This window comes from Oncorhynchus gorbuscha, unplaced genomic scaffold (genome assembly GCF_021184085.1).
Source record: "Oncorhynchus gorbuscha isolate QuinsamMale2020 ecotype Even-year unplaced genomic scaffold, OgorEven_v1.0 Un_scaffold_19:::fragment_2:::debris, whole genome shotgun sequence".
NCBI classification, from domain to species: Eukaryota; Metazoa; Chordata; class Actinopteri; order Salmoniformes; family Salmonidae; genus Oncorhynchus; species Oncorhynchus gorbuscha.
This window is the reverse complement of record NW_025744956.1, coordinates 69430-200000: the sequence shown is the minus strand read 5'-3', so window position 1 is coordinate 200000 and position 130571 is coordinate 69430. Positions and strand designations below refer to the sequence as shown.

The window sequence follows — 130571 nt, the reverse complement described above, 5'->3', positions numbered from 1 at the left end:
TTAAATGGATTGAATGTGTTTTCAGGGCTTTATGAAAAGGAGAAGAGTTATAGAGAGAAAGAGGTAGATTTTATTTTTTGGTATTTCCTTTTTTTAAATCCAACCTGACTCACCACTTTGCTCAGGGATATTTATAGCCAGTTATTTCCTTTTCCTGTTTGTCTTTCCCCTGTTTGCTCATGAGGAGAGGAGTGGAAATCTATGTTCGAAATAATCAACTGACACAGCAGTGTAGCAGTGACTAATAAAAAGTACAAAGACAATGGCTATGATTACTTTATTTTTTTACTCAACTTGGTTCATCTTAAGTATCGTTCAGGTTGAACTAAATGGATTATGCAGTATGGGTTGTATGGTGTTCACTCGCATTTGTGAGAGTAAAATTGTGGGTGTAAAGTATGGATATATAGTATATGGATCATTGTGTGTGTGTGTTTGTATATGCATGTGTGTATTGTTTTGTGTGTGCATGTAAGGGTGGATAGGGTGTCATTCGGTGTTTGTATTATGTGTTTATGTCCGTGTGTGTCCCGTGCTTTGTCTGCTACAGCTGCCTATATCAGCTGCTTGCTCGTTAAACGTTGGGTGTAAACCCCTCGTGACACCATGCAGTGTCCTGTTACCCCTATGGGAATACCTACAATTGTCATTCAAAGCTTCCTTAACTCCCTGGAATTCTACAGTTGTTATCCTTAAACCACAGTCTTAGCCATACTGACCTGAAAGTAGGCCTAGTCCCAAATGTTGAGCTGAGAATAACTTCTAAACATGCAAATGTATTCTATGCTATTCCAAATGTTAAGTACATAGTCTGTGTTTCAAAAGAACCCTGCAAACTGTGTGATGGTGAAAGAGGAAATAGTTTGCACTGTAATGGAAAGAGATGAATTGTTAATGTATAGGCTTTATACTGTAAATGTGTAGGTACCATTCTGTGTTTCTTATTGCACCCTGTAGATGGCTAAATTACCTCACTTCCTGTTTGGCCAGAATAAAGAAACTTTTATAATTGTACATCCTGCTTGACAGTGATCTGTGGGATATTCTGGTGTACAGCTGTAAGGGATGACAAAATATTTAGGTCCCATTGTGTGTGTGCAGATACTGTAAGGATTTTATATTGAGTTCATTCTATAGATACAGATACATTCAGTTTGGTGTTTTTTGCAAGCATGTGGGGGTCAAGTTTATGCATTGGGTTTTTGAGTTTGGGTGCATGTGCTACAGAACTCGGTATCATACAAAATGAATTAGCTTCTTCATGCCCTGCGTCTTAGTGTAGAACAACCAAGCTAACTTTTCTTGTTTTATGGAAATTAAATTATGGCATAATGCCACTTCTGTTATTAGAACAGAGAGACAGTGCATATGAATCAGACTACTGTTGTCATAGTAACATGAAGCACTAAACCTTGGAGCAGCTGTTGTTATGGCAGGCTTTGAACAGCTGGGGGGCTATTGCTGGCAAGGGATTGTGGGAAATGAGTCCTTTGGTCCTCCCTGCTCACCTTGACCTCCCTCCTCCTCCGAAGAGGAGAGTTTGGGCATCTTAAAGAGGTCCATCTGGAATATTCCACTGTGTACTGAGTCTGTGTATGGTTATAGGATATTTATTGAACATCCAGAATGCATAATAATGCTATCTTCTCTGTTATAGTTTGCCTGAAACTATAACAAACTACGTACTCCACAAAATGAATGGCAAAAAAAGTGGAGCAAATGAGATGGATTGTCCCGTAACGTGGGGCCGCAAATGAGCATGAAGCATTCGAATGCATCTCGTTATTCGAGAGCAAATGTTGTACACGGCCGCGACAAAAACTCACTCGCAGGAAGCACAACTTGTCCAATTCCTTCAGCATTAATCAAGTCAAAGCGTAACCCGAGAGCAGCACCCCATCCTCCCACTGTTCGCTTGAATGAAGAATTCCTCGACTGGGGGACTGTGCATGTGTGCGTGAGCATGTGTGCTAGGCCTGCTCGCATGAGGCGACGTGCCAGACTCCTTGAGACTCTGAGACCGAGACAGTGATTGTATGTGAGAAAAATCAAACACCCGACCTCCCCCCTCCCAAGTCAGGCAGGCCCATTCTCTTCTCTCCATGTCTGTTTAGGGGCACAGCCAGCCGGCCGGGCTGACAGGCCTTATGGGGCCGGTGTGGTGGTCTGCTGCTGCAGGAATGCTAATGCTTCCTGCTTCCTCTGTGTGTTGTGAGAAACACAGTGATTAGCCCTCCAGCCCCCCAGGGGGAGCCTCTGCTGCTTCGGCCCCACTCTATTTCACTTTGCCGTCAACAGGAAGGCCGGCGCAGGGCCCCAGGGGAGTCGTCCTGGAGGAAGACTGGGGGGACCCCTGGGCCTGGGCAGGCCTGGCGGCTGAGTGGCCAGAGAGGAAGGCCACTGTTGGCCCTGGAGCTTAGAGGAGGCTTCTAGAGGGATTACAGACCAGGCTAAAATGTTTTCTTTGTAGCTGGAGGAAACCTGAGAAATGCCTCCGCCCCATCTTCCTTGGGTGACAGTAGTGTTGGTGAAGTGAACGACCCAGGCTAGAGGCTACATCCCAATTTTATTTTTAAAAGCCTCCTCTCCTCATCTCCTTTCATGAGCATTGGTCTGACATGAGTTCATACATTGAACCTAAATGGTATATGGTGGAATAAAGTTCTATCCAGTTCTATCCAGATCTATCACTTGTTAGTGGTCTTGAAGTAAAGTAAACAAAGAAGCCATATAACTGCTACAGTCTATACATCCATCCTCCTCCTGTCTGTTATATCTCCATTCTTCAAGCTCCCTAGCCTGTACCTCACACAGTCCCCATTGAGCCATCTTCAGAGTTCGTTCTGCTAGGTGACCTAAACTGGGACATGCTTAACACCCCGGCCGTCCTACATTCTAAGCTAGATGCCCTCAATCTCACACAAAATATCAAGGAACCCACCAGGTACAACCCTAAATCCATAAACATGGGCACCCTCATAGATATTATCCTGACCAACTTGCCCTCCAAATACACCTCTGCTGTTTTCAATCAGGATCTTTTTTTTCTTTCTGTTTTTTATTTCACCTTTATTTACCAGGTAAGCTAGTTGAGAACAAGTTCTCATTGACAACTGCGACCTGGCCAAGATAAAGCAAAGTAGTGCGACACAAACAACAACACAGAGTTACACAAGTGTATAGTCAATAACACAATAGAAAAAAGAAAGTCTATATACAGTGTGTGCAAATGGCGTGAGGTGGTAGGCAATAAATAGGCCATGGTATCGAAGCAATAACAATTTAGCAGATTAACACTGGAGTGATAAATGAGCAGATGATGATGTGCAAGTAGAGATACTGGTGTGCAAAAGAGCAGAAAAGTAAATAAAAACAATATGGGGATGAGGTAGGTAGATTGGGTGGGCTATTTACAGATGGACTATGTACAGCTGCAGCGATCGGTTAGTTGCTCAGATAGCTGATGTTTAAAGCTAGTGAGGGAAATATAAGTATCCAGCTTCAGTGATTTTTGCAATTCGTTCCAGTCATTGGCAATAGAGAACTGGAAGGAAAGGCGGCCAAAGAGGTGTTGGCTTTGGGGATGACCAGTGAAATATACCGGCTGGAGCGCGTGCTACGGGTGGGTGTTGTTATCGTGACCAGTGAGCTGAGATAAGGAGGAGCTTTACCTAGCAAAGACTTATAGATGAGCTGGAGCCAGTGGGTCTGGCGACGAATATGAAGCGAGGGCCAGCCGACAAGAGCATACAGGTCGCAGTGGTGAGTGGTATATGGGGCTTTGGTAACAAAATGTCGCTCTTGCTGCGGGTAATTCCTTGATCCACCTCTACTCAGACAATATCATTCTGTATACATCTGGCCCTTCTTTGGACACTGTGTTAACAAACCTCCAAACGAGCTTCAATGCCATACAACACTCCTTCCGTGGCCTCCAACTGCCCTGAAACGCTAGTAAAACTAAATGCATGCTCTTCAACCGATTGCTGCCCGCACCCGCCCGCCCGACTAGCATCACTACTCTGGATGGTTCTGACTTAGAATATGTGGACTACAAATACCTAGGTGTCTGGCTAGACTGTAAACTCTCCTTCAAGACTCATATTAACTTGTTGAGTGTAGGGAGCAGTATTTTGATGTTTGGATGAAAAACAAACCCAAATTAAACTGCCTATTTCTCAGGCCCAGAAGCTAGAATATGCATATAATTGTCAGATTAGGATAGAAAACACTCTAAATTTTCCAAAACTGTCAAAATATTGTCTGTGAGTTTACACTTTTGCACTACAGTGCCTCTTATTTTGAAAGCTTCCTGTTCCATTGCATGTCTTCCCTCTATTTAAAGGGATATCAACCAGATTCCTTTCCCTATGGCTTCCACATGGTGTGAACAGTCTTTAGAAATAGTTTCAGCCTTTTATTCTGAAAAATGAGCGAGAACGATCACATCGCGTCAGTGGATGGCTGGGTGCCAGCAGAGTTTTGCATGCGCAACAGCTTGGAGCAGACATTTTCTCTCTCTCTCTCATTGAAAAAGCTACGGTCCGGTTGAAATATTATTTATTATTTATTGTAAAAACAACCCGAGGATTGATTATAAAAACGTTTGACATGTTTCTACAACCTGGAGTCGGCTCTACACGCAATGCTCACTCGATGTCTGCGTCCACCTCCCACCTCACCGGTGCCACCAGACAAGAGGCTGGGAGGATGGTAGTAGGATCGATGGCCCGCTCCTCCGTATCATACAGTCAGGACAGTGCGTCTGCCTTAGTGTTCTGGGAGCCTGGTCTATAGGAGATGGTGAACATAAATCGGGTGAAAAACATAGCCCACCTTGCCTGAGGGTTCAGTCTCCTCGCTGCCCGAATGTACTCTAGATTACGGTGGTCAGTCCAGATGAAAAAAAGGTTGTTGAGCTCCCTCAAGCCAATGTCTCCACACCGTCAGGGCCCTGACGACAGCCAGCAACTCTCGATCCCCCACGTCATAGTTTCGGTGGCGTACCGGAGCGCTGTGAGAGCACGGCTCCAATCCCAGCCTCGGACGTGTCCACCTCCACTATGAATGCCAAAGAGGGATTCGGATGCGCTAGCACGGGAGCCGAGTTGAAAAGAGCCTTCAGGCGCCCAAAAGCCCTGTCCGCTTCAGCCAACCACCCTAGACGCACCGCACCCCCCTTCAGCAGTGACGTAATGGGAGCAGCCACCTGCCCAAAACCCTGGATAAACTTCCGGTAGTAATTGGCAAACCCTAAGAACCTCTGCACCTCCTTTACCGTGGTTGGAGTCGGCCAATTACGCACGGCTGCAATGCGGTCACACTCCATCACCAACCCTGATGTGGAAATGCGACACCCAAGGAAGGAGACGGCCTGTTTGAAGAACAAGCATTTCTCATCCTTGACGTACAGGTCATGCTCCAACAGTTGCCCAAGTACCTTGCGCACCAGAGACACATGCGCGGCGCGTGTAGCGGAATAGAAACCTGAGAAATGCCTCCGCATTTCATCATCGATATAAACCACCACACCCTGCCCATACAGGTCTCTGAGAATCTTGTCTACAAAATATTGGAAGACTGATGGAGCATTCTTCAACCCGTACGGCATGACGAGGTACTCATAATGCACATCGTACGAGGTACTCATAATGCCCGGATGTGGTAGTAAACGCTGTCATCCACTCATCTCCCTCCCAGATACGCACCAAGTTATACGCACTCCTGAGATCCAGTTTTGTGAAAAAGCGTGCTCCGTGGAAATGACTCAATCGCCGTGGCAATGAGAGGTAGCGGGTAACTGTACCCCACCGTGATGGAATTTAGACCTCTATAGTCAATGCACGGACACAGCCCTCCCTCCTTTTTTTCACAAAAAGGAAACTCGAGGAGGCAGGTGATGTGGAGGGCCGAATGTACCCCTGCCCCAGAGATTCAGATATGTATCTCTGGGTGTCTCCATAGCCACCGTCTCCTCCTGTGACAGGGGATACACGTGACTCCTGGGAAGTGCAGCGTCTACCAGGAGATTTATCACACAATCCCCTCGTCGATGAGGTGGTAATTGGCTCGCCCTCTTTTTACAGAAGGTGATAGCCAAATCGGCATATTCGGAGGGAATACGCACAGTGGAGACTGGGTCTGGACTCTCCACCATCGTAGCACCGATGGAAACTCATACACACCTGCCTGAGCACTCCTCTGACCACCCCTTTAGAGCCCCCTGTTACCATCAAAATCCTGGGGTTGTGACGGGCCAAACAGGGGATCCCCAGCACCACCGGAAATGCAGGGGAATCAATGAGAAAGAGACTAATTCTCTCCTCATGACCCTCCTGCGTAACCATGCCCAGTGGAGCCGTGGCCTCCCTGACTAGCCCTGACCCTAATGGTCGGCTATCTAAGGCGTACACTGGGAAGGGTTTGTCAAGCTGAACATGCGCTAAACCGCAGTCAATAAAATTCCCTGCTGCGCCTGAATCTACTAGCGCCTTATGCCGGGAATGAGGGGAAAATTCAGGGGAAAAAATCAACACATACATGTGACCAACAGAGGACTCTGGGTGAGTCTGGTGCCGACTCACCTGAGGTGTCCAAGCAGTGCTAAGCCTGGTGTCTCGACTCCCTGGAGGACCCCTCCAGCACCGGTCAGCAGTGTGCCTTCTATGACCACAGCTGGTACAGGAAAGGCCCCCTCCTCTGGTCGCCCTCACTGCAGCACCTCCTAGCTCCATGGGTGTTGGAGTGGAGGACCTGGGGGATGAAACTGACAGGACCCGTTCTGGTTGTCCGCGGGTCTCCATCAAGTTGTCCAAACGGATGGACATGTCTATCAGCTGGCCCAAGGAGAGGGTGGTGTCTCTACAGGCTAGCTCCCTTCGGACGTCCTCGCGCAAACTGTGCCTATAGTGATCGAGCAGGGCCCTGTCGTTCCGTCCTGCGACAGCGGCCAAGGTCCGGAACTCTAGGGCAAAGTCCTGAGCACTCCTCTTCTCCTGCCTCAGATGGAACAGCCGTTCACCCGCCTCTCGGCACTCAGGTGGGTGGTCGAACACGGCCCGAAAGCGGCAGGGGAACTCTGAATAGTGGTCCCTCGCCGAGTCCGGATCGTTCCATACCGCGTTGGCCCACTCCAGGGCCTCCCTTACGGAGTCGGGTGAACGGTTGCCAGGTATAATTCCACCTGGAGTAAGAACCCCTGGTACCCGGCCGCCGTCCCATTGTACTCTCTCGGGAGTGTGAGTCGAATCCCACTGGAACCAAGCAATGAAGGAGAGGGTTGTGGTGGTATGTGGCTGATGGAGGTGTGGGAAGGCCACCTCTCTCCCATCTTTCCATCGTCACCATCACCTGATCCATCACGGTCCCCAGCCGGTGTAACACTGCCGTGTGGTGTTGAACGCGCTCCTCCATAGACACTGGGAGCGCGTCCGCTCCTGCTGACTCCATCGAAGTGGTGCGGGATGCTGTGATAATGTTGCGTCTAGGTGGTAGGTGTAGGAGTCAGGTGCAGGAGAGCAGGGATGTCTGAGAAGCGTGTTTTAATAGGAAAGTCCCCCAACACAGGAATGGCACAATCGAAAAGGTACAACGCCCTCGACAACAGAGAACCTGACAATCATACACTTAAGAATCCGTGAAAACAAATAAAGGCATAACCTAACAGAGCACATCACAATGAAAGACTAATCCCGCACAAACTTAGACAGGCAACAGGGTACATACAGTATATACACACAGAAATTAACGCAAATGAAACCAGGTGTGAAAAAGAACCAAAGACAAAAAAAACAGAAAAGGAAAAAGGGATCGGTGATGGCAAGTAGACTGGTGACGACGAGCGCCACCTGAACAGGGAGAGGAGCTACCTTCGGTAGAAGTCGTGACAAACATACCCTCGTAAAACTATCCTACCGGTCCTCGACTTTGGCGATGTCATTTACAAAATAGCCTCCAACACTCTACTCAGCAAACTGGATCACAGTGCCATCCGTTTTGTCACCAAAGCCCCATATACCACCCACCACTGCAACCTGTATGCTCTCGTCGGCTGGCCCTTGCTACATATTTGTCGCCAGACCCACTGGCTAAAGGTCATCTACAAGTATTTGCTAAGTAAAGCTCCGCCTTTTCTCAGCTCACTGGTCACCATAGCAACACCCACCCATAGCACGCGCTCCAACAGGTATATCTCACTCGTGTTCCCCAAAGCCAACACCTGCTTTGGCCGCCTTTCCTTCCAGTTGGAGACTTTTATCTCCTTCACTAACTTTAAGCATCAGCTATTCGAGCAGCTCACTGATTTCTGCAGCTGTACACAGCCCATCTGAAATAGCCAATCCATATTGTTTTTATTTACTTTTCTGCTCTTTTGCACACCAGTATTTCTACTTGCACATCATCATCTGCACATCTATCACTCCAGTGTTAATTTTCTAAATTGTAATTACTTCGCTATGGCCTATTTATTGCTTATAGGTTTATAGGTTTTTCTATTGTTACTGACTGTACTTTGTTTATCCCATGTTGTTTTTTGTCGAACTGCTTTGCTTTATCTTGGCCAGTTCGCAGTTGTAAATGAGAGCTTGTTCTTAACTGGCCAACCTGGTTAAATAAAGGTGAAATAAAAGTAAATACAGGTCTTGGTAAACGTAGGCCGTTCAGAGCTCCGGTGTTAGCAGGTAGCTGCTGGAGTCTCTAGCCTACTGGGAGGACCACCACACTCCCACTGACAGGAGACACGACTAGCCGGTCAAGCGAAAGATCATGTGCCCAACCCTAAATGGATGATTGAACTTAAATCTGTGCACATTAACTGACTGCACTGCACCATAACTCCTTGAAACTTGGGGAGTCCAAGAGCCGATGGAAGTACTAGGCACAAAGGAGTTTATCTCACAGACACAAAGGGTCCTTACAGCCAAGAAATTCTATATTCAACATATTTACACACATAATATGAGGTTATTTTCATGACAATATTGTAAAGATAAGAAATATCCGTGGACCACTATCATTGCAGAATTACAATAAAATACTTTGCTTACTCATGTGTACAGTATGTGGGATATACTGTATGTTAAGAAGTGGCTTTATACATGTGTACACACACAACAATATTTCCTGTTTTGTAGACTTTGTGTGGAGGACCGGACACTAAGGCGTGGAAGAGCAGACAACGACAACATTGACTACTGCTTTGTTGCAGAGGGCAAACTAACTGTAAGTTTTTCCATCACCTTTTCACAGTCCTAAAAAAGGGAAGTAACACACCAATAGTGTTTGCCTGCCAAGAGCACTTAGGACCTCTGAACAGAGTGCCAGATGTAATTTACGAACCGATTACAAACCAATTTTACATGTACACTGAAGAAAAATGTAAAAACAACATGTAAAGTGTTGGTCCCATGTTTCATGAGCTGGAATAAAAGATCCCAGAAATGTTCCATATGCACAAAAAGCTTATTTCTCAAAAATGTTTAACACAATTGTGTTTACATCCTGGTTAGTGAGCATTTGTCATTTGCGAAGGTAATCCATCCACCTGACAGGTGTGGCATATCAAGAAGTTGATTAAACAGCATGATCATTACAGCACCTTGTGCTGGGGACAATAAATGGCCACTCTAAAATGTGAAGTTTTGTCACATAACACAATGCTACAGATGTCTCAAGATTTGAGGGAGCGTGCAATTGGCATGCGGACTGCAGGAATATCCACAAAACCTGTTGCCAGATAATTGAATGTTCATTTCTCTACCATAAGCCACCTACAATGTTATTTTAGATGCGAGCAGTTTGTGTGGGCGAGTGGTTTGCTGATGTCAACATTGTGAACAGAGTGCACCATGGTGGTGCTGGGGTTATGGTATGGGCAGGCATAAGCCTCGGACAATTGCGTTTTATCAATGGCAATTTGAATGCACAGAGATACCGTAACGAGGTCCTGAGGCCCATTGTCGTGCCATTCATCTGCCTCCATCACCTCATGTTTCAGCATGATAATGCACAGCCCCATGTCACAAGGATCTGTACACAATTTCTGGAAGCTAAAAATGTCCCAGTTCTTCCACGGCCTGCAAACTCACCAGACATGTGAGCATATTTGGGATGCTCTGGATCGACGTGTATGACACCGTGTTCCAGCTCCAGCCAATATCTGGCAACTTTGCACAGCCTCTGAAAAGGAGTGGGACAACATTCCACAGACCACAATCAACAGCCTGATCAACTATGCGAAGGAGATGTGTCGCGCTGCATGAGGCAAATGGTGGTCACACCAGATACTGACTGGTTTTCTGATCCACGCCCCTAATGTTTTTAAGGTATCTATGACCAACAGATGCATATCTGTATTCCCAGTCATGTGAAATCCATGGATCAGGGCTTAATGAATTAATAAAAAATTATTGATTTCCTTATATGAACTGTAACTCAGTAACAGCTTTGAAATTGGTTTGTTGCATGATGCTTTTATTTTTGTTTAGTATAGACTCTCATGAAAATGTCGGTAGAAAAATGGGAGATCCACATTAGGTGCAATGTGTGTGACAATTAACTATTGAAGTCTTCTTCATTAAAGTTGATGTTTACATACTGTATGTTCGTTTACAGCACCATTAGAGAAGAGGTTTATTTAGCAGGGCCTAAGTGTAGTGTTTAGGCAAGTGTTGTATATGCATGACTAACATCTGTTATATCTAATTCTGTCGAACTGCCTCTTCCGATCCAACTGCAAGGGTTTTTATCTTCCATGATAAAGGCTAAGACTAAGAGCACACAATTAATTGTAACTCCTACCTTAAACAAACTGCCATGCAAGAGTAGTTCAATCTCTTTGATTTACTCAACTCCTTCGTGGTTCGGTTGAGGTAGCACAACATCAATCATTTAAGGTCTCTTCCTAATTACGCCGGCTAAATTGTATTTCCAAATTGGACTTTTTAAGTTGTCTTTACTTTTCACAGGGAGTTCATTTCCCAAAGTTTGGATGCAGCCTTTTCCCATCTTGTTTTTAATAGCAGTCAGATACACTCTAAAAACACTATTTGTGTCTTTAATGGCTGAGCGGGCCAGGATGGAATTGACTGGAGTTGACGAGTTCTAAGAGAAGCTGTGGGGGGAGTTCGAGACGAGGGCTTTACCGTGACACTATAATGACAGGCAGCAGTGAGGTGAACTCATTTTTTATCAAGGGGGGAATAGGATGAGAAGGGAGGGTGGAGGGCAGAAAGAGAGGGAAGTCTCTTTAATTGAGTGTGAAAGCAGCTGGGTATTCCGAGCCATTTCCCGCCACAGCAGTGGTGCATTGGTGCTGCCCGTTTCCATATCATCCCAGCCCTAATCGCTCCCAGCCCCTGCTTCCTCTCTCTCGCCTCTCCTCTCCCGCCAGGATCCTTCGAAGCCTTGCCGAGGATTGTCTTACGCTTGATTTTGTTAGACCTAACAAGATTTCGCTAATTAAATCTCCTCATGGCTGGAGTCACCATCTCGCCTATCGTACAGAGCGATTGTTTGTATAGATCTTTTTAGACAAATAAACATTTTCATTCTGAAGGCAGGGGGAGAGGAGAGGAGGGGGGTGTTGACGGGATGAGGCCTGTGTTGCTCTTTCCGCTCCTCCTATTTTGCGCCAAGCTGCTTGACTGCATTTCTGATAGTCCTTATAGGCTTTTACCTAGGATTCAGTGTGAGAGAAGAGGCAGCCATCCGCACCAGGTACCACTGTCTCTCCTCAGTGGAATGGCAGCCATGAGATGATAGCACAGATAGAACAATGAGCCAGATGTTTCACCGGTTGTATACATCTGAAGCATCCGGTTGGCATTTCCACTCACCACCAAATGGCAATGAGAAGAAGCCCAGTGGCCGGTAGTGGGAAGAGATGGAGCGAGATGGATTTTGGGCGACATTCTGCACATTTTCTCTGTTCCCAAAACTATACTCAACAAAAATATAAACGCAACATCAAATAAAATAAAATTGTGTTTGTCACATGTGCAGAATACAACAGGTGTTGGTAGACCTTCCTGTGAAATGCTTACTTACAGTGCCTTGCGAAAGTATTCGGCCCCCTTGAACTTTGTGACCTTTTGCCACATTTCAGGCTTCAAACATAAAGATATAAAACTGTATTTTTTGTGAAGAATCAACAAGTGGGACACAATCATGAAGTGGAACGACATTTATTGGATATTTCAAACTTTTTTAACAAATCAAAAACTGAAAAATTGGGCGTGCAAAATTATTCTATGGATATCTATGGATTTCACATGAATGGGAATACAGATATGCATCTGTTGGTCACAGATACCTTAAAAAAATGGGCCTCACATTGGGCCTCAGGACCTCATCATGGTTTATTTGTGCATTCAATTTGCCTTAAATAAAATGCAATTGTGTTCATTGTCATTAGCTTACGCCTGCCCCTACCATAACCCCACCGCCACCATTGGGCACTCTGTTCACAACGGTGACATCAGCAAGCCGCTCACCCACACGACGCCATAAATATGGTCTGCGGTTGGGAGGCCAGTTGGATGTACTGCGAAATTCTCTAAAACGACGTTGGAAGCTGCTTATGGTAGAAAAAAATGAACATTCAATTATCTGGCAACAGCTCTGGTGGACATTCCTGCAGTCAGCATGCCAATTGCACGCTCCCTCAAAACTGTGCACAACATTTTAGAGAAATAAGGTTTTTGTGCGTATGGAACATTTCAGTTCATGAAACATGGGACCAACAGTTCTCATGTTGCGTTTAGATTTTTGTCTGTATAGAATCTGTTACGAATCTGTTTACAGAGTGGACTACATTTTGTAGACTTTACTCTTTGCCAAAAGTTTAAAAAAAAATACATTGTTTAGAAGGAGTGCAAGGGGCGAAATGAGTTATTGCACACGTGTACTTCACAAAGTAGGCTTTCCCTAACATAAATATGAAAATACATGCTAGAACACACCAATAGGATCTCGCTAGCTCATGCTTGGCTCTGCCCACCTCCTTGCTTGTTCTGCCCACTATGATTAATTTGCTCCCATTGTAAATGACAGGCTGTGGTTTATCTTGGGTTAGTTATAAAAAATATTTGATGATAGGCTCTTATGAACCCTGTCAATGGCTTTCTAGCTCTTTCCATTCCTTCACATCAACATGTTATTTTATCGATAAATGGGCAGCGAACATGCAGCTTTACTATCCTGATTAGCACAGCCGTTCACCCAATCCACACCGGTCTGAATGGCTTATTAGAAAACCTTTTGACATTGATATATGCTTTCATATGCACATATAGTATGACCAATTCTAAGATGGATAGATGCATAAGAATACAAATATTGTCTTCCTCTCCTGTAGTTCCCTTTGTTGTCATTCCTAACAAGGAAACAGCCTGTAAAACTACATGCAATAAAAAGGGGTTTCAGTAACCAAAATGTCCCTATCAGTCCCAGTGTATATCTCAAGAAGTCTCCCTGCATTGTATAGCACTGTGTTGTGGTGTTCTAGGGGAAGTGTCACCGGGTGGGCCCAGGTCTAAACATAGGCGATGCCTGGAAGGAGCCTTGAGAGCGTTGTTGACAGCAGCCATTTGTCCTGCTATTGTGGATTCCCCCCCAGGAGACTCTCCCCGACTATTGTGGGAGCAGACCTCCTGTTTCCCGCTTAGGCCCTGCACACCCAGTGCCAGGCCTCGCAGTCTCTCTAGCCAAAGGCTCCATTGTAACCCCCTTCCACCTCCTACCTCTAGTCTCCTCTTCCCCTCCATGCCTGCATCACCCTAACTCCCTCTTTGGTTTGGTTCTATCCAGACCCCTGCCACCTCTTTCACCATTGTGGGTGGTGTGGGCAGGCTGCCCGGTCCTGGCAGAGGTGCCCCCTGGTAAAGGCCTGTCATTGGTGATCAGGTTTCTTCCACCTGTCGATCAGCTTAGGGAGGGAGGGGATGGAGGGAGGGAGCCAGGGGAGATGCCCAGGCATCTGGCACAAAGCGGGGCTTGCCATGTGCCAAAAGTACTGGATCCAATGTTCTGGACCTTTCATTTAATCTCATTTAATTTAATTTCTCCATTGTGAAGTTCTTTATCAAGGAGGACAAAATAAATGGTGGCAGGGAATTGTATTGTTAGCATTAGTGTTAGCATGTGGCTAATGACTAGCATCTCAGGGGTTAGTTACAGCTAATGTTGCATTGTTGGAATCAAAACTGTGTGTTTAATGTTTTGATATGTCAATACAAGTGTTTAAGGAATGCCATTAGGACTCCGATGAGTACCTTGTGTACAGTTTCCTGCTCACAAAATTGTATCTAGCATATGAAGTATCTAGCACATGCATAGCAAGGTTAGCAAAGCATAGTACCGGTACCCCTGTATATAGCCTCACAATGTTATTTTACTGCTGCTCTTTATTGATTTGTTACTTTTATTTTATTTTTTTCACTTATCTATTTTTTACTTAACACTTATTTTTCTTACAACTGCATTGTTGGTTAAGGGTTTGTAAGTAAGCATTTCACTGTAGGGTCTGCACCTGTTGTAATCGACGCATGTGACAAATACAATTTGATTTGAATTTAGAGAGGGAAGCCATTAAATAGATAACATCTAAAATGCTCACTCTCAGGTGAGTCAACTAAGTTTATTTTAGATTGAAGCACCTGACACCTCCCACTGTCTTTACAGACAATTAAATAGTGTACGTTGCCATTTCCAATCCCACAAGGAAATCCAATGTAAACCCTCGAGAAAGTAATTTAGCCTGCACTGCCTCCATACATACCAAGCCATATTTTGGGATAATCTGTGAGCCTAGGGTGCCGGCATTAAGGGCATTTTCCAAATGTATTAAACGATTTAGCTGTCATTTCGATAATGGAACGAAAAACGGAAAAAGGTAACAAATTGGAGTACGCCTGTAAATATAGCAACTGCAACTTTTTGTTGGGCAATCTCAAGTTAACCTGTATGCCTTTTATCATAACTGTTAGCACACTAGCTACCCCGCTAGCTCCCATCCTATCTTTCTTGCCATCTCAACCTCAACCATCATCCCCCTTTGAAACCCTTACATCTCCTCACCCTGCTAGCTACCCAACCCTGCTCTTGTTACCCCACCTACCCAGCAACCCTAATTCTAATTATGTTGATTTAACTTAGCCACAGCCCCCTCCTCCATCCATCCCTCCATCTGAATGGAAGCTTATTAGTTTTATTTTTTTAATTTTATTATTCCCCATTTCTTGGGGTCCCTGTCGGCATTTCCAATTACTCTCACTGCGCGGCTGTAATTGCCTCCATGCTAATGGCCGCCAGACAATCGTGCTAAATGAGGTGAGGCTGAGAGGCTGCGAAACCGACTTCATTAAGAGCTAATGGGATTTTATTGGGGGGACTGAAGACCCAGCTCATCATAAAGGGACGATGGAAGGAAAACAAAACAGATGGAGAGGAAGAGCCGAAAGACTCTGCGACGTAGCTCCCTGCGTAGGCAGCAAAACACTACAACTATAACCTCACCTCACCACACCATCAACCCCCCACCCCATCCCTGTAAAACATTATAGTGTTATTGAAAGGCCTGGATGGTGGAAGGTTTTATAGAAAGTCTGTGGGCTTCCACTTGTGTCATTGTATTTCAATTATAGTAAAAATGCAAGTTTTTTTCAGAATGTTTATTTGTCTTTGTTAAAAAAGTATTCTAGCCTGTAATTATGTAGCACTTAACACAGAAAAAAACATTATTTCACTTGCAATCTTCTCTCTCGATTTTAAGCAGATCAATACCGAGTCAAGTTGGTAATATCACAGTTAATTTTTCCATCAGCTATATTTACAACAGATACAGACTAACTAACTCAGTATATTAAGTCATTAAAAAAATAGTATTGGTGAAACTTCCAGACAGACAATGCCCTGGTTTTAACCCAGTTGAGGCATCAAACGTGCTGCGCTGAGATTGAGTTAGCATTCGTGCATCTGTGCAGTGGGGGATATGGCAGTGTTTGATGTACTCTGAAACAAGGAAAGTTCTCAACTCAAAAAGAGGGCACACAAAGTGCTACAAGAATTTAACAGCAGCAGCGTTTGGTTTTGTACATATTGTTAAAATACTTTTGCAAGTGTTCGGTTTATGTATTTTATAGGGGAAAAAGATATGATAACTTCTTCAATGTGCAGATGATATCTATGGAATGGAGATGAGTGAGATAGCCAATCACTGCCTATAGGCAGCAATGTGATGCATCTCGTGTTAAGATGTTTTCCAACCCAGACATGTACAGAATGTATACAGTATGTATGTATTTGGTACAGATGCCAATGAAATGGATTTGAATATTCCCTCGTCTGTCATCAGTCTGCCCTTGGTATGCATGTGAAGTTTGTATACCATTTTGGAGAACCCCTATAGGAATTGCTACATTGTGACGCTTGCGGTTGCGGATCAGTTGCCCATACTTTAATCCTCTGCGCCATCTTAATTCTGCTACGGTTGGCCTGCTGTGGGATTCAGCTCAATGGGCCTTTTGGCTCCTCTGTAAGAGGGTCCTGCCAAAATCTATTACACGGTGAATAAAGTGTTCACCTGCAGGAGCATTTAGACCCAGTGTGTAATGGATACTGTAAAGTGAACATCAGCTACTAATCTGACTTTGCTCCATTCTGTCGCCATTCAAATATTTTGACTACTCAGTCCATTCACAGGAAATGAGAAATCGTGATTTGCACAAAATACACGACTGTTTGGGATCAGAAACGACATGTTTCTAACTGACTGACTTGTCCTAAGCAAAGTCTTTCAAAAGACAATTGAACGATTCAAAGTTTCCTGGCCTCCTGAAAAACTTCCAGTCCAACTTTACTCTCTTGCTTTTCTTCCACATATTCTTTGTCTTCATCCACACCAGACAGTGTACTCAGTGTGTGTACCCAGTGTTTGTTCTGGGTAGTTGTAGGCCTGTGCTGGGTCCTGCAGCCGATTTAGCCCTGGTCCTGGTAGTAACAGCTGTTCTCCAGCTGCCAGTAGCTCCTGCTGGGAGTAAAACAGGCCCAAACCTCCAGGGTCAGAGCTGTGGTATGGCGGTCTCCACGGCAACTGGCGGAGGATCTAGAGCCCTGAGAAAAATCCTGCCACTGAGATGAGAGAAGCGCTATGGCTCGCCTCTAAGCACAAAACAGGGGAATTAGAGCGCTCCCGAGCAGGGAGACAGGGAGAGGGAGAGGGAGAGAGAGAGAGAAGTGGATAGAAGGGAGTGAGGGATGGGGAGAGGAGGGAGGGAGGGAGGGAGGGAGGGAGGGAGGGAGGGAGGGAGGGGGAGGGAGGGAGGGAGGGAGGGAGGGAAAGAGGATCCGGAGAGGCGGGTGGGAGGGAGGGAGTGAGAGAGAAGCTTGGTTTTAGCCCTGACAAAACAGCAGTTGTCATGTTAACCCAACCCCCTCCTCCTTCTCCCCTTCCTTCTCTCTTTCAATCTCTCTTCAACCCTTCACCTAGCTCAGTTATTCCCCACAGGGAGTGAGGCTATGGTGGGAGCCTGATCTTCCGCCTCCAGAACTCAGAGGCAGCGTTCGAATGACTGAAACACTATATGTAAGACTTAAAAAATGTCCCTGGGTGCCGTCTTGTATTCAACAGTCCAACCAGTGATGATTAGAACAAAAAATCCCTATCCCTTCGCCAAAATGTTGAATATTTTTGTTATATTACACCAGCACCGAGCAAGCTATATTCTATGAAAATAAACGCTATTTTATAATACGTTGTATTTCAATAAACTCTGTCTTTTCAAGCAAATTAAGGTTATTTCATTTGATTTCTGCTGGTCCAGATAAGTTTGTTGCTCTAACTTCAGTAATGAGGTTATGCCTACACTGTTATTCTCAAACTGCAAACCACATCAAAGCTATGTACACTGTGGTAGGCAATGGCTATCAACTTGTTAATTGTTATATATTTCTGTGTTCACACAAAAACACAAGAATAAAGCTTCCACCCACCATCCTTATGTACAAACATCTCCAAGATTCAAATCAGCACAGGAGACAATAGTAACAGTAAGGGAAAGAGTAACAGGTGTTAGCGAAGACGCAGTGCCACTTGAACCACCGTATCTGCTGATCAAGGTTTCGCTTTAAGCGAAAGGAGAAATGCTTGGCATGCTTTGTGGACCTTCTGATGATAATACATGTAAATCAGTTTAAGACAAAGGGAAATTGAGAATCAAACCATCTATTGTTATGGTACATGAAATATTTTCATGTTCTACATGTAGAGTCAACCAAGCTTCACCTGTAACTTGACATGTAAGACACACAAACAACACTTGACTTAGAGGGAGGGGAAAATAATGCTTGTTATTTACCTCAAGGTCAACACTTTTTACCCAAACAGTGACAGAAACATAGAAAGAACGGCGGGGTTGCACTGTCGGTTTCTATGGTAACAGGCTCCCTGCGAAAAGGTCACCGTCAGAGGCAGCCTCAGCAAGGCACAAGGATTATGGGGGATTTGGAGGGGGAATAAAATCAGTTAAAAAAATATATATAAATACATTTCTTCTTTAGAATATGTGAACGATGATAGAAACATTTGATTTGAATAGTGCAATTACATGGCTCCAAACGACAAGGGCCTCTCTTTTTTCTTATGATGTCAGATTTGAAAAGGGAGTGTGGTCGGCAGTCGACTGCCAACCAAGCTTTGTGCTCGCAGCTGATACGTACCTGCCTTGCCCCCTTAATCACTGGCGGCTCCTTCCGTTCCCGTCCCTCTCAAGTCATTTAATTAAGTCAGTCTCGCTGGCATGGCTGGCAAAGATAATTGGAGTGGGTTTTGGATGCCATTTACTCTAAATGTCGGCTGTTTCTTTCCTTTCTTCTCGGTATGCCTTGGTCTGTCTCAGTCTACCTTTCTCCCCTCATCTTCTGGCATGGAGGCTGATGGAGCCACCTAGCTCCCCTTCTCTCTTCTATCTCTCTTTCGCTTCCATCTTATATTCAAATGTAAAATATGGATTAACCTTGTCTGTGTCGTGCGTGGCACACCGCAGAGAAGTTCCTGTGAATTGCAAATTTGGGCCGACGCTGCAATTTATTTTAAATGGCAAATCAGACGAGGGCAATTTATTCCTCTTTGAAAAAAGTTCTCACTGTCAAGAATACTGAAAACTTATAGGGAAGACATTTTACAATAGCTTAAGAATCATTGATGATGGTTTATGATAATGTCAGTGATGTAGGCACTGCTTTGATGATCTCAAAGTGAATCAATTGTATGTTGTTTCTCAAAATAATTTCACATTGCTTCCATATGTAGAGATGGATTATTTATACAGTACCAGTCAAAAGTTTAGACACACCAATCATTCAACATTTGTTCTTTAATTTGACTATTTTCTACATTGTAGAATAATAGTGAAGACATCAAAACTATGAAACAACCCATATGTACAAAAAAGTGTTAAACAAATCAAAATATATTTCATATTTGAGATTCTAAGAAGTAGCCATCCTTTGCCTTGATAACAGCTTTGCACATTCTTTGTTTAACACTTTTTTGGTTACTACATGATTCCGTATGTGTTATTTTATAGTTTCATAGTCTTCACTATTATTTTACAATGTAGAAAATAGTCAAAATAAAGAAACCTACTCCCTGGAATGAGTAGGTTTGTCCAAACTTTTGACTGGTACTGTATATATTGTATGTGACGAATAATGACCCCGAAGTTCTAGTCAAGAGTAGGTGCAGTTGAACTCAGATTAAGACTCCAAAATATGGTTTTGCAACATTGTGAAGAATGTCTAATCTCTTAATAATAATACTTTATTTCAAGTTCTTTGTGTTGTGGTGTGTGCATGAGTGGTGAGAGAGCAGGAATGGAGCAATGAGTGATATGTGCAACACTGTAAAAGTGTTAACTGTGTGCAATGTGCCCATGGGTGTTAACTGCACACTTTCTGCCATTTGTAGTGTTCACTTAATTGAGTGATAAATATAATAGTACATTTACATAACATGTATGTACCCTCAATGTATAATGTGGTGTATGCAGTGTATTGTACTTGAGTGTTTAGTGTGTGCAGTTTGTGGCATGCATGGTGTGTGTAAGTGTTAAGTAGGCAAGGACTCCTCCTGGCGGGCCCCCTATCAATCACAAAGGGCCGGGCCTGTTGCTGAAAGGGGGCTGCAGTGGGCCACCCATCCAGCCTTGCCACTTGGGGGAGATCCAATGTCCTCAGAGCTCTAATGCACTCCACATGTCCTGTTGGCTGGGGCTGGGCCTGGGCTACAGGGAGAGAAGGAAAACTATGGAGCTATGGGCAGCAGTGGATAGAGTTCATTAGGCACCGAACTGAAGAAAATGGACCGAAACGGGGTGAAACTACCTCAACTTGGCCAATAAGAAACGCTTGTTTTTCGCTTTCCGTTGTAAAACGTTTTTGCTACGTTGTGCACAAATAAATAGGACCCAGTTGACGGACTGGGAAAGGCCCTATTTCATCACCTTCCAAATGCTTCTAAAAGCCCAGAGGAGAGATAAGATTTCTAGGTTATACCATGGACTAAGCCCAAATATGTTTGAAACAGACAACCCCCGAGTCTCCATCACACAGGGTATTTAGACTGTAATTTCTGGCTTATACCATTCCCACCTGCACCGCCAGCCACGGAGGCTAGGCTACACATGTAACCGGGATCACACAGCTCTGGCTTCGATGCAGACATACTAGCCTTGATGAGCATTTCGGCAAAGTAAATAGTTATGTGTTGCAGAGAAAGGAGGGAGTTTTGACTTTGCAGACTTGAAGGTAGTGGAAGGGGATGTAGGCAACATTTAATTTGGGACTCTCCTGTGGATTGGCTCACATACGTATTATCCTCGGCGGAGGCTGAGGCAGATGGAGAGACTTGTTGATGCACCTGCAGCAGCTCGCCAATTCAGTTTTGATCGTTGACTCATGATAGCAGAGCAAGGAGCTCTGTGGGAGTTTTTATTTTTTACATTTTAAAACAACATTGGTAATACTGAGTCCTCATCCTCTCTGTTCTCTCTGGTGTTGGGTGCTGTCCTCTCTTTTTTTATCTCCTGACTTGTTTCTCTACATCGCTTACCCTCGCTTTCTTTCTTTATCTACTACTCTTTTCCTCTCCCACTACCTTTCTCTCTCTTTCTCTAGTTTTTTCTCTATCTCCCACACATGCTCCCCTCCACTCCCTGTGGCATTTGAGAGAGGAAATGTAATATTGGATTGTTTGGTGTTTCCAAGGATTCCATTCGGCTTGGCTCCTGCCCCGACACAAAGACAAACATCAGCTGTCGTTGCCAAGAGCAGCAAACACCAGCATCTCCCTCATTAGTGGCCCCTCTCATTTCAGAGCTCTATTGCTTGGTTTGTGTCCGAGACGTCTCTCCCAGCTCTCCATATGCCCGACACTCCACTTACTGTATACCCACTACAATCGTTTCTAATAATGGTCACAAAGGTTTTTTTTAAGGGTATCAATCAGCAAGTTAAATTGGGAACAGTTTGGAACAGTTATCAGATTTCCATTTTATGGGAAAAATACATCTGGATAAAGAGATACAATTAGGGAAGCGGTTCCTTTTTGCAGGGGATAAAACTGGAGATAGGGATAATTGTCGTTCACTTTCCAATAATTCTGAAGGAAGCATCTATGAACTGGTTTTCAACTAGCTAGCATATTCCGTAGCCTAGCTACTGTATCTTTCAGACAGTTTTTAGACTGTGCACCAGTCCCCCCTTTAACTCAAACCTGAATTGGTTACCCTTCGGTTTCCTCACAGGTCCAAACCCACATTGCAAAGGAACACCCTCATGAGGTGAAGGTCTATCTTTCGACCACCTCTCCACATGTCATCCACCTTGCCCTGGTTCCTCCACATGCTATATTAGTATGACCACCCTCTGCGGTTCTACCAGGCTCTGACGAGGGGTCCTCATCCCAGGCTAAGTCCCTACCCCAGCATCCCCTCACTCCCGCCCCTCTACTCTCAAGCGTCTTTTTTGAAATGGAACCCCCCTAAACCCCTCCCCACCTCCCTGAACCCTCTCTGCCAGGAATCTACTGACAATCACGGCTGTCCGTCCAACCCTTCTACCTTCTCTACACCCCCCCACCTGTTAATCCCCCCACTCATTAGCCCCCCTCTGTTCTCCTCAAATATTCCCCCTCGCCTGTCCTTTCCTTTGTAGGGGGGGGGGGGGGGTAGAGGGAGGAAGGGATAGAGGGATAGAGGGATGGAATCCTCTGCATACAGATGACTAGGTGCTCTAAACCCAATGAGTCCCACCGTCGCACTGGCATGATTTAGGACTTCTAACCCCTTTTAAACATTGTCTGTTTAGTCTTCAGACTTCTGGGTTGTTCCATTGGATCCGTCTATTCCATCCGTTTGTATCAGTCTGTGTGGTTAACGGGGGCTGAGCTAGAGCGTGGTCTTTTTTACAAAAACGTCTGTAATGGCAGAATGGTTTGAACAACAAACTATTAAAAGCTATCTATGAGACTCTCACGAACTATGAGACTCTCACCAACCTTGTAAACTCTAGATTTACCCTCAGTGTCAATTTTAGGTGGTGTATAGCTAATATACACTCTAAAACCTGTTGAACTAAGGGCACAGGACATGGAGTCATGCATTGTGCTGCTTTTCAACTGTAACACCAGTGTTACACTAGTGTATACACCCCTATGTTATACTGGGGAAATTGTGTTTCCATAGCTAGGACGGACAGTGAGGACTTGTGAAAAACAGAATCAACAACCGCTGCATCATCAAAACAGTTGCTTTTTGAGGTGTTAAATGTTAAAAGTCAAAATGTAGATTTCTGCCTAAATAGACATACCCAAAATCAATGTTTTATCATGAGAGGACCATAAACAAAACCTAGTAATGCTTATACTGCCAGAAAGATTCAAATCTCACCTTTAATGTATTAATTTTTAAATAAATTGCTGAGGTGTAGTCACTTTTGAGGACACAAGCTCAAATACAAATATTTTAAAAACATGAAAATATGGACAGTGGACAGTCATATATAGATTTTTTTCCCCTATTCAACAAAACTGGGGGAATAGGACTTGAAATTATTTAAAAGCTTTCTAAATGTAGTAATAATCCAATTATAAATGACTATTTCACCGTTCTTATAACTGTAAAATAAATATGATCTTTCTTAGTGACAGTACAAAATTGGCATAATTTAATATAATTAATGACAGAGTATTTTTTTGCCAGCATCTTCTGAGCGACGCATGCCTGCTGACTCGTTATAACTTCAGCTTTAAGCACGGGGTCATTTTGTCCCTCTGTGACCAAGAGAAATAGCTCATTTCAGTTCTACAAAATTATTTTCTACTGTTTCTTGTTGGCAGCTCTGAATCCATTGGAGAATATTTCAACGAGATAAGACTGGGTTTGCTGCATTCGCTAGTCTCCCCTTTTATAAGCAGAGCTGCGAGGTTCACAGCCAAGGGAGTTCGATCCTGTCTTGATAGGCCAGAAAATGTGACGTATCACTCCCTATGCAAATTAGGTGTCTGATATTTTTCTCAAAGTTGCCGGGATGTCACGTTCATCACACTTACATTGGACCTTTGTTATTCCTAATCAATATCAAGGAAATGGAACGAGTCACATCTACAGATTCTTCGGAGTTCTAATTGATGAAAAGTTATACTGGAAAGATCATATTGAATTTGTCTCTAGCAAAGAGATGAAATCTGTTGGTATCATCAGAAAGATGAGTGGTTTGGTTCATCAGGCTTTGCTTCCTAACTCTATACTATGGCTTCATTTACCCATATCTCACATATTGTAATATTGTCTGGGCCAGTACATTTGCCTCCAACCTACACAAATTACTCATCATAAAAAAATACAAATACAAAGTCTAGCCACCTCCTTTAATTACCTGGCTCCATCTGCACCTTTGTTTAAGAAACTCAATATCGTGTCTATTTACGACACTAATGTAAGCCAATTATGCACTTTCATCTACAAATGCTCATACCTCCCAGACAGTTTACCTAAACCCTTCAATGGATCCTTCCAGGTTCATTCTGAAATCCATCTATATAACACAAGACACTGTAATAACCTTCACCTTCTAAACCTTTGCACCGACATATAGTCCATTTCCTATCAGATACAGAGGTACCATACTCTAGAATTCTTATCTTCACATTGCCAAAACCTCATCCCTCAATAACTTCAAGTGAAGACTGGGGGTCAGCCTGATGAGCCAGACTACCCAATAATCCCCTCCATGTAGCCGAACTCTCACACACACATGGATACACTCATAATCAAACATGTTTTTGCATTGTTTATTGAGTAAATCATGTTCAATTATAAATAATATTCTTTGTTTAACTGATTCAACCATCTTTTTTTATGTACTTATATTTGTGGTGTGGTTTTCATATAAGCTCTTTTGGGCTTCTACCCTCACCTTCCCACTTTTACATGTTTTTTTCTTTCACTTCTTTTCTTTGGTGCGAATAAATAAAACCTAAAAAACCTATATCATTAGGGGAGAGCTGGGACGAAAGTAACACGGGCAAAAGTAACACCCCCATTTTCTCAGATAACACAGAAGCTAGAATGACGTAGTGAAGTCAGCACGTTCCTAATATGGAGGACGACCTCCCTGCAAAAAAACTGCAGTCTGACCATGTTTTGCCCAGTTATCAACAAAACATGGTTTTGAGCGATTTGAGTAATAAAAATATGACCCGGAAGTGTTTTTCTGTTTAGAGTTGTATTTAGTTGTTTAATGTTCGAAACATACATTATGTCATTTTCTTAATCCATCTAGTGACTAAATAATAAGTTTCAAGTGTCATGCTAACTAGCTTGTCTTGGGTTTTAGCTGGGAGTAGTTACATGAGAGATGGGTGGGACGAAAGTAAAACAATGTAAACTCATGAACTGGAATAAAAATAAAAATATGTTTAAGCACAGGCTAAACCTTTTATAATGTTAGAAAAATATCAACAAGTAGCTGAATGTTTGAAAAGTGGATATGACATCATTAGAATCATGCCTTAATCAATTGATTTGATGGATCAGCTTCTCACATGCTAAGCTTTTATTGACAGGTTAGTGGTTAAACACATATATCGTCATGATTCTGGTGGTCAATTACCTTATGTCAAGCCATGGAAACGTGATAAGCATGATGAATTTGTGAAGAGAATAATGACGTTTATTTTATCAAGACATGAGGAGCACGCATGACAAGAACAGCTGGAGCACACCTGATTGGTAGAGCTAAGCATGAACAGTCATTAAAAATGGTTAACAACATCTCCTACTACATTCCCATTAAAGTGAGATGAGCAAATGATGGTTAATATAGCTAGTATGTGATCCATTTAGTCAGATTAATATTGTAAGTCCAAAATATTGTGGTTGTGGAACATTGCGATGTTGACGCATGGGTTATTTTCATAAACTACGAACCTACAGCATTAATTATTCAAATCGACACAAACATGAAATTATGTCTGATAGTACATTTGTTGAAAGTAATGAGCATTACAAACCAGAAACATGGAGATAAGACTGATATTGTGCACTTCTTGCCAGCTGTTACTTCCGTCCCAAGGCTGTGTTACTGCTGGTAGGTACACGAGTAATGTTGCGTTAGTTCAGTTCTTTGTCTATTTAATTTAAACGAATTTACCCTAGAAATGAAATTACAGTTGCTAATGTTAGAGGACATACAGTATATACATGTAAGTTGTTTGTCTTAAAATATGGTGAATCTAGCTTTATCGATCTCTGAGTAATTAGGAAAAAAACGAAGTGTTACTTTCGTCCTGGTTCTATCAACATATTGACTAAATTCAACACTTTTATTGCCCCCATACAAAAACTCCTCACTTGTTTAATAATTAATGATCTGCTTAACGTGGACAGGTTTTGGGTGGAATAAACCCTCCCGATTCGCCTCTCCCTCTCAAGAGCAGGTCTGCCAGAACCATGGTCCAGTTAATCACGGGTGCCGGCCTATGTAGATGGAAACAAGGTAAAACACCTGGGTAAATCCTCAGTGGAAATCATGTACCACAACCACAACCTAAAGTTTAACCGGAGTGACACAGGCCTCACTAACTCACACGTCCACCGATAAGGAAGTATCCATTTTAAAAAGGCCTTGCAGATGCAATAGCAGATAAGCAACACAATGTTCCCATCGGCGTATCGCTGGTGAACATGAGAATGGAAGAAGAAGAGAGAGAGGGCCGCGGAAACCATTAGACGACAGCAAACTCTTGAAGATTACTCTCCTCTCGCCAAGCTCAGGAGTTCCAATTTCAGGCACAATTTCAGCCTTCAATATCCCAATTTTTATCAGCTCAAATAGGAAATAAAACTATTGTGTGTCAACTGTGCGATACGCTGCTTGCTCTCATCTGCTCTGCCCTGCCCTGCCCTGCATTGGACTAATAACATCAAGAGACGACTTAGCACAACGCACAGAATAAACGTTTTGTGGTGTGTAGGAGGATGCAATGAAGGTCTCCAAATGGAAGTCCATCAAAGTTTGACTGGATCTGAAAGTATTTGAGGGAGCAAGGGAGGGGGGGGGGGCAATTGCCTACAAATACAAGGAAGAAGAAGCCTTAGTGCTTTAGAGTTTCAAACAGAAAGGGAAATAGGCTATACTGAATGTTTTCCAGTTCACCTGGAAAATAATGTCAATGCACAATGAACACCAATTAGATTAGTCGTTATTAGGCTGGCTAATGCATGAATTTATTTTGGTCTGACAGACAGAGCACAGGAAGTCTGATTGAAAATGGCAATCTTTTCTAAAATAATCAGGCTATTTTGATTAGTGTCATCAACAGAGCTCTGGAATTACATTGTTCTCATACCATAGTTCACCTGCTAGATACAGTATATCAATATTTTATGATATTCTCTCCATAAGCTTTGCCGCTGAAGAAACAAATACACATTTGACCTATCTGTCAAAAAACTGTGGCAAACCTTTTTAAAGATCCAATGCAGCCATTTTTTAAAAATCTAAATATCAAATCATTTCTGAGTAACAATTAAATACCTTACTGTGATTGTTACAATAAAAAAATGGAATGGTCAAAAATAAACAAAAATAGCTTCTTAGCAAATGGCAATTTCTCAAGCAAGAATTTTGCTAGGACTGTCTGGGAGTGGTCTGAGTGGGGAGGGGAAAACTGAAAATGTGCAGTTATTAGCAGAGATTTGGAACTCATTTATTGCTCTTTTTATTTCTTTATTTTGTAATAATACAATTGTACAGTATATAAAAAATAAATAAAAAAATAGATTTGGGCCTACACCCCCAACTCCCCATTCCCTCCAGCCCAACGTCTCTGTCTCTGTCAACTCCCCCACCCCCACCCCCCACCCCACCCAGGAATATAAAATAATTCCATTCCCCATTAAATGTTAAAGAACAAGATCTTATTTACAATGACGGCCTGTTGTGATACTGTAATCTGTAATATCCAAACAACAATTTGCATAAAAACAAATAAATCATGAATTGGAGTCAGATTGGGCGACTGATGCGGTTGAATGTGGATGGAAAAAGCTGTGTGTGTTCAACACTCCTGTACTCCTGGGAAATGGTAGTGTGTTATGTATATTTATTTGGCACATTTAAATATATGAAGGACATTATCACAAAATCTACTAAATAAGGTCATTTTGACTGGTTTGTATGAAAGAGTGAGGAGTAAACATTCAGAAACACTTCCTGTGAGTCACCGGACTTATAAATGCATTTATGCACACTTATGCATTCGTATAGGGTCTTATAAGGAACTATTCATCTTTATGCATTACAGTACTTGTGTGTGATGCGTGAAGGAATCTATAGCCTTAATGCATTTCTAAAAAATGTTAAAAGGAGATGTGAGCTATTATTAATGTGTATGGGAAGATTTATGTTGCACTATGTGGCATTATAAACAAGTTGTTCAAAGATAGTGTTACCCATCATTCATCATTTTTGTTTATAATAATGCAAACTTATACAAACAACAACTTATAGATGCACACAAACACCGTCTACATCTCATCTGCCCAACATTCCCAAAATTCAATGGACACTTTGCAAACTTTTCAGACATAGTTAATTGATCGGCACAATATCACCATTTAAAGCAAAAACAAATCAAAACGATGGTATTCTCACTATAAATCAATCTGCAACAGAGTCTTTCCCTCAGGAGTATCTGTGCAGTGACCTCTGCTGAACTTATGTCTATAACAATGTCTATGAGTGGCCTTCACCAAGCCACAGCATCGAAACCATCCCAATTGAGGTGCGCGTGTTTGTCTGTGTAAGTTTTTGTGTATGTTTCTGTGTTTGTGTTTGAGTATATTTAAAAATATTTACAGGGACGTTTATCAACTTTTCAGTAAAAGTTTCAACCTGGGGAAAGTTATTAAAAACAATTACAATAACAAAATAGCAGTGAGCACATGCAGAGCATGTATATATAACATAGGACTAGCAACACGTAGCACGCAGAAAAGTGTGCTACGTGCAAAAAGCAACAAAACAAAAATACATTAAAACAACAAAGTGTTTCCACAACTCACAAGCTACAAATAACAGATAACATGGAAAGCGGAAATATACAGCCAGGGATTATGTCTCTGTGAAGGATAGTAGGATGAATGCTAAGTAAGAAGACTAGGAGAGGTTGATGAGTATAGTTATGGATAGAGAGGAGCGTGGGCGGCGGGTAGAGGTGCTGGTTGAGGTGGCTCTACCTGCTGCTTGGCCAGGTTAATGAGGTGGATTGGGAGAAGAAGGCTGGGCCCTGTGATGTGTGAGCCTCTTCCTAGCCTGGGGCCATGTGGCCAGAGGACCACTGTTGAGCCCACCCGCCTCGGGCTCTACGGTGTGGTGTATGTGTGTTTGTGTGTGTGTGGTACCAATCATTACCACCTGCCAAGGCCTTCCCTCTAACACGTTGAATACCCACCAAGGCCTCCCCTTCTCTTCCCTTTGCATTGCAAATCTACCCCTACGAATGAGCAGTGATTGGATACCCATATTCAGAATACCTAATTTATTTCTTCATCTGTGCTATTGCTATAACTCAGGACATTAAGATGCATGATATTTGGGCTAGGTGTGACCTCCGATACAAATGTTATTCATCTCCGTCACCAGGAAACTCAAATGGGAAAAGGGGGGGGGGGATTTCAGTTTCTGAAATGGCACCCTTTGGCTCAAACAAATGTTGTGGTGGTTGTCTCGCAGAGTGGTTTTCTCCTTTATGATCCTGAATGCGTAGTTGAAATCGGAGCATGGCGCACTAACTCCAAAATCCCTTTTAAACTGCCACATTCCAACATGTTCTTCTTGACATCAGAGTCTGGCATTGTGCAGCATGAAACAATCATATGTGGGATCGATCTTGAAGTAAGTCTGTGTTGTGCTGTTGATAGTTTCTCAGTATGTGTGTGTTGGAAGGACTCACGCAACATCCCCCAACACATGGTTTCCTTAATTCCTTCCCAGCCTTTTTCGTAGAGCCAAAGAGTATTTGGATGAAGTGTGTGCTGTAAACACTCATCTGACCACATCCCCTTGACTGCAGGCATCACCTGTTTTCTGTTTGCTGGGAAACCTAGCTGAGCACTGTTCAAGTGCGCCGAATCACTGTGTGTCAGACACATCAATGGAGATGTCTTTCAACTTCAAACATTCCCACTATTTTTTTACTAACACTTCTTCTGACTGTTTGTTTTTGGTGGGGGAGTTAATTGTTTAAATACTGTAACTCACATTTGATAGATGTGAAAAAGAGGAATAAGAATGTGTATGTGTGTGTTTGTGTGTGTGTTTGTGTGTGTGTGTGTGTATGTGTATGTGTTAGAGAAAAAGAGAGAGAGAAAGAGTGTGACAGAGTGTGACATACATGGCTATGTGTATCTGTTTTCAGTCACATTGAGTAAGACACAGGATCTGAGAGATTTGGAGCCAGTCAGCTACATGAGCAGCTAGACACCACGGTGCTTTCCCCCTCCCCAGCCAGCCTCATCAATAGCCTGGACTCCCTAGACGCTTGTATAAATTAGCCACTGTTATCAGACGAGCTAACGATTGCTGCCCGGGTTCGTGTCGAGAATTATCGATGACATCTTTAGCCTTTCCTCAGCCAGGGCTCTCAAGGAGCATGAAGCCCCTGGTGGGAAGGCTCAGCGATCGAACCCAAAGTTTCTGCCACATCAGGGAGATCACTCTAGTTTGAAGTCGAAGTTAGACATCCATCCAGGTCCATAGAAGCTCTACAATTGCCTTCAAAACCAGCCACTAGGGGCAACTCTGAGCCCTATTACCTTCAAGTAAGCTGGCGGCTTGCTCGTGCGTTGTTGACAGGGATGGTGGAGCGCTCCGGTGCCGAGGGTTCTGTGTTCAATCCAAGTGCTAGGCAATCTTTTTTTCTTCTGTTTCAAGCCTTTCCTAAACCAACCCTTAACTTCTCTTGATTCATTCCTAAACGTAACCCTGTTTTAAAACGTATCCCATAACATAACGGAATTTGAAAACCCCAGCCCGACTCAAGTGTTTTTGGTAACAGTATCTCAACTTTAATGTCAAAAACTGGTGTTTAACTTAATTTCATCCATAGACATTTGGAAGAAGGTGGACAAACATCAACTCTCAAGTCAACCTGTGATACCTGGTTGGCCAAATAGCTAGACATTGGCCCTGTTCGAATGCCTCCGAAAAGTAACCACTAACCTGAAATGGTTGGATTGGTAAAAGTTTAATCACTTGAAGATTTGTGCTTACCTCAAGGAATTGAGTCATATTCTTATACAGCTTACACTTAAACAAAATTCCCCAAATTCCCTGATTACCTGAAAACAAATAAAGGTTATGACCGGAGCCTAGTTTTTTCTGACCACATAGTGACTTGACCATGAGGCTAAGTCTGGAACCAACAGGACCATGAATAGCTTCTACCCCCAAGCCATAAGAATGAACCAAATAGCTACCCAGACTATCTGCATTGAACCTTTTTGCACTCTATGCACACACAATGGACTCTACCCACACACTCACACATACTTACACTGACAATCCAACACATACACGCACACACACGCACGCACACACACACAACACATGGTGGATTCGACTGTTTGATTTGATTAACATTTCATTTGACGATGTGGTGGTCTAGGGTGTATCAGGGCTATTATGATGTCAAATATGGACATACTGTATCAGGTCACGTAGTAGAGCATTTGTTAGATTTAACAGTGAGCTGACTGTGTGACATTTAAACACATTCCAAAACAATCATCTGATCACAAAGCAGATATGGGATGGTTATGGCTCACAATGTGCTATCAGGTCAAGTGTGGATGGTATAGGACCCAATCGCATCAAATTCGACCAGATATGGATTTCATATCTATACTAGGGGTAAATGGTGTCAAATTGGGATTCAGCCACTGACTGGCTTTGAGTCAATATGATGTCGGCCGATTTTACGGCTCATAATAGAAATTAACCTGGTTGGAAAATTGAATTTGAAAAAGGAGTGGTCTTTACAGTAATATTATACTCTTCCCTGATTCTGATTAAATAGTACAATTGTCACCCTTTGCAGCCACGCTCCTCCAAATTTAGAAAAGCCTTTGATGTTTATTGAATAATTTAATGACTTTTTATGATTCTTTTTATGATTCTTTTTATGCTTGCCTTTGTGTTTTTGCATTGACTACAGGCAATTCTCCATTGATATGCATTGTGCATTCTAGAATATTTGAGGGGTGCTCTTTGTTAAATGCAAAAATCTTTCGGACATTGGGTTCTCAACCAACTGGCACATATGTTGTGGTTTATGGTGTAGCCATTTTCCTCTTAGTTGGTCCAGTGAGTATTTGGTCTTGTATTGCAATAATTGACAGGCACTGATCAGTGCTGCTTTCGGACAGGGGTATTTTGTCCCTACCATTCTACCAGACTAGTTTTGTTGTCTATTTGGGTGTTATATTTCAACTCCATAAAAATACAGGTCCTGATATTAATTGGCCCTTTGTTGTCCTCCTGTGTGTAACAGTTGTCTGTGGTGAAAGAAGGTGAGAACCAATGCGCAGCATGGTAAACGTTCATATTCTTTAATAGAACTCAGAACACTAAAATACAAAAACCAACAAGCGAACAAAATTAAACTGAAACAGTTCTGTCTGGTACAGATACGAAACAGAAAATAATCACCCACAACTCAAGGGTGAAAACAGGCTGCCTAAGTAGGGTTCTCAATCAGGGACAACGATTGACAGCTGCCTCTGATTGAGAACCATACCAGGCCAAACACAGAAATACCAAATCATTGAAAAAAGAACATAGACTGCCCACCCAACTCACGCCCTGACCATACTAAAACAAAGACATCACAAAGGAACTAAGGTCAGAACGTGACACTGTGTGTGTTTGTGTTTGTGTGTATGTACAGTTCCTTCAGAAAGGGTTCATACCCCTTTACTTAGTCCACATTTTGTTGTGTTACAGCCTGAATTCAAAATGGATGAAATATATTTTCTCTAACCCATCTACCCACAATACCCCATGAAAAAGTGAAATGATTGAAAATGAAAAACAAAAATACACTTTGTATAAGAAAGTATGTGGACAACCTTTTAAATTAGTGGATTTGGCTATTTCAGCCACACCCGTTGTTGACAGGTGTATAGAATCGAGCACAAAGCCATGCAATCTCAAATCAAATCAAATCTTATTGGTCACATACAGATGGTTAGCAGATGTCAATGCGAGTGTAGCGAAATGCTTGTGCTTCTAGTTCCGACCATGCAGTAATATCTTACAAGTAATCTAACAATTTCACAACAACTACCTTGCAAAAATTGCTGAAGTTGGGGACTTTTATCTCCCTCACCAACTTCAAACATCTGCTATCTGAGCAGCTAACCGATCGCTGCAGCTGTACATAGTCTATCGGTAAATAGCCCACCCATTTTTACCTGCACACCAATATCTCTACCTGTACATGACCATCGGATCATTTATCACTCCAGTGTTAATCTGCAAAATTGTAATTATTCGCCTACCTCCTCATGCCTTTTGCACACAATGTATATAGACTCCCTTTTTTTCTACTGTGTTATTGACTTGTTAATTGTTTACTCAATGTAACTCTGTGTTGTCTGTTCACACTGCTATGCTTTATCTTGGCCAGGTCGCAGTTGCAAATGAGAACTTGTTCTCAACTAGCCTACCTGGTTAAATAAAGGTGAAAAAAAAATACACACGAGTGTAATGGAATGAATAAGAATATGTACATACAAATATGGAAGAGCGATAGCCGAATGGCATAGGCAAGATGCAGTAGATGGTATAGAGTACAGTATATACATATGAGATGAGTAATGTAGGGTATGTAAACATTATATAAAGTGGTATTTTTTAACGTGACTAGTGATACATTTATTACATCCAATTTTGAATTATTAAAGTGGCTAGAGATTTGAGTCAGTATGTTGGCAGCATCCACTCAATGCTATTGATGGCTGTTTAACAGTCTGATGGCCTTGATAAAGAAGCTGTTTTTCAGACTCTCGGTCCCAGCTTTGATGCGCCTGTACTGACCTCGCCTTATGGATGATAGCGGGGTGACCAGGCAGTGGCTCGGGTGGTTGTTGTCCTTGATGATCTTTTTGGCCTTCCTGTGACATCGGGCGGTGTAGGTGTCCTGGAGGGCAGGTAGTTTGCCCACCGGTGATGAGTTGTGCAGACCTCACTACCCTCTCGAGTGCCTTACAGTTGTGGGCGGAGCAGTTGGCGTACCAGGTGGAGATACAGCCTGACAGGATGCTCTCGATTGTGCATCTGTAGAAGTTTGTGAGTGTTTTTGGTGACAAGCCAAATTTCTTCAGCCTCCTGAGGTTGAAGAGGCGCTGCTGCGCCTTCCTCACCACACTGTCTGTGTGGGTGGACCATTTCAGTTTGTCCATGATGTCTACACCGAGGAACTTAAAACTTCCACCTTCTCCACTACTGTCCCGTTGATGTGGATATGGGGCTGCTCCCTCAAGTCCACATTCATCTCCTTTGTTTTGTTTACGTTGAGTGTGAGGTTATTTTCCTGACACCACACTCCGAGGGCCCTCACTTCCTCCCTGTAGGCCGTCTCGTCGTTGTTGGTAATCAAGCCTACCACTGTAGTGTCGTCTTCAAACTTGATGATTGAGTTGGAGGCGTGCATGGCCACACAGTCATGGGTGAACAGGGAGTACAGGAGAGGGCTGAGAACGCACCCTTGTGGGGTCCCAGTGTTGAGGATCAGCGGGGTGGAGATGTTTTTTCCTACCTTCACCACCTGGGGGAGGCCTGTCAGAAAGTCCAGGACCCAGTTGCACAGGGCGGGGTTGAGACCCAGGCACGAGCTTAATGACGAGTTTGGAGGGTACTATGGTGTTAAATGCTGAGTTGTAGCCGATGAACAGCATTCTTACATAGGTATTCCTCTTGTCCAGGTGGGTTACGGCAGTGTGCAGTGTGATTGTGATTGCGTCGTCTGTGGACCTAGCTCAGTTACCTTAGCTTTATTGAAACCAGGAACAATGGGGGCCCTCTTGAAGCATGTGGGAACAGCAGACTGGGATAGGGAATGTTTGAATACGTCCATAAACACACCAGCCAGCTGGTGTGTGCATGCTCTGATGACGCGGCTAGGGATGCCGTCTGGGCCGGCAGCCTTGCGAGGGTTAACACGTTTAAATGTTTTATTCACGTTGACTGCGGTGAAGGAGAGCCCGCTGGTTTTGGTGGCGGGCTGTGACAGTGGCACTGTATTGTCCTTAAAGCGAGCAAAGGAGTTGTTTAGTTTGTCTGGGAGGAAGACATCGGTTTCCGCGATGGGGCTGGTTTTATTTTTGTAGTGCGTGCTTGACTGTAGACCCTGCCACATACCTCTCGTGTCTGAGCCATTGCATTGTGACTCTACTTTGTGTCTATACTGACGCTTAGCTTGTTTGACTGCCTTGCGGAGGGAATAGCTACACTGTTTGTATTTGGTCATGTTTCCGGTCGCCTTGCCATGATTAAAAGCAGTGGTACGCACTTTCAATTTTGCGCAAATGCTGCCATCAATCCACGGTTTCTGGTTGGGGAAGGTTTTAGTTGTCGCCGTGGGTACAACATCACCTTGCTAATAAACTCGCTCACCGAATCAGCGTATACATCAATTTTGTTGCCCAACGCTATCCGGAACATATCCCAGTCCACGTGATCGAAGCAATCTTGAAGTGTGGAATCAGATTGGTCGGACCAGCGTTGAACAGACCTGAGCACGAGATTTTCCTGTTTTAGTTTCTGTCTTTCACATCCGGCGCCGACAGAGATGGCCGCCACGCTTCGTTAGGAACCTTTAGTTTTTTATGTATTATTTCTTACACTGTTACCCCAGGAAATCTTAAGTCTTATTACATACAGCCGGGAGGAACTATTGGATATAAGAGCAGCGTCAACTTACCAACATTACGACCAGGAAAACAACTTTCCCGAAGCAGATTTTCTGTTTGGTCCACCACCCAGGACAATGGATCGGATCCCAGCAGACGTCCAAAAACAAAGTCACCGCAGGGCGGTCTTCTGGTCAGGCTCCGTAGACGGGCACATCGCCCACTGGGGTGGGGTGGTGGGGGTGTATGCCTTATGATTAATGAGTGGTGCTGTGACCATAACAACATACAGGACCTCAAGTCCTTTTGATCACCTGACCTAGAATTCCTTACAATCAAATGCCGACCGCATTATCTACCAAGAGAATTCTCTTCAATTATAATCACAGCCGTGTATATCAATCTCCATTGACAAACATTGGCAGTAGAATGGCCTTACTGGAGAGCTCAATGACTTTCAACGTGGCAGTTCATCAAATATCTGCCCTGCTACAGCAAATGTATTTATAAAGGCCTTTTACATCAGCCGATGTCACAAAGAGCTATACAGAAACCCAGCCTAAAACCCCAAACAGCAAGCAATGCAGATGTAAAAGCACAGTGGCTACGAAAAACTCCATAGGAAGGCAGAAACCTAGAAAGAAACCTAGTGAGGAACCAGGCTCTGAGGGGTGGCCAGTTCTCTTCTGGATGTGACGGGTGGAGATTATAACAGTACATGGCCAAGAAGTTAAAACATTCATTGATGACCAGCAGGGTCAAGTAATAATAATCACAGTGGTTGTAGAGTGTGCAACAGGTCAGCACCCCAGGAGTGAATGTCAGTTGGCTTTTCATAGCCGATCATTCAGAGTTTGAGACAGCAGATGTGGGAGAGAGATCGAGTCAACAACAGCAGGTCCAGGACAAGGTAGCACTTCGGGTGAACAGTTCAGGGTTCCATAGCCACAGGCAGAACAGTTGAAACTGGAGCAACAGCACGACCAGGTGGACTGGGGACAGCAAGGAGTCATCAGGCCAGGTAGTCCTGAGGCATGGTCCTCGGGCTCAGGTCCTCTGAGAGAAGAGAAAGAGAACGCGCGCGAGAGAGGGAGAAAGAAATAGAGAAAGTGAGAGAGAGAGAGAGAATTAGCGGGAGCATACTTAAATTCACACAGGACACCGGATAAGACTGGAGAAATACTCCAGATATAACAGTCTGACCCTAGCCCCCAACACAAACTATTGCAGCATAATTACTGGAGGCTGAGACAGGAGGGGTCGGGAGACACTGTGGCCCCGTCCGACTGTACCCCCAGACAGGGCCAACCAGGCAGGATATAACCCCACCCACTTTACCAAACACAGCCCCCACACCACTAGAGGGATATCTTCAACCACCAATTTACTACCCTGAGACAAGGTCGAGTGTAGCCCGCAAAGTTCTTCCCCACGGCACGAACCCGAGGGCGGTACCAATCCGGACAGTAAGACCATGTCAGAGACTCAACCCACTCAAGTGACACATCCCTCCTAGGAGGACCAGTATCCCAGTGACTCAGCCCCCATAATAGGGTTAGAGGCAGAGAATCCCAGTGGAGAGAGGGGAACCAGCCAGGCAGAGACAGCAAGGGTGGTTCATCGCTCCAGTGCCTTTCCATTCACCTTCACACCCCTGGGCCAGACTACACTCAATCATAGGACCTACTGAAGAGATGAGTCTTCAATAAAGACTTAAAGGTTGAGACTGAGTCTGCGTCTCTCACATGGATAGGCAGACCATTGCATAGAAATGAAACTCTATAAGAGAAAGCCCTGTCTCCAGCTGTTTGCTTAGAAATTCTAGGCACAATAACCAGGCCTGTGTCTTGTGACCATAGCATATGTACAGGTATGTACAGCAAGACCAAATCGGAAAGATAGATAGGAGCAAGCCCATGTAATGCTTTGTAGGTTAGCAGTAAAACCTTTAACTCAGCCCTAGCCTGAACAGGAGAGGCTAGCACTGGAGTAATATGATCAAATGTTTTGGTTCTAGTCAATATTCTTGCAGCCGTGTTTAGCACTAACTGAAGTTTATTTAGTGCTTTATCCGGGTAGCCGGAAAGTAGAGCATTGCAGCAGTCTAATCAAGAAGCGACAAAAGCATGGATACATTTTTGAACAGAAAGTTTAAGATTTTTGCAATGTTACATAGATGGAAAAAGCTGTCCTTGAAACAGTCTTGATATGTTCGTCAAAAGAGGGATCAGGGTCCAGAGTAACGCCGAGGTCCTTTACAGTTTTATTTGAGATGACTGTACATCCATCAAGATTAATTGTCAGATCCAACAGAATATCTCTTTGTTTCTTGGGACCTAGAACTAGCATCTATGTTTTGTCCGAGTTTAAAAGTACAACATTTTCCGCCATCGACTTCCTAATGTCTGAAACACAGGCTTCCAGGGAGGGCAATTTTGGGGCTTCACCATGTTTCATCAAAATTCACAGCTGTGTATCATCCGCATAGCAGTGAAAGTTAACATTATGTTTCTGAATGACATCACCAAGAGGTAAAATATATAGTGAAAACATTAGAGGCCCTAAAACGGAACCTTGAGGAACACCAACATTTACAGTTATCAAAAGCAGCACTAAGGTCTAGGAGCACGAGGACAGATGCAGAGCCTTGGTCTGACACCATTAAAAGGTCATTTACCACCTTCACGAGTGCAGTCTCAGTGCTATGATGGGGTCTAAAACCAGACTGAAGCGTTTTGTATACATCGTTAGTCTTCAGGAAGGCAGACAGCTTTTTCAATTTTTTTTTGAGAGGAATGGGAGATTTGTTATAGGCCGATAGTTTTTAAAATATTTTCTGGGTCAAGGTTTCGCTATTTCAAGAGAGGCTTTATTACTGCCACTTTTAGTGGCATCCGGGGGATCTGGAGCCATTTATTATGTTCAACATAGGAGGGTCAAGCAGAGGAAGCAGCTCTTTCAGTAGTTTAGTTGGAATAGGGTCCAGTCTGCAGTTTGAAGGTTTACATGCCATGACAATTTACATCAATGTGTCAAGAGATATAGTATTAAAACACTTGAGTGTCTCCCTTGATTCTAGGGAGACTCAGGACAACTGAGCTTTGACGAAATACGCAGATTTAAAGAGGATTTTATTTCTAATGATGATTTTCGTCAAATATGTTCATGAATTTATCATTACTGAAGTGAAAGCCATCTTCTCTTGGGGAATGCTGCTTTTTAGTTAGCTTTGTGACAGTATCAAAATTAAATCTAGGATTGTTGTTATTCTCCTCAAATAAGTAGGATGATCGAGCAGCAGTGAGGGCTCTTCGATACTGCACGGTACGGTCTTTCCAAACTAATCAGAAGACTTCCAGTTTGGTGTAGCGCCATTTCCGTTCCAATTTTCTGGAAGCTTGCTTCAGGGCTCGGGTATTTTCTGTATACCAGGGAGCTAGTTTCTTATGACAAATGTTTTTGTTTTTAGGGGTACGACTGCATCTAGGGTATTACGCAAGGTTAAATTAAGTTCCTCAGTTAGGTGGTTAACCGATTGTTGTACTCTGATGTCCTTGGGTAGGTGGAGGGAGTCTGGAAGGGCATCTAGGAATCTTTGGGTTGTCTGAGAATTTATAGCATGGCTTTTGATAATCCTTGGTTGACTGCAATTAGAAGGCATAATGTTAATGCTACTACTTAGCTTTGGCTGGTGAAGGTCCTGTAAAACCATGTCCAGATAAAACGTCTGGGGTGAAAAAGTTGAATGAAAAAAGTCTAGTGAGGGGGAAAAAACAAAAAAATATACATAAAATGTTAATTAAAAAGTAAAAATCGTAATGTTGGCAGGTAGCAATGTAACAATAGCAATAAAACGCACAGCAGTACATAAACAAGTCCACAACTTGTGACAGGAAATGACTTCAGCACTCAATGATGCAAAACATCAAAACATAAGTGCTGTTTTTGTGAAGTGGAAACTACAAGCAGCAACAACAGCTCAGCTGCGAAGTGGTAGGCCACACAAACTAGCAGAACAGGATCACCGAGTGCTGAAGCGCGTATCGCGTAAAATAGTCTGTTCTTGTCATAAGTGTAGAGAGGAGGAGACAGTCGCAGATTTAGAACTACTGTATTTATAAACCTCTCTAGGGTATGTGGGACGCTACGTCCCACCTCCTCAACAGCCAGTGAAACTGCAGGCCATTTTTCCAGCCAAAGAGAGGAGTCACAAAAAGCAGAAATATAGATAAAATTAATCACTAACTTTTGATGATCTTCATCAGATGACACTCATAGGACTTCATGTTACACAAAACATGTATGTTTTGTTCGGTAAAGTTAATATTTATATCCAAAAATCTGAGTTTACATTGGTGATTTTGCAGAGAGCCACATCAATTTACAGAAATACTCATAATAAACATTGCCAAAAGATACAACTGTTATGCATGGGATTTTAGATCCACTTCTCCTTAATGCAACCGCTGTGTCAGATTTCAAAAAAATATTTCGGAAAAAGCACAACATGCAATAATCTGAGTACAGCGCTCAGACACAAAAACAAGCCATGGAGACATCCGCCATGTTGTGGAGGTAACAGAAGTCAGAAATAGCATTATAAATATTCACTTACCTTTGATGATTTATCAGAATGCACTCCCAGGAATCCCAGTTCCACAATAAATGTTTGTTTTGTTCGATAATGTCCATCATTTATGTCCAAATACCTTGTTCGCTTGTTCAGTACACAATCCAAACTCACGACACGTGATCACTAGGAGCAGACGAAAAGTCAAAAAGTTTGTTACAGTCCGTAGAAACATGTCAAACGATGTATAGAATCAATCTTTAGGATGTTTTTAACACAAATCTTCAATGATGTTCCAACCAGAGAATTCCTTTGTGTAGAAATGCAATGGAAAAGAGCTAATATCACGTGAACGCGTGAGACTGGGCTCGTGGCTCTCTGGCAGACCTCTGACTCATTCACCTCTCATTCACCCCCACCTCACAGTAGAAGCATCAAACAAGTTTCTAAAGACTGTTGACATCTAGTGGAAGCCTTAGGAAGTGCAATATTACCCCATAGACACTGTGTATTCGATAGGCCAAGAGTTGAAAAACTACAAACCTCAGATTTCCCACTTCCTGGTTGTTTTTTCTCTCAGGTTTTTGCCTGCCATATGAGATTTGTTATACTCACAGACATCATTCCAACAGTTTTAGGAACTTCAGAGTGTATTCTATCCAAATCTAGTAATTATATGCATATTCTAGCTTTTATGGCTGAGTAGCAGGCAGTTTAATTTGTGCACGCTTTTCATTCAGAATTCCCACCGTAGCACCGTATATAGCACCGTATATAAAAGCGGGATGAAACCCAAAGCTTAAAATAATAAAGTTCTCAAGAAATAGCAGGAGAGATTCCTCCCAGGAAAACAAGCAACATCTACAATGACAGACAAATACATACAGTATGACAGAGGGAATATATATACAGTGATAAAGTGGGGATTGGAACTAGGGCGCCGCCGATGGTCGTTATCCTTGGGCCGGCGCCTACTGGACTTAGACCTCCATGGCTTCAGTCTCTGCATGTGAGAGAGGGTAAATGTGCCTCCGTGGGAGGGTAGAACCAGGCAGTAGGTCAATAGTGCAGTCCCATGGGTGATGAGGGGGCAGTTACGTGGCACGAGTCTTTGAAAAATCCACCTGTAGCTCCCGGTATTCCTCCAGGATAGGGACGTGGGTGGCCTGGTCCGGACTTTCCACAGAGGTGGCACAGAGACACAGAGAGACACCTTCCCTGACACTCCTGATAGGGGGTTGTAAAAGGGACTAAAGGGACTAATGCGTAATGATAAGACCACTGACCGGTCTAGTAAATTGCCTGCAGAACCTGAGTCCCCTAGGGCAGGACTCAGTGGGGGGCCAGGATACTCCGGCAAGGTGACAGGAAGGAGGACGGGCTGGGTGGACAGAGAGGAGCAAGGCACCTCCACGCCTACCTGGGAAGGTGCAGGAGCAGTGCTCGGCCTGTAGCTTCCTCGCCTGGTTCTCCTTCTGGGACCGGTGTTTCAGGGGTGGTCCGACTCCCTGCAGCAGGACTCTGTTGACAGCAGTGTATACGTTCCTCTGGGGGACGGTGCGTCGTGCCCACCTCCATGTCATCTGTCTCGCTGGAGGTTCCAGAACTTCTGAATTTATTAAAGCACCATATATAAAAGCATGACCAAACCCAAAGTGCAAAATAATAAAGTACTCAGGAAATAGTAGGAGAGATTCCTCTCAGGAAAACACACAACATCTACAATGACCGACAAAGACAAATGACAGAGGGAGTATATATACAGTGATAGAGTGGGGATTGGAACCAGATGTATGTAATGATGATGAGACAAGTCCGAGGTTGGTGAGTGAAGGGCATTTGCCAGCAGCAGGTTTGGCAGCAGCTAGAAGGCCAGCGACGCCAAATACCTGAGCTGGACCGGAGGCTGCTGTGACAGTCCTCGGTTGCAACATACCACCGAGTTCCAAACTGCCTCAGGCAGCAACGTCAGCACAATAACTGTTCGTTGGGAGCTTCATGAAATGGCTTTCCATGGCCGAGCCGCCGCACACAAGCCTAAGATCACCATGTGCAATGCCCAGCGCCGGCTGGAGTTGTGTAAAACTTGCCGCCATTGGACTCTGGAGCAGTGGAAGCACGTTCTCTGGAGAAGAGATCATGCTTCCAACGGACAAATGCCAGGAGAACGCTATCTGCCTCAATGCATAGTGCCAACTGTAATGTTCTGCCGATTCTGTTGAAAAATATTTCTGAAACAGAAGAAAACGGAACAACATGGGGATAAACATCCCTGAATTTCTCCAATAGAATCTCTGAACTGTTGCAAACAGGATGCATGTTTTGGAATATTTTTATTCATTAAAGGATTCCTTTTTTTCAGTCTGTCAATTAGGTTAGTATTGTGGAGTAACTACAATGTTGTTGATCCATCCTCAGTTTTCTCCTATCACAGCCATTAAACTCTGTAACTGCTTTAAAGTCACCATTTGGCCTCATGGTGAAATCCCTGAGCGATTTCCTTCTTATTCGTCAACTGAGTTAGGAAAGACGCCTGTATCTTTGTGGTGAATGTGTGTATTGATACACCATCCGAAGTGTAATTAATAACTTCACCATGCTTGTCTACCAATAGGTGCCCTTCTTTGCGAGGCATTGGAAAAACTCCCTGGTCTTTGTGGCTGAATCTGTGTATGAAATTCGCTGCTTGACTGATGGACCTTCATTCTATGTGTGGGGTACAGAGACAAGGCAGTCATTTAAAAATGACGTTAAACACTATTATTGCACACAAGTGAGTCCATGCAACTGGTTGTTGTGACTTGTTGAGAACATTTTTACTCCTGAAAATTATTTAGGGACTACAGTAAATACTTATTGACTGAAGAAATGTCAGCTTTTTCATTGTTAATGAATTAGTAAAAATGTCTAAAAACATGATTCTACTTCGACTTTATGGGGTGTGTAGTCCAGTGATAAACAAATCTCAATTTAATAAATTTTAAATTCAGGCTGTAACACAACACAATGTGGAAAAAGTCAAGGGGTGTGAATACTTACTGAAGGCACTGTAGGTCTGTGTGTATTTGCCTGTACATCAATGTGGTTGTGTTAGAAATGCAGTTAGGTAGCCTACTGCATTCCTTCGAGGGATGGGAGACTTGAGAGGCCACCTATAATACTGTGCAATAATTGGAATTGCTTTATCTTTTAGACTCATCGGTTAATTTGCAATTTTCCATTTAATTACTAACTCGCTCTCTGCATTTGCAATTAAAATGAGCACTGATAACAGAGAAGATGCCTTTTAGCTGATTCCACTTGGAATGAAAACACAAGCCAGGAATAGCAATCAGTATAGAAATCACAGTCACACTAACATACACAACATCCTCAATTTGTATGATTTGGAACGGAGCTCGTCAGATGTAATAAAAAATGTGAGCCAGGATCCTTTCCAAAGCTGTGTTGAGTGGAGGGCTGAGTTGGGGGGGTGTTATGTTTTTGGCCTCCCTGGCACTTTTCCACTGATGTTGGTGTCAGGCCCAGGTCCTAGGATAGGATGGGATGAGCTCACTGGTGTAGCACGCCTGTCCTCTGTGTCATCCTGTCTGTGTCAGAGTTGAGCAGCCGTTCACATCACTTCCTGTCCCTTCTGTCTGGCTGGATCTGTGTGCTGTCTTGTGCACTTGTGACCCCTCAAACTCGAAGACACTGTTTCTATTCAGAGTAGAGCAGGCACATTATTTATGCTAAATGGTGACTGGGTATGCTATACAGCTGTTTTTAAAGAGCATTTTATAATGTCTCAGTTATTTGCATGGACGTATCGGAATATGTGCCCTGCTTTTAGTCTTTTCTGCCTGTAAAATATAGTTGAAATGGTGCAGTCCAAAGCAACTCTCTGCCTTGATTTGGTATGACTCACAATGTCAATATGACTTAACTTCTGGGCACCTCTGATTGTTAACAATTACCATACAAGTTCAGCCTTCTTAGTGAGGATGACAAATATAATCTATTCCACAGTACCGCTCCCAATCTTTCTGTAAACACACAAGCAATTACTGTGATTCATACCATAGCATCCTGAGGGACCTTCATGCTCATGACTAGACATGCTGATTCACTGATGTTGTGCTTTGCATGGGAAAAGTGTGTGTGTGTGTGTGTGTGAGTATGTTTTTTGTGTGTGTATGTGTGTGTCTGTGCATGCATGTGTGTGTCTGTGTGTGTTCAAAAGATGGAGTGTTGTAGAGGAGGGTAGCTTTCAAGAGGTCAAGCCAAGTGTGTCAGGTCTGCGTGTGTTGAACAGGGGTGTGTGGGGGGTGAGGAGTTGGTTAGGTCTGAATGTGCTGATCACGGGTGTGTGGGGGGTGAGGAGCATATAGCATTGTCAGCAAGAGGGGATAGACACTCTGTATGTGTGTGCATGTGTGTGTGTATACATGCGTGCGTGGATGAATATGCGTGCATCCGGTGTGAAATGGCTAACTAGTTAGCTATGCATGCTAGTAGCATTTCAATCGGTGACATCACTTGCGCTGAGATATATTTAATCAATTTTGAATTCAGGCTGTAACATAACAACATGTGGTATAAGTCAAGGGTTATGAAAAGTTTCTGAAGGCACTGTACATGCAAAGACAGACAGGTCACTGTGGGTATTGGTGTATACTGTATACACAGACAGACAGGTCAACATGTGTATTGGTGTACACCGTATACACAGACAGACAGGTCAACATTTGTATTGGTGTATATGCACAGACAGACATGTGTATTGGTCTACAAAGAGAAACCACCATCAGGTACCACACTCGACAATACTAGAGATCAAGCTCAAATTAAACTGTATTCAAAATGCAACCTCTTACGGATATCTACAGATAGATGTCCCTTCCACGGGACGGTTGAGCTAATTTGCGCTAATGCGATGAGCATGAGGTTGTAAGTAACAGGAAAATGTCCCATGACATAGACATATATGATATTGGCAGAAAGATTAAATTCTTGTTAATTAATCTAACTGCACTGTCCAATTTACTGTAGCTATTACAGTGAAAGAATACCATGCTATTGTTTGAGAAGAGTGCACAGTTATGAACTTGAAAAGTTATTAATAAACCAATTAGGCCCATTTTGGCAAAATTTTGAACAGAAATGCAAAGGTTCCTTGGATCAGTCTAAAATGTTGCACACACACTGCTGCCATCAAAATCTAAATTGTGCCTGTGCTTGAATAATACATTAGGGCCTTTCTCTTGCATTTCAAAGATGATGTTTTTTTTCTTTGTATTATCTTTTACCAGATCTAATGTGTTATATTCTCCTACAATTCATTTCACATTTACACAAACTTCAAAGTGTTTCCTTTCAAATGGTATCAAGAATATGCATGTCCTTGCTTCAGGTCTTGAGCTACAGGCAGTTAGATTCATGTATGTCAAAAAATGTAAATAAAGGGGTGGATACTTAAGATGTTTTAACAATGCAATACACTTGACATTTATCACAATGTCAGGGTTCCAGGGTTATATTAAGGAATGCTCCTCGGCCAATAAGATTAGGTAGCCGGAATGTTGTTTTATACACTGCTCAAAAAAATAAAGGGAACACTAAAATAACACATCCTAGATCTGAATGAATGAAATATTCTTATTAAATACTTTTTTCTTTACATAGTTGAATGTGCTGACAACAAAATCACACAAAAATGATCAATGGAAATCATATTTGTGAACCCATGGAGGTCTGGATTTGGAGTCACACTCAAAATTAAAGTGGAAAACCACACTACAGGGTGATCCAACTTTGATGTAATGTCCTTAAAACAAGTAAAAATGAGGCTCAGTAGTGTGTGTGACCTTCACGTGCCTGTATGACCTCCCTACAACACCTGGTTATGCTCCTGATGAGGTGGTGGATGGTCTCCTGAGGGATCTCCTCCCAGACCTGGACTAAAGCATCCGCCAACTCCTGGACAGTCCGTGGTGCAACGTGGCGTTGCTGGATGGAGCGAGACATGATGTCCCAGATGTGCTCAATTGGATTCAGGTCTGGGTAACGGGCGGGCCAGTCCATAGCATCAATGCCTTCCTCTTGCAGGATCTGCTGACACACTCCAGCCACATGAGGTCTAGCATTGTCTTGCATTAGGAGGAACCCAGGGCCAACCGCACCAGCATATGGTCTCACAAGGGGTCTGAGGATCTCATCTTTGTACCTGATGGCAGTCAGGCTACCTCTGGCGAGCACATGGAGGGCTGTGCGGCCCCCCAAAGAAATGCCACCCCACACCATGACTGACCCACCGCCAAACCGGTCATGCTGGATGATGTTGCAGGCAGCAGAACGTTCTCCTCGGCATCTCCAGACTCTGTCACGTCTGTCACGTGCTCAGTGTGAACCTGCTTTCATCTGTGAAGAGCACAGGGCAGCAGTGGCGAATTTGCCAATCTTGGTGTTCTCTGGCAAATGCCAAACATCCTGCACAGTGTTGGGCTGTAAGCATAACCCCCACCTGTGGATGTCGGGCCCTCATACCACCCTCATGGAGTCTGTTTCTGACCGTTTGAGCAGACACATGCACATTTGTGGCCTGCTGGAGGTTATTTTGCAGGGCTCTGGCAGTGCTCCTCCTGCTCCTCCTTGCACAAAGGCAGAGGTAGCGGTCCTGCTGCTGGGTTGTTGCCCTCCTACGGCCTCCTCCACGTCTCCTGATGTACTGGCCTGTCTCCTGGTAGCGCCTCCATGCTCTGGACACTACACTGGCAGACACAGCAAACCTTCTTGCCACAGCTCGCATTGATGTGCCATCCTGGATGAGCTGCACTACCTGAGCCACTTGTGTGGGTTGTAGACACCATCTCATGCTACCACTAGAGTGAAAGCACCGCCAGCATTCAAAAGTGACCAAACATCAGCCAGGAAGCATAGGAACTGAGAAGTGGTCTGTGGTTATCACCTGCAGAACCACTCCTTTATTGGGGGTGTCTTGCTAATTGCCTATAATTTCCACCTGTTGTCTATTCCATTTGCACAACAGCATGTGCAATTTATTGTCAATCAGTGTTGCTTCCTAAGTGGACAGTTTGATTTCACAGAAGTGTGATTGACTTGGAGTTACATTGTGTTGTTTAAGTGTTCCCTTTATTTTTTTGGAGCAGTGTTTATACTAGGATATATTTTTTGACTTACTATGAGGTTAATATGATTGTATCAAAAAGTTAGGTATTGTGTAGTCAGTATATACATATAGGCCACAGTCACATAGATAGACCATTAGAAACACACTGAGGTGAGCCTGCTGTGTTTACCTAACAGGTTGTGATGCAGGTAGGGGTCCCTGTGTTTGTGTTTGTGTGAGTGTGTGAGTGTGAGTGTGAGTGTGAGTGTGAGTGTGTGTGTGTGTGTCAACTCCAGAGACCCTATAAGCCAATGAGCTCCCCAGGGAACTCCACTTGGTACAGTAGACAACCCTGCAGGATTCCTCCAGCTCTGGACAATAGCAATTAGTCCACTGACTGGAGCTTTAATTGGACACTGATTAGATTGGTGTCATAAGTATAACCTACATGGGAAAAACAAGGGCACTGATTCCCTTTTGTGTGTAATGTTGTTTTCTTATTAGAATTTCACTTATTCTGTGATGCTACATTGCTTGTGGACTTATTTAGAAGCTATGGTATACATGTCTACAATGTATCATATGTAAGAGAGAGAGAGAGAGAGAGAGAGAGAGAGAGAGAGAGAGAGAGAGAGAGAGAGAGATTAGTCACAGACATCAATGAGAGTGAATGGACCCCATGTACAGTAGGATATCATTATATGTATTCACCCTGGTCTGCAGCATCCGGCCTCATGCTACTTGAATCTGAAGTCAAATGTCTACTGTTTTCTGATGATCTGGTGCTTCTGTCCCCAACCAGGGAGGGCCTACAGCAACACATAGATCTACTGCACAGATTCTGTTAGACCTGAGCCCAGACAGTAAATCTGAGTAAGACAAAAAATAATGGTGTTCCAAAAAAGGTCCAGTTGCCAGGACCACAAATACAAATTCCATCTAGACATGGTTGCCCTAGAGTACACAACAAACTATACATACCTCAGCCTAAACATCTGTGTCACAGTTAACTTCCACAAAGCTGTAAAAGATCTGAGAGACAAGGCAAGAAGGGCCTTCTATGCCATCAAAAGGAACATAACATTCGATATACAAATTAAACTTGATATATACTTGATATACTTGAATCAGTTATAGAATCCATTGCCCTTTATGGTTGTGAGGTCTGGGGTGAATCCATAAATTCACAAAATGGTACAAACACCGAATTGAAACTCATTCAGAATTTTGCAAAAAATAACCTCAGTGTACAATGTAAAACCCCAAATATGGCATGCAGAGCAGAATTAGGCCGAAAGACACTAATGATCAGAATCCAGAAAATAGCTGTTAAATTCTACAATCATCTAAAAAGAAGCGATTTCCAAACCTTCCATAACAAAGCTATCACCTATAGAGAGATGAACCTGGAGAAGAGTCCCATAAGCAAGCTGGTCCTGAGGCTCTGTTCACAAACACAAAAAGACCCCACAGAATCCCAGGATAGCAACACAATTAGACTCAACCAAATCATGAGAAAACAAGAAGAGAATTACTTGACACATTGGAAATAATTAAGAAAAGCTAACTAGAATGGTATTTGGTCATAAACAGAGAGTACACAGTGGCAGAATACCTGGCCACTGTGACTGACCCAAAATGAAGGAAAGCTTTGACTATGTACAGACTCAGTGAGCATAGCCTTGTAATTGAGAGAGGCCGCCATAGGCAGACCTGGTTCTCAAGAGAAGACAGGCTATGTGCACACTACCTACAAAATTAGGTGGAAACTGAGCTGCACTTCCTAACCTCCTGCCAAATATATACGTTTTCATCAGATTACACAGACCCACAAAGAACTCAAAAACAAATCAAATTTTGATATACTCCCATACAGTATCTTTTGGGTGGAATACCACAGTAGCAATATTTGTGACCTGTTGCCACAAGAAAAGGGCAACCAGTGAAGAACAAAACAATTGTAAATAAAACCCATATTTATGTTTATTTATTTTCCTTTTTGTACTTTAACTATTTTAACATCGTTATAACACTGTATATAGCCATAATATGACATTTGGAATGTCTCTATTCCTTTGGAACTTTTGTGAGTGTAAAGTTTACGGTTCATATTTTTTTCCCTAACTTTGTTTATTATCTATTTCACTTGTAAACATATATTTCCTATGACAATAAAGCCCTTGGAATTGAGAGAGAGACAGAGAATGTAGGAGTGACAGACAGAAGACACAGGGAGGAGAAAACTAACAGATAGTTCAGTATTCTTCCCCTCTCCCATTACTTAATCATAGCAGCACCTGGTGGCTGACTTGCACAGTAATAAACCAGACAACTGCTGCTCAGTCATTCTCAACACCAGATACATTTTACATACTGTACAGCAAGTTAATCATTTTGTGGACTTAGTGAAAGGGAGTTCTGCTTACCTTTGTCAAAATGTGGCAATTGCTGCATAAGCATATTTATTCAAGTCATTAAATGCTTATAAATGTTTTTAATAAAATGTGTTATCACCCTGTTAAATCCAAACAATCAAGTATTTTATTAATGTACATTGAAATGCACCAAGCAAGGTATTGAGAGTAGCAAGGAGAAACACCAACTAAAGCTGATTAGGAGGATTAGTAAATATACGGGCCTATTCATAAAGCTTCCCAGAGGGGTGTTGATCTAGTCTTAGGGCTTGATTCAATCCGTATAATGGATGTTCAGTGCTTTAGAGTAATTGATATTTAAAGGTAATTTCAGAATTGAACCGACATATACAGGGTTTACCGTGAAATTTGGAGACTGCATTCATCGCCTTTAAATTTCAAACACGCTATAGCGTTGAACTTCTGCGATATGGATTGAAACAAGCTCTTCTTCATTATGGTCTATTGTAAAAAACATAACTGTAGATAAGCTCTACTACTCTGAGACACTTTATGAATACGGGCTCTGACCCTGGACCAGCAGTTAAGAGGCCCCTTCTATCACAACACAACACCTGATGTTTATATACAGTATAATCAGTGTTGGGGAAGCTCATCTGAAAAGATTATCAAGCTACCAATGACTTTACACTGTAAGAAGTTAAGGTACACTAAAGCTAACCTTAAGAAAAATATAGTTTACATAACTAAAGTTATTTTCAAAAAGTAGTTCACATCCAAACTACTTTGTGAAAAATGATCATATGTAAATCTGAAATGTCAATGACTACAAATTGCAAGAACATATAACTTTGGGGTTAACATTATGTGTAATTTAAGTCATTTACATTTACATTTAAGTCATTTAGCAGACGCTCTTATCCAGAGCGACTTACAAATTGGTGCATTCACCTTATGACATCCAGTAATTTAGCCTATTAAACAAAAAAAACGACAGTATTTTTCAAGTAAAAAATAGGCAGGTCTGATACTGAAAAATAAAGTAAATGATTGCCTACTTCACCCATATCTTCTTCTGTTTTTGCAAAAGGAGTTGTGTGTAGTTCCAGTAGTTAGCTACACAGCTACATGGCAAAAAAGTAATTAACTACTGAAAACACAACCTAGTTTAGACTTTAGTTCAACTACCAAGCTACTGCAAAATGTAGTAAACTTACTAGTTGAACTACATGTAGTTCACTACTCTACAAAAATGCATGTAATGTACTCCTAACACCATGTGTGTTTGTATCCCCCTGCAGGTCTCCATGTGAAGCTGTCCCATGATGCAACATGTGTCCCCAGCACCAGCACTGACAATGATGGCCACCCAGAGCGTTCCTCCACCGTCGTACCAGGAGAGCCAACAGGTCAGTACACCACTAGTGGTCAGCTCAGGGTTGGGGTCCAAGACAGTTTTTTATTTCAGTCAATCGAGGAAATGTATTGAAAATCAGTTCATCAATTGAAAAATCCTGAGTCTCTTATTTGTCTTTAGTCAAGTGCACTTCCAAACAAACATTGTTATAAGAGTTTGAAGTAGAGGCTAGCCCAAACTGTATATCTAGGACACATGCTGCCGATAGCACCTTAATTGGGGGGATGGGCTCAAAGTACAGTAATGGCTAGAACAGAATAAATGGAATGGTATCGAACACATCAAACACGTGTTTGATACCATTCCATTCACACCATTCCGTCCATTATTATCAGCCGTCCTTCCATCAGCAGCCTCCTGTGATCTAGGACTTACCCTACCTCAATCTCAACCACCGTCATGAGGAGACAACATGACCTTAGACAAACAGTTCAACCTCAACCTCATCCTAGCTATCCTAGAGAAGGAAGTAGAGCAGGTTTGCCAGAGCACCTTTACCACTCCCCTCCTTGTCTCCTCTCTACCACTCTTTCCTTTCACCCGGAGGATTAGTGCCAGGGGAGATCTCCCGAGTCTCAGTCAGCGCTGGCAACAAAATGCAAATGAGAGCTAGTTAAGTGTGAAGAAGCTAATTTATTTCCCATTTGGAGCTGGGATTAAGACTTGAAGCTTCCTCCCCAAACCAACACAGAGGGGGGTGGGGTAAGGAGGGATTTGGAGGGGGGAGGAGGGGCCTAATTTCCTTCTCTCCAAAGGCTGAGAGGAGAGAGAGGATGAAGGGGGAGAATGAGAAAGAGAGAGAGGTGGGGGTAGGGGACCAACACAATTGAAGAGAGGCATTGTACACATCCAGACTGTCACATCACAGTAACACACTCATCTTTTATAGGCCTTGTAGAAAGATCAAGCCAGTTGTCTATCCACTCTCATGTAGTTCACAGAATCTGATAAGGTGTGTGTCTGCACGATAGAGATAAGATAGTGGAACACAAACCCAGTCTTCTAAGTCAAAAGCCCATTCAAAAGAGGGCTTATTCACATACAGATCTGGGACCAGGGCTACCAGTCTATGTATTGTAGTTCACTGTGGTTCTGTTTGCTGTGGCCTCAGATGACAGGCACCACCCAACAGAACTCCAAGGCCCAGCAGGTCCACATCACAGCATCCTCGGCGGCTGGGAACACCCCCGTCAGTGTGACCCTTGACCCCCAGGCCCAGCTGGAGTCAGACAAGCGGGCCGTGTACAGGTAAGATGTGGTCTCAAAAAATACATTTACAAAGCAAAGCTCTTTGTGCCATACTATAAATTCTCTCTGTTAATTCAGCAAACTTCTCCAAAAAGTGGTAAGGCAAAACTCCTTTGAACTAACCTTGAGAAGAATCAGGCATTGAAGGGAACACCTGTCCTCTTCTGTTTGATTGGTTTGACACACACACACACAAGCACGCAAACACAAACACGCACTGCCAATGCTACGTAACAACAGTTGGTTTTCTCTATTTTCAAGCACTTTATTTGTGTAACTTCTGAATGGAATGCCCTTTAAAAATGCAGTATTGCAATTAAGAAGTCCTTGTAAGCAGGGGTGTCAGGCACACATTATTTTGGTGGTTGGAGAATTGGTTGGAGTGGATGGAGAATTTTTGCATTTTCAAACACATGAAACAGCTTTTCTCCTGCAATCTAGAGCTATAATTATTATGCCTAATTCTATGTAAAAAATATGTCTATTTGTCTGCATATGTTATCCAAGCATACCTTGTTACATGTTTAATTGTCATTTTAATTAGGGTGCAATTCTGACTGTTGTAAATCACAGAATCACGCCCTTGGTTCTCCCCAGACCTGACTGCCCTTAACCAACACAAAAACATCCTATGGCGTTCTGCATTAGCATCGAACAGCCCCCGTGATATGTAGTTTTTCAGGGAAGCTAGAAACCATTATAAACAGGCAGTTAGAAAGCCAAGGCTAGCTTTTTCAAGCAGAAATTTGCTTCCTGCAACACTAACTCAAAAATGTTCTGGGACACTGTAAAGTCCATGGAGAATAAGAAGACCTCCTCCCAGTTGCCCACTGCACTGAAGATAGGAAACACTGTCACCACTGATAAATCCACTATAATTGAGAATTTCAATAAGCATTTTTCTACGGGTGGCCATGCTTTCCACCTACCCCGGTCAACAGCACTGCACCCCCCAAAGCAACTCGCCCAAGCCTTCCCCATTTCTCCTTCTCCCAAATCCAGTCAGCTGATGTTCTGAAAGAGCTGCAAAATCTGGACCCCTACACATCAGGCAGGCTAGACAATCTGGACCCTTTCTTTCTAAAATTATCTGCCGAAATTGTTGCCACCCCTATTACTAGCCTGTTTAACCTCTCTTTCGTGTCGTCTGAGATTCCCAAAGATTGGAAAGCAGCTGCGGTCATCCCCCTCTTCAAAGGGGGGGACACTCTTGACCCAAACTGCTACAGACCTATATCTATCCTACTCTGCCTTTCTAAGGTCTTCGAAAGCCAAGTCAACAAACAGATTACCGACCATTTCGAATCTCACTATACCTTCTCTGCCATGCAATCTGGTTTCAGAGCTGGTCATGGGTGCACCTCAGCCACGCTCAAGGTCCTAAACGATATCTTAACCGCCATCGATAAGAAACATTACTGTGCAGCTGTATTCATTGATTTGGCCAAGGCTTTGGACTCTGTCAATCACCACATCCTCATCGGCAGACTCGACAGCCTTGTTTTCTCAAATGATTGTCTCGCCTGGTTCACCAACTACTCTGATAGAGTTCAGTGTGTCAAATCGGAGGGTCTGCTGTCCGGACCCCTGGCAGTCTCTATGGGGGTGCCACAGGGTTCAATTCTTGGACAGACTCTTCTCTGTATACATCAATGATGTCACTCTTGCTGCTGGTGAGTCTCTGATCCACCTCTATGCAGACGACACCATTCTGTATACTTCTGTCCCTTCTTTTGACACCGAGGGTAGGCAACAACATCTCCTCCCCGCTGATCCTCAACACGGGGGCCCCACAAGGGTGCGTTCTGAGCCCTCTCCTGTACTCCCTGTTCACCCACGACTGCATGGCCACGCACGCCTCCAACTCAATCATCAAGTTTGCGGATGACACAACAGTGGTAGGCTTGATTACCAACAACGACGAGACGGCCTACAGGGAGGAGGTGAGGGCCCTCGGAGTGTGGTGTCAGGAAAATAACCTCACACTCAACGTCAACAAAACTAAGGAGATGATTGTGGACTTCAGGAAACAGCAGAGGGAACACCCCCCTATCCACATCGATGGAACAGTAGTGGAGAGGGTAGCAAGTTTTAAGTTCCTCGGCATACACATCACAGACAAACTGAATTGGTCCACTCACACTGACAGCGTCGTGAAGAAGGCGCAGCAGCGCCTCTTCAACCTCAGGAGGCTGAAGAAATCCGGCTTGTCACCAAAAGCACTCACAAACTTCTACAGATGCACAATCGAGAGCATCCTGGCGGGCTGTATCACCGCCTGGTACGGCAACTGCTCCGCCCTCACCCGTAAGGCTCTCCAGAGGGTAGTGAGGACTGCACAACGCATCACTGGGGGCGATGTTACAGGAAGGCCATAAAGATCATCAAGGACATCAACCACCCGAACCACTGCCTGTTCACCCCGCTATCATCCAGAAGGCGAGGTCAGTACAGATGCATCAAAGCTGGGACCGAGAGACTGAAAAACAGCTTCTATCTCAAGGCCATCAGACTGTTAAACAGCCACCACTAACATTGAGTGGCTGCTGCCAATGATGTAAATATATCACTAGCCACTTTAAACAATGCTACCTTATATAATGTTACTTACCCTACATTATTCATCTCATATTATTCATCTCATATGCATACTGTACTCTACATCATCGACTGCATCCTTATGTAATAAATGTATCACTAGCCACTTTAACTATGCCACTTTGTTTACTTTGTCTACACACTCATCTCATATGTATATACTGTACTCGATACCATCTACTGTATGCTGCTCTGTACCATCACTCATTCATATATCCTTATGTACATATTCCTTATCCCCTTACACTGTGTATAAGACAGTAGGTTTGGAATTGTTAGTTAGATTACTTGTTGGTTATCACTGCATTGTCGGAACTAGAAGCACAAGCATTTGGCTACACTCGCATTAACATCTGCTAACCATGTGTATGTGACAAATAACATTTGATTTGATTTGATTTTGATTTGTGTTAACAACCCTCCAGGCAAGCTTCAATGCCATACAACTCTCCTTCCGTGGCCTCCAATTGCTCTTAAATACAAGTAAAACTAAATGCATGCTCTTCAACCAATTGCTGCCTGCACCTGCCCACCTGCCCAACATCACTACTCTGGACGGCTCTGACTTAGAATACGTGGACAACTACAAATACCTAGGTGTCTGGTTAGACTGTAAACTCTCCTTCCAGACCCACATCAAACATCTCCAATCCAAAGATAAATCTAGAATTGGCTTCCTATTTTGCAGCAAAGCATCCTTCACTCATGCTGCTAAACATACCCTTGAAAAATTGACCATCCTACCAATCCTCGACTTTGGCGATGTCATTTACAAAATAGCCTCCAATACCCTACTCAACAAATTGGATGCAGTCTATCACAGTGCCATCCGTTTTGTCACCAAAGCCCCATATACTACTCACCATTGCGACCTGTACGCTCTCGTTGGCTGGCCCTCGCTTCATACTCGTCGCCAAACCCACTGGCTCCATGTCATCTACAAGACCCTGCTAGGTAAAGTCCCCCCTTATCTCAGCTCGCTGGTCACCATAGCATCACCCACCTGTAGCACGCGCTCCAGCAGGTATATCTCTCTGGTCACCCCCAAAACCAATTCTTTCTTTGGCCGCCTCTCCTTCCAGTTCTCTGCTGCCAATGACTGGAACGAACTACAAAAATCTCAGAAACTGGAAACACTTATCTCACTCACTAGCTTTAAGCACCGGCTGTCAGAGCAGCTCACAGATTACTGCACATGTACATAGCCCACCTATAATTTAGCCCAAACAACTACCTCTTTCCCTACTGTATTTATTTTATTTATTTATTTATTTTGCTCCTTTGCACCCCATTATTTTTATTTCTACTTTGCACATTCTTCCACTGCAAATCTATCATTCCAGTGTTTTACTTGCTATATTGTATTTACTTTGCCACCATGGCCTTTTTTTGCCTTTACCTCCCTTATCTCACCTCATTTGCTCACATCGTATATAGACTTGTTTCTACTGTATTATTGATTGTATGTTTGTTTTACTCCATGTGTAACTCTGTGTCGTTGTATGTGTCGAACTGCTTTGCTTTATCTTGGACAGGTCACAATTGTAAATGAGAACTTGTTCTCAACTTGCCTACCTGGTTAAATAAAGATGAAAAATATTATAGATACAAAGATATTAAGATTTAGAATCCATATATTTACAATCCATACAGGAATACAGGAACATATCATCTTATCATAATTAATAGACAAAATATCATGATATTATCACATTAAATTACATTTAAACCAAGCATTTTTCTGCATATTTAAGTATACCTCTTGAGCTGTCTGTATCCTTTTGACTGGTGGTTCTTTGGAGAGAAAAACAACGTAATATGCTTCTCTGCATCTCTGCTAAAATCTGGGTAAAAGGTTGAAAGGAATGTGAGTCTTATTCAGTACATTTAGTAATTGATTGCTTTTCTAAAGTCTTCCAACCTTGCCAGCAGGCATGCCAGCTAAGATAGTTAGACAAGCTCCTCTAACTGGATTGATAGTCTGAAACGGCTTGGTTTCTAGTTATGAGGTCGGGAGACTGGGAACACATCTAGCTGGCTGTCACGCCCTGACCTTAGAGACTACCCACCCTAGGGTGTGACTAGGGTGGGTAGTCTATGTTTTCTGTCTCTTTGTTGGCCTGGTATGGTTCCCAATCAGAGGCAGCTGTCTATTGTTGTATCTGATTGGGGATCATATTTAGGCAACCTTTCCCTACCTGTTGTTTGTGGGATCTTGTTTTTGTGTAGCTGCCTGTGAGCAGCACAGAACATCACGTTTCGTTTGCTTCTTTATTGTTTTTGGTGAGTTTCATTATATTTATTAAACATGTGGAACTCTAAGTACGCTGCGCCTTGGTCCATTTCGAACAACGATCGTGACACTGGCTAGATAAAGCCAACTTTATAAAATTGCTAGGTGGCTAGTATTACAGGGAAACAAAAAAACATAATATTTATTCATCAAGATGAAATCAATAGGCTACATAGCTTGATCAAATATACCTCCTGTGAGTCCTGCCAATCTATGGCAGCTAAAATCAAATGCTGTGTGTCACTCTACTCTCTCTCTCTCTTGCTCCGTGTTGCACATTGGAACGAACCACTTACTGCTGAGAACAGGGTACTCTTTTCCTGGTCCAGTCAGTGTGCCCCCTCCCCAAAATACTGCCGATAGATATTTTTTTATAAATAATTATGATAAAACGTGGGCTTAAACATGTATTAGTAATTCCTTCAACAACATAATTTAACATCTGACAAATGTAAAAACAGGACAAATCTGAGGGGGCACGTGCCTTTGTTCCCCCTATGGGCACTGCAGTTTATAACAGAATGTTATATATTTGTTTTACTTTTTTTTACAAGCCTCTGCTTGTAACTTGTAAGAGTAATGAAGGGAATAGACAGTTGTTGCCAACTGAAAACTAAACATAGATTCTGAAAAACACCCTCCTCTACCAACTCATCACTTGAATATTAATGTACTTTCATAATAGGCTAATATTATCTATTTATGAAGTAAATTATTCATAGAACACATCATTTTTTTACATGTTCAGCAATCGCAGAGCGAGAAATCATGCTCCAGCAAGAAACCACTAGTTTGTGCTACCTAGAAGAATTTATATTCTCCCCTATACTGTCTTTAGCGAGCTCTAGGATGACACTGCATACTCTTTGCTCGGCTCGCTGTCCTGGCTCCTTGGCTCTCCCCTAGTGCGGTTATCCACTGCTTTTGTCTGAGTGCTCTTGGCCCTTGGTTGGCTGCTCAGGCCCCTTAGGCGAGAGCTGTGAAGGCCTCGCCAAGCCTGGGGCTGAATTTCTAAGCTCCTCTGAGATACAAGGCTTCTCTTTGATGTGAGCAGCCAGCCTGAGGGGGGCTGTGAGCGCCGAAAAAGACAGACTCAGCCCCAGAACCTTGCTGCCTGTTCACTCACTACAGTTCCCTCCTGAAAACATACACTCACAGGCGGGCTCGCCGTCGTGCTCACATACACAAATGGATGTACTGTACACACACACACACACACACACACACACACACACACACACACACACACACACACACACACACACACACACACACACACACACACACACACACACACACACACACACACACACACACACACACACACACACACACACACACACACACACACACACACACCCCTATCACTTGAAGGGTATGAAACTGAAAGCAAAGGGGCTTCAAAACGTTGCCTTTTCATCCTCTCCGACACTTCTAAATATTCTTACAACATTCTAAACATTGTCAGACAAAGCAGACAGTTTACTGTCTTCCTCTACATTGATCATCTCCTATAGTGCGCTCACACCATGCAGCAGCACAACACACAACACATGCTACTGCAATGCCAAAAGCTAACTCGACACATACTGTACATTGAATACAGTAACTAGTCATTGTTGGTTAAATCAAATCTGACATGAACAGACTCTGTGCCAATTGATGAACAAATTGTTGGAAACCTTCTTGAATTAAAGACAGACTACTCCCATCTTTGTCTTGTTTTCTTATTTGGATGGCCTTTATGACAAAAGACTGTGCTATAATTAAGAAAATACTTTTATACACAAATTTAAAGCATGTTCAATGAGTAGCCTTCAAAGCCACTGTCTTGCCTCCCTCCCACGACTGTCGAATGATGCAAAGGAAGCAAATACATTCTCAATTCCAGAAAGCTGCTCCTCCCCTGTTAGGCACTGTTCCAGTTCCCTGCCGCCATTCAGGAGTTGAGAAGTTTCAAAGCCAGACAAAAGTTTGAATTAGAATCGCTGTAATTTATCCAGGAATTTAGTCAGCAGCATCTCTTTATTATTAATGTTTGTGCACACGTCAGTTCTTTTCGCTAATTGCTTGCATAGTGAGATTGTTGTGTGCGGAAGAGCTGTCTAGCTCCTCTATTCTCTTTGATGAGCCGTCTCTTAATTATTACCAGCAGACTCAATGTGTGATAGTTGTAATTAGCGCTGGATAATTTATTTATTTATTATTTTTACACTGCCATTCAAAAGTTTGGGGTCACATAGAAATGTCCATGTTTTTGAAATAAAAGCTATTTTTTTGTCCATTAAAATAACATCAAATTGATCAGAAAAACAGTGTAGACATTGTTAATGTTGTAAATGACTATTGTAGCTGGAAATGGCTGATTTTTTATGGAATATCTACATAGGTGTACAGAGGCCCATTATCAGCAACCATCACTCCTGTGTTCCAATGACACATTGTGTTAGCTAATCCAAGTTTATCATTTTAAAAGGCTAATTGATCATTAGAAAACCCTTTTGCAATTATGTTAGCACAGTTAAAAACTGTAGTTCTGATTAAAGAAGCAATAAAACTGTCCTTCTTTTAGACTAGTTATGTATCTGGAGCATCAGCATTTGTGGATTCGATTACAGGCTCAAAATGACCAGAAACAAAGAACTTACTTCTGAAACTCGTCAGTATATTCTTGTTCTGAGAAATGAACACTATTCCATGCCAGAAATTGCCAAGAAACTCGTACAATGCCGTGTACTACTCCCTTCACAGAATAGCGCAAACTGTCTCTAACCAGAATGGAAATAGGATTGGGAGGCCCCGGTGCACAACTGCTAGAAGAAAAGTACATTAGAGTGTCTAGTTTGAGAAGCAGACACCTCACAAGTCCTCAACTGGCAGCTTCATTAAATACTACCCGCAAAACACCAGTCTTATCGTCAACAGTAAAGAGGCGACTCCGGGATGCTGGCTTTCTAGGCAGAATTGCAAAGAAAAAGCCATGTAAATGTTGCAATTCTTCTGCCACTCCTGAACCTGCGACCAAAAACAAACTACGTATGGACAGTACAAAACAAATAATCACAGCAAAATCTACAGAGTTGGGATGGTTGTATTCCCAATATACTGTATATAACATTCTATTGATTGCAAGAACTTTGTATAATCATTTAAATATAAAAACTCTGTTTTGAATCCAGCGTCGTTTTGTGTATCAGTTCATAAACCATGGAATCGGTACATCGAAAATCGCTTCTCAACTATTTTGTAATCTGTGTGGCACAGCTGTCATTTTTTTTGTCCTTAAATGAAACTGGTATATTTTTTTATTGAACTATTTCTTTAACCAATACTGGTCTTTAATTCAGGGCTGACAGATAAGTTCCTTAATTTCTCCCCCATGTAACGGTTGTCGTCGGTGGAAGAAGGAGAGGACCAAAGCGCAGCGTGTTTAGTGTTCATCTTTTTAATAAGAAATGGAACACTTCAAAAATTCAAAACAACAACGTGAAAACCGAAACAGTTCTATCTGGTGCAGACATACAAAGACTGAAAATAACCACCCACAAAACACAAAGGAAAACAGGCTACCTAAATATGGTTCTCAATCAGGGACAACGATAGAGAGCTGCCTCTGATTGAGAACCATATCAGGCCAAACACAGAAATAGAAAATATAGAAAAACTAACATAGACTGCCCACCCCAACTCACACCCTGACCATACTAAATAAAGACAAAACAAAGGAATAAAGGTCAGAACGTGACACCCCATCCACTTGCCTCTTCCATTTTTTAGGTTATTTCCATACATTTTTGATAGCTGCGTGTGCTACATAACTCCACCAGTCCTATTTATGATATCATTTACAAATATTATGACATTTGTAAACATTTCTTCCAAGAATATAGTCTTTTAATCAATTAGTATTTTTGAGTTTAACCATAATATTTGTTGTAATATTTGTTCTGTCTTTTCCAGTGGATTAAACTGACATTGCAACCAACTCTTTATGGGATATTTTGGAGATGATTTCATTTTCAAATAACTGAGTGAGAGGTTGTAATCTGAATAAAGGTAAAAAGGACATTCTTGAACACAGGTTGAGACATTCTTAATAATCTACTACAGAACCAGTTTAAGTATAACTTTTGTATGACTGACGCCTTTAGCTAATTGCCTGGATAGTGAGTTTGTTGTGTGCGGAAGAGCTGTCTAGCTCCTCTATTCCCTTTGACAAGTTGTCTCTTAATTACTACCGGTGGAATCAACGTGTGATAGTTGTAATTACCCTAACGAGTTATGAAGCTTCTGATGGAGAAGCGTTGGATTGGGCTTGTCTTATTAGCGAGCTAGCAGGGGGTCTGTTTTCCAGCAGTCTCTCCACTACGCCCAACTGATGGAAGTTCGGCCCACTTTTAGATGGAAACACGTCGGCGGTTGAACGAGAGGCGTTTTTTTAATTTGTTGTGGTTGTGAATGTAAGTGAAATGTGGGATGGGGAGAATTTAGCTACGTTGTTTTGATTTGTAAAGCTGTAGTAAAAAAGGAAAACAGGAACGTATCTCACAGAATCAATGTGGCAACTATTTTTGCATATATGGGTTATAGAGATATTGAGGTACAGTATGTATAGGGCTCTGTTCTGTAGATAGAGAAAATAACAGACGTGCTGTGAACTTGAAACCTACATAATGGTTGACAAAATGGACCACTCTGTTTCACACAAAAGTCACATACTTGTCATAGATCTTAAATCTCAAAATGGAAAGTAAACAGCCTTACATGCTATAACATGCTTATTTTCAACAGTAAATACATATATATTTCCTTTCCCTTGACATTGGTGCCAATACCATCCTTTTTTTAAATGGCCCAAATTGCAGTGCAAAGCCCTGTATGTGGTGTATTATTATTTACTCTCCTCCGTAGTGGGCCTATGCTGAAAGCTTCTCTTATGCTGGTTCACCCGAGTGTTTTGCATTGATATCGGATTAGAACCCTGTGTAGGTGGGATGTGTGTATGTACAGTTGAAGTCAGAAGTTTACATACACTTAGTTTGGAGTCATTAAACTCGTTATTCAACCACTCCACAAATGTCTTGTTAACAAACTATCGTTTTGGCAAGTCGGTTAGGACATTTACTTCGTGCATGACACAAGTCATTTTTACAACAATTGTTTACAGACAGATTATTTCACTTATAATTCACTGTATCACAATTCCAGTGGGTCAGAAGTTTACATACACTAAGCTGCCTTTAAACAGCTTGGGAAAATCCAAAAAAGTATGTCATGGCTTTAGAGGCTTCTGACATTATTTGAGTCAATTGGAGGTGTACCTGTGGATGTATTTCAAGGCCTACCTTCAAACGCAGTGCCTCTTTGCTTGACATCATGGGAAAATCTAAAGAAATCAGCCAATACCTCAGAAAACAATTTGTAGACCTCCACAAGTCTGGTTCATCCTTGGGAGCAATTTCCAAATGCCTGAAGGTACCACATTCATCAGTACAAACAATAGTATGCAAGTATAAACACCATGGAACCACGCAGCCATCATACCACTCAGGAAGGAGACGTGTTCTGTCTCCTAGAGATGAACGTACTTTGGTGCGAAAAGTGCAAATCAATCCCAGAACAACAGCAAATGACCTTGTGAAGATGCTGGAGGAAACAGGTACAAAAGTATCTATATCCACAGTAAAACAAGTCCTATATCAACATAACCTCAAAGGCTGCTCAGCAAGGGAGAAGCCACTGCTCCAAAACCGCCAATTAAAAAAACAGACTACGGTTTGCAACTACACATGGCGACAAAGATCGGACTTTTTGGAGAAATGTCCTCTGGTCTGATGAAACAATATAGAACTGTTTGGCCATAATGACTATCGTTATGTTTGGAGGAAAAAGGGGGAAGCTTGTAAGCCGAAGAACACCATCCCAACCGTGGAGCACAGTGATGGCAGCATCATGTTGTGGGGGTGCTTTGCTGCAGGAGGGACTGGTTAACTTCACAAAATAGATGGCATAATGAGGCAGGAAAATGATGTGGAGATATTGAAGCAACATCTCAAGACATCAATTAAAGTTAAAACTTGGTCGCAAATGGGTTTTCCAAATGGACAATGACCCCAAGCATACTTCCAAAGTTGTGGCAAAATGGCTTAAGGACAACAAAGTCAAGGTATTGGAGTGGCCATCACAAAGCCCTGACCTCAATCCAATAGAACATTTGTGGGCAGAACTGAAAAAGTGTGTGCGAGCAAGGAGGCCTACACACCTGACTCAGTTACACCAGCTCTGTCAGGAGGAATGGGCCAAAATTCACCCAACTTATTGTGGAAAGCTTGTGGAAGGCTACCCAAAACGTTTGACCCAAGTTAAACAATTTAAAGGCAATGCTACCAAATACTAATTAAGTGTATGTAAGCGTCTCATCCACTGGGAATGTGAGGAAAGAAATGAAAGCTGAAATAAATCTCTCTCTACTATTATTCTGCCATTTCACATTCTTAAAATAAAGTGGTGATCCTAACTGACCTAAGACAGGGAATTCTTACTCGGATTAAATGTCAGGAATTGTGAAAAACTGAGTTAAATGTATTTGGCTTAGGTTTATGTAAACTTCCAACTTCAACTGTATGTGTTTGTGTTTGTGTGTGTGTGTGTGTGTTTGCATGGATGTGTGCAAGTGTGGCTGGGGAGTAACAGTCACATTGGCACTTATTGAAGTCCAGTAGATGGACTTATTCACAGGGAATAGAGGAATGAGAGAGTATGTGTTTGCACGCACCACTTGTGTGTGTGTGCTTGTTTATTTGAGTGTGTGTGTGTGTTAGCATGCACAGGCATGTGTTTCCATAGAGCAAAGACTTTGAGGCGCAGCAGCGAGGCAAAGGCATCCCATATCATACACGGCGGGAACGCTTTTAATTTGACTGTGCGCTGGGATGAGGTACGCCATGCAGGCTGTCTGCTCTTGGGCCTCGGTAATGCACCATAAAGTCTGTTTACTATCGCCGCTGTGAAACTCTCGCTGCCATTTCGGCTCCCATCGGCTTCCGACATCCTAACGACCAGCACTGTTTGATGGCACAAAGCTAGCCTCCCGTGTTCTTTTAAAAGGCATCCCTTCGTGAAGTCAGCTGCCTGGCGCTAAATTGCCACGAGATGGAGGAGTTAGAGGAGTTTGTGTCAGAGCCCTGTGGTTTATTGGCTCGGTCAGTCCAATATCTGGTTGTTTTTTACGAGGTTTTTGTCATATTACTTGACTGAGGTGGAGAGAGGAAGGTCTGTCAGATATTTGTGAGGGAGGTTAACCAGCGATGTGAACTTTGATATTGTTATGGATACAGAGAACATGTGGAAATATTTGTTAACGTCAAATAATATGGGTAATCCAATGATAAGAATGACAAAAACTTTGATATAGGTACTTTTGAAAGTAATCATCTTCGATAACGTCAACTGCAGGTAATCTAACTCTTATACATTAACAATCACAGCTGATATGACTGAATAGATTCAAACTGACTGGACAGTTTGAATGGTGAATACAGAGTACAGCTTGAAAGGAGTAACATGGAAAGAGGAAACTGGCAAAAAACTGAATTGATGACAGTGTCACGCTCCAATGAAAGGAAGGTGACACCATCCCATCTGCCTCCGTCTCCCATGGGCCCACTTGCTCTCTACAATCTGACTGTGACAGAGACTGACAAGGACACACACGCACACGCACACGCACACGCGCACGCGCACACGCACACACACACACACACACACACACACACACACACACACACACACACACACACACACACACACACACACACACACACACACACACACACACACTTCCGATGTTCCATACAGCAGACACTGCACCCTGTGCCAGCTTTGCCCATCTACCCCGCATTGCAGGCGATGAAGGGAGGATGGATGAGGGAAGAAAGAGAGAGTAGGAGAGACAGAGAAAGAAGGTGGAGGGGGAAAGAGTGTGTGTGTGCGTGTGTGCCCCCTGCACAGGGTGTGCTTCAGACATGTAGCCTGGGGGAGAGGGCCTTGTCAAGAGGAGCCACAGCATGGTTCCTGCTACAGACTAGGTTCTAATAAAGCGCCCGGGCATACGGCAGGACTGATTAGGAAGGCAAACACGGTGAACATACAGAGAGAGCCACCTCCCTCACCGCCTCCCTCTCCCCTTCGTCCCCTGGCCTGTGCATAAAGCGCCCAACAAAAACAATGGCAGAGAAAAAAAATGTGGAATAGCAACAAATGGTTGCTCTTTTGAGGGGAAGCACTGTTTGGTAAAATGTGTGTAAATAATTTGATTTAACGTTTTTCTGAGTGGATGATTTTTCTATAACTAATGAATAAATAAGTCCCAGTTATAAGTACAGATCAATAAGCCAAGACATTTCTACTCCAAAGTTACGCTACTTTTGACCATTATATACAGTAGGTATTTAGGCTGTATCATATCCGGCTGCGATTGGGAGTCCCATAGGGCAGAGTCCCATAGGGCAGAGTCCCATAGGGCAGAGTCCCATAGGGCAGAGTCCCATAGGGCAGAGTCCCATAGGGCACACATTGGCCCAGCGTCGTCCGGGTTAGGCCGTCATTGTAAATAAGAAATTGTTCTTAACTGATTTGCCTAGTTAACGAACGTTTCATTGTGGTGTGTTGTGGTGGCCCGGATGGTGCAGGAGGAGAGACTTCGTGCTTACTGACTCCCCGTTCGCTTCTCCATCCTGTAAATGGCTCTTTTATGGCCTGAGTAACGATCCCCCTGTCGGCCGTCTCCACTCCGTCGCACTGCAGATAGAGCCTGGCTGTTTTTTGTGCTCAATGTGATGGTGGTGGATTGGGAGGTCCCACTCTAATGCAGTGCAGGCAGGCATGGACACACATGCATGTGCACACATCTGACTTCCTACACACACCTTAGGCTGTCCAGGTAAACAGTGTACATATTAAGACAGCCTTTGACTCAGCAGGACTTGTACAGGTAAAGGGTGCAATCTCCTCAGTCCGATCCACTCTCTGATTTATCACTGTCTGTTCTGGGGATGAGGGTTTGAAATAATTGCACTATTTGAATAGTATCATACATTTTTGACAGATATGCAGATATTCGAAATACATGTGCTTTTTTAAACTTAAGCTTCTAACCTAAGTACTGCTGCGCGAGGGAGAGACTGGCACTCTATTGCTGCAGCTGCGGAGGGGGCGGTGTGTATGAGATGAGTGAGCTGAGCAGACAGAGGGAGAGAGAGAGACGCCAAGGCAACTCGGGCTACAGCCAAGACTAACTAACTTGTAGCAGGCACAGTGTTATTTATCATCTCATATATCAGTGCCTCTCTAGCTAGGCTAATTGAGGCCACATGCTGTGCTTTCACCCAATTCCCATTCAGATAAAACAACAGCCTACCTTTTGGTTGCTTGTTGTAGCTTACGTCTTCTCATTTCTCTAACTTTTAATTCTGTTATTTCATTCCAATTTGCATTGCATTAGGGAACTCTCACCCTACTTGCTACACACTGAGCCTCTTTGCCACATTGATTGGCCAACATAAACAACAAGCTACACACATGAAGGCTACCAATCTTTTTATTCAATTAATAATACTTTTTTTTAATGATATATCGTTGAATGTAAAAATGTCAAATGGATATTTTTTATTTAAATTAGAAAAATATTGGATATCTGAATATTTGATTAACCATGCACATCTCTGATCTGTTACATAAGCATGGGGCGATATATTCATACAGAAGTACTGAAATAGTGAACATTAAATTGAGTGAAGATAAATGTGACACATTATAGAACTGAGAAACATTTTCACGTTAATTAACATGGTACATTTACATGCTCCGAGCTGAGCAGCTCAATGAAAGTAAAATGTTCAAAACCAGGAAAAAGGTCCAAAACCAAAAAATCTAATCTGGTAAAAGGTCAATCAATGACTGTTATATGCCTGGAACCTTACAGTACTGTTGAATAATTCCCTCTAAGATATGGATGAAATCAAGTATTCACCAGTGGTGGAGAAAGTATCCAATTGTCATACTTGAGTAAAAGTAAAGATGCCTTAAAAATTCACCCAGTAAAATACTACTTAAGTAAAAGTTTTAAAGTATTTGGTTTTAAATATGCTTAAGTATCAAACATATAAGAATAAGTCATTTCACATTCCTTATAGTAAGCAAACCAGACTGCACCAATTTTAAAATGTTTTTATTTATTTACGGAAAGCCAGGGACACATTCCAACACTCAGACATCTTTACAAACAAAGTATTTGTGTTAGTGAGTCCACCAGATCAGAGGCAGTAGAGATGACCAGGGATGTTCTCTTGATATGTGTGTGAATTTGACAATTTGCATGTCCTGCTTAGCATTCAAAATGTCACGAGTACTTTTGGGTGTCAAGAAAAGGGTGTGTCGTACAATGTAGATTGTTTTCTTTAGGAATGTAGTGAAGTAAAAGTTTACAAAAATATAAATAGTAAAGTACAGATACCCCAAAAAACTACTTAAGAAGTACTTTAAAGTATTTTTACTTAACTACTTTACGCCACTGGTAATTACTGCTGTTGTTTATTATTTACTCCTTTGTTTGTCCTCATACTGTGGTGTTAGAGGTGTGGGCCAGTCAGCAAATAAAATGTGCTGTGCATACCCATAATGTCTAGGGTTATTTGAAGTAGCTCCATGGCAGGGGTGGACTGGGACAATAATTTAGCCCTGGCATTTTATCTTGATATCAGAAGGTAAATAATTTGGGGTTGAAAATCCTCAAAACACATTTACTATATCAAATATCTTTATAACGACACAGAGCAAGACCCAGATGCAGACACAGGAGGCAGATGGTTAGAGTCTCTGATATTTATTAAAATACAAGGGGCAGGCAATAGGCAGGTCGAGGACAGGCAGAAGTTCATTAAACAGGTCAGAGCCCGAAAGGTACAGTTCGGCAGGCGGGCTCAGTGTCAGGGCAGGCAGAAAAGGTCGGAACCGAGAGGGCTAGAAAACAGAGACTAGGAAAAACAGGAGCACTGAAAAACACCCTGGTAGGCTTGACGAGACAAGACGAACTGGCGACAGACAAACAGAGAACACAAGTATAAATACACTGGGGATAAGCACAAAGTCAGGTGAACAGGATCAGGGTGTGACAGTACCACCCCCCCCTCCCTCCCAGGGGCGCCATACCCCCCCCCCTTCCCATCTGGGCAAATACCTGGTTGACCGGGGTGCCAGTGGTGAAAGTCGGCAATGAGGGCCAGGTCCAGAATATCCTTAGTGGGGACCCAGCACCTCTCCTCCGGGCCATAACCCTCCCAGTCAACCAGGTACTGGAAACCCATGCTCCGAGGTCGAACACACAGGAGGTGTCACACCGTGTACGCTGTCAATAAAACGGCCATCCGTTTAATTGAAAACAGGAGCCAAAGGGCTGTGAGACAAGGGCTTAATCCTGGATGCATGAAAAGTGGGATTTATATGGAGGGTACTGGGCCGGAGTCCAGTAGCGGTCCGCTTGTCGACGACGATATCTGGAGGTGGTCTTGAGAAGAGTAGACAAGCTCTTTTCCAGGTATGCCAATAGCGGTGGACGAACATCTGGGCCGAGGGTATGTTGAGATCTTCTTCTTTCTCTGGGAAGAGCAGGGGTAGATACCCCATGGAGCACGAGAGCCCAGTGGCTGGGCAGGGAGGAGTGTTCCGGGCATACTCCACCCACAAACGTTGCTGGCTCCAGGTGGTGGGGTTGGTCGAGACAAGGCACCTCAGCGTTGTCTCCAGGTCTTGATTGGCACGATCTAACTAGCCATTGGTCTGGGGATGAAACCCGGAGGACAGGCTGGACGACGACCCAATGACGGTGCATAATGCCTTCCAGAATCAGGACGAGAATTGAGGACCACGATCAGAGACAATGTCGACAGGGAGTCTATGGATTTGGAAGATGCACCATGAGCTGGGCCGTCTCCTTGGCTGAAGGTAACTTGGGGAGAGGAATGAAGTAGGTGGCTTTAGAGAACCTATCTACTACTTTCAGGATATTGGTGTTGCTATCAGACGGAGGAAGCCCAGTAACAAAATCCAGGGATATATGGGACCAGGGGTGATGAGGAACAGGGAGTGGCTGAATGAGGCCAGCCGGAGCTTGCTGTGGAGTCTTATTCTGAGCACATACACAGTGCATGCGGCGACAAAGGCTGTGACGTCAGGAACCATAATGGACCACCAGAAGCATTGTCGGAGGAAGGCCAGGGTCGTTGTGCCTTATCACAGACAACTGTATCTGCAAGACATGAGGTAGGGAGGAAGGTCTCAGAGTCAAAAGGTGTGGCAGCAGAACTATACATGCGAGAGAGAGGGTCCGGCTTCACATTCTTTGACCCTGGGCGGTAGGAGATGGTGAAGTTGAACCTGGTGAATAACAGAGCCTGCCTAGAGTTAAGGCGCTTGGCTGTGTGGAGATATTCTAAATTCTTATGGTCGGTCCACACCAAAAATGTATTTTCCACCCCTACCAACCACTACACCAGCCATCTTGACCGCCAGGAGTTCCCGATTTCCTTCGTCTTAGTTTCTCTCAGCGGGGTTGAGACGATGGGACAGAAAGGCACAGGGATGCAGCTTTTGGTCCTGGGCTGACTGCTGGGACAGGATGGCTCCCACTCCAACGTCAGAAGCATCAACCTCAACCACGAACTGACAGGACGGCTCCAGATGGATAAGTATGGGGGCTGTAGTAAGCCGATGCTTAACTTCTTGGATATAGGGGGCGCTATTTACATTTTTGGATGAAAAACGTTCCTGTTTTAAACAAGATATTTTGTCACGAAAAGATGCTCGACTATGCATATAATTGACAACTTTGGAAAGAAAACACTCTGACGTTTCCAAAACTGCAAAGATGTTGTCTGTGAGTGCCACAGAACTGATGTTACAGAAAAACCCCAGATATAAATCCAATCAGGAAGTGCCGCATTTTTTGAAACCGCCTCATGGCAATGACTCCTTATATGGCTGTGGAGGAGCTAGGAGTCAGCTTACGTTTTCCATGTTTCCCCCAAGGTGTCTGCAGCATTGTGACGTATTTGTAGGCATATCATTGGAAGATTGACCATAAGAGACTACATCTACCAGGTGGTCGCTTGGTGTCCTCCGTCGCAATTATTGCATAATCTCCAGCTGCAGTATTTTTCCATTTGCCTCTGATGAGAAACCAACTGCCACGAATGATTTATCATCGAATAGATATGTGAAAAACACCTTGAGGATGGATTCTAAACAAAGTTTGCCATGTTTCTGTCGATTTTATGGAGATAATTTGGAAAAAAGTTTGGCGTTGTAGTGACTGCATTTTCGTTTTTTTTTCTTAGCCAAACGTGATGAACAAAACGGAGCTATTTCTTCTACACAAATAATATTTTTGGAAAAAATGAACATTTGCTATCTAACTGAGAGTCTCGTCATTGAAAACATCCGAAGTTCTTCAAAGGTAAATGATTTTATTTGAATGCTTTTCTTGTTTTTGTGAACATGTTGCCTGCTGAATGCTAGGCTTAATGCTATGCTAGGCTATCAATACTCTTACACAAATGCTTGTGTAGCTTTGGTTGAAAAGCATATTTTGAAAATCTGAGACGACAGTGTTGTTAACAAAAGGCTAAGCTTGTGTTTCAATATATTTATTTAATTTCATTTGTGATTTTCATGAATAGTAAACGTTGCGTTATGGTAATGAGCTTGAGGCTATGATTACGCTCCCGGATACGGGTTTGGAGTCGCAAGAAGTTAAGGGCCAAAAATGCCTTGTCAACAGCTGGGGGACCATGTGACCGGCACCTTGGGAGAAGTGAGTGCAGAGAGAGGAGCCACCAGAGTTCTGTAGCCCCGAATGAAGCCGGCGGTAGAAATGAGCAAATCCCAGGAAACATTGCAGCTGTACTCTGGATGTGGTTTGGGGCCAATCCATCACCACTCTCATCTTTCAGGATCCATCTGAACATTCCCTTCATTGATGATATATCCCAGAAAGGAGATAGTGGAGCAGGGGAATTTGCACTTCTCTGCTTTCACGAACAAATGGTTCTCTAAGAGGTGCTGAAGGACTTGTCAGACATGGAGGACATATTCTTGAGCAGAACGGGAGAAAAGAAGGACGTCGTCGAGGTATACAAACACAAATCAATTCAACATGTCACAGAGCATATTATTGACCAAGGCTTGGAACACTACTGCGGGAAAGTTGGTGAGTCCAAATGGCATGACCAGGTACTCATAGTGTCCACTAGATGTGTTAAATGCCATCTTCCACTCGTCTTCTTTGTGTATCCGAACTAGGTGGTAGGCATTCTGAAGGTCCAACTTAGAAAAGATGGTTGCCCCCTGGAGAGGTACGAAAGCTGAGGAGAGGAGTGGTAGAGGGTAACGATTCTTAAACGTGATGTCATTGATACATGGACTCAGGGTCTTGTCCTTTTTTTCCACAAAGAGGAACCCTGCGCTGGCAGGGGAGGAAGAAGGACGAATGATCCCAGCAGCCAGAGAGTCCTCAATGTACTCCTCTATGGCCTTGGTCTCAGGGCCAGACAGGGAATCTAGCCACCCATGAGGCGGTGTTGTGCCCGGGAGGAGATCAATAGCGCAATCGTAGGGTCGATGCGGAGGGAGGGAGGTGGCGCGAGTCTTGCTGAAAAACCTCCAAGAGGTCCTGGTACTTGGGAGTGGCGGAAAAATGAGAGGCTTTAACAGAGCCCGCAGGAGGACATCCCGGGGCAGGCTGCGCCGCCTTAAGACAATGTGAGTGGCAGAACAGGCTCCATCCCAGGATAGAACCAGTGGTCCAGTCAATAACAGGGTTGTGCCTCTGTAGCCATGAAAATCCCAAAACAACAGGAACATAGGGAGATTCAATGAGAAGAAGCTGTATGGACTCACTGTGATTGCCTGACACAGTCAGGTTAATGGGCACCGTATTATAAGTGACATTGCCAATGGTGCGTCCATCCAGTACTCTGGTGTCCATGGGAACGGAGAGAAGTTGCGTGGAGATACCCAGCTCCGATACCAGAGTAGGGTCCATAAAACTCTCATCAGACCCAAAGTTTAGACTGGTCACCCCACAGCAGGATAACATGGAAGGGAGTGCGAGTAATGGGAGTTCCCAGTATGGCCCACCATAGTACTCTTACCTAACTGATGAGTCTGGTCTTTCACTGGACAGGTGGATTTGTAATGCCCTATAGCACCACAATACAGGCAACTGTTGGAGTAAAGCCTATGTAATTGTTCCTGAGGTGACAATTTAGCTCTGCCCTGTTGCATAAGCACAGTAGAAAACGAGTCGCCCGTTCCTGATGATTCCCGAGGGCACTCGGGTGACTTCGAATCCTCTCAGAAATGCAGGCATCGGGGACTCTCGAGGTTCTTCGGGGGCGAGCAAGCAGCCGTGGACAAATGAGCGGGCTGAAAACAGACCTCTCCCCCCTGCATTCCCGTAGACGTCCATCGATCCTTATAGTTAAGGCTATGATGGAGTCACGGTCCAGGGGTAACTCCCGAGCTGCAAGCTCATCTTTAATCTCCTACGATAGTCCATGACGAAAAGTATCGAACGGAGACTCCGGGTTCCAGGCAGGCATTCTTCGCTGCCAATGTGCGAAAGTATACCGCGTAATCTGCCACACTACGGGCTTCTTGACGTAATCAAAGTAGGTTTCGGGCCGCCTCATCCGGGAGAGAAAACCGGGCTGGCCCATTTTGGTAGAGGGGCCAGCCATTTCTGCAGGCAATGTCACTTTTTTAATTTGTGTGTGTCAATTTTGACCCAGCTAAAAAATGGTCCAGCCCTTCTGGCATCTGCCAGAATTGCCAGATGGCCAATCCAGCCCTGCCACATGGTGTCATATTTCCATTACACCAGTTTTTGTGTGTGTCTGTGTGTTTACAGAGAACACCACTGACGAATGGTAAAACAAACATTACACTCCAAAGCTGTAAATCATCACTTGTGAGAAAGGCAGCTGTTGGAATCAACAACATGAGAAATTTCTATATTATCTCATAAGAAAATAACTGTCTACAACACTTCAATTTCTTAGATCAGCAGCAAGTTAAGTAATAACTAGTCCAGTTGAACACCTGCCATAGAATAGAACCTGAAAAACAGGCCCTAATGAACATAATACACCTTTGCAGCCAGAGGGAGGAAGTGGTTGGCATTTATACTGATCCCCCCCCCCCCCCCCACACACACACACACACACACACAATGGACAAGGCCGTGGGGACTGCAGCTTGGTGATCTGCGCATGGCTGCCTGTTTAGTATTCGTCTCACGTCTGGCCGAGGGAGCCACATTAAATCGGGATCAGGTAGATTACAGTCTAATATAGCGGGCTATTAAAGGCTGCAAATGAGAGCCATAGGTTAGAGCCAGAGCAAAGGCCCACTCTCACAGCATCCTACAGTATTCCTGTGTGCTGCATGCCTGCTTTCCCCCCTAACTACTGACTCCCTCACACCACCCACACGCGCACACACACACGTTTGTTCGTACATACGCAGATGGATTCATGCATGCCTACACGCAGGCACAGATCGACACACGCACGTGACAAAACCAAAGGCTACGGAGGCAGAAATACTACAGGCGGTGTCAAGCTGTCTGAAATATGCACCTGACCACAAGGGCCAGTAAGTAAAGGGATGAGAGTTTTTTTTGTTTATTTTATATCTTATCTGTGATTCCAGAAGCCTGTGCCAGATTTGTACTTTAAAAAAAAAACTTGTACGTCTATTTTGGGGTGCAATACATTATTTCAACTGTGTTTTTTTTACCATTTTAAAATGCAGATGAATATAAACAAATATTAATACAGATTGTTCCAGTTCATGGTAAAATAAGTGAATATGTAAGTTGGCACATTTCCAGCCAGAGATAATAATTATTATAAACAAAAAGAGCAATAGAAAAAGACACCCAAACCCACACACAAAATAGCACAAATACAATGTTAAGTACTGGGCTCCATCTTAATTAATGTAGGTCTTTTTCATTTAAGTGAATGTGTTATTTATTCCATCTCATACAGCTCCCAAACCTTTTGCAGCCACGAGTTATATGTTGGAGGGTTGGGGTTTAACCATTTATTTGGATTGCTGTGGGCAAAATCTGCAAAAGACAGTTCTGACCCCTTCCCTCTATGCACTCTGGAATCACCCCCATGATATCCACCAAGGAGTGCTGTGGTGTTTCTACATGGTACACCTCATTTAAAGCTGAATAAACATCATCCCAATACACTTTCAACATGACCAGAATGTATGTACATAGTTGCTCACTTGTTCACCATTTCAACCATTCTTGACTGACAAAAAGTTTTTACATGGACAAAGATTTACACAATGCTGTTCGAGGTCACTGCTCTAATTGTGTTACACAGAATGAAAATAGCCAACAGTACTATAGATGTCCATGTCTGGAAGATACATTTTGCACCACGAGTACAATTGTATTGTGGTTTTCAAGAGCGTGCAACATCAAAGGTCCTGGGTGATAGTCTGTTTTCATATTCTTATCTTAGGCTCTTATCCTTATGTAAAGAAGCCTACATCATAAAATGGCAACTACTTCTAAACGTCTAATCAACACACTTCATGGATTGGTGACAATCCCTGTTGAATTCATGGTGTGTTTTGATCAAATCAGATCACAATGTCAAATCAAATTTTTTATTTGTCACATACACATGGTTAGCAGGCTGTTTAACAGTCTGATGGCCTTGAGATAGAAGCTGTTTTTCAGTCTCTCGGTCCTTGGTCATCTCTTGGTCTCTTGGTCTTGGTCTCTTGGTCATCTGAAGAGGCAAAAGGAGACCTCGGTCTCCCACATGACCTGTCCTTGGAGAATGAATGCTCAAGATTCTCTGCTGGATAATATTGGACCACATGGCAATTCTTGGTAAAATTAGAATACCTTTCCCAAATACATCGATCAAGAATGAGAATAAGGGGTTGGCTTATGTTGTGAAGGGTCCAACACAATATAAATCGCTGGGTTAGGACATGCGCAACGTTTTAGTTTGCCGTTTCCATATTCACACACTTGGTGGCTTGCATGGTGTTTTATCCTTTTCCTTCTCAGTGGCAGTGGTACAGGTTATGGCGCTTGGGTAGGTCCTCTCCCACCAAAAAACACATTTAAGTGTAAAAGTATTAAAAGGCAACCTAAAATGCAACCTAAACACATTGTCATTTCTATTAAACTTTAAACCAAAATTCTAAATGGAGAGTTTCATACTTGCGTCTGATCCTTTGCATCGATTTGGTGAGGGGGAACCCTCAATTAATTAGGCAGAAAGAAACCTCGAGCCCTCAAGTTCCAGGGTTAAGCCATGTGAGAGACCAAGATGATTCTCTGAAATAATAGATTAGACAACATCATGCCAATTGTTTTTACAAATGGAATACCTTTATCAAATACAATGATCATGAATAAGATGTTGGGGCCTCCCGAGTGGCACAGCGGTCTAAGGCACTGCATCGCAGTGCTTGATGCATTACAGCAGACTGTAACCGGGAGACCCATGAGGCAGCACACAATTGGCCCAGCGTCGTCTGGGTTAGGGGAGGGTTTGGCCGTCCGGGATTCCTTTTCCCATTGCACTCTAGCAACTCCTTGTGGCAGCCGGGAGCCTGCAAGCTGACTTCGGTCACTAGTTGTACAGTGTTTCCTCAGACACGTCGGTGCGGCTGGCTTCCGAGATAAGCGAGCTTGGCAGGGTCATGTTTTGGAGGATGCACGGCTCCCATCCTTCGCCTCTCCCGAGTCCGTACAGGAGTTGCAGCGATGGGACTCTAATTGGATATTACGAAATTGGGGAGACAAAGGGGTCGTCATTACCTGGTGGCTTGTGCTGCATTTGAGCCTTCTTGGTAGTAACTTTTGTACATGTCATGCCCTGACCATAGTAAGCTGTTTTTTCTCTATGTTGGTTGGGGCGTGATAGTGACTAGGGTGGGTCATCTAGGTGTTTTGTATGTCTATGTTGGCCTGATATGGTTCCCAATCAGAGACAGCTGTTTATCGTTGTCTCTGATTGGGGATCATATTTAGGTAGCCATTTCCTCATTTGTGTTTGTGGGATCTTGTCTACATTTCGTTGCCTGAGTGCACAACAGTAGCTTCACGTTTCGTTTGGTTGTTTGTTCAGTGAGTTTCGGTTTATTAAAATTATGTGGAACTCTATGCACGCTACACCTTGGTCTACTCATTTCGACGAGCGTGACAGTACATCAGAACAGCGATTCCTCACCATGAACTGGAAGAAGCTTTTTCCGTAAGAACATATGGAGGAAAAGAGGGCACAGATCGGGCTGCCTTCTGAGAATCCTTAGGTGAGCGAGTGAAGTCCCACTGCCATCCATTTAACTTGCTAACATGCAATCATTGGAAAATAAAATTGATGACCTACGATTATGATTATCCTACCAACGGTGATGATGGTTGGATGTTCTTGGCAGTATGTTTCACTTGGCTTGATTCAGACAGTCGCCTTGTCTCTTGTACCAATGGATTATGTGGGCTTTTATTTATTTATTTATGTTCACCCATTTTTCATGATGTCCAATTGGTAGTTACATTCTTGTCCCATCGCTGCAACTCCCGTACAGACGCAAGCCACACTGCTTCTTTACACACTGCTTGCCTGAAAGGCACCCGCAACAATGTGTTGGAGGAAACACCGTACAGCTGGCAACCGAAGTCAGTGTGCATGGGACAAGGCCTTCCCGGCCGGCCAAACTCTCCCCTGACCCGGACAACGCTGGGCCAATTGTGCGCAGCCTCATGGGTCTCCCGGTCGTGGCCGGATGCGACACAGCATCGTCCAGGTTAGACCTTTTTGGAAACATCCTTCAATACTATGGGACCAGTGTAAAGCAAAAACTACCTGTGCTCCATGGCCTTTCGTCAGTCGAGTCCTGCCAGTCACAGAGGTTGTCAGGAAAATTATTTTGTCAATAAGCCTTTGAAAGGAGATCAGAGCCTCTGACAACTTGATTTGACAGGAAGACAATGCATGTTTTAGGGCCTCATTTAAGGAAAATCATGACGCCCAAGCACACTATATGCATATAATCTAATAGAAACCATGAAATACAAGAAACTCCAGAGTCTACTAATGGAGATGTAGCTACTTGATGGCTAGCCATGTAGGCCAAGTTATTGAATTCATATTTTCTCTCTGGATGTGTCCCCTCAGAGTGTAACTCTACCCTTCCGTTCAAAGAGCCTTTAATCTGAAACTATTTATTCCACCCCTGGTGAGGTTATTTTCATTAGCCCAAGATCCCAGCTTCACACATATACCACCCTTTGTTGCAGTTTGAGAAGATCCTGCTTCACACAATCAGACGACCTCTTAATCTCATCCCTATCAAACAACCTTTCAGTACAATCACTTGTTGTAACACTGGAGGTGTCACTCACGTTACCATCTACACTAGTTTCAGTCAAAATGTCAGATTTTCCATTATCGCTAGACTCTACAAGAGCTAAAACAGCTGCATGGCATTTACGCCACCGTTGATGATAAGTCACAGCTCAATTGCAGTAGTCCAACAAACAATCAAAATAAGTCTATAGGTGATAAAATGATTGTCTTACCTCTTCAGCAATCGTCTTCTCCACAGGGCTTGTTTAGCTTGAAATTGGTTGTGCTTTGTGTTAATTATCGTAGGCTTCTCATACTAAAGGCAATCAAGTCAATTGGGTGCAGGTGTCAGTCGGCATCAAACAGGTTGACTAGATACTGTACCCTTTTCACCAGTGTGGCAACACATCTTGCAATGTCAATCACAAAATATCATATGAAAATGTAGCCCTATAAATAGAATGCCACATTCATTATATTAATAGTCTTATCAATATATATACTGAACAAAAATATCAACTCTGTCACAACACAATGCCACAGATGTCTCAAGTTTTGAGGGAGTGTGCAATTGACATGGTGACTGCAAGAATGTCCACCAGAGCTGTTGCCAGAGAATTGAATGTTCATTTCTCAACTAATGTCATTTTAGAAAATTTGTCAGTATGTCCAACCAGTCTCAACTGCAGACCACATGTATCCACACCAGCCCAGGACCTCCACAACTGGCTTCTTCACCTGCGGGAATGTCTGAGACTAGCCACCCGGACAGCTGATGAAATTGAGGAGTATTTCCGTCTGTAATAAAGCCCCTTTGTGGGTAAAAAAAATTCTGATTGGCTGGGCCTTGCTCCCCAGTGGGTGGACCAGTCTCCCAAGTGGGTGGGCCTATACCCTCCCAGGCTCACACGTGGGTGTGCCCCTGCCCAGTCATGTGAAATTTATAGATTCTGGCTTAATTTATTTATTTAAATTGACAGATTTTTTATATGAACTGTAACTCATTAAAATTGTTGAAATTGTTGCATGTTGCGTTTATATTTTTGTTCAGAGTATTATGAATAACATATTTATTAAATACAATTTCCAAAGGTAAAAGTGTATTATTAATATATTTCATGTGGCATCCTATTTATAGGGCTAATCGTAAATACTTCTAAATTTATAGCAAACAATCATAAATTAATGATAGTATACCTAGCTATACATTGAAATGATGGTGTCCTTTGGGCAAATCAGATGTCAATGTACTACATTGAATGTAGCCTACATTAACCCAATCTTATTCTGAACTTACTTTCACATAGCTGGTGTAAAACAAGATAAAGGAGTTACTTTCAATCATTCAATGTTATTACGGTACAGCATAGCTATGCAAATGAGTATGGACGCTGATCCGTGTCCATTTGTGTTGAGATAATAGCTCAGCAGAAACTAACACAACTTTTTACTATCGACATTGAAACAAGGTCAAATAAAATATGTCTAATCAAGTATGAAATTCAACATAATTTAATCCATCCAATATACACTTATATATATAATTTTTTAAACCATTATTTCATCAGGGAGTCATACTATAACCAATGGCTCTTTTACAGATGAGCCCTGAATTATATACATTACAGAAAATACACACATTTATATAAATACAAAATGCAAGCAGAAAGAACAACATGGTCATAAAAAGAATGGATCTGATGTTGCATGTGCTGCAATTCCCATGTAGATCCTAAGTGAGATTTTTTGCAATTTTACATGGATTTCAACATATACAGTACATAGTTTGATGATTATGGTGAAGTTAGGTTAAGTAATTGTATTTCAATGTTTGCAACGCAGGTTGAAATGATATGAAAACACTACTGGTTGATTACTTTTTGCAAATCCAAATGTGTTTCAAACAGATTTATCGTCACAATATGTTGACAAATTACATTGAAACAACTAGTTTGTGCCCAGTCGGATCTCATTGTCTACCGTTTTCTTTGTCTGTTGCATTTGTCTTTTGAGTTAACGATCAAGTTATCTTGCTAATGCAGTTCCTGGGTGTCAAATAGAGCATTGTTGCAGTACAACAAGCTGTAGTTAACACACAATGCACAACTAAACTTCCCTCTAAGGCCGGGATCGAATCTGATCGCACATTGGGACAATGCACCATTTAGGTATTTTCCGTGAATGTGGTCTCAGTGAACACAAACATTGCCTTTAAAAGGACCATTGTCTAAAAAGCGCGATCGGATTGAATACCTGCCTCAGTCTGTTAACATGATACATACCTCAAATACGCCAATACCGAGGCAACCTTCTCAAACAGATTTACTTTTCCTCTTTGTACCTAGAACTACTACTTATACGGCAATCAAGATACAGCTAGAGCAGTTATGAAGTTTAACTACTTCCTGTCTTCTCCTATCCTTCCAGACACCCTTTATTCCCACTGCTGGCCCTGCTGTTTGAGAAGTGTGAGCAGGCCACCCAGGGCTCCGAGTGCATCACCTCTGCCAGCTTCGATGTAGACATCGAAAACTTTGTCCACCAGCAGGAGCAGGACCACAAGCCGTTCTTCAGCGAGGACCCTGAGCTGGACAACCTGGTTAGTACCCCGCCTGTGGGCCATCTAAATAGTTTAACGTGGATTTGAACCATCTCAAAGACTAACATGTTCCTACTGTAGCTCAGTTGGAGAGCATTTGAACCATCTCAAAGACTAAATGTATGGACTTCCTAATAAAAGCGTTGAAATGGCATATATTATTATATTATTAATATTGAGCAGTAGTCATAGTCATACTGTGATGACTTCCTCCACCAGTAGAGAGAGCAAATCATCCTCAACATTAGTAAGCCACCCTGGACTAAGATGCCACCTCAGCGTAAGGAAGCTCTGTTAAATATCCCTTTCAGGTGCCACCCACAATAAAGTTGTCTTATTTTCTCTCTCACCCTTTCTCATGTACACAGTTCTCTCTTCAATTAGCTCTCTCTCTTGCTCCCTCACACACGTCTACCTCTACCCCCTCCCTCTTGTACCTCTTACTTTCCTCCTTTGTCTCTCTCAATATCTGTTTCTATTCTATTCACCCTTTCCCGCTCTTCCCCTCATGATCTCTCCCTCCTACCATTCTATGACAGCTAGCAGTAATTAGAAATTAGGAGAAATAGGGAGGGTGGCTAGAGAGAGAGAAATCATTATATGGGTGCTCGGCGACAGGTGGTGCGGCAGTCAATTAACCCCGCATCTGTGTGCTTTACAAGGTGCTGGTCGGGGGCTGGACCCAGCACACACTAACTCTTCCACAGTACAGTAAGCGGACTGGCTGAGATGGCACAAGGCCCCGACTAAACAAGCAGCAGTAATTGTCATGTAACATCTCAACCGGCTCGAATTTGACTCTTATGATATTACCGTAGAATATTTCAACAGCATGGGATATTAGGTGAGAGGGACATCTCCAATAAGAATCCCTATTGTAAACTTGCTAGGGTGATGACAACTAGGGTATTAACTTCAGGTAGAATGCTTATAGATTTGTTATTATATAAGGATATACTTTCATACATTTAAATGAAGATGAAACAGTAAATAACTCCACCAATGCAACAGACGTAAGATTCAAGATGTATTTTGTCACATTTTCAATGTACCACACAAAATAAATTAAAATAATAAAAAAAAAAAAATTCAGAACCCGTGTCCAAATTACTTGCAAGATTGCTTAAACTCGTTAGCACGTGTTGGAGCTGAAAAAAGAAGAAGTCCCAAAGCACCCCAACTAACGTTATTCGTAGATATTTCCTCAGCGAAGTTTAACAGTTCCGTGCAGCTGTCCTCACAAGATCCACAGCAAGCACAGCTATCAATGCAGACAGTACTCATTAACAGCAACAGATATGCCATGGAAAGATAAACTCGTTAATCTTCCACAAGCTATTCTCTCCAGGTCTCGCACGATGCTAGGCTGACCTCGAGGCTGTCAAATATCGCCATGATGAGACGGTAGATTCAGTCTCTACTAAGTCTTTCTTAACAAAATAATAATACTCTCTTATAAAATAAAAACAGTATTTCCCTTCAAAACTCGGTAGATACGTGTTTTGTTCTATTTTTATCATCTTCTTTCATAGGTTTTCTTCACCAACACTGAGAATGTTCACCATATGTGAATTGATTGCCCCCCATCTATCTTCAAAGTTCGTACTGTTAGGTGACCTAAACTGGGATATGCTTAACACCCCGGCCGTCCTACAATCTAAGATAGATGCCCTCAATCTCACACAAATTATTAAGGAACCTACCAGGTACAACCCTAAATCTGTAACCATGGGCATCCTCTTAGATATCATCCTGACAAACTTACCCTCTAAATACACGTCTGCTGTCTTCAACCAGGATCTCAGCGATCATTGCCTCATTGCCTGTGTGCATAATGGGTCCGCGGTCAAACGACCACCCCTCATCACTGTCAAACGCTCCCTAAAACACTTCAGCATGCAAGCCTATCTAATCGACCTGGCCCGGGTATCCTGGAAGGATACTGACATCATCCCATCAGTAGAGGATGCCTGGTTGCTCTTTAAAAGTGCTTTCCTAGCCATCTTAAATAAGCTTGCAAGAACAAATCAGATATAGCCATTGGTTCACCCCAGACTTGACTGACCTTGACCAGCACAAAAACATCCTCTGGCGTTCTGCATTAGCATCAAATAGCCCCCATATCGCGATATGCAACTTTTCAGGGAAGTCAGGAACCAATAAACTCAGTCAGTTAGGAAAGCTAAGGCTAACTTTTTCAAACTTTTTCATGTAGCACTAATTCCAAAACGTTTTGGGACACTGTAAAGTCCATGGGGAATAAGAGCACCTCCTCCCAGTTGCCCACTGCACTGAGGCTATGAAACACCAATAAATCTACGATAACTAATAATTTCAATAAGCATTTTTCTACGGCTGGCCTTGCTTTCAACCTGGCTACCCCTACCCAGGGCAACAGCTCAACACCCCCTGCAGCAACTTTCCCAAGCTTCTCCTTCTCCCAAATCCAGTTGATGTTCTGAAAGAGTGGCAAAATCTGAATCCCTACAAATCAGCTGGGATAGACAATCTGGTTGCGACCCCTATTACTAGCCTGTTCACCCTCTCTTTCGTATCATCTGAGATCCCCAAAGATTGGAAAGCTGCCACGGTCCTCCCCCTTTTCAAAGGGTCCGACACTCTAGACCCAAACTGCTATAGACCTATGTCCATCCTGCCCTGCCTTTTTAAAATCTTCGAAAGCCAAGTTAACAAACAGAATACCGACCATTTCAAATCCCACCGTACCTTCTCCACTATGCAATCTGGTTTACGAGCTGGTCATGGGTGCACCTGAGCCACGCTCAAGGTCCTAAACAACATCATAACCAGCATCAATAAAAGGGAGTACTGTGCAGCTCTCTTCATCAATCTAGCCAAGGCTTTCAACTCTGTCAATCACCACATTCTTATTGGTAGACTCAATAGCTTTGGTTTCTCAAATGACTGCCTCGCCTGGTTCACCAACTACTTCTCAGATAGAGTTCAGTGTGTCAAATTGGAGGGCCTGTTGTCCGGACCTCTGGCAGTCTCTATGGTGGTGCCACAGGCTTAAATTCTCAGGCTGACTTTTTTCTGTATACATCAATTATGTCAATCTTGCTGCTGGTGATTCTTTGATCCACCTCTACGCAGACGACACCATTATGTATACCTCTGGCCCTTCTTTGGACACTGTGTTAACCTGTTGCGATGAGCAATCCCGTATCCAGGATCCTATTTACAGCCTCAAGCTCATTACCATAACGCAACGTTAACTATTCATGAAAATCGCAAATGAAATTAAATAAATATATTTGCTCTCAAGCTTAACAACACTGTCATCTCAGATTTTCAAAATATGCTTTTGAACCATAGCTAAACAAGCATTTGTGTAAGAGTATTGATAGCTAGCATAGCATTACGCCTAGCATTCAGCATGCAACATTTTCACAAAAACAAGAAAAGCATTCAAATAAAATAATTTACCTTTGAAGAACTTCAGATGTTTTCAATGAGGAGACTCTCAGTTAGATAGCAAATGTTCAGTTTTTCCCAAAATATTATTTGTGTAGGACAAATCGCTCCGTTTTGTTCATCACGTTTGGGTAAGAAAAACCCGAAAATTAAGTTATTACAACGCAAAGATTTTTCCAAATTAACTCCATAATATCGACAGAAACATGGCAAACGTTGTTTAGAATCAATCCTCAAGGTGTTTTTCACATATCTATCGATGATAAATAATTTGTGGCAGTTGACTTTCTCCTCTGAAGAAAATGGAATGCGCATGAAACTGGAGATTACGCAATAATTTTGACGGAGGACACCGGGCGGACACCTGGTAAATGTAGTCTCTTATGGTCAATCTTCCAATGATATGCCTACAAATACGTCACAATGCTGCAGACACCTTGGAGAAACGTCAGAAAGTGCAGGCTCATTCCTGGCGCATTCACAGCCATATAAGTAGACATTGGAACACAGGGCATTCAAAATCTGGACCATTTCCTGTATGAAATTTCATCTTGATTTCGCATGTAGCATTAGTTCTAGTTTTGGAAACATCAGAGTTTTTTCTTTCCAAAGCTGTCAATTAAATGCATAGCATCTTTTCGTGACAAAATATCTTGTTTAAAACGGGAACGTTTTTTATCCAAAAATTAAAAGAGCGCCCCTTATCTCGAAGAAGTTAACAAATCTCCAAACGAGCTTCAATGCCATACAACTCTTCTTCCGTGGCCTCCAACTGCTTTTAAATGCTAGTAAAACTAAATGCATGCTCTTCAACCGATTGTTGCTTGCACCCGCCCGCTCGACTAGCATCACTACTCTGGACGGTTTTGACTTAGAATATGTGAACAACTACAAATACCTATGTGTCTGGTTAGACTGTAAACTCTCCTTCCAGACTCAAATTAAGCATCTTCAATCCAAAATTAAATCTAGAATCGGCTTCATATTTCGCAACAAAGCCTCCTTCACTCATGCTGCCAAACATACCCTCGTAAAACTGACTATCCTACCGATCCTTGACTTCAGCGATACCATTTACAAAATAGCCTCCAACACTCTACTCAGCAAATTGGATATTGTCCGTTTTGTCACCAAAGCCCCATATTCTACCCACCACTGCGACCTCTCGTTGGCTGGTCCTTACTACATATTCGTCGCCAAACCCACTTGCCCCAGGTCATCTATAAGTCTTTGCTCGGTAAAGCCCCACCTTATCTCAGCTCACTGATCACCACAGCAACACCCACCCATAGCACACGTTCCAGCAGGTATATTTCACTGGTCATCCCCAAAGCCAATACTTCCTTTGTCCGCCTTTCCTTCCAGTTCTCCGCTGCCAATGACTTCAATGAATTGCAAAAATCACTGAAGCTAGAGTCTTATATGTCCCTCTTTAACTTTAAGCATCAGCTGTCAGAGCAGCTTACCGATCACTGTACATGTATACAGCCAATCTGTAAATAGCACACCCAACAACCTCATCCCCATATTGTTCTTTATCCTCTTGCTCTTGCTCTTACCTCTCCTTGCACATCATCATCTGCACAACAATCACTTCAGTGTTGATGCTAAGTTGTCATTATTTTGCCTCTATGGCCTATTTATTGCCTTACCTCCCTACTCTTCTACATTTGCACATACTGTACATAGATGGTTCTATTGTCTCATTGACTATGCGTTTGTTTATGTGTGTTGTTGTTTTTGTCCCACTGCTTTCCTTTATCTTGGCCAGGTAGCAGTTGTAAATGAGTACTTGTTCTCAAATGGCCTACCTGCTTAAATAAAGGTGAAATAAAATAAAATAAAATGTCTCTTCCTCTTTCATCAACGTCTCTTTCCCAGTCCTCATGTTAACCAGGTCAACTCTCCCATTGACCACAGCTTAACAAGCTACCCAATTGGTCAAAACTTAAAAGTAAACCAACCTATTAACTTGTACATTAAATAAATATTTATTCAAAATAAATGCATTAACGACATTACAATACAGAAGCAATTTGATCATCTTTTACATCTTACACCCATGAATTGTAACAAAAAAACTCAAAACTTTAACAAGGCTATTACAGCCAGATTTTTCTCCTCCTTGGTCAAGCACTTTTCCACCTCATTCTGGTGCCCTTGAGTGCTGACTTTGATAGAGTGAGCACAGGAATGGGAAGCCTGGTTGGGAAAAGGATTGGATCATGGTTAAGAATTTTGAGAGGGTCATGGATTAGCAAGTGTTATGTCAAGGGCTATCTGAGAATGTTCAGAGACTGACAGACTAGGGCAAGCACATCATCTATAAGGCACACAAGGGGTCTGTCCAGAAACAACCCCTAGTTGCACTTTTTTAAAGCTGGAGAAAGCAACAATGGAGCTAGCTAAAGTTCAGCTAGCTCAGACTAGCATGAAGGCTAGCATATAGCCTCCTTCTTTCCCCAGTCATTGAGCCTGCTTATTTTCCTCTCACTCTCTCCTCAGATGGTGAAGGCCATCCAGGTGCTGAGGATCCACCTGCTGGAACTGGAGAAGGTTAATGAGCTCTGCAAGGACTTTTGCAACCGCTACATCACCTGCCTCAAGACCAAGATGCACAGCGACAACCTGCTCCGCAATGACCTGGGCGGTCCCTACTCGCCCTCGCACACCTCACTTAGCCTGCAGCAGGTAAGAGACAGACAAACAAAAACTCATTGAATCAACATTGTTTCCATGTTATTTCAACTGCAAAAAATGTATGTGATGACATTGAATTAACGGATTGGATTTGCAACAAGTCATCATATTTTAATTTAATATTTTTTACCTAAATCCATTGACATGGGTGAATTTTTGTTGCTAATTTCACATTTAACGTTAGTTGACAAGACAACCAAAATTAAATTAAAACTAGACTTTGAAATGACATGGGATATGCACACTGGTGCACGCATACACATATGCACTCCAAACAGAATGTCTCTGGTATGCACTTAGAAAGAGCCAACTGTTTCATCTGCTTCGTCTTTTTATTTTTTATGTTAATATAAATGACATAAATTTCCCCCTGTTTTCGTTCACTCTAAGGAAGTAACTTCAAGCATGACCCATATCTTTTTCTTTTGACTCTCCATTTATATTTGCAATAGTTATCTCAAATTTGACAGAGACAGTTGGAGCCATTCTGCAAATGAGGGCGGCTGCTCCTCTTTCCAATCCCTTACAATGACCCTTTTAGCAATGAGAGTTGGTGTCCTGTGCATGGAAGCATTTGGTGTATTCTCCGGGAGGTTAATTCCCAGCAAGATAAAGGCTGCATTTGTGTGTATTACATTTTTATTGCACCTTGAAATAGAGAGAATATTATTTTCCAATAGGGTTTGACTTATTAGTAGCCCAATTAGCCAATGCCAATGGTGACAGGTAGTGTCACTGCGTTCCTACACATAACAAAAAAAATATTACAGACAAAATGCTTTACAATTTATACTGAACAAAAATATAAAATGTCAGTCGTCAACTGGCAGCCTCATTAAATAGTACCCGCAAAACACCAGTCTCAACGTCAACAGTGAGGAGGCGACTCCGGGAAGCTGGCCTTCTAGGCAGAGTTCCCCTGTCCTGTGTCTGTGTTCTTTTGGCCAGCTTATACTTTTATTTTTATTTGCCAGTCTGAGATATGTTTTTTCTTTGCAACTCTGCCTAGAAGGCCAACATCCCAGAATCGCCTCTTCACTGTTGATGTTGAGACTGGTGTTATGCGGGTACTATTTAATGAAGCTGCCAGTTGAGGACTTGTGAGGCACCTGTTTCTCAAACTAGACACTCTGATGTACTTGCCGTCTTGCTCAGATATGCACCGGGGGCTCCCACTTCTCTTTCTATTCTGGTTAGAGACAGTTTGTGCTGTTCTGTGAAGGGAGTAGTACACAGCGTTGTACGAGATCTTCAGTTTCTTGGCAATTTGTCGCTTGATTTCTACACCTTAATTTCTCAGAACAAGAATAGACTGATGAGTTTCAGAAGAAAGTGCTTTGTTTCTGGCCATTTTGAGCCTGTAATTGAACCCACAAATGCTGATGCTCCAGATACTCACCTAGTCTAAAAAGGCCAGTTTTATTGCTTCTTTAATCAGCACCTCAGTTTTCAGCTGTGCTAACTTAATTGCAAAAGGGTTTTCTGATCAATTAGCCTTTTAAAATGATACACTTGGACTAGCTAACACAATGTGCCATTGGAACACAGGAGTGATGGTTGCTGATAATGGGCCTCTGTACGCCTACGCCTATATTCCATTAAAAATCAGCCGTTTACAGCTACAATAGTCATTTACAACATTAACAATGTCTACATTGTATTTCTGATCAATTTGATGTTATTTTAAAAGGACAACATTTTTTGCTTTTCTTTCAAAATACTTATTTTCCACCATAATTTGCAAATAAATTCATAAACAATCCTACAATTGTAACGTCGTTCGTCTGTTGTATGAAGAGAGTCAGACCGAAATGCAGCGTGTAGGTTACTCATGACTTTAATGAAGATAAATGCGGTACATGAAATAACTGAAGAAGAAAACAACAAACGGAACGTGAACTAATTACAGCCTATCTGGTGACTAACACAGAGACAGGTACAAACACCCACAAAATACAACGCGAAAGTCAGGCTGTCTAAATACGGTTCTCAATCAGAGACAACGACAAGCAGCTGACTCCAATTGAGAATCGCCTCAGGCAGCCAAGCCTAACTAGACACACCCCTAATCATACACAATCCCAAATACTACAAACCCCAATACGAAAACACAACATATAAACCCATGTCACACCCTGGCTTACCCAAACATATACCAAAAACACAAAATATAATGACCAGGGCGTGACAGAACCCCCCCCTAAGGTGCGGACTCCGGGACGCACCTCAAGAGCATAGGGAGGGTCCGGGTGGGCGTCTGTCCATGGTGGCGGTTCTGGCTCGGGATGTGGACCCCACTCCATAAATGTCCTATTTCCTCTCCTTCGCGTCCTGGGATAATCCACTTTCTCCGCCGACCATGGCCTAATAGTCCTCACCCTGATCCCCACATAACTGAGGGGCAGCTCGGGTCCGAGGGGCAGCTCGGGACCGAGAGGCAGCTCGGGACCGAGGGGCAGCTCGGGACCGAGGGGCAGCTCGGGACAGAGGGGCAGCTCAGGACAGAGGGGCAGCTCAGGACAGAGGGGCAGCTCAGGACAGAGGGGCAGCTCAGGACAGAGGGGCATCTCGGGACAGAGGGGCAGCCCGGGACAGAAGCAGCCTGGTACTGAGAGGAAGCCTAGTACTGAGAGGAAGCTCAGTACTGAGAGGAAGCTCAGTACTGAGAGGAAGCTCAGTACTGAGATGAAGCTCAGGCAGGTAGTAGGCTCCGGTAAATCCTGGCTGGCTGGTGGAACTGGAAGATTCAGGTTGTCTGGCCGATCTAGAAGATCTTGGCAGACTGGCACTTCTGGCGGATCCTGGCAGACTGGCACTTCTGGCGGATCCTGGCAGACTGGCGACGCTGGGCAGACTGGGAGCACTGGGCAGACTGGGAGCACTGGCGGCGCTGGGCAGACTGGGAGCACTGAGCAGACTGGGAGCACTGGCGGCGCTGGGCAGACTGGAGACTCCGGGCAGCGCAGGAGAGGAGAAAGGCTCTGGCTGCGATAAACAGGCGAGGCGCACTGGACGCGCTGGGCCGACTGGGAGCACTGGCGGCGCTGGACAGACAGGAGACTCCGGCAGCGCAGGAGAGGAGAAAGGCTCTGGCTGCGCTAAACAGGCGAGGCGCACTGGACGCGCTGGGCCGACTGGGAGCACTGGCGGCACTGGACAGACAGGAGACTCCGGCAGCGCAGGAGAGGAGAAAGGCTCTGGCTGCGCTGAACAGGCGAGGCGCACTGGAGGCCTGGTGCGTGGTGCTGGAACTGGTGGTACTGGCGCGAGGACACGTACAGGAAGCCTGGTGCGGGGAGCTGCTACCGGAGGACTGGTGTGTAGAGATGGCTCTGGATAGACCGGACCGTGCAGGCGCACTGGAGCTCTTGAGCACCGAGCCTGCCCAAGCTTACCTGGCTCGATGCCCACTCTAGCCCGGCCAATAGGAAGGGCTGGTATGTGTCGCAGCTGGCTCCGCACCCGCACTGGAAACACCGTGCGCTCCATAGCATAACACGGTGCCTGCCCGGTCTCTCTAGCCCAACGGTGAGCACAGGGAGTATGCGCAGGTCTCCTACCTGGCATAACTATTCTCCCCTCTATCCCCCCCAATACATTTTTTGGGGTGATTTTCCGGTTTCCAACCGCATCGCCGTGCTGCCTCCTCATACCTGCGCCTCTCCGCTTTAGCTGCTTCTATTTCCTCCTTGGGACGGCGATATTCTCTCGGCTGCGCCCAGGGTCCTTTACCGTCTAATTCCTCCTCCCATGTCCAAATCTCCAAATGGTGCAGTCTATCCCACTGCAACTGTTCTTCACGATTAACAGGGAGAGTAGGCTCAGGTCTGACTCCTGACTCAGCCACTCTCTCTCTGCGCTTTCCCCCGTTACTTTCAGTTTTCGCTCTGTATAGCCGTGCTTTCCTTTTCGAATCCATACGTCTATAGCCCTCCTCGCATTGCTGTAGGGAATCCCAGGCGGGCTCCTGCACTCGCTCTGGCTCGGCTGCCCACCTGTCGATTTCTTCCCACGTAGTATACTCCATGCTTCTGCTGTCCATAACGTCCTCCTTCAGATCCTCCCAGTTCACACGCTGCTCGGTCTGTGAATGGTGGGTGATTCTGTAACATCGTTAGTCTGTTGTATGAAGAGAGTCAGACCAAAATGCAGCGTGTAGGTTACTCATGACTTTAATGAAGATAAATGCGGTACATGAAATAACTGAAGAAGAAAACAACAAACGGAACGTGAACTAATTACAGCCTATCTGGTGACTAACACAGAGACAGGTACAAACACCCACAAAATACAACGCGAAAGTCAGGCTGTCTAAATACGGTTCTCAATCAGAGACAACGACAAGCAGCTGACTCCAATTGAGAATCGCCTCAGGCAGCCAAGCCTAACTAGACACACCCCTAATCATACACAATCCCAAATACTACAAACCCCAATATGAAAACACAACATATAAATCCATGTCACACCCTGGCTTACCCAAACATATACCAAAAATACAAAATATAATGACCAGGGCGTGACAACAATGTGATTTTCTGGATTTTTTCCCTCATTTTGTCTGTCATAGTTGAAGTGTACCTATGATGAAAATAACAGGCCTCTCTCATCTTTTTAAGTGGGAGAACTTGCACAATTGGTGGCTGACTAAATACTTTTTTGCCCCGCTGTACATGTTTTTTCCATAACGGTTTACAATCTAAGGTAAAACCAAGTAATTTAGTCTCCTCAACTTGTTCAACAGCCACACATTTCATTACCAGATTCAGCTGAGGTCTAAAACTTGTGTGTTTAGAAGCAGTTTATTACTGGCCACCCATTCCAAAACTGGCTGCAACTCTTTGTTAAGGGTTTCAGTGACTTCATTAGCTGTATATGGTATATGGTTGAATCATCAGCATACATGGACACACAGGCTTTGTTTAATGCCAGTGGCAGGTCATTGGTAAAAATAGAAAAGTGTAGAGGGCTTTAAGAGCTTCCCTGTGGTACACTACGCTTTACACTTTTGACATTAGAACAGATTCCATTAGATAGATAGCTTTGAATCCATGATATGGCAGAGATTGAAAAGCCATAACACATACGTTTTCAACAACAGGTTACAGTCAATAATATCAAAGGCTGCACTGAAATCTAACAGTACAGCTCCCACAATCTTCTTATGATCAATTACTTTCAACCAATTATCAGTAATCATCATGTTGAGTCCTCACTAGGCTATCTGGGGTGGCAGGTAGTCTAGTGGATATAGCGTTGGGCCAGTAACCAAAAGGTTGCTAGATTGAATCCCTGAGCTGACAGGGTACAAATCTGTCGTTCTGTCCCTGAACAAGGCAGTTAACCACTGCTCCTAGGCCGCCATTGTAAATAAGAATTTGTTCTTAACTGACTTGCCTAGTTAAATACATTTTTTTAAAGCATTCTGAAAGTCTGTTGTTAATTTGTTTACAGAGAAATAGCATTGTATTTGGTCAAACACCATTTTTCCCAACAGTTTGCTAAGAGCTGGCAGAAAGCTGATAGTTCTGCTTTACCACTTTAAAGTAGCGGAATTACTTTGGCTTCCCTCCAGATCTGCGGACAAACACTTTCCTCTACACTCAGATTAAATGTATGACAGATACAAGTGGATATAGAGTCAACTACCATTAGCTTTCCATCTAAGTTGTCAATGCCAGAAGGTTTATCATTATTGATCGACAACAATAGTTTTTCCACTTCTCCCACACTAACTTCTAGTTAATAATTCTAACTTACAATGCTTTTATTTCATTATTAGGACACTTGACCAACATACTGTATGTACAAGCACAGGATCATCTGATTTAAATCTCCAATATTTGCTGTCGATTGTCATTTTTGCCGTACATTTTAGAGGGAGTCCAACAAGTTATATTCATTATATTATACTGAACCATTTGTGTTTAAGACTCTGTACATTAAAATAAAAAAATCTTCACCTTTTTCCATTACATTCTTGTATATTCATCTTCAAATATTTTTCCTTAACGGAAGGTGTAGTCCCCTTGTATTTTATTCAACCTGGATGCCAGGTGGTTTTTGGAATGGACATCCTTTATAAAACTTAGCAATTCGTAAGAACAATTACATTCGAACATGATTTTATCTGTTGACTTTACTGCCAAGACTGTTTTGTTTTTCTGAAAGGCCATTATACTTGTGTCCAAACGTCTGAGTCATATTCAGTAGTGTACAACATTGTGGAAGGTTTTGATACATGTACATTTTGAAGAATAGACATTTGTCTCCTACATGTTGCAATAATGAGTCCTGTCAGCTCTATTCATGACATTTCTATCTGAAACATTCAGTAAGTCCTCAACTGCCCTTCTCAGATCCCTCACTAGTTCCCTCTCTTCTTATGACCCCTGACCTCACCAGGACCTCCTCCAGACGTCCTCTCCGTCCATGACATCAGTCTCCAGCTCCGTCAACTCCTCGGGAATCATGGTGCCCACCGGGACCTTGCAACAGGGCAACATTGCCATGACTAACATCAACTCCCAGGTGGTGTCAGGTGAGAAGCCTTTCCACCTTCCACAAGCCAGTTGTATGGGTACCTCACCTTCCCTAATATTATGCTTGTTATCATTTATTGGGATGAGTCTTGTCCTGGAAGCAGAACTGAGAGATTCAAAATGGTCTATTTTTTAATATGTTATGAAAACAAAATTAGCATTTTGGTTATAATTTAATGTTAGAGTTAGGCATTGGGGTTAACAGTGTGGTTAAGGTTAGAGTTAAAGTCAGATTTTATGACCGTGGCTGTGCCAGCTAGTGACCACTCTCAGAGCTGCCTCAATAACAAGATTCATGATGAAAAACGCTAACCTGCTAATATTAAATTTTTACATTGTACTTTATAACAACTGTCCCTTTTGCCTATACATTTTAGATACATAGGCAGGAACAGTTGCAGTTTATGTACACATTGTACAGTGTTCTACCTTGCATGCACAAAATGGACTTACAACAGAAATATCTAAAAACAACAACAGGGTGAGAGAAGGTTTAGCCACAATACATGTTTTTATCAATGCTTCTTTCAGCAACAGCATGCTGGTAGGTTAGGGCATATCCTATGTAAAACAGAGGCTGTTGACATATAATTAAGAATAAACATTTTGTGTTAATGAAGGTGTTCTATATCACTCAAGAGTGTGACCATGGGTTTCACTCAAGAAACTATGGGTTTCTTGTTATTATGTACGGCGGAATGTTACCCCTACCCTCCGGAAATCCCTTTCAACCTAGAATAATCAATCTCATTCCAGCTTTCTCTTTGATCACAACACTCAGATGAACTCAAATTTAACACCCATAATCAGAGAATCTAAATGAGTGGTAATTAGTAGCAAAACAACAACTCCTTCCTCAAGGACCCCGAGGTGAAAGAATACACCTTTTGTTTCATGCTTTATTCTCGCCGTCCGTGTTTACGTGTTGTTGTTATTGTTATTGTTATTGTTGTGTTAGGGTGAGATAATATATCTCTCGAGTCGAACCTGCGCGAGGCCGACTGCTTTTCATAGAAGAAGAAGCCACTTGACTTTCATAACCGCAGATTATACCCTCAGGTGGAACCTTGTATCAGCCGGTTGCCATGGTGACATCGCAAGGGCAGGTGTTAACCCAGGGACTCTCACAGGGGACCATCCAAATCCAGAATTCACAGGTGAGGACACCAGCTGCTTACCTAGCATATCCCTCCTGCTGTCCCCGCAATCCAGTCGCCCCACAATCCCTGCTGTCCCCACTATCCTTGCTGTACCCACAATCGATCTTGTCCCTAGAATCCCTGCTGTTCCCTCTATTCAAGATTCAAAACCATTCTTCTCACCAAAACGTGTTGTTGTTATAGGCACACTTATTTCAATGCTTGTGAGAAACCAATTCAAATCATATCAAATCAACTTTTTTGCAGAGACATTTTTTGAAATAATAGAAAGATAGTAGCATGAGGAATAAATGCACAATGAGTTATGATAACTTGGCTATATCCTAGTACCGAGTCGATGTACAGGGTTACGAGGTAATTGAGGTAGATATGTACATACAGTGCATTGAGAAAGTATTCAGACCCCTTGACTTTTTCCACATTTTGTTACGTTACATCCTTAATCTGAAATGGATTAAATCTATACACAATACCCCATAATGACAAAGCAAAAACAGGTTTTTAGAAATGTTTGCAAATTTATTGCAAATAAAAAACTGAAATATCACATTTACATAAGTATCCATATTACATTTACATAAATTGCTGCACATTTTCAGGTCTCTCAAGTCCAGGCTCTGGCTGGGCCACTCAAGGACATTCAGAGACATGTCCCAAAGGCACTCCTGTGTTGTCTTGGCTGTGCTTAGGGTCATTGTCCTGTTGGAAGGTGAACCATTTGTTGGTACCTTCTAACAAGACATCAACCATAAGCACACAGCCAAGACAACAGAGGAGGGGCTTCAGGACAAGTCTGAATATCCTTGAGTGACCCAGCCAGAACCCAGACTTGAACCCGATCAAATATCTCTGGAGAGACCTGAAAATAGCTGTGCAGCAACATCCCCCCATCCAACCTGACAGAGCTTGAGAGGATCAGCAGAGAAGAATGGGAGAAACTCCCCAAATACAAGTCTGCCAAGCTTGTAGCATCATACCCATGAAGACTTGAGTCTGTAATTGGTGCCAAAGGTGCTTCAACAAAGTACTGAGTAAAGGGTCTGAATACTTATGTAAATGTGATATTTAAGTTTTGTATTTTTAATACATTTGAGAAGAAAAATAAATATGTTTTTCCTTTGTCATTATGGAGTATTGTGTGTAGTTTGATGAGGGGGAACAAAACAATTGAATCAATTTTAAAATAAGGCTGTAGCGTAACAAAATGTGGAAAAAGTCAAGGGGTTTGAATACTTTCCGAATGCACTGTATATAGCAGGGTTATGTGTGGGGAGGTAGAAGGTGTTCAGGGTCCTGTTGGTTCCAGACTTGGTGCATCGATACCACTTGCCATGCGGTAGTAGAGAGAACAGTCTATGACTTGCGTGGATGGAGTCTTTAACTATTTTTAGTGCCTTCCTCTGACACCGCCTGGTATAGAAGTCCTGGATGGCAGGGAGCCCTGTCCCAGTGATGTACTGAGCCATACATACTACCCACTGTAGCGCCTTGCAGTCGGATGCCAAGCAATTGCCATACCAAGCGGCGATGCAGCCTGTCAATATGCTCTCAATGGTGCAGCTGTAGATCTTTTTGAGGATCTGTGGGCCCATGCCAAATCTTTTCAGCCTCATGAGGGGGAAGAGGCATTGTTGTGCCTTCTTCACCACTGTGTTGGTGTTACGTGGACCATGTTAATTCCTTAGTAATGTGGACACCGAGGAACTTGAAGCTCTTGACCCAGTTAGAGGAACAGTAGTAAAATATATTTAGTTAATTGATAACACTTTATTTGAGATATAGTCCTTATCATATCGTATCACTGTCATAAGAATCAAATATATCCTGCCTTAAGATTATGACTGACAAACTCCAAATACTCTCAATGTCATGCAGTATATTCCTTTTTTCTTGCCATCAGCTGTCACCAGAGGGCAGGCCTATCTGTTATGAACATGTGACTAGCATGAAATATGAATAGCTAATGTGTCATTGGTAAACCTAAGAAATTCGGCACACTGTGTTTGCGAAGTATCACTTGTTTTTTATGTAACGTTTCATTCTTTAGCCTATGTGCTAAAATGTTCTCCTTGATGAAATGTGCACTTGTTTATTTTTATTTGAAGTCTAACACACCTGCAAAGAAAGCTCTACATGTCCGAGTGGACGAGTGCATGTCCCTTTAAACCCATGCATTCCCAAGTTCTGAAGAACCTCACACAGGAGGTCCATATCTGAGTCAGACTGTCAGACCACCCGTATGCTCCGCTATGGAGTAGACTGTTTAGTGCGGTACTCTGCGGCTGTATCAGCCAGGCAGGAAATTCTGTGTTTGACAGACAGCGGCGGCCTCTGTGAATATCCAAGACCCAGCCGAAGCAGCGCTCTACACGTGGGCTGGGAATAAAGTGCATCCCTGTAGCTACACCACCGGCAAACTCCCGGTTATGATACCCCGGCTTGGTGCCGCCAATTAATTCAACCCCGCTTTCCCGGAACACGCATTCCCTGGGCCGAGGGGGATGGGGGAGGGATTTCCATACCCCAGCTGCAACTGTAATGAGGCTTGTTTTGTGTGTTTTATATAATTATATCAGAATCAGTTGGGAGCCGTTTCTTTTTAATGACTTTACAATGCCAGTGTCTGCATGAAATTAATCACATGCATTTTTAGCTGAGTATATTTATGTATTTGTTTATTTATTTTTGCATTTTGTCCTGCCAATGTTTTCATGATCCAGATAAAATGTTCATATTCTTGGTATGTTTTAACCATTTCAAATGTGTTTTTAAATATGAATGAAGGATCTCCACTTTGATGTTTGCGCCAATGACACAGAAACTATTTGTTTTGTGTGTGGACTAGAGATGGACATTTTGAGATTTCATGCATAGTGATCTCATGCCACTGTAGATGTCTTGGTGTGTGTGAGTGTGCGTAGATGTGTTTTCTTCCACACACACACACACACACACACACACACACACACACACACACACACACACACACACACACACACACACACACACACACACACACACACACACACACACACACACACACACACACACACACACACACACACACACACACACACACACACACACACACACACACACACACACACACACACACACACACACACAATGTTTCTATTTTCTATCTGTGGGGACATGCAAACGAGAGCCTCTAACACATTGCTGTTTAAACTAGGACACTGGAACAGTTAATTATCATCTATACTGTAAAACAGAAATCAGCGATTTATTGAAGAAGTGCTTTTTCACAATTTTCTCAACCACCCACTGAGTTGGCACAAAACTCTTATCAAAGCCAAAGTTTTAATTACAAGCGTTCTACTTGTACTCTCTTGATTTCCCACCACACGTTGCCAGGTTTTTGAGGCAGATTTCTCATCTGAGTTCTCTTTTTTAGATCAGACCGGCCTCGCAGATTTCTCTGAGTCAAGGGTGTTGCGAATCGACATTCCTTCTTCGCCTTTTATTTTAAGTATCATTACTCAAATTGGGTTGCTATGGCAATGGTGAAGAGGGCGGTTCTGCATTTGCCAAAGAGACGAGTAATTGGCACTCTCCCTTTGTTACTATGGCAACAATAACACCCCATCCCTCTCTCCATCCCTCTCTTTCATCCAAGGTAAACCTGGACTTGGCTTCACTCTTGGACAGTGACGACAAGAAGCACAAAAACAAGAGAGGGGTCCTGCCCAAGCATGCCACCAACATCATGCGCTCCTGGCTCTTCCAGCACCTCATGGTGAGCTAGCAACATTTCAGTGTTCAGATCAATGTTAATGTGTTGGAGTTATTCAAAAGAGGGCGATCACACTCTCAAAAAGTTTGTTTGGTGCGTAAAACCGTTGTATCCAGCAAAACATTTGATGGAAAAGTAAAGTAAGCTTCATGCAACATATTTCTGAGTGCAGAACCATCACATTTTTTTCTGATGTGCTGCTGAAGCTGGTAACAGAGCCTATATTAATCTGTAGTCCATGGGTTAAGCTATGGAGGAAGATATTGAGAAGGGTCGAGCTATGGAGGAAAAGCTGGGTGAGGGGTTTAGAGCTGAAAATGTTAGGGTTATAGCTGTGTATGACTGAGGGCCCATCTAGAAACAGCTCCTATAGCTTCTACACCAATAGGCACTAGGGATCTGAATGAATTGAGTAGGTATAAGCAAGATGTTAGTTCCACCCTGTCTGATAGGCTATGAGGAATTTTTAATGTGTGAAAATAGGTTAACAGGTTAGATTGAGAAGTCACAGTGAAGATGGTAAGGGTTAGGGATGAGAGGTGCGAGTGGACGGTTTGAACTATTAATTCACAACAATTCTAATTGAAATTGATTCAACTTTACTGATGGTACTCAACATATCTTATATCTTTCCCTTGTGTAGCATCCCTACCCAACAGAGGATGAGAAAAGACAGATTGCAGGACAAACCAATCTCACCTTATTACAGGTCAACAACTGGTAAGATTGTAATACTACTACTGCCAATGCAATATGACATGAAAATCAACTGGCTAAAAGTATGGATGAAATGAATAGTGAATGATGAGTTCTAACCTCAGTCCTTTGCACTACCACCTAATGGTGATTCACAACATATTGGCGCCATCTACTGGTCTAAAAATGCTCTCAGTATCATAGAGTACAAAACCCTTACAGAGAAAACAAGTCTGTCTCTATGTTTCTCTTACACTTGTCTCTTTGTCTTTTTATTTGTCTATTTTCCTTCCCTCTCCGTCCCCTCTCCATCTCCCTCTCTGTCTCTCTCTCTCTCTCTCACACAATCTCTAGGTTTATCAATGCTCGCAGGCGCATCCTCCAGCCCATGCTGGATGCCAGTAACCCAGACCCAGCTCCCAAGGCTAAGAAGATGAAGTCCCAACACCGTCCAACCCAGCGCTTCTGGCCAGACTCCATTGTGGCTGGAGTCTTGCAGACACATGGACCTCACTCTAATAACGCCGACAGTATGTTACTAAACGATTCAAACGTTCTGTCCATGTCTGTGTGTCTGTTTCAACACTCTAGACAAAGATTGGTTGAGTCAACATAGTTCTCTTGTAATTTCAACATAGTTTCCTTGTTATTTCAACCTACTTTATCAAGGGAATCATTTTGCGTCAATGTGCATAGTTAATGTGCACATACACACTCAATAGTCATTCATTTTTAAAGCAATGGATCGGCGAAATACAGTGAATATTGGCCTGGGCTATATAGATTCCACCACATTAAACCAGTCCATTATTTTTAAACCCATGAGGGGGATTGAATGAGTTCATCACTTAGATGAGAAGGGTAGAGAATCGAAGGCAGTTAAAGTGTGTTAACCCTGCGTTGCCTGTTTCTCTTCCTTCTCATACAGACCCCCCTAAGCTTTGACAGCCTCCAGCCCCTGTCCTCTGTCTCAGCCACACTATCCATGCAGCAAGCCATGCTCGGGGGAACCGATGACTCCATGGATGGCACAGAGGAAGAGGAAGAGGAAGAAGAAGAGGAAGGGATGGAAGAGGAGGAGGAAGAGGAGGATGAGGAGGAGGAAGAGAGCGAGGGAGGAAGGAGAGATCTGGGCATGGAGCATAGAGAGGGACTCGAGTAATTAGAGATGTTAGGACTACGTGACCTTTTGACCTTTTGACACCTGGGTTGTGTTCATTAGTCACCAAATGGAATAATATTTTGACTGATTTCTCCAATAAGAAACAGTCATTTTCAATTTCTGTTGCCCTAATGCACACAACCCAGCCCATACACAAAAGAAAATGCTGGGTTGTTTGGATGACCCAACCTCAGGGTTGCAGGCATTGGGTCACATAGTTTGGTTGTTTTCTTTGAAAATAAAAATATTGGGTTGTTGATGCTGGGTTATTAAGATATGACCCAGCGGGTCAGATCAGAAGACTGGAGGCGTAGCCTTCATATAGTTATTTTTGGGCACCCATGAGTGTAAATGTCATTCTCATTCATCTGTTCTGTTATCACATGTTAAGGTTGAACACGGACAGTTTTGTAGCTTTAATGAGGCTTACAAAAGTGCATGAGTTCCTTAAGAGCTTATGCAAATTCCAATGGTAAGATAGTTACCACTTTGTTACAATATGTAAATAACATTTTAGAATATGTCATTTGCAAAAATAGTCAAGTAAAATAGACATGTGCAAACCTAACATGATGAACAGGTAATAAAGTTACTCTCATAGGTGGCAAAAAATAACTATCTAAAAGCCACGCCCCTAATAAGCCCCACCTCCAGAAAAAAACACACAGGTACTGGGTCAACCCAGTATGAAAGTGAATAAAAAATCAAATTTATGGTCAAATTAACCCATGTTAGGGTAATCCCAACAACCAAACATGTTTGGTTATTCACGCAACCCAACTGGCTGGGTCAAAATAAATATGTTAAATATTTACCCAGTGCTGGGTTACCAAATAACCCAAATTGGGTTGTTTTTAACCCAGCTTTATTTAGAGTGTACTCTCCCGTTACAACCCACACCTCCATTCAAATTCACCCCTTGACCAGCCCCTAGATTCAGGCCATAGACACACCTCGAATGGGCCTTTTGTTTTTTCTACCATGGATGTCTGTATAGAAACTACAGATCCTTCCCATCAGAACTCTTAAGACTGAAGAGCCTACATGAGGCTGAAGGTGTCCTAAAATGGACACCATACTATGTGGACTAGTGGGTCACCCCAATCCTCTTATGTTTTATTACAGACAAAATTGATGACAATGACAATGAAGAAAACTATGAAGAAAACTATGAGTTGCTGTATGTGAGTTGCTTGTGAGTTGTACGTTAGGTCTATACCTGGCCATCACGTTGGGTTCCCTGCTTTGGTTTCATCCATGCCGCAGTCCGTTTAAATGACTCTTTGGTTCTCAGGTTGACTCCATTGACTCCATAAGCACGACATTGTCATACAGTTTTCCACACAAGTTTTCATGACATTGATGATGAGCGATTATTTGCTGCAACAAAATTGATGTTTTCAGGTATGATAAAAAAAGGCTGAGGCTGCGGATCCGTAGGTAACCGCCCCCGTCTCGCCCCTGCCCCGCCCTGCCCCGCCCCGCTGGATCCCCAGGAAACATCTGTACCATGTTCTGCACACGTTTTTCTTTACCTCTAATTTACGCACACATTTCTGTGGTCATCCTCCGTTGATATTTCTCACTGTCAGTCGTGAATGATAATAAGTTTTACCGGTGAAACGTCCATGCAGCATCTGCATGCCAATCATTTGATCTCAATCAGTTTCATGGGAATATGCATTTAGATCTTCTTAGTTATGTACAGTGTTGTTTCGAATTATGTACAGTGAGTGAATTTTAGAACAGATGGAGTTAACAAACTGTAGCATATCTGTGTTTTGTTTCAAATAAAGCACATATTTTGCCAAGAGGCGCACACTGTTCATTAGAGAAAAATGCAACCATTATGTTATATACAATACTATTATTATGTGATCTTGCTGACATTTATTCAGCTTTGATTTAAATGTATTAAACTAGCACCGTTCGCCAGAGTAGCCTGTTCTCTAGAAGTAAAGCAGACTGCAGAGATTGTGCGTAAATAGAGAATCCCTCACATGCTCCTAAATTGTGGGACCTTAAACCCCCAGGAAGAAAAATCCAGTAAAAGTCGGATCCGCAGCCACTCAGTAAAAAAAAAACATTGAATTATTTGCATCCATGAGCAAAAACGTTTTCAGTAACCTGACAGCACAAAGTATGTATATTCGATTTTTAACATTTGTGTTATGTTGTTGAAGGCTTGCATATTTATTATGTTCTTTCTTAGAGCTCTCAGAAGGCGGTCCAAGCGGAACCTTCTTTGTAGAAGGCACAAAGTTACTGTTGTGACGTTCTGGAGCTCTTGCAATTGCGTGAATCTTAGTTATCGAAGTTACTGTTGGCCAGTCAAGCTGACTAAATCTCTAGACTGTAAAAAATGTCACATTGAGAATTCACATGACAAACAAAACACTGCCCTGGTAACAGTGTCTCAATGAGTTAATGAAAAACACACCAACATGGAGAGAGGTGATGTCCTCAATTCATATTAACTGACAGCCTTTACAAGAAAAATGCAATTCGAAGCGGAAGCCTGGAGATTTAAAGAGAATTGTTAAATTCCTGCCATATCTTTTACGTGAAGGATTTGAAGAAACTGTGAAAACTAATCTCAGCTCTCTTTTTGTGCTAAATGAAATCCACAAAATGGAGTCACCCATTTCTGATGTGATGTCTTGAAAAGAAAAGAAAACCTGTTCTTGAATTTTCCTTGGTCTTTGTGAAGTATGTTCTTCATTATTCATTTTCTTGATTGCTTATTTTTTTAAATGGTTCTTCCAGCGCAGGTGACAATAGGGAAACATTTTTTTTAGTTTGTACACATTAATGTCATAATCTATTCTGTTTCAATAGACCATTTTTAATAATTAAAGATATAAAGCTACTCGTTTGAGTATCCTTTTGAGGCAGAAAAATGTGTACAGTTCCATTTGTGTGCATATGACTTTGATTGCACATCTTGAGCATACAGTGTACATATTAGGACAGGCTTAGTCTGAGTCTATTATAGAAACTGTATGAGTATGACACAGTGAATGTGTGAAGTTTTGTGTCATTATACATCATAACAGCATCTTGACAGTGTAATAGCCACAGCCCTCCTTCCTGTTTCCAGATTAGGAAATACAATTCAAATAGCTGTGAATGATGATGTCATATTTCAGTACCCTTAACTGCTGTGGTGGTTGTTCTATCTGCCTCACTCAGAGGAAGCACAATGTGAAAGCACTAAAGATAACCCCACATGTTGTCATGAATGTGTGCCTGTTGCTCATTGTTAAGTCTTGCTCTATTGCTCCTGTCAGAAAAGTTCACCCCAGCCACACTACCTGTTGCAAGCTGACAGTAACCCAACACTGGGCCTCTGCTTTGCAAACAAGAAAAACCACAAGAGTTCAACTTCCAAGTATTATAGAATAACCACAGTTCTCTGTGTTTTTAACTGAATCCTCCCGTAAACGAACTACCCAAATTAAAGATGACTCTCAGACCAAACGGCCTCAATGTAGAGAAACCTCCTACATTTTCTTTGTCTTATATCCCACTCACCAGTTGTTAATCAAGCCTATGATTTGGCCTTGCTGGAGTACCACACAGATGTCTTCCCAGCTTTTCATTTGTGTGATCCATATAAATACAGATTATCACTTCACATTTGCTGAATATGATACAACTAAGATCTTCTGTAGATCGCCATTATATATTGATTTCAGACATTCAGCAGTTTATCACTGGTATGGACACACATACATGCACACACACACAAACTTGGACGCACGTACAGTACCAGTCAAAAGTTTGGACACAGCATTATTCTACAATGTAGAAAATTGTAAAAATAAAGAAAAACCCTTGAATGAGTAGGTATGTCTAATTTTTTGATTGGTACTGCATCCATATCAACACACACACACACACACACACACACACACACACACACACACACACACACACACACACACACACACACACACACACACACACACACACACACACACACACACACACACACACACACACACACACACACACACACACACACACACACACACACACACACACACACACACACACACACACACACACATACATACACACTTTTACCCCAGTGTTTTACCCAAAAGGCTCAGACTTTCTGTTTTCATGTAAGCGGGCTGGCACCTGTGTCTCACTGGGAAATGGCACCAACGATCCTGCCGCCATTGGTACTTTTTAACTGGCATTTACATAACAATGACTAACTGGGAACTTTTACTATTTTGTTTTTACACAGAGGCTAATGGCTTCTAGCAAAGTCACTTTTTTGATTCTGCAGAGGTTGTTAATTCTGCTCTTCACAAGTCTTCACTGTCAGCCCTAGCTATGGAAACACAAGTTCCACAGCATAACATAGGGGTGTATACATTAGTGTAACACGGATGCTACAGTCAGAAAGGAGCATAATGTTACCAGTCCCATCAGCAGTACTGAAATAGCTGTAGCAGGCAAAGCCTAACTGTTACTGCCATCCTCCATACTATGTGCTAGAAGCAGCATCTCTTGAGCCAACCTGAGGTATAAATAGGAAGGGAAATGACAGAGGCAGGAAAAGCCACAGGTGCTGGGGCCTTGTTTGAAGTGGGCTGCTGCCATGGCAGTCAAGAGCATGGTTGGGACATCAGTGGATAGCAAGGGCAGTGTCTCATAGGCACACACATGCACACGTAAGTACACACACACACACACACACACACACACACACACACACACACACACACACACACACACACACACACACACACACACACACACACACACACACACACACACACACACACACACACACACACACACACACACACACACACACACACACACACACACACACACACACACACAGTCACCCCGCTCCCCACTGCCATCTGGGCTCCAGCATACAGCAACAGTGGTCCCTTGTAATTAGACCCATAGACCCAGGAGCCAGGCCCAGTCCAGCCCAATCCCAGCCTCTCATTTAGCAGGGCCCTCCTGGACTACTTAAGGGCCTCGCCAACACAGCTCTGGTCTTCAGAGGTCCGTTTGGTTCAGTTGTCTCACTGCATTTAATTTCTGGATTTCCACCCTGCAGTCACCGGTCACTGGAAAGAGCAAGCAGATTGAAGGTAACGTGGATGTTTTTTTATTATCATGATTTAAAGGCTGTTGACATTTAGGGAGCTAGAGGTGTGTAGAATAAGTGGTATTTATATCAATGGTATAAATGACTGATGTATGTTTGGTATTTACCTTATGATGACGCAGTATTGTCAACTGAAGAGAAATATCTGATACCATTTTTCTCTTCTCATCCTGAGCCATAGTTTTGCATACAGTTAGGATTCCGTCACACATAGAATAACAGTTTAGTTTGTCAAATTGGACATCAAAACTATAATTCCAGGTGTTTAATAACATTACATGGGCAATCTGAAATATGTATCAATAATTAAAGAAAAAAACACAACTGAATCCAAAGTACATTCTAATACGCTACAGGGTAGGACATCTATTTTCCCTAACTAACTCTTGGTTGTCAGTTGCGATTAGATCCTGCCCAGTCTAAAAACTCTTCATGCACTATAGGGCTTAGTGATATCAAGTCTCAGTGGACTCAGGTTGGTGATGTTGGTTAAATTCAACATTTTCCTGTCCCTTTCTAGGCCCCAAGATGTCCATCGCTAATGCGGCTGCCCAGGCCATGCTGTCAGATGCCCTGCTACGCGACGGCGCTGGGGGCAACCGCATCGGTCACCTGGAGCTGGAGCTGCCACTTGACAGGGTCATCAAGTTTGTGTCCGTGGGGCTGCCCTTACTGCTAGTGTCCATGGCCTTCGCTCGAGAAATCTCCATCGGTCAGTCTGTCTCTCTCTCTCCCTCCCCTTGTTTTGCTGCACATCTGGCCCATTATGACATATTCATTTTCTTTCCTCTCGTTTTGCCTATCTTTCCCTTTTCTGTGTTATTTTCTCTTTTCTCACGCCTCTTTTGTCCCATGTATCATTGTGTCATCTGCCTCATTATCTTTTCCTTTGCCTCACATTTCTCTCTCTAGTCTTTTCCATTTACTGTGTGGGGGTGAGAACCTGTGTTTAGGCTATTCGATTAACGATTCAAAAAGTTCATTCTAACGGCTCTCATGAATTGCAGAAGTATCCTAGTATTTTCAATGAAGTCTTTACATGTATTCATAGCATTTACATTTGTTTCCTGATTTGAGTTGACATGTACTGGACCCCAACCCTGGTCAACTGCAGCAATAACACTAATACACAACAATGTGTGTGGTAGCGGCAGCCATAACAGGCTACGTACAGACAAGCTTATTTCCTCGTTTCATTGACATTGAGCTAACGATCGTCTTACTACGGAGCTGGCCTATAATCAGCCGCTACAGATGCTTATAGGAAGGGGGATGATTGAGAGCAGCGTTCGCCGACGCCGCATTGCTCGGTAATTACAGGCAACCTGCTGGTTTTGCAGCTCTCTATCGAAGTCAAATGATAGGACATGTTAATTACCTGGAAGATGTTGAAAAACGGAAAACAGTCTAGGAACAGTTGATGGATCTTGGCCTTCAACTGGTTTGTTTTCTGCTTTATCTTTCGTTGTTTGTCTGGTTGGTGTCTGTGTGTGGTGTTGGTTGTGTGTTGTGTGCACCTGCGGCTGCAGACAAGATTTCTGCCACAGCTACAAATAGCTGGGTGAGAAGGAGCCCTTGTTGTACAATGTGTAACAAGCAAGATAGGGATGGCAATAGGGGTTCTTTGTCAAACTGTCTGTGGTAGAAGGAACATGCTTTATTGCTGTCTGTGTTACCTTGTAACCCGACGGTCTTGTTAAATAGTCCATTTCATATACAGTATGTCCCCAGCGATCTCAATTTACTAAGACACACGCACACACACACACACACACACACACACACACACACACACACACACACACACACACACACACACACACACACACACACACACACACACACACACACACACACACACACACACACACACACACACACACACACACACACACACACACACACACACACACACACACACACACACACACACACACACACACACACACACACACACACACACACACACACACACATCTACATTGTGTTACATGTGTCCATGAACAGTAATGACATAATAACATACTAACAGTATGGGTGCAACATAAGCCTTCTGCATGTCCTGTCAGTAAATTTATGGTTGCGTGAGAAAACTCTCAATATGAGAGTTGATGGTTGCGTTAGGAGACTCTCACGAATGTGGAGATGTGGAGGCTGTCTATAAAAATAGGCGTCCTGCGTTTAACTCAGGGTTTCCTCTGAAGTGCAAGGGGCACGCCCGTCGCCCTACCCTGCCCTCCCAGCACTGCTGTAGGGGAGATAGACTGAAGGGAAGGGTGTGGACCACTGTCTCTGTGGTTCAACCATCTGTATGGTGGAGCGGGCTGGGCTCGGTCCTGAAAAACACCCACACATTAGGAGAGTAATACCACCTTGTTTTAAAACCCAGTTTTCCATTTAGAGACATATGATTTGGATTTTTTTTTACATTTCTGCTTCTGGAAAAGGGACACTTGCACATTCAAGTCTCTCTCTCTCTCTCTCTCTCTCTCTCTCTCTCTCTCTCTCTCTCTCTCTCTCTCTCTCTCTCTCTCTCTCTCTCTCTCTCTCGTGTGTTTATGCCTATGCATGCGAGTATGTTGTGTGTGCACATGCATGCATCTTTATGTCATCTTGATACCTTTACAAAATAGTTAATGTTTTTCCTCTAGGCCCACAGATCAGCTGTTTCCCCCCCAATAACTTTACAGCCAAGCAGGCAGCCTACGTGGACACATACTGCTGGGACTCCCTGATGCACCATGAGTTTGACACAGATGGAAACTTTGAGGAGCGTTCCCTCTGGGTGCACAAGGTAAGGCTCTGTTCTGTCATGATGGAACGAGAGACACACACCTTAAAGTAGAGCTGACAGCGTTTGAACTACTTTGCAGATATGAATATGCAGATATGCTCATCGGGCGGCGCACAATTGGCCCAGCGTCTTCCGGGTTTGGCCGGGGTAGGCCATCATTGTAAATAAAAATGAGTTCTTAACTGACTTGCCGAGTTAAATAAAGGTTAAATAAATAAAAATATATATAATAAAATGAAACAAACGATCATAGTATCAGTCATAAATATCAAATTCCCAGTTTATGCTACTAAACCAACTTTATAAGAAATTTTAAAATCAGGTTATATTTCTCTCAACATTTCATGATGTAGAATAAGGCATTGTTGACATAAAAGGTGTATACAGTTCAATGTATTATCAATATAATTCACCAATACATTTCTTGGTAGTCCAACAAATATTGCTATCAGGTTGTAAATCACAGCTGGCCTGGTGCATTGTTTGCTGCCTCCAGCCATTCGGGATTCAGTTTCAATGAGTCAATATTTAGGACAAAAACAGACAAATGTAACTAAGGCTGGGAATGTCAATACGATCAACCTAGCAAGGGCAATGTCAGTCATAATGTGGCTAATAGGCTAGCTTGTCTATTTATGTAGCTATTTATTTAGTCAGATAAAAACACAGAGCCTAACACTTCTGGGATGATATTATTAGGTGAGTGGGTGAGAGGTGTCATTTGGTTTGCTAGCAATAAATATGAATCACTTTGTTACCTAGCTATGCTGAACTTAAATGACTGTTAACATACAGTGCCTTGCGAAAGTATTCGGCCCCCTTGAACTTTGCGACCTTTTGCCACATTTCAGGCTTCAAACATAAAGATATAAAACTGTATTTTTTTGTGAAGAATCAACAACAAGTGGGACACAATCATTAAGTGGAACGACATTTATTGGATATTTCAAACTTTTTTAACAAATCAAAAACTGAAAAATTGGGCGTGCAAAATTATGCAGCCCCCTTAAGTTAATACTTTGTAGCGCCACCTTTTGCTGCGATTACAGCTGTAAGTCGCTTGGGGTATGTCTCTATCAGTTTTGCACATCGAGAAACTGACATTTTTTCCCATTCCTTCTTGCAAAACAGCTCGAGCTCAGTGAGGTTGGATGGAGAGCATTTGTGAACAGCAGTTTTCAGTTCTTTCCACAGATGCTCGGTTGGATTCAGGTATGGATTTTGACTTGGCCATTCTAACACCTGGATATGTTTATTTTTGAACCATTCCATTGTAGATTTTGCTTTATGTTTTGGATCATTGTCTTGTTGGAAGACAAATCTCCGTCCCAGTCTCAGGTCTTTTGCAGACTCCATCAGGTTTTATTCCAAAATGGTCCTGTATTTGGCTCCATCCATCTTCCCATCAATTTTAACCATCTTCCCTGTCCCTGCTGAAGAAAAGCAGGCCCAAACCATGATGCTGCCACCACCATGTTTGACAGTGGGGATGGTGTGTTCAGGGTGATGTGCTGTGTTGCTTTTACGCCAAACATAACGTTTTGCATTGTTGCCAAAAAGTTACATTTTGGTTTCATCTGACCAGAGCACCTTCTTCCACATGTTTGGTGTGTCTCCCAGGTGGCTTGTGGCAAACTTTAAACGACACTTTTTATGGATATCTTTAAGAAATGGCTTTCTTCTTGCCACTCTTCCATAAAGGCCAGATTTGTGCATTACACGACTGATTGTTGTCCTATGGACAGAGTCTCCCACCTCAGCTGTAGATCTCTGCAGTTCATCCAGAGTGATCATGGGCCTCTTGGCTGCATCTCTGATCAGTCTTTTCCTTGTATGAGCTGAAAGTCTAGAGGGACGGCCAGGTCTTGGTAGATTTGCAGTGGTCTAATACTCCTTCCATTTCAATATTATCGCGTGCACAGTGCTCCTTGGGATGTTTAAAGCTTGGCAAATCTTTTTGTATCCAAATCCGGCTTTAAACTTCTTCACAACAGTATCCCGGACCTGCCTGGTGTGTTCCTTGTTCTTCATGATGCTCTCTGCGCTTTTAACGGACCTCTGAGACTATCACAGTGCAGGTGCATTTATACGGAAACTTGATTACACACAGGTGGATTGTATTTATCATCATTAGTCATTTAGGTCAACATTGGATCATTCAGAGATCCTCACTGAACTTCTGGAGAGAGTTTGCTGCACAGAAAGTAAAGGGGCTGAATAATTTTGCACGCCCAATTTTTCAGTTTTTGATTTGTTAAAAAAGTTTGAAATATCCAATAAATGTCGTTCCACTTCATGATTGTGTCCCACTTGTTGTTGATTCTTCACAAAAAATACAGTTTTATATCTTTATGTTTGAAGCCTGAAATATGGCAAAAGGTTGCAAAGTTCAAGGGGGCCGAATACTTTCGCAAGGCACTGTATCTCTGAGTTGTCAATCAAATGTACTTGGCATCGATCAAATTGGTGAGGAGGCAGGCAAGTTCCCATTCAGTTATTAAAAAGTGGGTTGGGACAAGCATGCATTGGCAGGCAAGCTGCAGAAGGGCGAACCGGCTACTATTCCCCATCGTTTATCAGTGCAATTTTGACAGCCAACTACGAGCTGAAAAAGTTTGAGAGGGTTGATCTGCTGTTCCCTTGTTAGATTCATGCTCATCTCGTACTAGCCAACATTAGTTGTTTATCTTTTTGTTGTTGATGTGCATAGGCAACTGAGGGAGAGAGAGCATACCTGTTCATGGTTGTTTGATCAATAGCGCTGTAAAGTTCACAAATGTAAGAGGACTGCCGTGGTATTACATATAGGAGAAATGCATTCAGGTGTATTTTGTGGCTTTTGGCGAATGCTTTCTAATGATCTAGTTGTCCAAACGCATGGACGCTTCCCCACTCTATATTGCTATAGGAATATCACAAATGCCTTAGTATACATCATTCCCAAACATTCTATGAAAGTATGAAAATGACCATATTTAAGCGGTAAAAAAATAGGTATAATATTCTTCCTTGGGGTGTATATGAACATATGTTTATAAGATGACAGTTCCACTGTGGCACAGGAAGGTAATGCAACTTCTGTAAATGTTTGCTCTTTGTCAGGTGATGAAGACCATAAAAACATTGTTTCTGTCTTTGCCATGACAACAGTGTAATGTAAGTGGATCAGTGGAGGCTCCACAGAGGAGGAAAGGGAGGCCCATCCTCCTCAGTGAATTTCATAAAAATAAAAGTTGTAACACATTTAAAAAGTTTTCCTTTTTAGATAAAACGATACAAAATATATTCACGTCACCAAATAATGATTAAAACACACTGTTTTGCAATAAAGATCTACAGTAGCCTCAACAGCACCCTGTAGGGTAGCACCATGGTGTAGCCAGAGGACAGCTAGCTTCCATCCTCCTCTGGGTACTTTGCCTTCAATACAAAACCTGGGAGGCTCATGGTTCTCACCCCTTTCCATAGACTTACACAGTAATTAAAACTTCTGGAGGATGTCCTCCAACCTATCAGCTCTTGCAGCATGAACTGACATGTTGTCCACCCAATCAAAGGATCAGATAATTATTTTAGAACTGAAAGCATAAGCTACAGCTAGCTAGCAATGCAGTGCATAACATGTGGTGAGTAGTTGACTCAAAGAGAGAGAAAGAAAATAGTTGAACAGTTTTTAACAAATGAATTCCTTCCAAAATGAAGGAGAAGCACTATATATAGACAAAGAGATTGCCATTTTTTTCTCTCACTTACTTAGCTAGCAAATGCAGCTACCTATTTTAGCTTACTCAAACACCCGGCTCAAACAGAGGGATATAGCTAGCTGGCTATGAGTATCCAACACGACACTGGAACTCTTCCAAGTCAAGGTAAGCTTTTGGTTTAACTAATTTATTGCTACTGGGGCCCACCTGTGTAAGTGCTAAACTGCTTACTGACTGTACACTGTAACCTTACTGTATGATTGTAGCCAAAGCAGCAGATACTCTTCCTGGGGTCCAGCAAATTTAGGCTGTTTATACAATTTTAAAAACATTACAATACATTCACAAATTTCACAACACACTGTGTGCCCTCAGGCCCCTACTCCACCACTACCACATACAATGGGGCAAAAAAAGTATTTAGTCAGCCACCAATTGTGCAAGTTCTCCCTCTTAAAAAGATGAGAGATGCCTGTAATTTTCATCATAAGTACACTTCAACTATGACAGACAAAATTAGAAAAAAATCCAGAAAATCACATTGTAGGATTTTTTATGAATTTATTTGCAAATTATGGTGGAAAATAAGTATTATAAGTAGTCATCTCAACTCGCTCAATTTCCACAATATTTATTACAAGATTTAGTTGAGGTTTAGGGTTTAGTGAGTGTTTTGTTCCAAATACAATGCTTTTAGTTTTAGAAATATTTAGGGATAACTTATTCCTTGCCACCCACTCTGAAACTAACTGCAGCTCTCTGTTGAGTGTTTCAGTCACTGTAGTAGCTGATGTGTATAGTGTTGAGTCATCCACAGACATAGACACTCAAATTGAAAAAAGCAAGGGGCCTAAACAGCTTCCCTAGTGAATTCCTGATTCTAACTGGACTATATTTGAGGCTTCCATTAATGATCACCCTATGTGTTCCGTTAGACAAGTAACTCTTTATCCACATCCACACCCCACATGGGGTGTAAAGCCATAACACATATGTTTTTCCAGCAGCAGACTATGATTGATAATGTCAATAGCTGCACTGAAGTCTAACAAGACAGCCCCCACAATCATTTTATCAGCCAATCATCAGTCATTTGTGTAAGTGCTGTGCTTGTTGAGTGTCCTTACCTGTAAGCATGCTGAAAGTCTGTTGTCAATTTGTTTACTGTGAAATAGCATTGTATCTGGTCAAACACCATTTTTTTCAGAAGTTTACTAAGGGTTGGTAACAGGCTTATTGGTCGGCTAATTGAGCCAGTAAAGGGGGCTTTACTATTCTTGGGTAGCAGAATGACTTTAGCTTCCCTCCAGGCCTGAGGTCACATGCTAGTAGGCTTAAATTGAAGATGTGGCAAATAGGAGTGGAAATATATTCTGCTATTATCCTCAGTAATTTTCCTTCCAGATTGTCAGACCCCAGTGGCTTGTCATTGCTGATAGACAACAATAATCTTTTTACCTCTTCCACACTGACTTCACGAAATTCTAAAGTATAATTCTGGTCTTTCATAATTTGGTCCGATATACTTGGATGTGTAGTGTCAGCGTTTATTGCTGGCATGTCATCCCTAAGTTCGCTTATCTTGCCAATGAGAAAGTCATTAAAGTATTAAAGTAGTTTGTAATATCAGTGGGCTTTGTGATGAATGAGCTATCTGATTTAATGAATGAAGGAGCCGAGTTGGCTATTTTTCCCAAAATGTCATTTAAGTTGCCCCAAAGCTTTTTACTATCATTCTTTATATAATTTTTCTTTGCTTCATAGTGTAGTTTATTTTTTTATTTTATTTAGCTGATTCACATGATTTCTTAATTGCAATACCTTTTGCCTTATCTCTCTCAACCACACAATTTTTCAATTCATCATCAATCCAAGGGGATTTAACAGTTTTTACAATAATTTTCTTAATGGGTGCGTGCTTCTTAGTAACTGGTATAAGTAGTTTCATAAATGTGTCAAGTGCAGCGTCTGTTTGCTCCTCATTACACACCACAGATCAGCAAATATTATTTACATCATCAACATATGAATCACTACAAAACGTATTCTATGACCTCTTATACATATACTTTGGTTTTCCTAGATATGGCTATTATATTGTGATCACTACATCCTATGTAATTGGATACTGCTTTAAAGCAAACATTTGCAGCATTAGTAAAGATGTGATCAATACATGTTGATGATTTAATTCCTGTGCTGTTTTTAACTACCCTGGTAGGTTGACTGACAACCTCATCCAGGTTGCAGGCACTGGTTACAGTTTGAAGTTTTTTCCTGAGTGGACAGCTTGATTTTTAAATTAAATTTATTTAACCTTTATTTAACCAGGTAGGCCAGTTGAGAACAAGTTCTCATTTAAAACTGCGACCTGGCCAAGATAAAGCAAAAACAACAACACAGTAAATCTGTCACATGGGATAAACAAACGTACACAATAGAAAAATATATATACAGTGTGAGCAAATGAAGTAAGAAGGTAAGGCAATAAATAGGCCAATAGTGGCAAAGTAATTACAATTTAGCAATTTACACTGGAGTGACACTTGTGCAGATGTGCAGGAAATACAGTTGTGCTAAAGAGCAGAAAAACTAAAACAAATATGGGGATGAGGTAGGTAGTTGGTTGGATGGGCTATTTACAGATGGGCTGTGTGCAGCTGCAGCGATCGGCAAGCTGCTCTGACAGCTGACGCTTAAAGTTAGTGAGGGAGATATGTCTTGATTTTTGCAATTCGTTCCAGTCATTGGCAGCAGAGAACTGGAAGGAAATGCGGCGAAAGTAGGTGTTGGCTTTGGGGATGACTAGTGAAATATACCTGCTGGAGCGCGTGCTATGGGTGAGTGGTGCTATGGTGACCAGTGAGCTGAGATAAGGCGGAGCTTTACCTAGCAAAGACTTGTAGATGACCTGGAGCCAGTTCTCAACTGGCCTACCTGGTTAAATAAAATAAAGGTGAAATAGAAAAGAAAGAAAATAATATATATATCTTATTAAAAGGGACGGTTAAAGATTTCTCCAGACATAACATTATTAAAATCAAATCAAACTTTATTTGTCACATGCACCGAATACAACAAGTGTAGACCTTACTGTGAAATGCTTACTTACAGGCCCTTAACCAACAATGCAGTTCAAAAATATTTACCAAATAAACTAAAGTTTAAAATAATAAAAAGTAACACAATAAAAACACTGTGACAAGACCTGAGGTTTCTGTTACTGAGGGCAGTAGCAATTCATTTCAAAGCTCAGACGTGTCATTTTAGATGGGTTCTATAAATATGTAATAAGTAGTTATATAAATACTGGGCTGTCTAAGTAAGACATGAATCTCAAGCTCATGGGTATAATGATGGAGTTAACCGTGTGCTGTGTCCATTTGTGTATTTTGATGTATTTGGTGGAAAGTGTTCAGATGAGGGTAAGGAGCTGTGTCACAAGCTTGTGCGAGTGCCTGTGTGTGTGTGTTTCTCAGTTGTACAGTACACATTTATGGAGTTTTAGGTGTTCAACATTTAGGCAAGATTGTGCGTAGATATGGAGAGAGATATGAGCGCTGTATTTGTATCATTTGTTTGTACAGTAATCGTCATTACAATGAGGAGCATCCATTAAAAGTCATTAATCTTTCTGATTAAAAATGTAAAATGTAGACTGTAAAATCACTCTCTCGTTCTCTTCTTTTCTCTTATACTTTCACTCTCTCACAATTTGTTTCTGTTCTCTTCTCTTTCTCCCTACCGCTCCGTCCCCTCCCTTCCTCTTCATTCTTCATCACCTTCCTTCTTTCTTTCCTCTCTCCCTCCCTCCCTCTCAGATGTTCCCGTACTCTCTGTTGGCTATGGCCATGATGATGTACCTGCCTGCCCTCATCTGGCGTTTCCTGGTCATGCCGTCGTTGGGCTCCGACCTGCTCTTCATCATTGACGAGCTGGACAAATCCTACAACCGCTCCGTGCGATTGGCTCAGAGCATCCTGGAGATGCGCCAGAACACCCAGAACCCCTTCACCTTCCAGGCCGAGCTTGAGAGGTGAGAGTGGGTGTGGCAAAGATTGTGGCAGAGATAGATCCAGACAGATTGTGGCAGAGATAGATCCAGACAGATTGTGGCAGAGATAGATCCAGACAGATTGTGGCAGAGATAGATGCAGACAGATTGTGGCAGAGATAGATCCAGACAGATTGTGGCAGAGATAGATCCAGACAGATTGTGGCAGAGATAGATCCAGACAGATTTTGGCAGAGATAGATCCAGACAGATTGTGGCAGAGATAGATCCAGACAGATTGTGGCAGAGATAGATCTAGACAGATTGTGGCAGAGATAGATCCAGACAGATTGTGGCAGAGATAGATCCAGACAGATTGTGGCAGAGATAGATCCAGACAGATTGTGGCAGAGATAGATGCAGACAGATTGAGGCAGAGATAGATCCAGACAGATTGTGGCAGAGATAGATCCAGACAGATTGTGGCAGCGATAGATCCAGACAGATTGTGGCAGAGATAGATCCAGACAGATTGTGGCAGAGATAGATCTAGACAGATTGTGGCAGAGATAGATCCAGACAGATTGTGGCAGAGATAGATCCAGACAGATTGTGGCAGAGATAGATCCAGACAGATTGGTTGAGGCAGACCATGTTGAGGAGAGGTAAAAAACAATACCCGAGACAATTGCTTCAAGCAAATACATTGTCCTACGTAAACGTACATTCTTCTTTAAAAGAAACAATGTTCCATATATCCAATTACAATGATCATAACATCATTTTGAATGTATACTACAACTTAATCTATCCAGTCATGTCATATTGCAATATAGTACTTAAATAAGCAACCTTAATAACATTTGAATTCTTCAAGTGTTTTGTGAGAATGGCAACACACTCCGACAGTCGTGCCAGTTCCTCTCCACTCTTTCAAATCCTCAATATTTATGATATCGATCAACTTCAAGTCTGTTTATTTGTATTCCAATTTAAAATAAATCTAATCCCTGTTCCTTTTCAAACTAATTTCAAACTCAATACGTTTCATCATCATTCTACAAGATCTCCTCACCCCTTTTTCCGTACAAGATTTGGTACATTTTGCATTACTTACAGGCCCTTCGGAAAGTATTCAGACCCCTTGACTTTTTCTACATTTTGTTACATTACAGCCTTATTCTAAAATGGATTACATTTATTTTTTCTCTCATCAACCTACAAACAATACCCCACAATGACAAACAAAAACAGGTTTTTAGACATTTTTGCAAATCTATTAACAATTAAAAACAAATAATGTATTTACATAAGTATTCAGACTTTGCTATGAGACTCGAAATTGAGCTCCGGTGCATCCTGTTTCCATTGATCATCCTTGAGATGTTTCTGCAACTTGATTGGAGTCCACATGTGGTAAATTCTATTGATTGGACATGATTTGGAAAGGTACACACCTGTCTATGTAAGGTCCCACAGTTGACAGTGCATGTCAGAGCAAAAACCAAGCCATGAGTTCTAAGGAATTGTCCGTAGAGTTCCGAGACAGGATTGTGTCGAGTCACAGATCTGTAGAAGGGTACCAAAACATTTCTGCAACATTGAAGGTAACCAAGAACACAGTGGCCTCCATCATTCTCAATTGGAAGAAATTTGGAACCACCAAGACTCTTCCTATAACTGGCCGCCCGGCCAAACTGAGCAATCGGGGGAGAAGGGTCTCGGTCAAGGAGGGGACCAAGAACCGGATGGTCACTCTGACAGAGCTCTAGAGTTCCTCTGTGGAGATGAGAGAACCTTCCAGAAGGACAACCATCTCTGCAGCACTCCACCAATCAGGCCTTTATGGTAAAGTGACCAGACGGATGCCACTCCTCAGTAAAAGGCACATGACAGCCTGCTTGGAGTTTGCCAAAAGGCATCTGAAGACTCTCAGACCATGAGAAACAAGATTCTCTGGTCTGATGAAACCAAGATTGAACTTTTTGTGTGTCACATCTGGTAGAAATGTGGAGGAAGTGTCACATCTGGAGGAAAACTGGCACCATGCCTGGCACCATCTCTACAGTGAAGCATGGTGGTGGCAACATCATGCTGTGGGGATATTTTTCAGCAGCAGGGACTGGGAGACTTGTCAGGATCGAGGAAAAGATGAACGGAACAAAGTACAGAGAGATCCGAAATGAAAACATGCTTCAGAGTGCTCAGGACCTTAAACTGGGGTGAAGGTTCACCTTCCAACAGGACAACGACCCTAAGCACACAGCCAAGACAACCCAGGAGTGGCTTTTGGACAAGTCTGTGAATGTTCTTGGGTGGCCCAGCCAGAGCCCGGACTTGAACCCGATCAAACATCTCTGGAACGACGTGAAAATAGCTGTGCAGCAACGCTCCCCATCCAACCTGACAGAGCTTGAGAGGATCTACAGAGAAGAATGTGAGAAACTCACCAAATACAGGTGTGTCCAGCTTGTAGCATCATACCCAAGAAGACTCAAGGCTGTAATCTCTGTCAAAGGCGCTTCAACAAAGTACTGAATAAGGGTCTGAATACTTATGTAAATGTGATATTACAGTTCTTTTATTTAAAAAGAATGGGTAATGTGTGTAGATTGAGGGAAAAAACGTTTACTACATTTTAGAATAAGGCTATAACGTAATAAAATGTGGAAAATGTAAAGGTGTCTGAATACTTTCCGAAGGCACTATTTACATACTGTAGGTCTGTTTTGTACTGTCTCCTGGACTACTTCAAGCACTGCAACAGCTTCAACTCCTTCAAATGCAAAATGAAAATATATCTACTGGACATTTCATTCAATTACTAATTTTCTTCATTTTTTCCCCCTCTGATCCATCATGTTTTTTTTCTTTGTGTGAATCTCCACCTATTTGAATCCGCTGTGTGGTGCTAGGGAAAAGGTCCAGTAAGCTAATTACAGCTAAAAGTATCTGAAATGGAAACTGAAAACAAGACCCTATTTAGGCTTCAACTACAGTTATGTGACTGACTATTTAAATCTTGAATACTATGATAAATGCTTTAGATCCTCACACAACCTCCATTACCAAACATCAGAGCCAATAACATGAGTGTGTTTGAGCCAACTGTCCTCTAACCCCATCTCTTCCATGGTCTCTTTTCAGGGCCAAGCGGAAGCGTTACTTCGAGTATCCCCTGTTGGAGAGGTACATGCAGAGCAAACACGGCTCCTACTTCCTGGTCAGCATGCTCTTTCTGCGCGGCTTCCTCTTGCTCACCTTCATGTCTGCCGCCTGCCTCTACCTCGTCTACTTCCACCTATCCGCCTTTCTCCAGGATGAGTTTAGCTGCTTTGTCCGCACCGGCTTGCTGCGCGACCAAAACTGGGTCCCAGAATTGGTCCAGTGCAAAATGACCGGCCAACTGGTGTTCCAAGTTATTAGCGTGGCTAACGGCGCTATCTACGTCCTTCTGGTACCTATCGTGCTGTTCAGCTTGGTCCGCCTCTTCTGTTGGGATACGACTCTATTGTCGGTCTACGAGGTTCTACCCGCATTGGGACTTAACAGCGGTCGCAAGCTGGGCTGCCCGCTCAACGACCTCAACGTTCTTCTGCTGTTTTTGCGAGCTAACGTGGCGCATCTGCAGTCTTATGGCAGGCTGAGGGCCGTATGCTCGCTGGCATCCCCGCAGATCGGGAAGGGGAATGGCGTGAAGGGCGCAGGGATGCTGACGGCAGAGGAAATCGAGGAGAGGGCCGAGGCAGCACAGGAGCTAGAGGAGGAAGTGGAGGAGCTGCAGGAGGAAGGGAAGCTCAACCTGGTGGATATCATGACCATTTTAGGAGCGGCCCGGGGAAACGCGGTCAACTGCACCGATTCCAGGCCTCTGGTGGAGGAGAATATGAGTCTGGGTACTGTAACTCTTATCTACACTCTCAAACGTATTCTGCTTGTGGGTTTGTTCGCCTATATTGTTTGGGATGTTCAGAAAATTATAAAGTGAGGGAGCTCTCTCTGCGAGACTGCAGATCATGTTCAAATTAAATAATGGACGGTGGTGAAAGCAGTTTTCTTTGAATAGCCACTCTACTCTTACTGAATGTTGGATGAGGAGGCAATAGTAGTAATGGACTTCACTTGAGATGGCAGTTTTGATTCAAACTTTTCCATCTACACTGTGATACAAAAATGCGTTCCACAAACATTAACTGTCCACAAATGGTTTTCTTATACATGTACTACTATGCCAGTAGGCCTAATATAAATAAGTATTACATGTTAGAGAGTTTTTCCTCGGGACTGGAAAGCCTATAATTCTAAAAGCGGCTTTTTTTAAGGAACTACAGCAAGAGAGCAGATACAATTAGTTCCCACTCCTAACTCCCCTCTCTGTCTCCTTACAGAGCCAAACCACCAGGGGTACCATGAGTTGAAGGAGACTGCATCATGTAATCGTTACTAAACCATCAATTGACTGAACCATCAATGTGACACCAATTGAGGGGGAGGGGGAGATCAAAAAGATAACCTGGGAGAGAAGCGAGGGAAGGGGTTCTGTATCCAGAGAAGTTGTTCCAAAAAGCCTCCATTAGAATTAAAAGCTTGGTGGTTAACTTGAGCAATGTAGTTTCTTTATGTATGACTGAGCTTCTGGGTCGTTGTGACTCATCTTAATTTCAACTTCAGATTTCCTACTTTTCTTTATGGTTATGCGTTTTACTGTACTTGATTTTGTGATTTATCAGCAAGGAAAGTTGTATGTGTTAAATGTCAACCAGTAACATTTTGTTTGTTCTATGTCAACAGATACCAATGTAATGAATAAAGTTATTTTTATGACTGTTGTGTTGAATGGCTCAAGTGCAACATTTCCCTCACCACTTGTGAGTCACATTGTAAATGAATTGCCTTGTGATATGTGAGATTATTTAATTGAATAAAATACATTTTAAAAGTGCTCACTCTCCAAAAAATGCTTATTTTATGTAAACATTCTCAGCTGAAACATTTGCTGCACTTTGAGTACCTTTTGTAATTAAAATAAGAAACATTTATGTATCTTGTCTTCACTGATGTTTTGAGCGCTTACACTTTTAAACTCTAAACTGGATTCTTCTTCTCTTACGCACCCCACATCTGCTATTTACTAGAAAGATAAACACAGACTCTTATTCTCCTCTTTACTAAATTGTAATAAAATTATATTAAATTCAAATTCTTATCCTACACCAAGTCCTGACTGAAAGGGCCACCAAAATTGCACCTTCAACATTCACTCATTTATAGTTACTGGGTTAAGAAATGACCCAGGGTTGGGTTGGGAAAACAGGGTTAAGAAATTACCCAGCGTTGGGTTTGGAAAAACCAGGGTTGGGAAAACAGGGTTGATAATGTAGGGGTTGAAGAAAGTTTCCCATATTTGCTGCCCAATGTGGTTTGGAGTGCTGAGATAACATTTTGAGCTGCAATGTCAGATGTCCTGCAAAGACTCTGCTTTAGGTCTACACTCTTAGAAAAGAAAAGCATAGCAGACTACTTTTGACCGGGGCCCATAGTGCTCTTGTCAAAATAGTAAACTATGTAGGGAATAGGGTGTTGGGACATCATGTTAGTTGTGCAGCCATAGACACATACCTAAAGATCCTTGCTGACCTACTCACACATAAAACCACCACTAAGTTCAAAGTGTGGAAACTACAATATGTTGCCCTGATTCAGATAATATAGCCTTGTATTCCAGGCGTATAGGCTATAGACACATGCTGGTGAGCGAGACTCTACATTACTTTCGTAACCATAATTCCTCAGCTGTACATGGCAACTGTAGGTAATGATTATTGAAATATGTAGGTAATGAAAATAAACTGCCCATACGTAGTGTGTTTCAAAATAGTTACCTAGTGTGTCTACTGTGTAGTGATACAATTTCGGAATCCTCTCCCTCAAGCACCTCGCTTTGTTTTTTGTGTTTGAATACAATTCCTCATATTTGCCATGACAAAGACATCAGACACCATAAATGAGTCAGAGACCTTCATTATTATTCATGAATTGACACTGTAAATAGAGTTGCTCACTTTAGTCTATTTCAACTCGGGCTGGTATAGACTTGTATTGTTTCATATCACACATCTTGTTGAAAATCCTCACAAACTCTCCATAATGTCCATGAATCCCTAAATACATTTTGGAATGATAAACAGAATTAAACAAGAGACATGATCTTTGGAATGTCATGATTACATATTTACATATGCACAAACAAATGAATAAATTAAAACAAATCAATCAATCAGCCAATAAATCAATATAACAACCGACCTGCATTGGATTCATCAAAAGTTTTCCATAATGGAAACTTGTTTACTTCTCAACTTAAGGCATATGTGTCACTGTAGCTTATAAAATCAGTTTGTCCATTTCAGAAAGCTGAAATATTGAGAATAATCACTCACAGCCAGTTAGAGACCTGTACAGTACTATCCATCACCACTCAGGGTTACACTGGGTTTGATGCCCAAGTTCATGAACTGTCAGTACAAGACATATCTGACCTTTAATGGATTACGCTATGAAATCTGTACGAATAGGCATGGTCTGGAACCAACAGGACCCTGAACAGCTTCTACCCCCAAGCCATAAAACTGCTAAATAGTTTGTTAAATTGTTAAAAATTATTAATCAAATAGCTACCAGACTTATCTGCATTGACCCTTTTTGCGCAAACTTTTTTTACTCATCACATACGCTGCTTGTAACGGATTTCCTCCTCTTCATCTGAGGAGGAGTAAGGATCGGACCAAAACGCAGCGTGGTAGTGTCCATAATGATTTATTCTAAAAACTGGAGGTGTGTTTTGGGTCATTGTCCTGTTGAAAAACAAATGATAGCCCCATTAAGACAGTGTCACTAGCAAAGTACCCCCACACCATCACACCTCCTCCTCCATGCTTCACATGGGAACAACACATGTGGAGATCATACGTTCAAATACTCTGCGTCTCAGAAAGACACTGCAGTTGGAACCAAAAATTTCAAATTTGGACTCATCAGACCAAAGGACAGATTTCCACTGGTCTAATGTCCATTGCTTGTGTTTCTTGGTCCACACAAGTCTCTTCTTCTTATTGGTGTCCTTTAGTAGTGGTTTCTTTGCAGCAATTCGATCATGAAAGCCTGATTCACAGTCTCCTCTGAACAGTTGATGTTGAGATGTGTCTGTTACTTAAACTCTGCAAAGCATTTATTGGGCTGCAATCTGAGGTGCAGTTAACTCTAATGAACTTTTCCTCTGCAGTAGAGGTAACTCTGGGTGATCCTTTCCTGAGGCGGTCCTCGTGTATTATCCAGCCGGCCCGCCTGCTGGGTGTGCGGGATTGTTTTATGTGTACTCGTGTACACGGCTCTAAGTCATGATTGTTCGTGTAAGTGCTACAGGAGAGGAAGAGATAAAGACTATCTGATGTTTCCTGGGATAATAATATGGCTTCTTGTATTCACACAAACGGACAAAGATATGTTTGTACAGTTGTTGTGGGTATTTCTGTTTTTCTGACTTAAGGCATCAGCTGTTTGATTGACACCATACCACTGGGGGGCACAGTTGAGTTGAATAGGGAGGATGATTGCAAGTTGGTTTCTAAAGCTCCAGGATAGCAACTTGCATCACAGATACGCTTGTTTTGACATGGAGCTAGATCCCACTGAGCACAAAGATAAATCATCATTCCATACCAGCTCTAATATAGCTTGCAGTATACCAGCGCAATCACATTGAACCAAACACTTGCTCGAAAAGCATTTGATTGAATGTGTGCCATTAGAGAATCATTGTTAGGCCAAATCTCACTGGCCTACCTTTCCTCTCTCAACGCAGAGCAAGCGATCCATCGTGTCACAAACGCTTAGAGGGGATAACACCAGCCATATATTTTCTCTCATCGTCTGTTTGTTGCTTTTGTGTGTGGCAATGATCTATGTTTTCTGGGGGCGAGCGTTTCAAGTGGTCACGCTAAAGTCCAATTAAGATTGATGTTTTAGGTCAGGCGGTGAGGGAGGGTTAATAACAATCCAATGGGAATGATGGATGCTGCCTTCAGGTTGAGTGAGGATTCAAACGACGAATGTACTCTGTTATTCTTTTCTGTTGCTACGGCTAGATTTCTGTAATGGTCCCTTAATCCACTATTATTACAGTTGGGGTGAGGGAGAGGAAGGGAAAGAGGATGGGGGAATCACAGTCAAGGTCCACTACAGATCCTAAAACATTTATTTTGCTGCTTAATGCCTGCATGGCGAGGTGAAACAGTGGGTGATGTAGTGAAACGTTAAGTACTGCAGTCTGGAGCCACAGCCGCAGGGACTTCCAGCTCCAGCTTCTGACCAAATCAATACAACTCACCTTGTTTCCAGGAAACTGCTAAATGAAGACAGATCCCCAAATTAAAGGAGTAGTTGGGGTACTCACAAAACAGACCGGACAACTCACAACACTTTCAATATTAATTCAGTACTTAGTGAGTACAGAAAACTGTCGTTTGTTAACCCTTCAATGTATCAGGGGGGGGGGGGGGGGTTAAGAGCTGTACATCTGCCAACAACTCACGGTGGCTCAGGGGCAAAGTAAAAACTCCCCTCAAAATCTCAGCCTGAGGTGAGATTTGGTTACCGTCTGCTACTCCCAATCTGATCTCAACTGTCAGAACACCAGACGCTTTGTGACTCTAGCATTAGCTTGCGGTGGCTGAAGTACCTTCAAGTGTCAAAGCAAAGCACAAATATCACCGGCTAAGCTGCTAAGATGGCCGACGTCAGTTAGTGGTTAGCGTGTAAGAAAATACTCTGACCTTGCAGTAAATCAACAATTGACAGGTGTGACACAGATAACACAAGCTGTTAAACATGTCTCTGAAAGGTGAGAATGTTTCCCTATCCCCTCTTCCCTCTGTTTTGGCGTTCGCCTGACCCCCATTGATTGATAACAACACGAGAGCTCCAAAGGAAATGTAGCTGCTGCCATGTAAGCACAAGGACGTGGTTAAGGTCATGTCAACAAACCTGACAGATGATCTTGACATGGTTGCCTCCAGGGCCGTATTAAGAAATCATAGGCCTTGGGGTTTTGTCCTTGCACTAAGATGCAATTTGATGTGTGGTCATTTTACTGTTGAAGAAAAAGTGCCTTTATAATGAAACCATAATAACGTTTGCCTTGCCTGTGGCATAGGCTACAGCTGAGCACAAGCATTTTTAGCATTTCCATTCATGGGGATTTTCATTTTTAGCAAGGTCTGAAAAAAATCTGCCTTTTAAAAATGCATTTAGAAACCATAATAACATTTGCCTTGCCTGTGGCATAAGCTACAGCTGAGCACAAGCATTTTTAGCATTTCCATTCATGGGGATTTTATTTTTAGCGAGGTCTGAAAGAAATCTGCCTTTTAAAAATGCATTTAATTAAATTCTACATAATTTACAAGACAGAAGACAGCTGAATCTTTTTTAATACGACACAAATGACTGGCTATTCTGACACTGACAATCTGAGATCAATGTGGCCTTGAAATCAAACCAACGAAGTGACACATAGATTGTACAGTATTAGGAGGCAATATATATACACATTATATACTGTATATATATACAGTTGAAGTCGGAAGTTTACATGCACCCTAGCCAAATACATTTAAACTCAGTTTTTCCACAATTCCTGACATTTAATCAGAGGAAGAATTCCCTGTCTTAGGTCAGTTAGGATCAACACTTTATTTTAAGAATGTGAAATGTCAGAATAATAGTAGAGAGAATTATTTATTTCAGCCTTTGTTTCTTTCATCACATTCCCAGTTGGTCAGAAGTTCACATATACTCAATTAGTAATTGGTAGCATTGCCTTTAAATTGTTTAACTTGGGTGAAACGTTTTGGGTAGCCTTCCACAAGTTTCCCACAATAACCTGGGTGAATTTTGGCCCATTCCTCCTGACAGAACTGGTGTTACTGAGTCAGGTTTGTAGGCCTCCTTGCTCGCACACACGTTTTCAGTTCTGCCCACAAGTTTTCTATAAGATTGAGGTGTGACGTCCTGACCATAGAAAGCTGTAATGCCCGGGGTGTAGTGGAGGAAGAAGTGAGACGCAGGAGACAAAGAGTTCAGAGTAGCGCTACTTCTTTATTCACCACACAGGTGAAAACGCCGCCACTCAAAACAAATGCCCCAAAACACAGGGGAACTAAACAGTCCCGAAAATACCTCACTTACACGAACAACCGTGACTTAGAGCCGTGTACACGAGTACACATAAAACAATCCCGCACGCCCAGCAGGCGGGCCAGCTGGATAATAAAGCCCAACTAATTAACCTAACTAAAAACAGGTGTAACTAATAAACAGACAAGGAGGGGGAGGAAAATATCAGTGGCAAATCAAATCAAATTTATTTGTCACATACACATGGTTAGCAGATGTTAATGCGAGTGTAGCCAAATGCTTGTGCTTCTAGTTCCGACAATGCAGTGATAACCAACAAGTAATCTAACTAAAAATTCCAAAACTACTGTCTTATACACAGTGTAAGGGGATAAAGAATATGTACATAAGGATATATGGATGAGTGATGGTACAGAGCAGCATACAGTAGATGGTATCGAGTACAGTATATACATATGAGATGAGTATGTAGACAAAGTAAACAAAGTGGCATAGTTAAAGTGGCTAGTGATACATGTATTACATAAGGATGCAGTCGATGATGTAGAGTACAGTATATACGTATGCATATGAGATGAATAATGTAGGGTAAGTAACATTATATAAGGTAGCATTGTTTAAAGTACATCATTTCCCATCAATTCCCATTATTAAAGTGGCTGGAGTTGGGTCAGTGTCAATGACAGTGTGTTGGCAGCAGCCACTCAATGTTAGTGGTGGCTGTTTAACAGTCTGATGGCCTTGAGATAGAAGCTGTTTTTCAGTCTCTCGGTCCCAGCTTTGATGCACCTGTACTGACCTCGCCTTCTGAATGATAGCGGGGTGAACAGGCAGTGGCTCGGGTGGTTGTTGTCCTTGATGATCTTTATGGCCTTCCTGTAACATCGGGTGGTGTAGGTGTCCTGGAGGGCAGGTAGTTTGCACCCGGTGATGCGTTGTGCAGACCTCACTACGGAGCAGTTGCCGTAGGTAGGCCGGTGACGCCGACCGCCGAGCGCCACCCGAACAGGAAGGGGAGCCACCTTCAGTAGGAGTCGTGACAGTACCCACCCCCCCTGATGCGTGGCTCCCACAGCGCGCTGTCACCGGCCTCGAGGGCGACCCGGAGGGCGAGGCGCAGGGCGATCCGGATGGAGGCAATGGAAATCCCTCAACATTGACAGATCCAAAATGACCCCCACCGGTACCCAGCACCTCTCCTCCAGACCGTACCCCTCCCAGTCCACGTGGTACTGCAGGCCCCTCACCCGGCATCTCGAGTCCAGAATGGCCCGTATCGTGTTCGCCGGGGACCCCTCGATGTCCTCCGGCACCTCACCGTCCTGCAGTGGACCAGCTACCACCGGCCTGAGGAGAGACACATGAAACGAGGGGTTATTACGATAATAGGAAAGGAGTTGTAATCGATAACACACCTCGTTTATTCTCCTCAGGACTTTGAAGGGCCCTACACACTTCGGCCCCAGTTTCCAGCAGGGCAAGCGGAGGGATAGGTTTCAGGTCGAGAGCCAGACCCTGTCCCCCGGTACAAACACGGGGGACTCACTGCGGTGGCGGTCAGCACTCCTCTTCTGCCATCCACTGCTTTGTTTGAGGGACTCCTGGATGGCCCTCCAGGTCTCCTTGGAGTGCTGCACCCACTCCTCCACCGCAGGAGCTTCGGTCTGACACGTATGCCAAGGTGCCAGGACCGGCTGGTAGCCCCAACACACACTGGAACGGAGATAGGTTTGTCGAGGAGTGACGGAGTGAGTTTTGGGCAAACTCCGCCCATGGGACATACCTAGACCACTCGCTGGGCCGGTCCTGGCAATACAACCGCAGAAACCTACCCACAGACGGCAGGACTTAGAGAACCTATCCACAATCACCAAAACCGTAATGGTCCCCTGAGACGGGGGGAGATCGTTCAGGAAATCTACTGATAGGTGAGACCATGGCCGTTGTGGAACGGGGAGGGCTTGTAACTTCCCTCTTGGAAGGTGCCTAGATGCCTTAGTCTGGGCGCACACCGAACAAGATGAGAAAACGTCCCTAGCCAAGGTGTGCCACAAATACTTCTTGCGGAGGCCCCGCACTGTCCTCGCCACCCCAGTGTGACCCAAGGAGGGTAGGGTGTGAGCCCACCGAATCAGTTGGTCCCGAACACCAAGCGGCATGTACTTACGCCCAGCCGGACACTGAGGAGGCGCATGCTCTGCCCATAACGCCCGCTCGATGTCCGAGTCCACCTCCCATACCACTGGTGCCATCAACCTCGAGGCGGGAAGGATGGGAGTAGGCTCGGTGGACCAATCCTCCGTGTCATAAAGACGGGACAGTGCGTCAGCCTTTACGTTCTGGGAGCCTGGTCTATACGACAGAGTAAACCGGAATCGGGCGAAGAACATGGCCCTGCTTGCCTGACGTGAATTCAGTCTCCTAGCTGCCCGAATATACTCCAGATTCTGGTGGTCGGTGCAGATGAGAAAGGGGTGCTTAGCCCCAACAAGCCAGTGTCTCCACACCCTCAGGGCCTTGACCACCGATAACAACTCCTGGTCCCCCACATCATAGTTACGCTCCGCTGGACTGAGCTTCCTCGAAAAGAAAGCGCAGGGGCAGAGTTTTGGTGGCGTACCCGAGCGCTGTGACAGCACGGCACCCACCCCAGCCTCGGACGCATCCACCTCCACTATGAATTCTAGAGATGGGTCCGGGTGCGCCAACATAGGTGCATCCGTGAACAGCGCCTTCAACCTATTGAAGGCTTTGTCCGCCTCTGCTGACCACCGCAAATGGACCGGGCCCCTCTTCAGCAGTAAGGTAATAGGGGCTGCTACCTGGCCAAAACCCCGGATAAACCTCCGGTAGTAATTGGCAAACCCCCAAAACCGCTGCACCTCCTTCAACGTGGTAGGAGCCATCCAATTACGCACGGCTTTAATGCGGTCACACTCCATCACCACCCCCGAGGTGGAAATGCGATAACCCAGGAAGGAGACGGCTCGTTTGCAGAAAACACACTTCTCAGCCTTGACGTATAGGTCATGCTCCAGCAGTCTACCAAGCACCTTGCATACCAGAGACACATGCGCGGCACGGGTGGCAGAATAGAGGTAGTGGGTAACTAAACACCACTGTGATGGCATTTAGACCTCTATAATCAATGCACAGACGCAAACCTCCCTCCTTTTTCTTCACAAAAACAAACTCGAGGAGACGGGTGAGATGGAGGGCTGAATGTACCCCTGTCCCAGAGACTCTATGACATATGTCTCCATAGACTGGGACAATCTCCTCCCGGTCGATGAGGTGGTAATTTAGTCACTCTCTTTTTACTGAAAGCGATTGCCAAATCGGCATATTCGGGGGGATGCACACCATGGAACCCTGGTCTGGACTATCCACCGATGTGGCACCGATGGAAACTCCCAGACACCTTCCAGAACACCCATCTGACCACCCCTGGAGAACCCCCTGTCTCCACGAAATCTTGAGATTGTGACAAGCCAGTCAGGGAATTCCCAGCACCACTGGAAACACAGGCGAATCGATAATGAAGAGACTTATATGCCCCCTATGATTCCCTTGTGTCAACATGTCCAGTGGATCCATGGCCCCCCGGACCAACCCTGTCCCTAATGGCCAGCTATTTAGGGAGAATCTATCGGCATGAGCGGAACACCCAGCTTGATGGCGAGTCCGCGATCCATAAAGTTCCCAGCTGCACCTGAATCGACTAGCGCCTTATGCTGGGAAGCGGGGGAAAAATCAAGGAAAAAAAGCAAGACAAACATGTGACCAACAGGGGGTTCTGGGTGAGTTTGGTGCTGACTCACCTGGGGTGACCGAGAAGCATTCCGCCTGCCATCTCGACTCTCCTCCTCCGGTACCCCTCGGCACGGCCCCTCCCAACTCCATAGGAATGGGAGCGGGGGCGCTGGGTGGTGGAACGCACAGGACCCTCTCCGAACGCCCATGGGAAGCAAGCAGATTGTCCAGAAGGATAGACATGTCAATAAGTTCATTCTATGTTTATTTTTCTATGGTGGTGTTTGTGTATGTTTCCCAATTAGAGGCAGCTGTAATCGTTGTCTAAAATTGGGGATCAGGAGGAAGGCCACAGAAACCCCTAGATTTTTTTTGGGGGGCACATGAAGCAGTCGGCAGAGCCGAGGAGTGAACCAGAGCCAGTCTGGGAGAAGAGGGAGAATTTGGAGGAGAGAGACATGGGAGAGTTGTTGAGTTGGTGGAGGATGCACGGATTTGGACTAAAGGAACGTGTTGTCAGTTTGGTGCCACCTGAGTCAGCTCCCTGTCCTCGTCCTGAGAAGTGTGTTAAAGTTCAAGTGTACTTTCCCAGTCAGGAGGGTCCTGTCCTGCTTCTCACACTCTCCCTCAAGTGTGCTTTCCCAGTCAGGTGCGTCCTGTTCCTGCTCCTCGCACTCTCCCTAAAGTGCACCTTCCCAGTCATGTGCATCCTGTGCCTGCTCCTCACGCTCGCCCTGAGGTGCGTGTCACCAGCCCGGTACCAACAGTCCCGGCCCCATGCACCAAGCTGCAGTTCCCAGTTCCCAGTCCAGAGCTTCCAGCGACAGTTCCCAGTTCAGAGCTTCCAGCAACAGTTCCCAGTCCAGAGCTTCCGGTGACAGTGCCACAGTCCGGAACCTCTGGCGACAGTGACACGGTCCGGAACCTCCGGCGACAGTGACACGGTCCGGAACCTCCTGAGACGGTCCACGGTCCGGAACCTCCTGAGACGGTCCACGGTCCGGAACCTCCTGCGACGGACAACGGTTCGAAACCTCCAGCCCCATGGCCGGAGCCTTCCCCTGCGCCGATGTCCAGTCCAGCTCCAAGGCCAGAGTCTTCTTCTGCATTGGTGCCCAGTCCAGGCACAGCGTCCAGTCCCGCTCCATGGCTGGATCCACAGGATGAGCGGGTACTTCATCACGCACCAGAGCCTGTATTTTCTATGGTAGAGTAGGTCAGGGCGTGACTAGGGGTGTTTCGTCTAGTTTATTATTTCTATGTGGAGTTCTAGGTTTATTTTTCTATGTTGGTGTTTGTGTACGATTCCCAATTAAAGGCAGCTGGTAATCATTGTCTCTAATTGGGGATCATACTTAAGTTGCATTTTATGCAATATTGTTTATGTTTAGTTGCTGGTTAAAACTGC

At 43.1% G+C, this 130571-nt stretch overlaps 1 protein-coding gene across 1 annotated transcript; it reads left to right on the top strand.

The window, feature by feature from the left end:
- Window positions 1–9132: 9132 nt before the first annotated feature.
- LOC124017336 lies at window positions 9133–120042 on the top strand. Its single transcript, XM_046332589.1, has 16 exons — window positions 9133–9222; window positions 50829–50936; window positions 52056–52192; window positions 79961–80132; window positions 86073–86258; window positions 92673–92808; window positions 93869–93966; window positions 97607–97726; window positions 98367–98443; window positions 98774–98972; window positions 99348–99577; window positions 104604–104707; window positions 105245–105436; window positions 107376–107518; window positions 115044–115258; window positions 118364–120042. The coding sequence occupies exons 2-16, from the start codon at window positions 50850–50852 to the stop codon at window positions 119202–119204; spliced, it is 2937 nt and encodes a 978-aa protein (XP_046188545.1). The 5' UTR covers window positions 9133–9222; window positions 50829–50849; the 3' UTR covers window positions 119205–120042.
- The last annotated feature ends 10529 nt before the right edge of the window (window positions 120043–130571 follow it).

What these genes read in the sequence shown, in the direction of transcription:
- LOC124017336 (XM_046332589.1), top strand. Translation starts at nt 50,850, where the DNA reads ATGATGCAACATGTGTCCCCAGCACCAGCACTGACAATGATGGCCACC. An exon ending in GAGCATAGAGAGGGACTCGA is followed by an intron (nt 99,578 to 104,603) that starts GTAATTAGAGAT and finishes TCGCCAACACAG; the next exon opens with CTCTGGTCTTCAGAGGTCCG. An exon ending in TTCCAGGCCGAGCTTGAGAG is followed by an intron (nt 115,259 to 118,363) that starts GTGAGAGTGGGT and finishes GTCTCTTTTCAG; the next exon opens with GGCCAAGCGGAAGCGTTACT.